The sequence below is a fragment of the Sorex fumeus genome, unplaced genomic scaffold (assembly GCF_029834395.1).
Source record: "Sorex fumeus unplaced genomic scaffold, SorFum_2.1 ptg000030l, whole genome shotgun sequence".
In the NCBI taxonomy this organism is placed as follows: domain Eukaryota; kingdom Metazoa; phylum Chordata; class Mammalia; order Eulipotyphla; family Soricidae; genus Sorex; species Sorex fumeus.
This window is the reverse complement of record NW_026606087.1, coordinates 2,227,539-2,371,717: the sequence shown is the minus strand read 5'-3', so window position 1 is coordinate 2,371,717 and position 144,179 is coordinate 2,227,539.

Below are 144,179 nucleotides of genomic sequence, written 5' to 3'. Positions count from 1 at the left end.
TACGCATACTTATTTCAGTGCTACATACACTTACTTTGATCTCACACACACACACTCTCCCAAGATGTCACAAACACTTGGATATTACACACACAGCCTGTTATACAAATACACTCACTCAGATCTTTAATATGGTTTCTCAGATGTCACCCAGATTCACTGAGATGTCACTGCCACCTATGGAGTAGACATACTTTTTTTACACTGTCTTAGGTATTATTTAGTTACATGAGACTAACTCCAATCATACTAGCTTAGGAAAAATAGAGGATTTACTGAGAAGATGAAAGCTGTGTTACAAAACTCAGTGGGGTCACTGGAGGGGGCATCAAGAAGCATTCTGTGCCTTTTTCCCATCACGGGCTCTGCTCTTCTCTTCCTGTTAAGTACAAGGTTCATCCCTCTGTTTCTTGGGCTCCTTTTCTTTCCTTTGCTAAGTAATCTCAATATGCTGGTCCAACTCTTAATAACTTTTTCGTCATATCAAGAATAATTTGACTCTATTGTCAGAAATGAATCATAGGCTACCCCTCTATGTTTTAAAATATTTAATGTAAACTCTGTTTTTCATCATAAGGAAACACTTTTCATTATGAAAATTTGTGGTCCAGAGAAATAGTAGAGGGATTTAGACAACTTGCCTGACATACACCCAACCCTGGTCTCTATATTTTAAATTTTCTTTTATTTTGGGAGTTGTCATTAGATCACAAACTGCTTAGTGACTCCTTCTGCCTTTGTGCTCAGGAGTGCTCCTGGAAGTACTCATGGAACCATATATGGCACCAGGGACTTGATAGCTTCAACCACAGCTGCATGCTAGCATGTGACATACTATCTGTATTATCTCTTGAGCTCCTATATACAGTTATTTGTTATTGTTGTTGTTTGCTTTCTGTTTTAGGGCCTGGAAGTGTTCAAGGCTTACTTTTGGCTCCTATTTAGGGATATGATGATGTTCAGAGAAACCTATGAAGTACTGGGGACCAAACCAGGGTCAGTCACAAGCAAGGTAAGCACTTTATCCCTGTACTATCTTTCTGGCTCTTTATGGTTATTTTTAAACTTGGGGTAACAGTAAAATTTATGGATAATATTTTTGTTTCTTCTGAAGTGTGAGTTGATGCTATCATCCCTATGCATACACCTTCAGGTGGATCAATCAATATTTTGTTGCCATGAGTTTGGTTTTTGTCCACCTTTGTCACAATGAAGGACACAGGGGTCTCTAGGTAGCTCAAGTAAATTGTGTGTGATGAAGTTGTGGATTACTGACTCAGACATCTTTCTAAACTCAATGACATAGATACCTGTAGGGCCAGAAATCCAGTCTTGTAGTTCATCTCAGGTGAACCATTCTGGACTTCTCTTTTAAGGGTGCTAGTCTACTAAGACTTCTCTAATAGTGCTAGGCCTACCATTATTTCTCAGGGAACTCTCTAGCATTAGATGCCATATTTTCTTGATCTGCAGTTTATTAATTTGAGCTGGTGCGATAATAGAGTGGGTAGGACGTTTGCCTTGCATGTGGCCGACCCAGGTTCGATTCCCTCGTTCCTCTTGGAGAGCCCGGCAAGCTACCAAGAGTATCCTGCCCTCACGGCAGAGCCTGACAAGCTCCCTGTGGTATATCCCATATGCCAAAAATGGTAAAAAGTCTCACAGTGGAGATGTTACTGGTGCCCGTTAGAGCAACTTGATGAAAAATGGGAGGACAGTGCTACAGTGGACAGTGCTACTTTATTATTTAAATCAGATTCTCAAAGACATCCATAATCCAGGAATTCAAGAATTCCCAGTCCCTTGTTAACAGCAGAGACTATAGTAGCCTGCAGTGGCCTCCAGTCTTACAGTTTCTAGGCCTGTCAAAGCCAGGAAGAACCAACAGCTAAAGAAACCTGCTTAGTACTTCTTCCTCCAGTTTTTTTTTTTAACTTTTGTTTTCATTTCTGAGGTCTGAAGCATATTATTCTAAACTGTTAAAAGGGGTGAGAACCTTCCCACACAGATGAAAATGGAATTGGTATGCAAAGTAGACCCAGTCTTGAATAATTAATCCAAATTTGCATCTTCAGATAAGCCTGAGAGCTGCCCTGGCAGCCTGGAGGGAATTCACAGGCAGGAAGGTGGAAGGTGGCTGTGTGCCTGTTAGTGAAGGCGTGGTTTCCCCAGGAAACTATAGGGTATTTTTCTAGTCAGTCCTTTGGTATATTGGAGTTATGAAGTCCAGGATGACGGAGAGTTGAGTCCAGAAAAAGAACAATTTCTTGCCCAAATTCACACTGACTTTAATGACAGTTTGCAGCAGGAGCAAAACTCCTTAGACCACCAAGATTCTAATTGCACCACTTACCAGTTACGTCACCATGGTAAGTTATTTCAACCCCCTTCTCTCTCAAAATCTTAGTTTTGTTATCTGTAAAATAGGGGAATATATAGTAACCACTTTACACATTTATTGTAAGCATCCAACTAAATGTTCATGGTGTTTTATTGTAGTTTGCTTTTTGGGTCACATTTGACAATGCACAGGGGTTACTCCTTGCTCTGCACTTAGAAATTACTCCTGGCGGTGCTCAGGGGACCATATGGGATGCTGGGAATCGAACCCGGGTTGGCCCCGTGCAAGACAAATGCCCTACCCACTGTGCTATTGCTCCAGTCCCATGTTCAAGGTGTTTTAGGCATGGAAGATATGATGATAGCTCCTGTTGTGACCCTTACTGTCAAAAATTTCCTCCTCTTTCTCTTCCTCACCAGAGTATATAGAATCAGTCTTTTACACACTCCTTTTAGGATCTAGTCAAGGTGCTAAGATGCTCAAGCCCTATTAAAAGATAATTCACCTTCTGTTTTCTGTGAGATGACCCCCAAACTGGAAGGTTCTGATGTAGAGCTGATAGGCTTTGCCCCTTTGGGCCTGGGGATATATTCTCAGAAAAAAACAGGATGTAACTGAAAGAAGATTAAACTCTTTCAGTGAGACAGCTCAGAGTTTTGTGACTTCAGTGTCTTGCTAAAACTGTATGTACCTCAGATTTTAGATTTCTTAGGATCATGTAATGAACTCCCTGCACAATAAAGAATAGAAATAACTCCTGCAAGGTACCTAGCATAGACAGGGTCAACTTTAGAAGGGACATTTATGTACATGTGCATATTACAGTTGTATGAATTTATTAGACACTGATGAAAATGAAGCAAGAGTGCACATGGTAAAGCATAAATGTCACTTTTATTACCCCAATTATTTCTGTTGTACCAAAAGCATCTGTATCATATGCTGTGTCATCACTTTAAGAAATTTAATCTTTCACTCTCTTCCCAGACCACTCGTTCTCCCTCTGTGCCTCTCTCTCTTCACACACACCCAGGCAGCCTGTACGATCAAGGATTACTACCAGCTCTGCACTTGGGAATCATTCCTGGCAGTACTCTGGAGACTGTATAAGATGCTGGGGATCAAAACTGGGTCAACTGCATGCACGTGACTCCAGTCTCTCCAGTATCTCTATTTTGACAATTTAAAAGTTTGTTTTGATATTGATAAATTGCTAGCTACAACAACCACCATTCCTCTGGCTGGACTCAACCACCTTACAAATAAGCTCCCACAGAGAGGCTAACTTGCAGAAAATGTCAGGTACATGGAGTTTTTCAGATTGAAATCTCTGGACCTTCTTAGAGTCAAAATGGATGACCTTCTCTTACTTCTCCATACTTCCAGAAGTATGGCTCCCTGGCAGCCATAACCATGTTCCAACTGCCACCACCATGTAAGCTCATCTACCAACCTTGTCCCATAGATTCATAAATAAATCTTGAAAGATTTCAACTAGCTTCAAAACATTTTTGGGGTGATGGGGGGGGAAGAAATTTAATCTTTCTTCAAGCTGTTTATTTGGGGGATGAGGGGACTGCCCAAGAAGTGCACAAAGGACATGGGGGTCACTCCTGGAGATACTTGATCAACTAAACCAGAGGTTCAGTACTAGGACCCAGGGGTGTGGTGCTGCTTGGACCCTCTAGTCTTAGAGCCACCTTGGTGGTATTTGTGGCCTCCACAGTCACAACCTGAAAGTCTCAGGAGGCTCTGTATTACCAGAGATCAAACCCCGATCATGCACCCGATCCCCTGTACTATTTCCTCAGGCATTCATCTTTGCTTTTAGACATCCTATTCGGTTGATTTTGAGATGGGGACTATGCCTGGATTACATGACACTTTATATAAATACAAGGAAGAGAGTTTCTAAATAGTGGTGATTTTTACCTGCTGACAGTGAAATTTTTGAACCTCTATTAAAGATATTGCAGATAATGTGCTGTTCTGGAGAAAACAACAGACGTGAGAAACAGAAGTTTCCCTATCCATCCCTACCCAACTTTTCTCTGCCTCAATTTCTTCTGATCAAAAACTGGGATAATAAATTCCATTTCTCATAATTTTGATAATAATGCTTTGTTAGCAGAGATATTGGTTAGTACTCAGTCTATTATAATAAACCTGGGTAGTTGAGCTTTCTGGATAGCCAAGGGTTAAATATTTAACATGTGATATGTAAGAATTATTTTGCCATAGCTTTTTAATACATTTCTTCATCAAAGAAAATTGAGGGCAGCAAAAGCTTCTGGATACCCAGGGACATCATGTTGAGCAATACTCACTGCACAGTGAGGCCTTGGCAAGGCAGGTGGCATTGTGTGTTTCTGTGATAAATAGCTATAGAACAAACTTATGCCTCATGACTACTGTTACTACATCTGTGAATAGAAGCTTTTCTCTACAATTTAATTGACTGAATCTCGTCTACTGTAGACTGGGAAAGAACATCCAAAAATTTTGTGAGTAAAATGAGTTTCCAAATGCCCGAAGCACTCCCTGTGGATAAAGTACATGGATTTGTGACAGCTTTTCTTGGCTGGCTCTTATCTTGATTGCTTCCTTCTTTGTACCTGGATTCACCCTGGACATGCTGAGTATAAATTATTACTTTCCCAACTGGTAAACAAATTGTGTCATCTTACACTGGTCTGGAACATCTTTTTTAGAAGCATAGGAGATGTTGAGGAACAATGCTAACTCTGAGTTTATATTAGCCATAATAGAATCGTGAATGTCTCTTTTGTCTCCTTGCATTTGTACACATTGTGTATGATTGAGAAATAGCTGGCTTCCAAGGTTACTGAGGATTGGTTGATTTGACAATGGCTAACTTTCTTCTAGGATATTGCTGTTTAGAATCCTCTGGCTTGAAAATTCCTGAACTACTGAACTTGGGTTCAAAACTAGAGAGCAAATTCATTTTCCATAAGCCTCTGATAAGTCTATGTCTCTGTAAATAAGAGTTACAGACTACATGGCTTTATGATATTACAAAGTGCATTTGCAAACTGAACTTGAAAACTTGGGTTAGATTAGAAATGGGAGTCATGAATATTTAAATTTAGAATTACTGCACTGCGTTCTCTAGAGTTTGCACCTTTGCTCCCAGGTTGTACTATTTACAACCCAGAAGAATGATATCTAGTTTTTGAGGACTTTCTGGCCAGGGAGTGGTGAATCAGACCTTAAGAGCTGGGTCATAAGAGATCTAAAGAAATGCATGTACATTTTGTTTAAAGAAAGCACACACACACACACACACACACACACACACGTGTAAAATTCACCTGCCATTCACCCAGTACAAGTATATACACAAAAGCAGAAATGTCTCCTTATCCCATCATCTTTACTTGGGCTGGAGCGATAGCACAGCGGGTAGGGCGTTTGCCTTGCACGCAGCCAACATGGCCGACCCGAGTTCGATTCCTCCGCCCCTCTCAGAGAGCCCGGCAAGCTACCGAGAGTATTGGATATGCCAGACACAGTAACAACAAAGTCTCCAATGGAGACGTTACTGGGCCTGCTCGAGCAAATCGATGATCAACGGGAGGGCCTTACTTGGGCTGGATAATTTTTCCTCCTTATCTTTGAGGCTAGCTAAATTCCACTGCTTTTGACAAGTCTTTCCTAATATCTCTTAATTTAAGCCTAAATCCCTATTACATATACACCAAATACTCTTCTTTTCTCATTTTAGCCCTTAGAATGTTTTACTCTAGTTGGATATTAATTGATATACAGTTTCCCAGCAGGTAATAAGTTTTTTAGTAGAGATCACTGCAAAGATTTTACAACCATTGTAACTTCATATTGTCTAGTACAGAATAAGCACTTGATGATTGTTTAAACACACACATAGAGAATAATTATACAAAACTCCCAGACTCATAAAATCAGCCCATATACACATTATCTTAATTTATATACATAAATGTAATACATGTACTGAGAAATTAGTTTATGTGCTATTTTATACCCAGGCCCAGCCTGCTACTGTTATACACATATCCACAACCAAAACATACAAACATACGAGTACCGCAAGGAAGATATTTTCCTTGCACTTGTAACCACAACCTGTGCATGCAAATTAGATTTTCAGAACAGTTCTAATCCTTTGTTGACATTTATTAAGACAAAACAGAGGTGGGCAGACACAGCTTTTGGCTAGTTGTTGCATCTTTGCTGCGGTGCAATATCAGAAACTGTTGATGCAGAATTAATGCTCACTTTTACGAGTTTATCTTATGTCATAGAGTTGAAAAAACCCTCGGTGTAAATATTCATCATATGGCTTAATTGGTTTGATGTACCGTAGCAACAAGCATAGTGCCAGACACTTGCTATGGAGGCCTCCACGTTGTTTCAAAGTCTTTATTATTATGACAGCAAAGTCTTGTTCATTAAAGTTTCACAATCCATTTTCATTAGGTTGAAGCTGAGTCTGTAAATGAACAGTTGCTCTGAAAAATCAAGCCCTCACAGTTCTCGCTGGGGAAGAAGCGCGTCTGTATTAATTATCAGGACGCTGGTGTCGATCGACGATGTTAATTGCACTGATGGCTCGTTATTTGGGGAATTGCCATGCATTTCATGCAGGGATAATAAAAATGAATTTTTAAACAAAGAGACTTAAAATAATATCGAATCTGTAGAGAATACTAACATCAAAGGCGTATCTCAAAGCTTTGAATTTTATCTTTGTGGTCCAAAATGTTAAAGAGGCACCCGCAATGCAGTTGGTTCCAGTTTGCAGTGAAGGAAAACAAAACAAGAGTTAATTAACTGTTATTACAAACCTTTTCAACTTTAATTTGACTTTCAAATATTAGCATTTATCTATGAACTGTGCTTCTGGGTTTGACAAATTAGTTTTCACAGAACAAGTTTAATTAGGCGTCATTGTGCTTTTATGTCAGTTTTCAGAGAGCCAGACAATGAACGGATTAACTTATTAAAAGTCATCTGTTTAAAAGACTTTGTCGAATGGCAAATGGGTGGGCAAAGTTGCTTGGTTTAGCAAGGAGATGGAGAAAATGATATCGAGGGTTGGGTATCAGGGGGTTGTAGATAAGATAAAAAGAGCATTGGCATTCCAACTAGCTGAAGCCTGTTTTGTGGCATTTCTGCCTTCATGTCCCCTTAGGTAGTAATGGTCCTCTAATCATTATATCAGCACAAGTGCCTAGGAAAACTGAGTTGAGGAAGGAGCCATCTCCATAGTAGAGGAAGGAAATGGAGAGATCTCATCATAACATTTCACTGTCACTGTCACTGTCCTCCTGTTGTTCATCGATTTTCTCGAGTGGGCCCAGTAACATCTCCATTGGAGACTTTGTTGTTTGGCATATCGAATACATCACAGGTAGTTTGCTAGGCTCTGCCATGAGGGCGAAATACTCTCAGTAGCTTGCTGGGCTCTCCGAGAGGAGCGGAGGAATCGAACTTGGGTCGGTCATGTTGGCTGCGTGCAAGGCAAACGCCCTACCGCTGTGCTATCGCTCCAGCCCATCATAACATTTAGAGTCTGTTATACAGAAATATATGATTTTTTTGTCATACTTCATAATTCTCTAATTCAAAAGAAGACTGAATTTTTTTCCTGTAAAATATTGTGCCATCCCTGTTATGACAGCTGCCATTGTAGTGTGAAAGCGGTTACAGATAAAAGTTAAAACAAATAGGAGTGCTTCAATAAAGATCTATGAATATAAACAGGAGTCAAGGTCATTCTTGGTCTAGGGTGGTAGTTGCTGCCCTGTGCTTTAAACATCATGAATAAGCCTGTCTGCATCAACTAGGTATGTTCAACATAAAGAGAGTCTCTTGTCTATTAATTGTCTGCTGAAAAGGACCTGTGACTTCTCATTCTCCAAAGATTTTCTGATATCCAGTTAAGACACTGAACATTGATAAATAAATAGTCATATACTGGTGGTAAAAAAAAAGAAAGAAACATCCTTACCTGGAGAGGCTCATATTTTAATGATGAAACTCTTTCTTGGAACTCTGCTTTTACCGAACTAGGATTGATTTAGACTCATGGAATTAAGTTTTAGTTTTAGTTTTGGTAGAATATTAACCTCCTGCCCCCGCGCCTGGCTGTCCTCACCGGGACCCCTTGGAGGGGGGCGGGTTGAGTTTCCCTCCCCGGCCTGAGAAGAGCCCTGGCAGCTGAAGACCTCCGGAATCAGCCACAGTCATGCTTAAGACCACTCTCCACATTCTCAGACAAGCCTCACGCATGAAGGAACTGGCAGAGGAAACCAGGTGTGCGGGACCAGGGGCTGAGATCTCCAAGGCTGCTCAGATGAGGACTGGGCCTCCTCCACCCAGATGCCACATCTTCCAGTAGCTAGGCATTACACCCACCAACTGCCCCCCAGAACTGTGTAATCCCACCAACAGCCAAGATCCAGAGACTATAAAACCAAGCTCCCAGAATTGTGCAGCCGTATTTGCAGCCTCGTGGCCTCTTATTGTCTAGTTCTCGCTCTCAGAGAACCTGACAGGCTACCGAGAGTATCCTGCCCACACGGGCAGAGTCTGGCAAGCTCCTTGTGGTGTATTCAATATGCCAAGTAACAATAATGGGTCTCATTCCCCTGACCCTGAAAGAGCTTCCAATGTGGCACTTACTAAAATCTCAGGGCTAGGATGAATGGAGACGTTACTGGTGCCTGCTCGAGGAAATCAATAAATGGGGTGACAGTGATACAGTGACAGAATATTAATCTCTAAATACATCTGGGGATAGAAGCTATTTTTTACTACTCTTTTTGTAGAAATTTCTTTCACTCTGCAAAGTAGACCATGGAAGAGGAAGACATACAATTTGCCTAGAAGTAAGAAGGTAACATTGACAGTAAGTTTCATCAGTGATAGTAGGAATAATTATAAATAATGATCCATGTCAGACCAGGGGCAATTTTTCTTTATTCTTTTATCCAATAAAAGTCAACAAATTTTTATTAAGAGCTAACTATGGGTCAGGCTATGTTTGGAGCACTGGGGAAATGAAGATATGTGTATTTTTGCTTTTGGAGAGTTTATGATATCTAGTGGAGATCATTAACTTGCTGTGGCTAAAGATGTATAGAATACTGAGAACATAAAGGAAGAAGCATCCATCTGTTCTTGTCAGGAAGATTAAAAATAGCTGATTGAGGGTGGCTTCTATAGAAGTATTGATGTAGGCAGGATAGGGAAGGACCCCCTTCCAAGGCAATGGCAAAAGCCGATCTTACAGAAAATATGAAAAACAGGAACTAAGGCCTGATGAGACCTTGAGCAGCAATGGACCCTGAGGAGATTGGACCTTCCCCATGAAGAAAATTTCTTTAGTGATTCAGCCCAAAGAAGACCATCACCATTTCCAACCTCCCTGGTAACCTTCTTAGCAATGGAATTTTACCTAGAAAGAAGACCCACACGGGGGCAGGTTGGAGAAACCGTATAAAAGCCACTCTGAACAAAGGAAGGGCATGCATATGCTGCCCGAGCCCATCTGCTGCTTGCGCCCATGTGGCCGAACACATGTGTCTCCCACATCTTCCCTCTTGAGATGTGTGCTTTCTTGGTTTACTGTCAAATGCTAGGATGTGTATAGGGGCTCTCTCCGCCCTTGGAAAAGCCCGCGTTCTCTCTTGAGCACGTTAGTCGCTTTCTTTCACCCTCTCTCCCTCACACCTGAAAACTTTCCAAATAAAATCTGTTTTACTTCACTGCTTGTCTACTCCTGAAATTCTTTTCTGAGAGTGAGACAAGAACCCTGAAAACCCTGGGTAAGACCTGGGACTGGCCTCTTCTTTCCTGCAAAGAGCAAATCCTCATCCCAGCCTGAGTCGGTGGCTCCCCGAGAAATCGGGTGGTGGGGATCAACTCCCATTCCTGGCAGATCAAGCAGACTTCAGGTGTAGCCTGATGGCCATCTGGTGGGGCTGGTGGGGGGAGGTGGAAGTCCTAGTCTTCCAGAAGCCCTAGTCTTCCCAGTGGGATCTGGGTGGTAGAGGTGGAGTGGGAGAAGGTGCCTTCTTTCTCTCCTCACGACTCACATGAGCCACCCGGGGGTTCCACTGACATCAGTACTAGTTTTCTGTTGAGAAAAGAAAAAATAAAGGCATGCCATATAGAAGGAACAGCATGTGAAACACTTTAATTGTGAAGGATTGCTTTTTAATTTTAATCATTAAAATTGTTGTAGTTTAGGTAACATATTTATAATAGTGTCTGAGTTTATAGTTTTTATGTATAATCACTGCACCTTGCTACCACCAAAGTGCAAGACCTTTCACCTTCATAAAGGTCCCGATATCTTCTCTAGTTCACCTCTTCTATCCCTCAGTACTCATATTACTTGGTAATCTGAACTTTTTTAAAAATTTTTATTAATGAGACATCATGAGGTACAGTTGTAGACTTACAAATTTTTGTGCTTGGGTTTTAGTTATACAATGATCAAATACCCATCCCGCCACCTGTGCCCATTTCCCACCACCACGAATCCCAGTATCCCTCCCACCCCCCATCCCTAACATCCCACCCTGCCTCTGTGGCAGGGCATTCCCTTTTGTTCTTTCTCTCTTATTGGGTGTTGTGGTTTGCAAAAGAGGCAACGGGTGACAATCATGTTTGGTCTATGTCTACTTTCAGCATGATTCTCCCATCCTGGGAGGATCCTCCCAACATCATTTATTTGGTGTTCCCTTTTCTATCTGAGCTCCCTTTTCCCCTAGCATGTGTGGCTGGCCTCCAAGCCATGGAGCAAAATTTCTGGTACTAATCTCGGCCATTCTTGGGTGTTAGTCTCCTATTTTGTTACTTTATGTTCCCCAGATGAATGCAATCTTTCTATGTCTATCCCTTTCTTTCTGAGTCATTTCACTTAACATGATACTTTCCATGTAATACCACTTGTATGTAAATTTCATGACTTCGTCTTTTCTAACAGCTACATAGTACTCCATTGTGTAAATGTACCAAAGTGTCTTTAACCAGTCATCTGTTCTTGGGCACTCAGGGTTTTTTTTCGGTAATCTGAATTTTTTTGAGTGAATGTCAAGGGTTGTAATCACTCAACACTGTCTACTGCCTTGTTTAATTCCTCTATATACACACAGATGAGTGAGATCATCTAATATTTGCTATTAATTCTCTCTCACTTGTTTTGCTTATTCTGATACCATCAAGTTCTGCTGAAGATGTAATAAACTGCAAGTGTTCATCTTTTCTTCTTTTCTTATGGTAGTTCATCATGTCTACATATACCACAAATTTTTATCCATTCATCTGTCACTGGAAATTTTGATTGTTTCTGTTTCCTGGACAATGCACTACATGCTGGAATGAATTTATGTGTGCTATGTATAGCCTTTTTCAAATTAATGCTTTTATATTTGGGGGAATAGATGCTAAGAAGTGATATTATTGGAACATATAAAAACTTTAGTCTTACCTTTTATGGGTATAGAGGGGTTGGTTCCACCTGGAGGGTTTTTGGGTTGCTCCCAGTAGGACTTGGGGGGATCATATGATGCTGGGGATTGAAGTAGGGCTGGCTGCAGGCAAGGCAAATGCTTTAATTCCTATACTATGTTTCTGACCATCTATTACTACTTTTATTGAGAAATATACATACTGTAATCCATAAAGGATGAACCAGACAACATTCCCACCAACAGTAAAGAGAGCTCCCTTTTTACCATATCTCTGCCAACACTGATTATATCTAGTCTCTTTAGTATGCCATTCTTGCTGATGTGAGACAATATCTCATTGTCATTTTGAGTTGAAGTTCCGTGATTGTAAGTGATGATAAACAATTTTTTATATGATCGCTGGCCGTTTATATGCACTCATCCCTTATCCTTTGTTGGAGGGGTTGGCTATTGTTTTCACTATTGTTGTTATTGTTACTTTTGTTGTTGAGCTTTCTGAATGCTTTATATATCTTGGAATATATGTATAGCTTATATGTATATTAAATTTTATATATATTTTCATATAAACCTTTTTAATTTTATGTAGTCCCATTTGTTTACTTATTTTTTGTATTAGTAATGGAGTTAATCCATTAGAGATACTTCTGAGATCCAAATCCTGAATTCTTCCTATATTTTCCTTAACATATTATACAGATCTGGTTTCTCTTGAGGTCTTTAATGAATTTGAATTGGACTTTTGTGTACAGTGTGAGCTATGAATCCAGGTTCTCTCTTTTTTATACATGTATCTATCCATTTTTCCTAACACCATTTGCTTAAAGGGTTTTCCTGTCCACTTCATTCATCTAGTTCCTTCGTCACAGATTAACTGTCAACAAATCTGAAAATTTGCTATGGGCTCCCCATTCTATTTTATTTATCTGAGCATCTATCTGTATTCAAGTATGCATAGCTATAATTTTTATATCTTTATAGTTATTAAGTTTCAAAAATGCAATACCCCTATCATTTTTTCCTTCATAATTGTTTTGGTTATTGAAGGGGTTTTGTTGTCTTATACAAATTTTAGTAGTTTGTTCCTAGTTCTTGAAGAGTATCATTAAAATTTTGATGGAAAGTACATTGAATTTGTAAAGAGCTTTGGGCAGTGTGGTCATTCTGACAATGTTAATTCTTATAATATATGAACACGGGATATTTTTCTATGTCCTAGTATCCTCTTCTATTTATTTCCACAGTGACACAGTTATTTATGTATGTGTCTTACGTATTTGTTAATTCCTAGGGATTTTATGTTTTCAGACATTATTTTAAATGGGGTTGCCTTTTTTTAAAATTGCTCTTCTAGTTTCTTGTATGAAGGGTCACTTTCCATGTGGCTGAAGAAAAGGCCTTCTCAGGGAGTGTAAGGGAAGATGTCTGCTCTTTATATATACACACACACACACACACAGATACACACATAGGCACTCTCACACACACACAGAGCTATGTGGGATTTTGAACTTGCAGATCAAAACAAAAACAAACAAACACTGTCCTCCCGTTGTTCATTGATTTGCTCGAGCGGGTCCAGTAATGTCTCCATTTTGAGACTTGTTATTACTGTGTTTGGCATATCGAATACGTCACAGGTAGCTTGCCAGGCTTTGCAGTGAGGGTGAGATACTCTCGGTAGCTTGCTGGGCTCTCTGAGAAGGGTGGAGGAATCGAACCTGGCTCGGCTGGGCTGGCTGCGTGCAAGGCATATGCCCTACCACTGTACTATTGCTCCAGCCCCACACTTCAAAAATTATTTCCTCACAGATGTCCACAGGACTTGCTCACTTGATTTCTCTCCTCAAAGAGGAGCTACTCAAAAAGGCCTTACCTGAGTACTATATTTAAAACATCATTCTCCTACCAATTTTGTCTCACCACTATTTTGGGGTTGCAGGGTATTGAAGATAGATCCAATAATGTCACACATATAAAGTATGTACTCTACCTATACAGAGCTATATCCTACGTATATCCGATATGCTTTGTGGGGCTTTACTGTCTTTTAAGTTCATCTACCACATGGTATATTTGGTGTTTGATTTACATTTTATGAGTGCCATTCAGTAGAAGTTCTATGAACAACAAAAGCTTGACGTATGGTGTTAACTATGATATCCCAGGACTGCACAGTGCTATTTTCTTTAATATTGCACTAGATATCCCTGTGCCAGCAAGTGGTCTCACAGCAGAACATGCTGAAAGTAAGAAGCCAGCGTTATAATGAAGACAATTTTTAAAGCTGACATTATTTTTTACTAATTTTTAAAAAATATTAAGCCACACTCAGGGATGCTCAGGACTTGCACTCAGGGATCAATCCTTGTGGATTCAGGAGATCATATGGGGTTCCAGGAATTGAACCTGGGTTGTCTGTGTGCAAAGGTAAGCGTCCTATCCATTGTACTCTCAATCTGGCCCTGGAGATTGATATTTTTCCACAGGAGATGGAATTATTGTAGAGATCTTTTGGCAGGGCAACGGTGGGGTGAGATTTAAACACTAATGTTTTCACTTGATCACTTGACTTCCCGTTAATCATCGATTAGCTCGAGCGGGTGCCAGTAACATCTCCATTTGTCCCTGTCATGTGCTAGTGTAGCCCAACGGTGTCTGTTCGCTCTAGGAACATGAAGAGCCTCAAACCGATCATTCATGATCTTGATGAAGAAGTCTGACCATCTGGTAGGTGGGAGGCCATGCGCTCTTTTGACATCCCGTGGAATCCAGTCAGTAACAGCTCTAGTCCAACGGTCATCTTTAAATCTCATTACGTGACCAGCCCATCTGATTTTTGACACCTTGGCAAACGAGACAGCGTCCCTGATTCTTGTTCGTTGACGGATGTCAGAACTCCGGATTCTTTCTTCCATTTGAATGAAACATGATTTTCCAAGCATAGCTCTTTCAATTCCTCTTTGTAATACCCGAATAGCATTCTCATCCTGTTTGCGTAGGGCCCAGGTCTCTGAGGCATATGTTAATGCAGGAAGAACAGTGGAAACAAAGAGATGTGCCCGGAGCCAGAGGTTCTTCCTCCTCTTCGCTATTTCTTCGAAGCTCTTGAAGGCGTTCCAAGCCGCTCTCTTCCTCCTGCGCAGCTAGGGTGCCAGGTCATTTGTCATGTTGACTTCTCAACCTAGGTACACATAGCTGTTGCGTTTCTACCTTCGTTGTCTACGCACCAACATCTAATTATGATGAAGGAGAAATTGAGAAGTTCTACATGGAGCTGGAGAAGTTCTATAAAGAAGACCACACCTTCTACAAGATCATTGTGGATGATTTTAATGCCAAATAGGACCAAGAAGATCAGCCAAAGAACTTCACATCGGGACCCATGGCCTAGAATGGAACGAAAAGGGTGAGAGACTGTCTGAGTTCATCATGTCGACCAAGACCATCCATGGTAACTCACTTTCAGAAGGCTGAATCTAAACGTTGGACATGGGAGTCTCCCAGTGGACGATTCCACAATGAAATAGACCACATCATATTCAATCGACGGTTTTGCCTGACCGAGGTCGCTGTTGTCCCAAAATTCCGAATGGGATCGGACCACCGTCTTCTTCGTGCAAAATTCTACTTCACAGAGCAGAGAGAAAGGACTGCTAAGTTTAAAAAGAGAACTCCCAGAACGACCACCAACTGGGAGCTCTTTGGCACTATTGCGGCAACATGGGAAGATGCCATTGTTGACAACATTGACGAGGAATACTATCGTTCAGCACCTCCATGATTGTGCGAGGAACGCCAAGGGAGAAATAGCCACAAAAAAAGCCTGTCTTCGAAAACTCTTGAGCTTATTCGCCAACGTGGTTTGGCGCATGCCTCAGGCAACCACAAGCCAACATCCGAGCTCGCAAGGCAGTGTAGAGATTCGATCAAGGAAGACCTCAAAGAGAGAAGAGCAGAAGTGCTGGTAGATGCAGCAGAAGCCAGGAAAAGTATTCATAACACCCGCCTGTTCTTCGCCAACTACAAGACCAAGATGACTGCCCTCCGACTTCCTGATGGATCTATCACATCCTCCAGAATGGCAATGGAGAAGATTATCCATGACTTCTACTCAAATCTCGTCGATAGCCATGTTCACTTGCCCAATGTTCTTCCTTCCGAAATCCGACACGCCATTTCGTCAGTAAAGAAACAAACAGCACCTGGCCCAGAGAAGGTCAGACCTGAACACCTGAAGAACCTGCCGTCAGTACTCATCAATACACTGGCTTGGCTCCTCACACGCTACTAATGTTTTAAGTGGGAAAATTACCACTGTTAGTAAATTCTTGTTCTTGAGAAGGGAAAAAATCTTTGTGACTATACTAGACTTACCAAAAAAAAAAAGAATACAGCTTTATTTCTCCAAGTCAAGGGGTGTCTCTGAATAAGGGAAGCCCAAACCATTTGCTCAGAACATGAGACAGCGTCCTCAAGATAGCTTTTCTCTACTAGTCTTTACAGAATTCTGGCTCAGGGCATATTTTAGCAGTGTCTTGGGACTTCAGCATGCTGCCTAGTTCTATGGGGTGAGCGCAAGAAGGCAATCTTAAGATTTGCAAATCCTGATTTAGTTTCCCATCCTGAGTAGAGGAAGAAGTAACAAGAATATTTGAAGGTATCTTTCAGTTTTTGCCCTACGTCTGAAATGGCTAGGTTCTCTATACTAGAAGAGTCCTTAGAACTGATACTTGACAAATGACAAAGAACAAAAGAATACATTCACAGCTATATGCTTATAACATAATAAGCTACACTAAATACCATAAGGAGTGGTGATTTTTATTTCTCCAGAAACTGAAGGGAGTCAAGAGAAAAGATTCCTCATCCCATAGGCATCTGGGGAGTTTTCCTCTGCCAAGTGTAGACTGCTAGAGCAGATTACACTGTAACCTTGAAGATTTTCCCAGATCTCCAAGTATGCTTATTGTCGCAACATCCAGACTTCTTCACACATGCCTTAGAATGGGAAAGCTCAGACCAACTTATAGGGTGAGGCAAGGGTGGCAAGCAGAACATAGTTCTGAAGTAGATACTCTATCTTGAGTGCCAGACTGTGCCTGTGGGTTTGAGGGGGAGTCTCCTTTTAGTTTTGCACCTTGTTTCATCTCTGCCTCATTGTTCACAGCCCTGGGAAATGGCTAGTCTGGAGGATGCAATATATGGTGAGGATTTTGGTTTCTTTTTTCAGAACAGATATAACAGTTCTAGAAGTGGATCTTGACTTTCCAGAGTTCCAGTAACAAAAGGAATCATGATTTGCAAGGAATAGTCTTAAGGAAAGAGAGGGAAGAAGAGGTAGGTTCTAGGAACCCTGGATCCAGACTCAAGGCCATTGATGCTTCCCATCTATTCTTTTGCTTCTCCCAGTCTCGTTTCTAAACTCAAGCAACCATCATAAAGATTCAGCCTGCCCAAGTGTCCAAGTAAGTGGACACCAAACAGGAAGGACTGAAGTGGCTATGTTGCATCTCTGCTTAGCAGAGCACCATGGTCTTCTGGGGATTGTACACCGTGTCCCTCCTGAGGTTGTCCACTGAGCTTCTGCTTATCCCTAGACTTCGTTTCCCTATTTTGTGTTCACATACTCTCAGTCCTTGACTTAGGTTTCTCTGAAGGCTCCATGGTTCTCTACCTTCTGTGGGAAATCACTTCAGAGCATAGTTGCCCACTCTTCTGGTTCATGTGAAATCCCCTTAAATTCTTTATTGGAGCTGACCTACTTGTAGATTTTCCTAATGTCTAGAGACTTCTCTTCAGCCTCGAGTCTCACTTCCCCAGAGACTATATTATCCCACAGACCTGTGCATATTTTATTAATCCTAAAAAGTTGATTCTTCAGGTTAAACTCTAGTGTTAAAATCCTGACCAGAACACAGCAAGAAAAGAGAAGTATTGAGCAGGATCTTGTACATAGGATGGGGAGAAATCACTAATCACAGTCACTAATCAAGCTTCAGGGGAGTAGATGAAACTTCCTTCTAGATTCTGATGTTGAAATTGCTTCAGACATATCTCCTCTGACTATAATCCAAGAGGTACTTCCATGAGATAATAAACCAAATAATTTTATTTTATTCTATGACATTTTTGCAAAGATGTATTTATAATTCCCATTTTACATATGTGGAAACAGAGATTTGGAGAAATGAAATGATTTGGATTAAAGAAATTTTTATTCCTAGAACCATTCCTTTTCATGGCTTCCACTGGAATATGTGTTGAGTGAGATTGAGCCCAGTACTCTTTAGGGAAGCTAAGCATACTAGGCATCCTTTATGCATTGCCTTGTCATTCCTGGGCAAGACAATGATGGCTTGGTGCACATGCAAATTGCTTCTAGCTTCTCACTGCTGAATCTTTGAGCACAAGCACTTGTTGTTCATTTCTATAAATGTTAACATATCAGGATGTATTTTGACATGCTAGTAAGATAAGTGCTAGAGCTGACAATAATAATGTATAATTTATGTCTCTCATATTACCTTCCCATCACTGTGCTTACATTATTACATAAATTAGTTTAATGTATCTGACATTCATCAGATAATTTAAGCATTTGTTCTTTTGTCTCTGTCTCCTGCTTGCAGGCTTCTAGGCTGAAGATCATGGCATCGTTTTGGCACTGATTTGCAGGAATTCTGGGAAAGTTAGGGAAGACTTTCTCATATGCATAGAGAATGACTCTCTGTATAAGCATCTGTAGAGTGACTACAGTTCTAGGAAAATGTTCACTTCTGAGGTAAACTTAAAAAAACGACTACTGATTTTTCCAAATCTAGTATACCCTTATACTAGGGATGAGCGTGATGTTTCCACATCTCTTAAACATATGTAGACAATATTTTTGCCTTCAGTTGATTTTAGGATAGGTCAGGTTGTCTAGGATTGTCTAGTGTGGACTACAGGAACATTAGCAAATTTGTGCATAGGATTTGCTCTCTTGGTTGCATTTGGAAATCTGCACTTACCGTCATGTGATGGAGTTCCAATAGTCATCTGAATAGTGGAAACACAACCCACTTATCTTCTTTGCTTCTGCTGAAACTCAGCCATTTTCCAGTAATGTTAGTGAGGCCATTTACTGTGAGATAACTTTAGCCCATGCATGAGCCCAGCAGAGGCTAGCAGAAGAACCACCGAGCTGATCTCAGTCTAATTGCTGGTCCACTGGATTGTGAATTAGGTGCATGGTAATTGTTTTAAGACAATAAATTTTAGATGACTTGTTACACAATACAATTGATATATCAAATACTGAAGTTTATTGCTAGGAGGGATCTACTTATAATGGTTGAAGAAGAAGGGGTGTTTCTTGATTTCCTTCCATACCTCCAACTGAACCATAACTTACCTATATATTAACTATTTTGGTCCTCACATTATATATGTTATATTTGTATATGAAATTAACATGGTAATTACTTATATTTTGAAGTCAAGAAGACTTGAGATTCAGAATATTTTGTATTTTGCCAAAGTTCACAAAGCTAGTAAATGGTAAAGCAGGATTCATATTTAGACTTTTCTGCCTGAACTCCTTAATCTTATCATTTACTGTAGCACTGTAGCATTGTCCTCCTGTTGTTCATAGATTTACTCCAGCAGACCCAGTAACATCTCCATTGTGAGACTTGTTGTTACTGTGTTTGGCATATCCAATACGTCATGAGGAGCTTGCCAGGCTTTGCTGTGCAAGCGAGATACTCTCGGTAGTTTGTCGGGCTCTCTGAGAGGGGTGGAGGAATAGAACCTGGCTCGGCCAGGCCGGCTGCACACAAGGCAAACACCCTACCTCTGTGCTATTGCTCCAGCATACTAAGCATTACTAATGCGTATTAAGTAAGCATTCATTTATTAAGATTTTTAAAAGAGGGAGAAAAGTTTAAAGGGGTTAATTATGAATTTGTAATTTAGCCTTGATGAGGGACATTCACAAAATAACTCCAAATATTTGACACGATAATACTACACGAAACTTCAGTGTAGTGTTGGCTATTTGAATGTCTTCACTTTCATTGTCTCATTAATTAATTAACCTAATTTTAGGAAGTCAGAATTGGTATTCTATATCCTAGGCAAGGCAAATAGATTCACAGAGTTAAGGAATTTGTTCAAAGTATGAGAGGCAGGACTTGAGCTCAGAATCCCTGAACCCAAACCACATAGATGTTCTCTCCTGTCAAATTGTCTCTTCTTCCATATTTTCTAATGGGGCATTAAGCTGCATCATTGACCAAGATGAAGACAACAGAATTAGCTATACTGCTTACGTGGTTTAGTCCCTGCCCTCAGCGCTCATTCTCTGCTGCAGAGGCAGCTACCACAGTATGTTACATCTGGGTCTATTATGTACTTCTATGTGGTGGGGTGTCATCACATGATCTGGTGGATTGGTGCCTTCTTTGCAAGTAATGCTAGCACCTGTCCACTTAAATAAGTCAACATGTCCATTTTCACAGTCAATGCCTGTGACTCACGGGGTGCCCCATGGGACCCCTTCACGCATCACACTATTTTTATGTTTGCAAGTGTTAAGAAGCAGTCACGGATTTAAAAACAAAATGTCTGGTATTGACAAAGATCTGAAGAAGCTTATAGGATTTTTAAATGGGCTTAAATTTTTTCTGGAAGGAAATTTTGATCAGGTAAACAATGCCCTTAAACTACTTATACAATTGACCCTTCAACACTGGAAATTTATTTTAAAATAATTACCTAACCTTAAGATGGACAAATATTTGATTATGATGAACTTAATTGAAAACATCCTAAAAGGCCCTCCCGTTGATCATCGATTTGCTCGAGCGGGCCCAGTAATGTCTCCATTGGAGACTTTGTTGTTACTGTGTTTGGCATATTAAATACGTCACGGGGAGCTTGCCAGGCTCTGCCATGCGGGCGAGATACTCTTGGTAGCTTGCCGGGCTCTCCGAGAGGGGCGGAGGAATTGAACTCGAATCGGCCATGCTGGCTGCATGCAAGGCAAATGCCCTACCGCTGTAAACATCCTAAAAAGCTAATAAAAAGCATTGCCTAGAAATGTTATATGCACATATTTAACTGTTAACAGTGCACTAAGGTGATAGAGTAGATAAATAATATGAGAGCAAGAAAAGAAAAGGGGTTTATAAAAACAATATTGCAATATGAATTGATCTGTAGCACTGTCCTCCTGTCCTCCTGTTGTTCATTGATTTGCTCGAGTGTGCCCAGTAACGTCTCCATTGTGAGACTTGTTACTGTGTTTGGCATATTGAGTACGTCACGAGGAGCTTGCCAGGCTTTGCCTTGTGGGCGAGATACTCTTGGTAGCTTGTCAGACTCTCTGAGAGGGGCAGAGGAATCAAACCCTGGTCGGCCAGGTCGACTGTGTGCAAGGCAAACTCCCTACCTGCTGTGCCATTGCTCCAGCCCATTGTTGATATGGTAGTTATTATTTCATAAAGGACTATAGAATAGGGGTACTAGGTTTTATTGGGGAGAGGGTAGTGCGTGTGTGGGGTGATTAAATCAGTATTAGCAAAAAAAAGACTTTTCTCAAGAGTTTCAAAGGCAATAAGTGAATGACCATTACTTGAGTTCAGTCAGTGTTTATCTCCTGGATAGATGGACTCTCATGCCTCTTCCAAGATATCTATACTCTGGAAGAAAATGGTTTATTTTTTACTTTACAAATAGGACAGAATGATTTACAGGTAGGAAATGAAGTACATAGTTGACACTCATGAGAAAAAATGGCATGATCTAGGATAGGTTTTGGTGCCCCTTATATATGCCTGTGCTGATAAGACAAGTGTTGGTAGCTAATCTTGAGTTTTCCCCTACTCTTAAAAACTAGACATGGAGAATAAAAACTGGATGAGGGAAAAGAAAGATTCATCTACATGTATTTCTACAATCTAATTAAATTCTGACGGATTAGAAGAGTTTTTCATTTGGGGGGGCCTCATTTCCCTCATAGATTCACCAAAGTTATAGGATTAGATTAGGACTGGGGAAAGATAGGTTTTCTTGGTGAACTAATAATTCTACAAAGAACTTGCATGAAATTATTCAGAGCATGCCTTCAGACATGGCTAGATGGATGCTGTGATAGATTAGCTACATCCCTCATGCATGGAATGGCTTATGGCAGATATTATCATTCCCGTTCTGGATTGCTTCTAGTGGTCTTGAATGTGGACTTTTCTAGGAGAATAAAACCCAGAGGGAGGAAGTTACTGGCCCTACTGAATTAAGTAGTAAAGCCAGGACTGACATGGAGCTCAATTTCCTGTTTGGGACTTGTTCCCTGTGGACTTTAATGTGATGTCAAGTCTCTAGCAGCAAGAATGTTCCTTAAGGGGAAATACAAACTCTTAGTAGTCTCCCAGGGGACCTTGTTTGGCAGCACCAGGGTGGCTGTTTACTCTCCTGAACAGTCCTGATTGTGCCTTTGCTGCTGGGGACCAGTCTTCTCCTCCAGACCTTGCCCGGGGCTTCTCAGGGTCCCCTTTATAAAAAGCTTCGGAAAGTTAAGTGATTGTGTTCCAGAGCCTTTTGAGGGAAGAGTAGGGTTTTGGCTAGGCAGGGGGCTCAGCTAAGAGCTACAGGGAAACAGCAGGGACTCTTTAAATATGCAGAGGGAGCAGCTGCCTTTGATCTCTCCTGCAGCAGAAGCAGCCACTCCCTGCTGAGTTGGAGTGTGCATGTGAGCCTGAGGGTGGGAGGTGCATGTGGGTTAACATGTAAATGAGGGCAGACTTGACCTTCTCATGGTATGATACATGTATGTGCACGCACAAGGTTCTGCTCTGGGTTCACGTATGTGGGTGCATGTAGGTCTGCATGTGTATGCTCATATCCGTGCATGGGATTTATCAAGTGAGTACATATGCATTCCATGTGGTGTTAGGCTAAGCATTTGTCAGCAAATGTCTATAGTACAATGGCATTATCTCTTCAACAGTCTGCTGGGGGAAAGAATTCATGAACATTGCTTCTTATTCACAGCATTTAGTTGCTAGAGCCATCCTAGTAAGTAATACAAGCTGGCCCTGACACAAACTAATTTTATTTCATCAAGGCATGAGGCCATTTTAGTATCCACTCACTTGGCCACAGTTGGTCTGAAGACGGTATAGTAGAATGTAGTATGAACTTGTTGTCTCCCTCTCTCTCCTGACATCAGAAATGAAGTGAGAGCCCAGGTGATATCTGTCACATTTGAGCTTAAGTTCTAAGTTCTCTTGTATGACTTGCCACCTGTCTTTTTTTTCTCTGCTACAGGACTTGTAATATTCAGGTGAAAGCTGTTCTGTTATCCTGGGTCCGAGAGAGCAGATGCCATGAAGCAGAGTCATAGCCAACCCAAGGTAAAGGTTGTACCAGTAATGAGAAGTCAACATTGTTGGGAGTAAAGGTGGTAATTATGGAATATTGTTAGTTGTTACTGGTGTATAGCCTATCAGACCAAAACAGATGGGTGCTGGGATAAATTGCCCTATCCTTTGGACTTTGCTGTTGGAACCAGAAAACACTTGAAATTTTATTTACTGCGATCTGTGTGGCTACACATCAGATGTGTGGCATGTTTCCCATACATGGATAATGGTCTTATTTCCCACAGTTGGTTATGATTTTGCTTTTTGTGAAGCCAATACATACAGTAAAAAGAGAACAAAGTGGGTCATGAACTTGAGAAGAAAAATATTGTTCTGAGTTCAGTTGTTTCTGAGGCCCAGCTGCATTCTCTACTAAACACCAGCTTCATTGCTCTCGGCTCATTTTTATTCTATAATCAGTAATTTCCTCTTTAAATTAATGCCATTGTGAGCTAGATTCCCATCTCTTGCACCAAGACTCTAATGTAATCTGCATTCCATTATGCAATATATCCATGTGCATAGAGCACTGTTATGTGTCTGCATGTGTAATTGTGTGTATGCATGTGTGTGTTCAAGGTTGTAACATGTGACATGTGTATCCTTTTGTCCAGGTACACACTGGTCTTCCTATGCAATGTATAGGCATGTTTATAGTATGTAAGTATATCGCTGGATTTTCCAGGCACATAGTAGTTGTTTAATAAATATTTTTGAATGGATATACTATATTACAATAATATGTGCAGTTTTGTTGTACAACTAGTGCAACAAAGGAAAAGCCACCAAGGGAGAAGAACTTGATGAGTAGTATGAGAATCTATCCTCATGTCCATGCCTTTCAAAGGGTTTCTATATTGACTTGGTAGTAGGCTCGGTTTGACATTATCTGGTTGAACTTAATCCTACTTTAAGACTCTTGATCAGAAATACATTAGTTTGTCTCTGTCTAGTCAGTCTCTGTCCTTGCTAGAACTGCCACTAGGGAAAGCCCTGCGAGACCCAATATCTGGGGGCATTTCTGGAAGGATCCCATAGATGCAGGGGCAGGATGGCTCCTGTCACTCCTCGCCATCTGCAGAAGCTCCGGGTCAGGTGTTCACTGTCAGAACAGGGGGTTTTAATCAGCTGACTTAACTTTGGCAGCTTTATGATTAGGGTATTTGACAGAAACTTGGGACTTGATTTTTGCTATTTGCACTTTATTGTCATGTGTTAGGAGAGTATTTTGAATTGGTGAGGTGGAAAGATTGAAGAGACAGCAGTGAAGGGCAATGGGGGCAGGAAAGTAAGATTGCCAGAAAGAGAGGAAACATCACACTTGGGGAATTTCTGAGTGAGAACTAGGGGCTTCAGGAGCTTAATGAAACTTCATCTCTTTCGTTTGATTTTTAAAAATAAATTTTTTAAAGCAGAGGCGACTCACTGCTTAATTGTAGGCTCAGGGTCACTCTGGCAATCCATGGCTCTATGTTGCAGGCCTGTTGCTCAGTAATGCTCAGGAACCAACTGGGCTACTCCAGTAATGTCAAGGACCACCAATATTATGTTGAGCGGTGTTTAGGCAATCAAATTCAGGGATTCACACATATGACTATATATATACATATATATATACATATATATATATTCATTGCAATAACAATGCCTATAATGATAACTACTCTGGTTGAGCATCTACTGGCCTCATGGAAAACTGTTTTAATTAGGCTTGATAGAAATAGAAACTTACCCAAGTCACTTTATTTCTCCTCTCCTCCCCTCCCTTCTCCTCTCCTCTTCTCCCCTCTTCTCTCTTCCCCTCACCCTCCCTTTCCCTCTCCTTCCTCCCCCTCCAGTAAATATCTGGGACAATCTCTTTTACACAAAATGAATCACACAAAAGAAAATTGTGTCTTATAATATATATGATATCCCTCTTATACAGTCACGGTCCTCCCGTTGTTCATCAATTTGCTCAAGCAGTAACCCAGTAACGTCTCCGTTGGAGACTTTGTTGTTACTGTGTTTGGCATACCGAATACATCACGGGGTAGCTTGCCGAGTGGGCGAGATACTCTCGGTAGCTTGCCAGGCTCTCCAGGCTCTCCGAGAGGGGTGGAGGAATTGAACTCCCGTGGGCCATGTTGGCTGCGTGCAAGGCAAACGCCCTACCGCTGTGCTATTGCTCCAGCCCATTCACCGCTGTGCTATCACTCCCTCTTATACACAAAAGAAAATTACATAACCCAAATTTGTAACGGTGCTGCCATTAGAATACCTGAACTATGAAGATGATATAAAGGTTTTCAAGGGGAAGATATTCTGGGTTGGAAACATACTGAAACTGGGGCAGTCTTTCAGGAAAAGTGGTAGTATATCGAAACATTTGTAAATGGGAGAGAATGCAAGGAAGAAAAAGCAAGAGCCAGGGAAGGAAGGGGAGAAAGAAAAGTGCGGGGGAGATGAGCGAACTGGTACTGTGCGGTCATTTGCTGTGTCTGTATAGATGGTTATTTGCTATGTATTTACTATGCATTTAGGGTAAAGAACAAAACTGAGTATTTGGTGTAAACTCTCATACAATTGCACTTTAGGATGTCTCTGCTGAATGTGAAATGGATTTTATGTCCTCAAGGTTTCTGGAAGATAGATGCCCTAAAAGTCATAGCTCACGACTTTCACTGGAATCTTGTGGGCATGAAGGATGCTTGATATGAGCACCATTGGCAGTAGGCACAGCTCTTTTATAACAAATGACAAACTGGAGGTTGAAGAAATTCTGTAGGGTAAAGTCAAATTTTAGTTTTCTCAATAAGAGATGATGGGAGTTTCCCTACTTGTTTAGTGGCCAAGGGCTTGAGCTTTCTAGGAATGCTTAGAGATGGATCTAGAATTAGACTGTTCTCATAAGAATTTAGGAAATGAGTTCTCAAGGTGGTCAGATTAAGAGGACCCATATACACTCTAAAAACTGGGTGTGTTTAGGAAGTCATTTCCTGAAGATTTTTGTCTAACACAAAGGAGGTGATTAGCAAGGAGCACCCAAGTGCTCACACTGAGGTGGATAGGGGCAATACAGGATAGAAACCCTCATTTCTTAGCGGACCTCTGTTACCTGGGGCTACAGGGTCAGTCATAGACAAAATAAAATGTGTAATGATACCAGACCAAACCATACCTCTGTATGGTTCTCCTCTTATTTTTTTCATTTTTTTTTATCATTGACTTTTCATTTTTGTCTTTTTCTGCTTTCTTGTTGTACTGATCCTGAATTGAATCCAGAACATGAGAACCAATTTAAATAATTATATTTCAGGCTACTTTTGTCAGTACACTCAGAAAACAGCTCTCAATTTCTAGTTCCTATTATAGTTAGTAATATATATTAAATGGCTCAAAATATCTGTTAAAATAATATGGAGAAATAAATAAGTCTTAATTATTTATTTAATTAGTGAAACACCTTAGGCACAGTTGTAGACTTACAAATTTTGTGCTCGGGTTTCAATTATAAAATGTTCGAGTGCCCATCCCTCCACAAGTGCCCATTTTCCACCACCACTGTTCCCAGTATCCCTCCCACCCCCCATCCTCCCCATCCTACCCTGCCTTTGTGGCAGGGCATTCCCCTTTGTTTTCTCTCTCCTTTTGGGTGCTGTAGTTTGCAAAAGAGGCATTGAGAGGTGATCATGTTCTGTCTATAGTCTACTTTCAGCATGCATCTCCCATTCTAGGCAGATCCTCCCAACACCCTTGATTGGTGCTCCCTTCTCCCTGAGCTTCCTTTTCCCCTAGCATGTTCGGCTGGCCTCCAAGCCATGGAATGAACCTCCTGGTACTTATCTCAGCTATTCTTGGGTGTTAGTCTCCTATTTTGCTACTTTATATTCCCCAGATGAATGCAATCTTTCTATATCTGTCCCTCTCTTTCTGACTCATTTCGCTTAGCATGATACTTTCCATGAAGTACCACTTGTGTGTAATTTTCATGACTTCATCTTTTCTAACAGCTACATAATACTCCATTGTGTAGATGTATCCTTTCCTTGTAGAAACCTCTTTCCAATCATCTTGGAACAATAGTTCTCTATTTGATCTCTTTTCTTTTTTGTTTTTGGTTTTGAGGATCACACATGGCTGTGCTCAGAGCTTATTCCTGGCTCAGAAATAACTCCTACCAGTGCTCAAGGGACCATATGTTGTGTTGGGGATAACACCCAGGTTGGCTGCATGCGTGCAAGAACCTTATCCACAGTGATATAATCTGAGCCTTCCATTTGATATCTACCTCTGCTACACTAAATTTCCTTAAAAATATTTAAATGTATCTGACATCATACTGATTTGTTTGTGTGCTGTGGTCTGAGTGCCCTGGTACAATATAAGGACTAAGCAATCAGGTATCTGGTTCATCTGGTCTCTTTCAGTGCCCAGGAAAATGTCAGATTCACAGTTGACACTCAAATATATACAGAGAAACTTACCAATTGGATTCTCTGGAACAGGCCCTTTGATAAGCTCTGGACATCCAGATATGATCAGGATTCCTGTCCAGAAAACTCTCCAATGTGTTATGAAAATTCCTGGTAATTTTTGAAAGGGATATATTTGGTGCACAGTTGTGAGGTTGACTCATCTGACATCATAACAATATTAGAGCAATAAGCACTTACTGCTTTAACACCAAAATAGTGACATCATCCAAGACAAATTATATTTTTTTCTCAAAATAATTCAATGAGGATCAGACATCTTTGCCAAACATGGACTTAGGAATGCAGGCTCTTCCATTATGTGGTTTCATTTTTTTTTAGTGTAACACAATGAGGTACAGTTTTAGACTTACAAATTTTTGTGCTCAAATTCAGTTATACAATGATCAAGTACCCATCCCTCCACCAGTGCCCATTCTCCACCACCACTGATTCCAGTATCCCTCCCACCCCACACCCTCCCCATCCCACCCTGCCTCTGTGGCAGGGAATTCCCTTTTGTTCTCTCTCTCCTTTTTGGTGCTGTGGTTTGCAAAAGAGGCATTGAGTGGCAATCATATTCGGTCTATAGTCTACTTTCAGCATGCATCTCCTATCCTAGGAGGATCCTCCCAACACCCTTTATTTGGTGCTTCCTTCTCTATCTGAGCTGCTTTTCCCCCTAGCATGTGTGGCTGGCCTCCAAGGCATGGAGTAAATCTCCTGGTACTTATCTCAGCTATTCTTGGGTGTTAGTCTCCTATTTTGTTACTTTATGTTCCCCAGATGAATGCAATCTTTCTATGTCTGTCTCTTTCGTTCTGACTCATCTCGCTTAGCATGATACTTTCCATGTAATACCACTTGTATGTAAATTTCATGACTTCATCTTTTCTAACAGCTACATAGTACTCTATTGTGTAGATGTACCAAAGTTTCTTTAACCAGTCATCTGTTCTCAGGCACTCAGGTGTTTTCCAGATTCTAGCTATTGTAAAGAGTGCTGCAATGAACAAGCAAGTGCAGATGTCACTTTGACCATACTTTTTTGCCTCTATGGGATATATTCCCAGGAGTGGTATTGCTGGGTCAAATGGGAGCTCAAGTTCTAATTTTTTGAGAATTGTCCATACTGTTTTCCAAAAGGGCTGAAACAGTCAGCATTCCCACCAGCAGTGAAGGAGGGTCCCTTTCTGGCCACATCGTGCCAGCACTGGTTGCTTTTGTTCTTTTGGATGTGGGCCATTCTCTGTGGTGTGAGATGATATCTCATTGTGGTTTTGATCTGCATCTCCCTGATGATTAATGATGTAGAGCATTTTCTCATGTGCCTTTTAGCCATTTGGATTCCTTCTTTGAGAAAGTTTCTGTTCATTTTGTTGCCCCATTTTTTGATGGGGTTGGATATTTTTCTTCTTGTGGAGTTCAATCAGTATTTTGTATATCCTTGATATCAACCCCTTGTCAGATGCATATTGGGTGAATATCCTTTCACATTCTGTAGACTGTTTTTGGAATTTTGGTCACATTTCTTTTGAGATGCAGAAGCTTCTAAGTTTAAGATAGTCCCATTTGTCTATCTCTGTTTTTACTTGCTTGGCCAGTGGTGTGACACCTTTGAAAATGCCATTAGCTTCAATGTCATGGAGGGTTTTGCCAACTTTGTCTTCAATGTACCTTATAGATTCTAGTCTGATGTTTAGGTCTTTAATCCATTTTGATCTTACTTTTGTACATGGTGTTAGGCAGAGATCTGAGCCCAGTTTTTGCATGTAGGTGTCCAGTTTTGCCAGCACAATTTGTTAAAGAGGCTTTCCTTGCTCCACCTCACATTTCTTGCTCCCTTATCAAAGATTAGATGATCATAAGTTTGGGGGAAGATGTCAGTATATTGAACCCTGTTCCATTGATCTGCAGCTCTGCCTTTGTTCCAGTACCATGCTGTTTTAATTATTACTGATTTTTAATAGAGTTTGAAGTTAGGGAGTTTGATTCCTCCCATTTTCATTTTCCCAATAATTGCTTTAGCTATTCGGGGGGGCTTATTTTTCCATATGAATTTCAGGAGTGTTTGCTCTATTTCTTTGAAGAATGTCATGGGTATCATTATAGGGATCACAATGGATTTGTGTAATGCTTTGGGAAGTATTGCCATTTTGACCATGTTAATTCTCCCAATCCATGAGCAGGGTATATCTTTCCATTTTCTCATGTCCTCTATTATTTCCTGAAGTAGCGTTTTGTAGTTTTCTTTGTACATGTCAATATGTGATCTCTGTAAAATGGGAACTAAGTGTAAGATCCTATGCAGGGACTTTTCTGGGTTACACTGGATATGGTATGCCAAACTTCAGCCTACATTTCATTCTTCAACACTTAGTTATATGGCCCCAGCTAACTTCAATGACTGTCATTCATTTTTACCCAAAAGGAAAAGGAAACTAATTTGGTGATGATCCATGTTTTTCTTTTTGCCATAGAGAACCATCATAGACTGATAGGAAGACTGATAAGAATTTATGAGAACTATTACCAAAGAGGTCATTTGGAAGTTGTAAGAAAATTATCAAATCCTGAATTGGACATGACTATTGTCACAGCCAGAAGATAACTTTGGGTTTAATTGTTTTTGATGAGTTATTTTAGCAAAATTACTATGACACATTGTATAGAAATGCCTTCTGGTCCTGCTCTTGTTTCATCATAAGACCTTATTTTGAGGAACTGGAAAGACAGTTCAGGATCATGCCTTGCATGTAGTTGACCTGAGTTAAATTTCTAGCATGATTTAGTCCTCCAGGATAACAGGGTTCAGAGCTTGATTGTGGCTGGCCCTAGATTTCCCTAAACACCATGGGGTGGTCCTGGTAATCCTAAACCCCAGAGAACCCAAGCAGCATGACCTCCTCAGAAGCCTGTACTGGACCTCTATGTTGGCCCAATTGACTGAGAATTACTGGTTGGGATCTGGGGTCTCCTGAATACCAGTTGGGAGGCCCCTCCACCCTGCAAAAATCCAAAAATTTTGCTCTAGAGGTGGGAATTGTGATTACTGATACTAATACAATGTAATAAAGTTCTATCTAATTAGATCATAAAGAATGAGAACTTGGGGCACAAAGATACTTGAAAGTTTTTGTGATGCCTCAATTTCTAAATTTTAAGGTTTTTTTTTTCACCCAAATCTGTGTTTGCTATTCACCTAATTCTGTGCTGGATATTATGGGGCAAGACAGGAATCTGATTCTGAGTAACACATTTTTCTTCAAGAACCTTCAAGTCACCATTTGTAATGATCATGGAAACCAAAAGTGTCAGATTCTTGATGTGCTAATATTATGAGAGCTACCAGCAAGTTAAGACAATTATAGGTAGTAGAGAATGGAAATCTTTGTGATGATGTTGATTTTGAATGGCTCCTCCTGGAATTTCCTCAAAAGTCACTATTTGTTTGTGAACTTGTATCAGGCAGAGGCCAGCAGCATGCCTTTGAAACAAAGAGACCTATGTTAGACCTGGGTTCTATCCCTTACTAACTGTAGGATATTGGGATATTGTGTAAGGGAAGGACCATGGGATGCCTTAAATGCAGAGTACCTGGCAGAGTGGAAGTTTGCAATCAGTCGTAGGTGATATTGTTAAAGGATAGTAAAAGTAAATTCTCTGGTGACCAGCATTTTGGAAGTGATTTCCCTAGTGCAGCCCCTTATTCTTTGTGTGATCTTGGGTAAGACATAAGACCCCTTCATACTTCAGTTTCTTCATATATAAAGCAGGTAATGATAGTGCCTCCCTTATAAGGGTGCAGTGACTCGCAAATCTATTAAAATATATAAAGACCATATGATAGTACTATGTAAATTGCAGCTATATTTGTCAGCATTAGAAAAACAATAATTTTATTTCCACGCCCCATCACCTCTAGACTGAGGCATAGTAACATTTCCTTTTTTGGAGATCCTCAGAATATTTCAGACACAAACAGTGTATTTTATTCTGTGGGGTTGTGAATGTGAATGTATGTGTGTGTGTGTTTGTGCGTGCTTATGTGTGTGTGCATGCAAACACCCCCACATAGCTGTATATGTGATGAGAACTGATATTCTGAATGATGGCACCTTTCTCACACTGTGACATTGACACATGCATTTTCAATTAAACTGAGTTCCCATTTTACTCTACTCATTTGGCAGCAACCACAAGTTCATGAGAAAATATGAATAGACAAGGGGAAGGCATGCAAATGGAGATGGGAGTGGAACAGTCAGAGAAGCAATTTACAGTTTGTCAAGATAAGAGTATTAACGCTTACTTTTTATTAAAATATATGTATTGGGCCCTTGTTGGTCATGGATCCTAACCGTGTCAATCACTTACTGTTTGTTGGACATGTTGCTAAGTGCTTTATAAATGCATTATCTCATTTAATCATCATAATAACCTAGTGGGCATTTCAGTAATTGGTACCATGTGAAAGGGTATTGAGAGATGGACTATCCTGTGGCCACATGATTGGCATCCGATAAAGTCAAGATTAAAGCACAACTTTCTAACTCCAAAAGTTTACAATCTGAACTTGGGTTGGTGTCCAGCAAAGGCTCACTAGAATGGCAGCTTAGGAAATTTGCAGTCACTGTCCTTCAGTGGGTTTTCCCTTTACTTTCTTTTCAGATTGTACTAGTTGCTGAATATTTCCTGTCCCAAGGTTCTTCTAAACTATGATGTAGTACTACATGGTAATATATGGAGCTGGGGTAAATAAAAGACAAAGTGGAATATTTTAGAATATCTGACAAATTGATTTGGGTCTAAAGGGAAAAAAAACTTAACTTTAAAATGCACAGAGTCTTAGGGGTGAAGTGGTCATCAAGAGTGTTTGCAAAGTCTAATCAGGCAGAAGGGAAAGGGCACCATAATAGTAGCCAGGGAGCCAGCTTACTAGAAATTCTCTTTCTTCCCCTAGGAGAAAAGTGCTATTGACAGAAAGGTGTTTGAAAAGAAGGAGGAAAACAAAGTAAAAAGAAGCAACGAGGAGCAAAAATTATTATTTCCCAGAGAAAAGCTCTGAGAATAATCTACACTACTTCGGTGCAGGATTCTTGTGAAATTTTTGACATATATGTATATATTACACCAACTCAAGGCTAAGGAGGTTGATTATAGACATTTCTTTCCTCATAAAATATTCTGCCAATAATTAAAATATAACTTTAAAACATTGGCCAAGTTGTCCATCAAGAGGTTTGTGACATGCCACTTTTGACAGGCTAGCTGAAGTCTAGTTCATTTCTAATGAAAGAATTCTCTAAGAAGAAAATTTCTTAGTGAATAATACCGAAAAGCAGAATTCAGTATAGTATATAATCCTAACAATGCCATATGAAAATGCAGTAAAAATAGAGTCAATTATACACTGTCAAAGCTTTTCTCTAAACAGCTGCCTAAAAGAATATGACAATTTTTCTTACAATGTAGTAGAAAAATAATAATAATAAAACAATCTTTCTCACAATGCCAACCACACAGGGCTGAATTCATTAACACGTTATTACCTTTAACTTCATTGTAAGAGAAAAATAATATGACGCAACTTGTCACTTTTTTCTTTTATCAGTTTTGTTACGGTGACACATTAAGATTTGGGTGCCTGCAAGGGTGTTGTGATCTACATTTAATGATCTTAACAGGGACTTAGTAAGACATTGTTCGTTTCTCTTGTGTTATCCCTGAGCAGGGTGTTACATGAACAGTGAGACCGAATTATATCATAGTGTAATTTACAAAGGAGGAAAAAAAAGTTCTTTTCATGGTATGTTCCCCAAGGACACTAGGCGTATTGTAGCAGTTTCTTGGCTCTGCTTTGCAACAATATAATTAGCTATAATCTGAGCATTTGCATATAGTACATAGAGCAGGACTAATTCTCTGCTTGCTGGGTTAGGATATAAAATGGTCTTTTATAAGATAGTCGCTCTGATATACCTAATTTTACTTAGCACATTTGCATCTATGTTGTGGCTGATCATCACAAATGGAAATTGTCACTTTCAATATGGAAGGAAAATGAGAAAGTACATCATAATGAAAGGTAATTTTTTTTTAACCAACAGATTTTAATTGGAGCCTACCATGGATGCAGGACTGAGACAGAATTCTATGTCACTGAGATAAAAATCTGGACTTCATTTTAGCTCAATTTGGGGGGCTTTGTAGTTATGCTTATATTCCATACACCTTTAATTTATAATTGTGTGTGTCAACATCTTCAGCACTAGTATATCTGGAGCTTCAACTCTAAGCATAATTCTTTGTGTCCTTTAACAAACAGGTAAGAAAAGACTATCTTAGGGAATTTAGAGAAAGAATTGAGGAGTGATTGATTTGTTCTCTCATTGACGAAAACTGTTCATTTACACAAGTTAGGCACACACTTTTTCTATTTCTCCTCTAAACATCAAACTTAGTGATTGATCACAGTTTTGTGAACTGGGTACATAATTGATTTCATTAATTGACTTACCACGAGGAGAGTGCATGCATATTTCCAAAGTGTAAATCAAAATAATAATTAAAAAAAAGAGTCAAAATTGTAGCACTGTACCACTGTCTCCCATTGTTCATCGATTTGCTTGAGCAGGCACCAGTAATGTCTCCATTGTGAGACTTGTTGTTACTGTTTTTGGCATGTTAAATATGTCACAGGTAGCTTGCCAGGCTCTGCCGTGAGGGTGGGATACTCTAGGTAGCTTGCTGGGCTCTCTGAAAGGGACGGAGTAATCAAACCCAGATCGCATGCAAGGCAAACACCCTACCTGCTGTGCTATCATTTCCTTGAAAATCCTGAAGAATCACACTTAAAAATAATTTTAAAATCTCCTTTATAAGAGGTCAACGGGAATAGAGCCAATGGACAGGATGGTAGATTGAGAGCAAGTTCCTATTTCAGGCTCTGACAAGGCACATGCTAAAAGTGATGGTCTAGCCTCATATCAAAATGATTGTCTCCAAGTATTTTCACTCTCTCTTTTTTCTTAATTCCATCGAAACAGAATGATTTAGTTGACTATAAGCATGAATCTCATCACTCCCATTAGAATGTAAACTCACTGGAATATTGTAGCACCAGCATAGTATTTGACACAAGTTAGGCACATAATGAGTATTTTTGCTTCTACTAATATTTATAATATTTACTGCAGATGTGGGGATGTAAAACTATAGATATGGATTAGATTAGATTCGACTTGACTTTGGCTGATGCACTGATTGGACACTGGGGTAGTGGACTTCTGTGTTAATGTTTCAAATGTTAATGCCCTTAGAGATGATGAAATCTGAGACTTAAAGTTCACAGGTGGGTGTTAAGAGTTTAGTTGTGTTTCTTCAAATAATCATAGGCTGAAGAATAAACTCTTAATACTCCAGAATGGTGGACATGGCTATCGAAGAGATTTGAGTAGAAGTCATGGATAATCTTTTCCATTGCACTTCTGGAAGATGTGATAGGTCCATCAGGATGTCGGAGGGCAGTCATCTTGGTCTTGTAGTTGGCGAAGGACAGGCGGGCGTTACGAATACTTTTCCCGGCTTCTGCCACATCTACCAGCACTTCTGCTCTTCTCTCTTTGAGGTCTTCCTTGATTGCATCTCTACACTGCTTTGCAAGCTCGGATGTTTGCTTGTGGTTGCCTGAGGTATGCGCCAAACCACGTTGGCGAATAAGCTCAAGATTTTTCGAAGACAGGCTTTTTTTTTTAATTAGTGACGCACCATGGGGTACAGTTGTAGATTTGCAAATCTTTGTGCTTGGGTTTCGGTCATACTATGATCAAATACCCATCCCTCCAACCAGTGACCATTTTCCACCACCATGGATAATATCCCCCCCCAACCCCCCCTCCCACCCTGCCTCTGTGGCAGGGCATTCCCTTTTGTTCTCTCTCTCCTATTGGGTGTTGTGGTCTGCAAAAGAGGCATTGAGTGGCAAACATGTTCAGTCCATAGTCTACTTTCAACATGCATCTCCCCTCCTGGGAGGATCCTCCAAACACCCTTTATTTGGTGCTCCCTTCTCTATCTGAACTGCCCTTTCCCCTAGAATACCCGGCTGGCCTCTAAGCTATGGAGCAATCCTCCTGGTGTTGATCTCAGCTATTCTTGGGTATTAATCTCATATTTTGTTACTTTATATCCCCCAGATGAATGCAATCTTTCTATGTCTATCCCTCTCTTTCTGACTCATTTGGCTTAGCATACTTTCCATGTTGTACCACTTGTATGTAAATTTCATGACTTCATCTTTTCTAACAGCTACATAGTACTCCATTGTGTAGATGTACCAAAGTTTCTTTAACCAGTCATCTGTTCTTGGGCACTCAGGTTTCTTCCAGTTTCTGGCTATTGTAAAGAGTGCTGCAATGAACAAACAAGTGTAGATGTCTCTTCGACTATACATTTTTGCCTCTCTGGGATATATTCCCAGGAGTGGTATCGCTGGGTCAAATGGGAGCTCAATTTCTAATTTTTTGAGAAACGTCCATACTGTTTTCCAAAAGGGCTGAACTAGTTGGCATTCCCACCAACAGTGAAGGAGTGTCCCTTTCTCGCCACATCCGTGCCAGCATCGGTTGCTTTTGTTCTTTTGAATGTGGGCCAGTCTCTGAGGTGTGAGATGGTATCTCATTGTGGTTTTGATCTGCATCTCCCTGATGATTAATGATGTAGAGCATTTTCTCAATGTGCTTTTTTGCCATTCGGATTTCTTCTTTGACAAAGTTTCTGTTCATTTCATTGCCCCATTTTTTGATGGGGTTGGATGTTTTCTTCTTGTGGAGTTCAACCAGTATTTTGTATATCCTTGATATGAACCCCTTGTCAGATGTGTATTCGGCGAATATCCTTTCCCATTCTGTAGACTGTCTTTGTATTTTGGTCACTGTTTCTTTGGAGGTGCAGAAGCTTCTTAGTTTAAGATAGTCCCATTTATCTATCTCTGTTTTCACTTGCTCGGCCAGTGGCGTGGCATCTTTGAAAATACCATTAGCCTCAATGTCATGGAGGGTTTTGCCAACTTTGTCTTCAATGTACCTTGTGGTGTCTGGTCTGATGTTGAGGTCTTTAATCCATTTTGATCTTACTTTTGTACATGGTGTTAGGCAGAGTTCTGAGTCCATTTTTTTGCATGTAGCCGTCCAGTGATGCCAGCACAATTTGTTAAAGAGGCTTTCCTTACTCCACTTCACATTTCTTGCACTTTATCAAAGATTAGATGATCATATGATTGAGGGGAGATGTCAGTGTATTCAACCCGAAGACAGGCTTTTTTTGTGGCTATCTCTCTCTTGGTGTTCCTCGCACAATCATGGAGGTGCTGAACCAGTCAATTGTATTCCTCGTCAATGTTGTCAACAATGGCATCTTCCCATGTTGCCGCAATAGTGCCAAAGAGCTCCCAGTTGGTGGTCGTTCTGGAGTTCTCTTCTTAAACTTTGCAGCCCTTTCTCCCTGCTCTGTGAAGTAGAATTTTGCACGAAGGAGACGGTGGTCCGATCTCGTTTGGAATTTTGGGACATAGGTCAGGCAAAACCATCGATTGAACATGATGTGTTCTATTTTGTTGTGGAATCGTCCACCGGGAGACTCCCATGTCCAGTGTTTAAATTCGACCTTCTGAAACCTTGAGTTACCATGGATGGTCTTGGTAGACATGATGAATTCAGAGAGTCTCTCACCCTTTTCGTTCCATTCTAGGCCATGGGTCCCGATGTGAAGTTCTTTGGCTGATCTTCTTGGTCCTATTTGGCATTAAAATCATCCACAATGATCTTGTAGAAGGCGTGGTCTTCTTTATAGAACTTTTCCAGCTCCATGTAGCACTTCTCAATTTCTCCTTCATCATGGCCATCTTCGATAGCCATGTCCACCTGCCGACATACCAAATTCCACAGGATGGGTATGTCGTTCCCAATGTTCCCCCTTTCGAAATCTGACATGCCGTTTAGTCAGTAAAGAAACAAACAGCATCTGGCCCAGACAAGGTCAGACCTGAACACCTGAAGAACCTGCTGCCAGTACTCATCAATATGCTGGCTCGGCTCTTCACACGCTACCTGTCTGAATGCAAGGTTCGTCCCAATGAAAAACCTGCAGTACTTTACTACTGTATAAGAAGGAAGACATCCACGACATTGGCAACTCTCGCCCAATCTGCCTATTGTCTGTCACCTACAAGTTGTTCACTCTAGTCATTCTGAAAGGATTGGCAGAACACTAGATGAAGGACAACCATGCAATCAAGCTGGGTTCCGCAAAGGATTCAGCACCATCGACCATATCCACATGATAACCAAGCTCATTGAGGTTTCCCGGGAGTTCAAGATGCCTCTCTGTCTAACATTCATTTATTTAAAGAAGGCCTTGATTCTATTAAGACGGAAGCGGTCATTGAAACCCTAGCCAATCAGGGCATTCAAACTGAATACATCAGGATCCTCTGTGAGCTGTATTACGGATTCACTACCAGGATCTCACCATTCTACAAAGAAGTAATCATGATGTCAAGAGAGGGGTTCGGCAGGGTGATACCATTTCACTGAAACTCTTCAGTGCCACCCTCGGGAACATCATGCGACGACTGGAATGGGAAGGAATGGGAGTGAAGATAGATGGTCGGCAACTACACCACCTCTGCTTTGCTGATGACATTGTTTTAATAACACGAAACATTAGCCAAGCAGCACAAATGCTGGCCAACTTCTACCGTGAGTGTGGAAAGGTCAGATTACAGCTGAATCTCACAAAGACAATGTTTATGAGAAACAGCCTCATTCCTGATGCTCCATTCACTCTCAAGGGAATGACCATCTCCGAATGCAACAGTTATGTGTACCTAGGTCGAGAAGTCAACATGACAAATGACCTGGCACCCGAGCTGTGCAGGAGGAAGAGAGCGGCTTGGAACGCCTTCAAGAGCCTCGAAAAAATAGCTAAGAGGACGAAGAACTTCCGGCTCCAGGCACATCTTTTTGATTCCACTGTTCTTCCACTGTTATGCCTCAGAGACTGGGACCTACGCAAACAGGATAAGAAAGCTATATGGGTCTCCCAAAGAGGAATTGAAAGAGCTATGCTTGGAGTATCACGTTTCACTCAAATGAGAGAAAGAATCTGGAGTTCCGACCTCCATCGATGATCAAGAATCAGGGATGCTGTCTTGCTTGCCAAGACTTCAAAAATCAGATGGGCTGGTCATGTAATGAGATTTAGAGACGACCGCTGGACTAGAGCCATTACTGACTGGATTCCACGGGATGTCAAAAGACCGTGTGGCCGCCCGCCTTCCAGATGGTCAGACTTCTTCATCAAGATCATGAATGATCTGTTTGAGGCTCTTCATGTTCCTAGAACGAACAGACGCCATTGGGCTACACTAGCATGCGACAGGAACAAATAGAGACGTTATTGGTGCCCGCTCGAGCAAATCGATGATTAACGGGAAGTCAAGTGATCAAGTGACTCCAGATTGTGACCTCTCTTAATGGGAGATAGAGTATCTATAGCAGTAATAAAGATAAAATGAGATTATTACATTATCTTTTTTTTTCAAAAGAATAAATTTGGACCAAGAGACATTCACAGAGGATAGATGATTAAAAAAAGACATACAGCACAGCAGATAAAGCACTTTTATTGCATGTGTTAAACCTGGGTTGGATCCCTGCATCCAATATGGTACTCCAATCCTGTAAGGAGTTATCTCTGAATAGAGATTCAGGAATAAGTCCTAGGCAGCAGTGAGTGTGGTCCTAAAATAAAAACACAAAACAAGACAGAAAAGATAGGCATATCAGGAGAGAGATTTAGAACTGACAATTCCTTCAGAGTTTACAGGAAGAACAAGTTCAACTGATACCTTGAATTGGAACCTCAGAAATGTGAAAAATACATTTCTGTATTTTAAGCTATCTGATGTGTGGTGTTTTGTCATGCAGCCCTAGAAACTGAATGCAATGTGTAAACTCTGGCTCAAACCTAGTCCAGTATGTTCTGCCCCTTGCTGTTAGGCAGGATAGTTGGCATTTGGGGGCAGGCCTGATTCATATAAATAATTTCAGAAATGGTGACGATTTTTTTTCTTTTTTGGGTCACATCTGGCATTGTACAGGGGTTACTCCTGGCTCTGCACTCAATAATTACTCCTCGCGGTGCTCAAGGGACCATATGGGATGCTGGGAATTGAACCCGTGTCGGCCACATGCAAGGCAAACGCCCTATCCGCTGTGCTATGACTCCAGCCCCCAGTGGTGGCTATTTTCAGGAGATCTTTCGATCTTCTTTACGTATGATTTTTTTTTCTTAAAAGATTCAATCTTTTCTTCAAAGATTCAAGCTCTTTACACTAGAAATTTCTATTTTCACTTACCAATAAATTTCCAGAGCGTCAGTGAGCTTCTCCTATTACCAACTGCTAGTAGATGTTGGATTTGCTTTTCTTTTCTGGGTATTTTTTGAGGTGTGTGTGTGTGTGTGTGTGTGTTATATAAGTGATATTTTAATACAGAAAAATAGCAAAGAATACAGAAAATGCAAGGCATAAATTTTCATGATACCTACAATAGTTTTAATTGTTAACTTTTCAAGTTTGTAGCACTGTCACACTGTAGCACTGTCCTCCCGTTGTTCATCGATTTGCTCGAGCGGGCCCAGTAACATCTCCATTGTGAGACTTATTGTTACTGTGTTTGGCATATCAAATACATCACGGGTAGCTTGCCAGGCTCTGCTGCATGGGCGAGATACTCTCGGTAGCTTGCCGGGCTCTTCCAGAGGGGCGGAGGAATTGAACCTGGGTCGACCAGGTTGACTGCATGCAAGGCAAACACCCTACCCACTGTGTTATCGCTCCAGCCCAATTTTAATCTTACAGAAAGCTTTAAATAATAGGAAGACTTCCTCTGATATTACACCCAATTGTCAATATATAACATGTTCTCTAATTGTCAACATTTGTCATAGATCTTTAGTATAATATATTTTACTATCTTACACATGTTATTCCTAAATATTTTGTTTTTTAATAAAAAAGGCATTTACATATGAAATTGCAGTACAATCATCAAAATTCAGAAATTTAACATAGATAAGACTATATAGACATTAGTACAAATTATTCAAACAATATCTTTTTCTGTCTTTGTTCCCTGACATTTTTTCTGTATCAGGATACAATTCAAGTTCCCGCATGTATCAATTCTCATAAATATTTAGTTATTTATCTAAAATGTTTCTTTAGTCTAAAAAGAAAATATTTACATTTTTTAAAATGTGGAGTTATTAATTTTTTAGAGTGTTACTCACTTTGAATTCTCATAATTAGATTAAAGTTGTGTTTTTTCTTTTTTTAAAATTTTTATTAGTGAAACACCATGAGGTACATTTGTAGACTTACAAATTTTTGTGCTTGAATTTCAGTTATAAAATGATCGAGTACCCATTCCTCCACCAGTGCCCAATCTCCACCACCACTAATCCCAGTATCCCTCCCACCCCCTAACCCCCACCCCACCCTGCCTCTGTTGCAGGGCATTCCCTTTTGTTCTCTCTCTCACCTTTTGGGTTCTGTGGTTTGCAAAAGAGGGATTGAGTGGCAATCACGTTTGGTCTATAGTCTACTTTCAGCATGCATCTCCCATTCTGGGCAGATCTTCCCAACTTCTTTTATTTGGTGTTCCCTTCTCTATCTGAGCTGCCTTTTCCCCTAGCATGTGTGGCTGGCCTCCAAACCAAGCCAGTAAACCTCCTGATACTTATCTCGGCTATTCTTGGGTGTTAGTGTCCCATTTTGTTACTTTATGTTACCCAGATGAATGCAGTCTTTCTCTGTCTGTCCCTCTCTTTCTGACTCATTTCATTTAGCATGATACTTTCCATGTAGTACCACTTGTATGTAAATTTCATGACTTCATCTTGTCTAACAGCTACATAGTATTCCATTGTGCATACACAAGAATTTTATAACTTCCATAATATCTGTAATTTTTGGAGATTTTTTTTATTTTGCTTTGTTTAATTGTTTAAATAATGCTCTAGTTGTGCAGTGCCTGGATACTGGGACCCTTTTAGTAGAGTTTTGAAAGTGCTTCCTTTCAAATGCCTGTATCAGAAAGAAAACTTTAATACTATTTTCACATCTACACACTAAATATGCCATTGAAAGAAACATTACCAATGGTCCTGTTAACAACTTGTTTCTTGCCATTTATTCCATTTCTGTGAGCCCCGTCTAGCAGTCCAGAGGTAGCTGGATCTGAAATCGTTTAGAAAAAGATGGTGGAAAATAATGGTTGTAGTTTAAATACTCGTCATGAATGTAATCCTGACAAATAGATGTCATAATTTAGACACAGAATACACGATCAACTGATGGAAAACAACTACCTACCAAGAGCAAAGATGAGAACTTTGTTGAATCTTACCATCATATTTTCCTATGGTGAAAGGGTTACTAATATGTGCTTATACTGTTTTTTCCTATTTGTTTTATCCCTTTCTGAAGATGGTGCCTGAAGGAAGGACCCATGTCTCATTTGTCTTACTTAATGAATTATTATAGATAGATAGATAGATAGATAGATATTTTAGAGAACCTCATCAAATCCTGGAAGCAAGAAGTTTACTGGTGAACTGTTTTGCACTCCGAAATTTGACTTGATGACCTTCAAAATCTTAAAAGCAAATTCTTTAAAATAAATATCTTTCTGTATTTGTGTACACATCAAGTTGAATTTGTCCAACAGGAAAGATAAATAGGTAGATACATACATAAATACATATAACTTACTTTTTTGAGTTTTTAAAATCTTTTTCCTTTTTCTCTCTCTTTTGGATTTTTATTAAGACAATGTTATTTACAAAGTTGTTAAAAATAAAGTTTTTTCAAACACAGTGTTCCAACATCACTCCTCTCATCAGGGTCTCCTGCCAACCACTAATGTCCCCAGGTTCATAATGCATAATTTCAGGTCTATGCAAAAAAATCTCTGTATATTGCACCAAAATGCTAAATATCTTACATTTTGTAGTCATCATGAGAAGAAATGATAGTTGAGCAATAGAACACTGTTCTAGTTAATGTTGACTTAGAGTACAAAGAATATTTTAAGGCAAAGTTTAAAGGACACCTTGAATCTAAAATAGAGTAAATGACAAAGTGGCGAAAGAAGAGACCCGTAACATATTTCTGGAGAAAGACAGTGAACCTAACCCCTGACAAGATTAGCAGGTTAATTAAAGAATCTATTCTGATGATGCTGGCACATCTTCAATTCAGACTGACATCCACTCAAGGCACCAATCTATCTTTCCTACCAGCTGCCATGGAACGGAAACGCTTACCAGACAGACTCATTCTTAAGGAGCTTCTATACATGTTTAAATGTATCCCAGGTGGAAGCCTATTGCAGTAGTCATTAGCTCCTGTCCCGCACCCCTGCAATCATTGCAATAAACAATCTGTACACACTAATTACCTTTCGATGGTCAGTGTGAGCAATAAGTAACAAAAAGTAAAACTTTAGTTAGATTTTTAGAAATTCATATGCACGTATGATGAGAAAAACTTACCTTCCTCAGTGTTATAGTTCAAAGAGGCTGCTATATCATCAGACAAACTGTACTCATATCCCAATTCTGCTCTATTCTTATTGGATGACTCAGGATACGTCCCGTTTTTAAAGGCCTTGGATTCTTTTAAAAAGGATTATAGCATCTTAGTCTTAGCAGGAGACCAGAAATTTAAAAATCAAGTGTCAGAATATCAAGCACCCTCTTCAGGTTCTAAGAGAACATCCTTCTTCACCTCTTTCTTCTTCTTTGATCCTAGACAGTCCTTGGTTTGTGACCATATCCTTCCGATATCTGCTGCCCCTATCATGTAACATTTTCCTGTGTTTTCTATTCTCTCTCTTACAAGGACCTTCTTTATCGAATGTAACGCCCATCTGGGTAACCCAGAATCTTAAGATAATTCATTTACATCAGCAATGTTCTTTTTTTAACTGATGAGGTCAAAAGTTCTGGGGATGAGGAAATAGGAATATCTCTTAGAGAATCATCATCAGCACAGCTGTAACTTTCTAATTTTTATTTGATATGAAGATTTGAGATAATATGTAAAAGACATTTATCATAACACAATTCTTGGCACGGAATTAGCACTTCACGATTATAACCATAAAAAGCTCTGTCACAACTTCATAAAACCTAGGATCTACATTTTAGTAATCTCTTTTTAACTAAAGTCAGGTTAGAGATTTTTTTCCCTTCTCTTCCCCAAAGTCAATAAACTGGGTTTCTTATCCCATGCCTGAATTTTAGCTTCTCACCATGAAGAATGAGTTGAGTTCCCCAGAATGCACTTTGAAATAAAGATTAAATATTAATCAACTATTTAAAAAGGGATTTTAAGAAGCAGTGATATAGTGGAGAAGTAAACAAAGAAAGGAGAAAAACCCAAGCATATTGTCATTGAATATCATAACTGTGGGCATTTGGACCTCAGCCATGTTTGGGACTCAGTGCGTATAGATGAGAAGTTAGTGTATACAAGAACATTACACTAAAGCAAAGGTGGACTTCATGTTAGCCAGTGATAATATGTCCTTCCCTTAAAAACTCCATGGTAGCAATAATCTTGGAGTGTCAGGGTGAAGGAAAAACCTGAGAGAGGGCAAGAAAAAGTAATTTGACCTCACTTCCATTGGTTGAGATCCCCTATATTCTCAGACTTGTCCCCTGTGGTCATCTATAGGCAGTGATTAGAAACTTGTAGGACTATTATACCCAGGTTTTGGGTTTTCTGTTCACAGAGAGAACAGTTCCACGAGTGAGAATGCAAAAGCAAAGGAACCTTTATTGCTAGCTCGAGCTAGGGTCTACGTCTCATCCAACCCAGTGGAGTCTTGACAAGGACCCTGACTCTAATTCTCAGGACTCTAATTCTCATATATAACATATATATATAATATAAGCATAACAATGTCTGTTTATATAACAGTTTTTTCAAGAACTGACAAGATTTACCTCATATGGCTCTGGCTGGTTGTTGGGTAGGGGACTTTGTTGAATTGGGCCTGGCCACCAGCTAGACTTCGGGTTTTTCATCTAAGTCATGCCAGCTTGGGGGCTTTCTATCTAGGTCATGCCTAGCTCCCCCTCGCCTGTGGTTTTTAGAGTGTTAGTTTTGTTAGGGAGTCCCTGTCTACCAGGAAAAGGAAATTTAGGCCTCATTAGCTCCTTAGCCCTACAGGAGCCTGTCACGGTGGCACCTGTGCCCTCACAGGACAAGAAGGTACATAACTTCCTGAAGCAGCTTTATCTATCTAGTATTGCTCTTATGGTAAACTGCATCATTCTGTTTAGTCAAAAATTGGCTCTGGGGAGTTTGACCAATGGCACCTAGTCTGGGCCTGATCTACTCTTTAAGAGCTCTGCTTTTGCTTACACATTGTTTTCAACTCTACATCACCACCATTTCCTTGCCCTGGCGCTGTGGCTCTTAAGGAAAACTGTGCTCAGCTCCTGTAAAGCTCTAGCATGTAATGGCCTAGAAAGTAACTTAAGTGGTTTTAGAATGGAACTAACTGTGCCCTCAGGGACCATGAGAGCATAAGGTATAGTAAGAAGAATGGCCACACAATGAATGTCAAATAAGCACTTCCTTTGTGTTAGACACTCAGATCTGTGGCCCAGAGCTCACCCAAGCCTCAAGAACTGTGCCCTCTGAATAACAGGATATTTAGTGCAACTAAGAAAGACTTCACAGAGGTGGCTTTTGAATAGGGCTTTGAAGTTTGCTTAGAATTTTACAAACTCTGGTACTAGCAAAAAGGAATCTGAGTATATGGAGATAGCACTAAAATGTCCTGGAGATGAAGCCAAGTGTGCTTCGTGCAGGGAATGATAAGTTTTTAAGTATTTCTAGAGTTTAAGGAACATATGTGTGTATTTCTATGGTTAATAACACACTTGTATGATAGGTACCAGCTTAAGCTGCATTATCCGGTAGCTGGTCTTAAGATGATAACTGGTCTTGACTTAACCATTAGATGATAGGAAAATCTTCAAATACTTTTGCCCAGGGAATAGAAAGGGTTATTTAATTTTTAAATCAACAAACACTTGATTTTTTTTTATATTAAAGAGCTGTGACTAGAACCGTGGTTCTTAAGGAACATTGCATTCAACTCCTGTGAAGCTGAACACGGTAAATGGAAAGCTGATTTTATATATTCCCACTTCATTTTTTTCATTATTTTATTTTTGGTTTTGGGGTCATACCCAGCAGTGTTCAGGGATTACTTCTGGCTTTGTGTTCAAAGGTCATCCTGCAGGGACTATGGGAATCATACGCAGTGCCAGGGATTGAACAGAATTTGGATGAGTTTAAGAAAAGTGCCTTACCCACTTATCTTTCTAGATTTCTATTATTTCTTTAATATTACTGTGAAGTTGGGCTAAAGCAATAGCACAGCAGGAGGGCTTTTGCCTTGCAATCGGCCAACATGGCTGACCCAAGTTTGATTCCTCTGCCCCTCTCAGAGAGCCTGGCAAGCTACCAAGAGTATCTCGCATGCATGGCAAAGCCTGGCAAGCTACCTGTGTTGTATTAGATATGCCAAATACAGCAAAAATGTGTCACTATGGAGACGTTACTGGGCCCACTCAAGCAAATCAATGAACAATGGGAGGACAGTGACAGTGACTGTGAAGTTTATTTCAAATTGTTGGGGAAATAACAGACAGAGAACCAAGTGAAAGGTGAATGTAGACATTAAGATTGCATGGGATCATAGATAGTACAGCAGGTAGGGCATTTGCCTTGCACATGGCCAATCCAGGTTCAACCCCCAGCACTCCATATGGTCCCCTGAGCTCACCAGGAGTGATCCAGAGGTGCAGAGTCAGGAGTAATCCCTAAGAATTGCCATATGTGGTCTCAAAACAAAATTAAAAAAAAAGTTAAGATTATACTAGGTGATACTTTCATCCATCCTATATTGGTACTTCCATCCTTTCTTATTTTTCCATCTATCCACCATCCTTGACATTCGAGGAGTTGATTATTATAATACTTTGTCTATGAGATAATAAAGTAAATACCAAAGGTTAAGAGCTTCAAGATAAGGGGCCAGAACAATAGTACAGCAGGTAGGGCATTTGCCTTGCATATGTCAATCCCAGGTTTGATCCCTGGAATCCCATATGGTCCCCTGAACACTGCCCTGATATAATTTCTGAGTGCAGAACCAGGAGTAATACCTGAGCATCGCCGGGTGCAACCCAAAAAGATAAAAAAGGAATGCAAGGTGTTTAGGGCTTAGGGAGTAATTCAGAACTAGTGCAATTACGAGAAAATAAACAGAGAGACGGAAGAACAGAAAGAGAGATGAATCAGGTTACATGTTTCTAGGATGTGAAAGTCAGAATAAAGAACTATGGGAACAATTGGAATTGTTATTAAAGTTTTGCCCTAGTTCAACTCCCAGCTCTGGACATGCTTTCCTGTTTCTGGCCTCTAACCTCACTCAGTGTATGCTTCCAGAAGCCTCTGGTATAACACAAAACACACCTTTGAAGCCTGATAAACACAGTTTTCCCCCCTTCCTTTTCTAGTACAAACTTGAGGTAGTTTTAGACTCACCAGTCGGAGGCAGAAGGATATGAAAGAGGGAACTGACACTGACCTCTTCCTGTTTCTAGATGTCTACCTCATCATGATGGGCATGATTCAGCTTCTTTGCTTTCCTCCCCTTGGATTCTCCTCAGGCTTATTCTAGCTATCAAAAAAAAAAAAAAAGGCCACCAGGGTCATGAGTAAGGGACCAAGGAGGACATTAGCAGACAGTGATTTCAGAACACTGGGACATTCTATTTTTTTCACAGTTACAAAACTTTTATGTTTGAGTTTCAGTAATACAATGATCAAACACTCATCCCTCCACCAGTGTACATTTTCCACCACCAATGTCCTTAGTATCCCCCCTATCTCTCCCTCCCTTCCCCTTCTTTCTATGGCAGACAATATCCCTCTTACTCTCTCTCTACTTATGGGTATTATGGATTGCAATACAGATAATGAGAGGCCATCATGTTTGGTCCTTTATCTACATTCAGCACACATCTCCCATTCCAAGTGATCCCTCCAACCATCATTGACTTAGCGATCCCTTCTCTATCCCAGCTTCTTCTCCCCCCCCCGCACCCCCTCCCCACGCATAAGGTGGGTGGAGTAACCATGGAGTAATCTTCCTGGCTATTGTCTCTACTGTTCTTGCGTGTTACATATTATGATATTTTATATTCCACAAATGAGTTCAGTCCTTCTATGTCTGTACCTCTCTTTCTGACTCATTTCACTTAGCATGATACTCTCCATGACCATCCACTTATAAGCAAATTTCATGACTTCATCTTTCCGAACAGCTGCATAGTATTCCATTAATAATGTAGATGTACTAAAGTTTCTTTAACCAGTCATCTGTTCTCGGGCACTGGAATTATTTCCAGATTCTGGCTATTGTAAACAGTGCTGCAATCAACATACAGGTGCAGATATCATTTCTATTGTGCTTTTTTTTGATGACTGGGACATTCTTATGGGTAAAGTCACAGCTTAGTGTTTGCTGAAGTCTTGTGGTGATTGACTACAGATCTTATGGTATCTAGCATGTGTCCAAATCAATGCTCACAGGAGGGATGAATGATTAGAAAGTCACCTCCAAACTGTGAAACTAAAATTCAGAGGGCTAAGTAGTTGCTGAGTTAGACACATGTGGATGCCATTGATTCTCGGCTCTTGGTCCTTAAAATCAAGGCCATTATTTCCTGAAAAAGAGAGATATTATATATTAAGAGCTATCATATATAAAGCTTCCATATTGGTGCTGAGAACAAGAATTGATAATATTTTGAGGCTCTACAGAAGGTCAGTGGAAAATCCTAATATTTAGAAAGTATATAGGTATATTATGTAAGGAAGCCCTTTTTGTAAAGAAAATTTTTAAGTAATAGAATGATTCTATGTAACTTGTGCTGTTATAAGCCATTAAATTTGTTTAATCAAGCTCCACCACCTACCTAAGGTCCCTTCCTAATGCCCTTTGATTCTTGGAAAGTAAGCTGCATTTCTGCTCCTGACCATTGGGTGGCACCAGCCCATTAGGTTAGGTGAGTGAGGCAGTCTGGGCGCTTCCCAGCAGGGGAGGTAGAAAGGGGTGGAGACTGGAGTGAGCAGCTTAGAGAGTCCAGGTGTTTGTGCCTCTGTACGTCTGTGTGTGCGCCTTTGTGCACTACAGGGGTGGGGGTGGGCTGTATAAGCACTATGAGGGTGTACATGCATGTATGCGTGCGTGCGTGTGTGTGTGTGTGTGTGTGTGTGTGTGTGTGTGTGAGGGAGCTAACCTCTCAGAAAAAGGGGGCCTTTGTTTCTCTCCTGTTTATTTGCAGAGAAATCATTTGACCTAAATGAAATCGCTCTGCCCTAAGGATATGGCTGGGGATACAGTTAAGCTTAGGGACAAGGAATTTTCAAGATGTTAGAGCCATTAAATTTGTTTAATCAAGCTCCACCCCCTACCTTTTTTGCTTATGGGAAAAAAACTGAGGCCAGAGGAATGTAGGCTGAAGTATGTAGCAGATTCCTGGTAGGCTGGACTAACAACTGGCTCCTTTACACTGTCCATCATTGAATGACCTCCAGGAAGCAAACCAGGTACCATGGGCCCATAACCTCTTTGCTTTACTCTAATCAGTGGTTTTCGATCCTGGTTCACAGAGACAATATTAGTGCCTGTCTGAGATGAGGGAAGGTTGCAAACCATTGATCTAAGTGAAAACATGAGCATCCTGGCCTCTGCCCTGTACTTTGCTCCTCACAATTGTCCCCGTACGGTTCACAACTTTCCTGCCTCCCCTGGGCCAGGCTGAGTGACAATGATCATGTTCAGGTCTCTCAGTAACCAGGTGTCAGAGACTAGAATCCAGTTTCTAGTCATCTATCCGTGTCTTTCTCCTGCCACCTTTGTCTCTGTCTCTCATTCCATGAACTCAAACTGTCCCCCAATAGCCCAAGGACAGACCAGCATCCTCGTGACTATTCTGTCCCTTCCTAGAGCCCTCGGTATGACAAATAGCTCCCTTACTGAAGCTTGTGTGACCACAGCCAAGGGCTGATGGAAACAAAGATTTGTGCTGAAATTGGCCTGATGCTGGTCAAAATGATGTCATAATTGATCACTTCTTTGAGTGTTCGCTCTGCATCTTAGACTAAATTCTTTTGCCCTGGATTTACTCTACCTGGACTTGAATTTCTGCTCCTTCACTAAGAAGTTGTATCATCCACATGGTTTCTGAGAATTTGCATCCAATAACACGACAAAAGTATTTAGAACTAATGTTTCAATAACATGCTGTTTTCTTTCATTCTTAAAAGCAACCTTGACAAAACTGTAAGGTGTGTGAATGATCTCCCTTATATGTGACTATGAAGAAGCAACCAAGGGTGTATGCAGAATCAGTCCCAGATAACCCAAACAAGAGCCAGAGGGGAGGAAGTAGAAGACAAAAGAGTGAGATGCCAAGTGGATGAAAGTGGAGTATTAGTTCAGACTTTGCTGAGGGGCATTAATGTGAAAACTTACTTTTGAAGAGTTATGAAAAAGCACTTCTGACACATTCACAGTAACCATACCCAATGTTACCTCAATTTTAAAGAAAGTGATGAATGGTTTTCTCACTTTATGGATGAGCAAACTGAGATACAGAGAAGTGATATTTGTGGTTCAAGATTATATTGTGAGTAAGAGTGGAGAGGACAATAGAATACAAGCCTATAGATTCCAACTATATTTAAAATCCCTTATGACCCCATGACCAAGCCCAGATACAGGGGCTCAGCTCCTTCCTAAAAGAGTAGACTCAATAAGACCAGATTTAAATGTTATATCTTCTTATCTTTTTAAGTATATATGTATTTTTAGATGAAAAAGAGGACTTAAGAAAGTATAAAGGAGTGTTAAAAAATGAACTTTTCCTAGACTGAATTTTTTTTTCATGAAGTGCTTAATCTGTCTTGAATCCTAAGAGGATGAGAGCTAGGTGCTGTAGGGCAGGGAAAGACCCCAGAAACTCGTTGAGCCCTGCACTCTCAACCCCCACCTTCCCAATTGAACCATTCTTCATCATTAAAATCTTTCCCACAGGTCCAGTGTGGGCCAGGTGGCTAGACAGGTTGAGGACAGGTATAGCACAGACTCCCATCACAGTTTATAATCACTGCCCTTTTATGGGCTCTGTGAGAATGCATTATCGGCTTTATATAAAATATAGTTATGAGCACTCATTATGGTGGGAAGGAGTAGTTAACATAGAAATTACCCATTTTCAGATGTGTGCTTTTGGGTCATTAATGATGACAATGAGGTTCCCACCTGATCCAATGAGGGGCCTCGGGTTTATCCCAGTTTGTGTGGGGCATTTAAAATAAAGCAATGTTTGCTGGGCTGCAGTTTTCTTGCAACTGCTCTCCAGAATTTCTTTCAGTGAGGTTTCTCCCATCCTAGTCTGGCAAGGAGCTCCTCACTAGCCATACATTCTTCTCGCTACTATCCTTGGAGTACCCACTTTACAGAGCAAAGCAGAAACTTTGATCAACAGCATCAACTGTTTTCTCTGCTTTCTTGGATCTTGTGATCAACCGCTTTGTGTTTTTATGAGTATCATTGATAAGCTAGACCAAGGATTCTGAACTTGGGCATCTAAGAGACCCATCAGATCTCCCACTAATGCAGATCCCAGGAGTTAGCAGCAGCAGCAGAGTGCTGGGGCATGAACAGGGAGGGAAGGAGGGAGAGGAAATGACAATCTGAATTGTTCAGTAGGAACTTTGAGGTTAGAAACAAGAGCTAGCTTAGCAAGTCAAAAAATGAACTGAGGGGGCCCAAACAATAGTAAAGCGGGTGGGGCACGTGACTTGCATGCATCTGTCCTGCCAGGAGTAATCCCTGAGTGAATAGCCAGAAGTAAGACCTGAGCACTGTTAGGTGTGGCCCCAAAACAAAACAAAGAAGCACTGCAGCACTATAGCACCGTTCTCCCATTGTTCATCCATTTGCTTGAGTGGGCACCAGTAATGTCTCTATTGTGAGACTTGTTACTGTTTTTGGCATATTGAATACATCACGAGTAGCTTGCAAGGCTTTGCCATGTGGGCGGAAAACTCTCGGTAGCTTGCTCCTCTCTCCGAGAGGGAATGGAGGAATGAGACTGGGTTGGTTGCGTGCAAGGCAAACGCCCTACCTGCTGTGCTATTGCTCCAGCCCAAAACAAACAAAGAAATAAAAAGAAAAGAAACTGAGTTTCCCAGAGTCCATTATTGTGCCTGTAGTTCACTCTTCACTTGGCAACCAGAGCAAGCTTTTAAATACTTGTGAGGAGACTGAAGCAATAGCAGAGAAATAGGATGCTTACCTTACACATGGCTGTCTTGGGTTTGATCCCAAGCATCCCCTATGGTTCCCTGAACACTGCCAGGAGTGGTTCCCGATTGCAGAGCCAGGAATAACTCCTGTGTACTGCTGGGTGTGGCCCCAAAACAAAAACAAACAAACAAACAAACAAAAAACCATAGAAATACTTAAGAGATCTATTTCTTAATACAATTTATTTTTGAAACATTTTTGGTACCTGGGATTGAACCCAAGACCTCATACTTGTGAAACATGTGCCCTACCACTGAGCTACTCTGCCAGGCAAATACATATCATGTTTCTGTATTTCTCAAAGCTCTCTAATAGTTCCAAATTATGCTAGGAATGAAATCGGAACACCTTACCTTAGCCTGCGGTAGATAAGGTGGTCTTCCCTTAGCTGCTTCTCAGGCCTTGTACCTTTCCATCTTTCCTCTTGCTCATCAGGCCCACCCACAAAGGTCTGCATTCTATCCTGAAGGCCACAGGGAGGCTTAGTCCTGTCCCAGGGACTTTGCTCTGACTTCCTTCTCTGCCTAAAGAGCAGCTTTTCTAGGTTTTCTGAGGAATGGTGCCTCTTGTTATTGAGGTTTCAATTCAATTATCATCTCACAGACTCCTTTTGCCAGTCATCTTGTCAATACCAGTCAGTTTCAGCCTGTATCTCATTCACTTTCCTTCATATTACCTTGTTCTGTTTTCTTTAGAGGAATCATTTATGAGTTTTAAGTTTAGCAATTTTTTCCAACTCCTCCCACTAGACAATAAGTGCTACGAAAGAAAGGAATTCATTAGCCTTGTTAATTGCATATTCTTAGAGACTTGTAAACATCCAGCATACAGTGGGGCCCCAGTCACATTTGTTGAATGAATGAAGGAATGAAAGTGAGGCCCAAGTATGGAAATGAGATGAGAGGACTCAGTGTCAAAGAGCCACCCCAAAAATGGACTTACTATATTTAGCTGCTAGAAGAGGTCAAGGGACTTCGTTATAGAAGATGAAGATTTTTCATGGGGAGGCAACAGGCAACGATGGCAATCTTCAAGGCAACGATGATTGGAACAGGGGTGGCAGAAGGACAGTGGTGGAGGGTAAGGGGGACTTTGGAGGTGGTGGTGTCCAGTAGCTTTGTACCTCAATACCCTAAATTAAACACTGGTAAGCCCGGCAAGCTACCGAGAGTATTCGATATGCCAGACACAGTAACAACAAAGTCTCCAATGGAGACATTACCGGGCCCGCTCAAGCAAATCGATGATCAACAATATTTCCAAAACTATAATAAAATATTTATTTAATATTTATTTTAAACAATAAAAGGAAGAAGGGTCACGAAGAATAAAGTCTCTTTCATTGCTTATGGTGACTTGAGCTTCTAATTTTGCCTTTTCTGTGAAATGGGTATTTTTTCACAGGAATTCTGTGAAGATCAAATAAAAAGACTTTTCGTTGGCAGATTTCTGACACCTGGACCAGAGCCCTACTTATCAGTTAGGCAGGGGGCCATCTTGTGGGAGATGCTGTGAAGTCCCCTCTGGGCCTGCTCAGGACTGCCTGCCTGCAACTGCCTCTTCTGGGGCCTGACTCTCCTGAGGGGCAGCCTGTTTAAGTCCAGCTCCTCATTCTAGGTGGGGGTGGTACTTTAGGCTATCCTACTTGGGGTCATCCCCAGAGGATTACCTGAGATTTTTATTGGACTGTCACTGCTCTTTCCTGTTTCCTGGAGTCCTTGAGTTTAGGCTGTCATAATTGAACACCAGGCTACCATGCTCCCCAAAGGCCTACTGGTATAGACTAAAGAACTTCATGGTCTTCTGGGCTGGAAGTCCAAGATCAAGGTGCAGGCAGGGTGGGTTCTGGTGAGAACTCTCTTCCCTGCCTGTAGACTGCCACCTTCTGGACTGTGACCTCACTTGTGGCCTCTCCAAGCTCCAGCAGAGAGAGTACTCTGGGTCTCTTCCTCTTCATACAGGAGCATAGGTCTTCTATAGGGGTCGAACTGTAGCTATTTGCATTTTTCAGCTTGTTGTGGGTTTTTTGTTTGTTTGTTTGTTTGGGGGGGTGGGGCACTTGGTGGTGCTCAGGGCTTATTTCTGGTTGTGAGTTTCAGAATCACCTCTGCTGGAGCTCACGGACCCTATGAGGTCCCCTGCTTACAAGGCAAGTGCTTGACCTACTATTCCATCTCTCTGGCCCTATATTTTGAAAGCTATTTTATATTTTTATGGGTTACAACACAAAAAAGTGAATGTCTCTATAAAGTGAGTCACATTTTCCTAACGTATTAGATATATTTACAATATATTATTGTATGTGGAATGTGCAGTAATATGCCAAAAAACCCCAAAATATATACATTGAGCAGAAATATTCCAAAGAGTGTAAACTTCATTCAAATATTTAAAAATTCAATGCCTTTTTACTATGACTTGCTGAAGAGTTTTGTTAAAAAGGCCTTGTTTGCAAAGCACAGTAAAGCAAAATACAGTCAAATAAGAAATGTCTGTACCATCAAACTGGGAGTTAGAATATCAGCATACACTTTGGAGGTACACAATTCTATCCATAAGTTTCATAGGTGTGAAAACAAAACACATTTCATAATAACACTGTTCTACTGCTATTAGTGTCTGATTTCTGGGGAAGCCATGCTGTGGAATCTTATAAATCATCTTAGTCTACATAATGCCTTGAACATAGTTGTTAATTTTTATGGACTAATATTTGGATTTAAGTTATACTGGGAAGAATTACCAAGCTCCAGCATTAGTAAATGATCAGACAGAGTAAAAATCTAGCTGTTTCTTTATTGATTTGTCTTTAACTATTCATGGACACAAGTACCATAAGTTTTAGTCTAGTAATCTTGGGGTCCGATAGCATTTGTTTACTATATAAGAAAAGAGATCATCGATCTGGTCTAGGGCCAGCTAGAAATAACTGAAGAGAAAAAAAAAAGAAGAAATTTTCTTTATTGACGTGTGTGTGTGTGTGTGTGTGTGTGTGTGTGTGTGTGTGTTTTGTTGACAAATCCAGAACCTGACACATGGGAAGCTTGTACCTAACTACTGAATCATATCCCTGGCCCTGCATTACTTTTTGTCAGCCAATTCTGTGACAGTTGCCTTTTTGTCTCATGCATTTTATCACATACTCCTCATACCTGTCCTATAAAGTAGAAACCTTTGTTGATTCCTTTTGACAGAGAGAGAAAAACTGAGGTTCCTTCCCAAGGTTACACACTATTGAGTGTCATGGCTAAAAGTCAACCTTTGCTTTGAATCAGAATCCCTAAAAAGAAGCAGGTCTCCCTAATTCCACTTCCTTTTATCAGAGCCACCTGCTTCTGGGCTGTTCCTCTCACCTGCTGCATCCCCTGGCTGGTGGTGACAGGCTTGGTAGTCCTCACTTTTCTCCACAGTCTCTGCACAGGCCCCATCTCAGCTGCTGTTTCCCAGAGGTCCCTGCAAGGCTGAGGAAATAGTCCTCGGGGGCAAGACTGACACTAGAAGTTAATGATTATCAGTTGAAACAAAACACTTGTTTACATGTTGCCATCATTAGAGGTTCCAGTCTTACCTCTGCTGGGCCTCCTGCCAGATGTTTGGAGGGGGTTTTCGCAAGCTGTGCAGTTTACTAAATACAAAAGCACTCATATTAAGGCATTTTCGTACTAGACAGTGCAATTCTGATAAGGAGTAATTGAATTCTTTATGTGGAGCAAAAGGGACCAAGATGTTCTCAGAATTTGCTCAGCTGAGATACACAGATGGTGGCTGGAGATGTGGGAATTCCCTTCTTGAAACCCCACTGAGAAGAGCAGTTTGGTTTATGGGTCTTTGAGAACTGATCTGGTTCTGGAGAAATGCTGAAGAAAGTCTTCCTGTGGAAGTAAGAAAAGATATCAGAAGAAAATAATATTTCCACTTGATCTTGAAGGACACATTTATTTTCTAGGCAGAAGGAAGGAATAGAAAAGAGCATTCCCGAGGAGAGAGGACCATGTGCAGACATCCATGGAATGGAGCACAGAAGACAGAGCAACTCCCATGATAGGAAGCAGAGGTTAAAATCTAGTTGTTTGCTGTCAGAATCAGTGGTTCTTAGCCAAACATGAATATTAGAATCACCTGCGAAATCTTGAAAAAGTTCCCACTAACTCCTTTCCAGATGCTAATTTAATTAGTTTTAGATGCGATAAGAGTCCCAGTACCCTGGAAAAGTTTTTCATACTATCTCACTCTTTAACCAAAGTAGAAAAGATCATAACACCCCAACAGTCTCTCTCATTCCTCCAACTTTTGGATAAAATGCAGTGGCGAAGAACTTTGTCAACTTTTTAAATTTGTTACTGGAGTGCAAGATGGGAATTCCTTAGTGTGCAGCCTGGAGGGCAAACATTTCCCTTTGGGCTAGAGAAGCATACAAGGCACCCTCTTGCCTGTCGAAGCCTGTTAGGGGAAGAATAACTTGCACAAGAGCTCAACTCTGACCGGACTCAGACCACATCAATCATGAAGGCAAACAAGTACCAATAGGGCCCCTGGCCTTTGCCTACAACCCTCCTTATGCTGACTTTCCTGGATGAAGAAAAGGTAAATTATTCAAGGTTGGGGAAAGCAGGTTTTGTAACTGTGAATCGTAAGGCGGGTGAATAAGAAACTATAGTAGCCTATACATATTTTATCCTTTTTTTTCTCCCTTGCAGAAGAAGATTTCAGTTTTCATTTCTTCCAAGCAGGACTGCTCACTTTGACATTCCCTGGGTGTCTGTAGTACTAGGCAATAATTAAATATCAGGTGCATAAGTTGCTCTTTAATTTGACATGTGTGCTCCAGGCAATAACGGCACGCAGTGCCATGTGGGAGTGTAATTGCTAAGGAATAAAATCTTGTAGCGAGTGAGATCATTGTATCAGGTATGGTGTGACAGCTCATTTGATCATTATGCCCAGGCTAAAGAGTTTGCCTAATTAGTTTCCATTAAAACTCACCCTTTAATCAAGAGTTATTCTTGCATAAAGAATGTCACTCGGTTCAGATGAATGAACAATGGTTTCCTCTCGAGATTGGACTCTCAGCTGCACTGGGATGCCATATGTCTTTTCCAACAATCCACACCCAGCCCTCAGCTGGGAAGCCTGAGCTGGAATAACTGATATGAATGAAGAGGATAGAAGGCATTGGAAGAAGAGAATTGGGTGCTGCCAGCTCTATAAGGAAAGTTCAGCACTTAAGACCCTTGGAAGCTGTTATTTAGATATACCTAGGATTCAAGAGTTCTCTAAATGCAGAGAGAATGGGAAACACAGGAGAGAAGAGATTTGACCATGGACATTCAAACACTGACAAGTCAGTGACAAGATACAGACTAGGACCCAGTTCTGACCTAAAGCCCAACATTCTTTTTTTTTTAATTTAATTTTTATTAATGTAACACCATGGGGTAGAGTTGTAGACTTACAAACTTTTGTGCTTGGGTTTCAGTTGTACAATGATCGAGTATCCATTCCTCCACCAGTGCCCATTCTCCACCACCAATGATCCAAGCAACCCTCCCAGTCCCCCCAACCCCCCCCCCCCCACCTGCTCTGCCTCTGTGGCAGGGCATTCCCTTTTGCTCTCTCTTTCCTTTAGGGTGTTGTGATTTGCAATAGAGGTATTGAGTGGCCATTGTTTTCAGTCTATAGTTTACTAGCCCAACATTCTTTCCATAGTATGTTAACCCCAATTCTTGAATTTCTTAAGACAAAGGACATGAACTTTATATTCTGCATTTCTAGAAGAAAAAAAAAGAGTAGGATGAATCCTGGGTACACTCATCTCTCAATTTTATTTAATATTTATTTCACAGGGTCTGCAGCCAACCTACTTTCCATTTGAATCCCAATTCTTCTCCATTATAACTATATGCACTGTAGCACTGTCCTCCCATTGTTCATCAATTTGCTCGAGCGATCACCAGTAACGTCTCACAACAAATTGTGAGACTTCTTGTTACTGTTTTTGGCATATCAAATACGTCACGGGTAGCTTTCCAGGCTTTGTCATGTGGGCAAGAAACTCTTGGTAGCTTTCCGGGCTCTCTGAGAGGGGCGGAGGAATCAAACCCGGGTCAGCTGTATGCAAGGCAAACACCCTACCTGCTGTGCTATCACTCCAGCCCATTATTTATGTGACCTTCCTGAAGATAATTCAGTATATTTACCTAAAGATAGGTGTAATAAAATCTCTGGGGTAAAATCTTTTGGGGTACCTGGGATTCAAATTTGGCATTTTCAGGGGCTACTTGCATTAATTTTGTAGTAATCCTGACAGATGGAAATGTTATGGACATTGCAATGTAATACCCATGGTTCATGAAAAGGTTGGGACCACTGAGATGAAGTAGCACTGCTTTGATGCAAAGGTGGGGCAAAGAGAGTGATTTATGTATTTAACAGAAGCAGATATGCAGAAGATGAGAATAGATAAAGACCTAGTTGTGAGAAAAGATTTCTCTCAAATGAATGTAAACAGTTGGTTCTGGTAGCACTCCTCTGATATATAGTATAAATCTGGGCATCAAATTGAGCCAGATTTGTGTCACCTTCTGAACTCCACAGTTCTCAAAGACCCTTTAAACTAAACTGTTCTCCTCAGTGGGATTTCAAGAAGGGGAATCCCCACGTCTCCAGCCACCATCTGCGTATCTCAGCTGAACAAATTCTGAGAACATCTTGGTCCCTTTTGCTCCACATAAAGAATTCAATTACTCCTTATCAGAATTGCACTGTCTAGTACAAAAATGCCTTAATATGAGTGCTTTTGTATTTAGTAAACTGCACTGCTTGCGAAAACCCTCTTCAAACATCAAAAATCTCCACATGTGTTTTCTCAAAGACTTCACTAGTGAGGAAAACTGGGGACCCTCTCTCAGGAAAAAAGATCCCTGGGGGTATGGTGCTGCCAGCAGGTCAACCTGTACCTGTGGAGCGAGTGCATCAGCATCCTGATGGTGCCTTCAGGCTTTCTGACACCCCAAAATTGGCCAGACCCCAACAACTTGGGTCCAAGTTTACCAAGAAATTAAATGACCAAAACATAGGTATGTGGGAGCCACACCCACAAACCACCTCTGGCTCAGCTATACAAGCTGATTTATTGGCCTTATTTCAGAGACCCATAGAAAAATCTCGAAAGAGATCAAAAGTCACTGTTAATCTCGGACCCGCACATGGCTGAACAGACTGGGGTAAATTGGAGGGGGACAGGTTGGCCTGGTGACCCACCCAAGCACAGCCTCCAGCAGTCACTTGCTTCCACAATCCAAAATTTCTGCCATACCCAAGGCCTGATTCCACTGTCTCAGGATGGACCCCACCAAAATATTATCTGCTGAAAATTTTTTAATGTGGATCTCAGCGCACCAACAGCCCTGACCCAGAGACACAGCATCAAGTTCCAGAAGACACCACAGTGTCAGAGTCTCTCCGCGCCCCATAGCAGGCCAATTTCACTGGGGCATCCCAGATGGAGCAGGTGCAGTCTCCCCACCAACTTCAGATGTAATCCCAGTGACTAAGAGCTTCCACAAGCAAGGCCTAAATGTGCGGGTTCCAGGACTGAATCTCTAGGCTGCATGCTGTCCCTCCCCAGGTCCTTGCCAGCCCAGCAGACTGGCTGTCTTGCCCACAACTTGCCTCCTGATGCCATTTTAGCACACCAATAGCCCTGGCCCAGAGACACAGCAGTGAGTCTCAGAAAACACCACAGCGCAGATCTCTCTGGAACCCATACTGAGCCAATTTCATTGGGGCACCCCAGATGGAGCAGGTGCAGTCTTTCCGCCTACTACAGATAGATTCCCAGTGACCAAGAACTTCCACAAGCAAGGATCAGTCATGTAGTTTCCAGGACTGAATCTCTAGGCCTCATGACAGCAGAGGACCCAGGCTGTCCCTCCTTGGGTCCCTGCCCACCCAGAAGACTGGCTGTCATAGCCACAATGTACTTCCGGGCACCATCTTAGCATACCAACGGCCCTGGCCCAGAAACTACCAATTGAATCCCAAAATGGATTAGTGCCATACAGAGATGTCTCTTGAACCCAACTATCTACAATCTAGAAATTTACATTTATAATCACGGCCGTGCGAGCTCTCATGATATACAAAATGAGCAATGAAAAATAAATTATCTAGCATCTGCCCCTGGCAGGTAGGCTTGAATGGTGGTAGGAAATTTTGAGCAAAACATAATGCTCACAATGAGAGAGAGAGAAAGTATTGGGGATATTGTCTGCCATAGAGGCAGGGTGAGGATTGGGTGGTGAAGAATGTGCACTGGTGGAGGGATGGGTGTTTCATCATTGTGTACCTGAATCTCAAACATGAAAGCTTTGTAACTCTATTGCACGATGATATGATTAAAAAAAAGTAATGTGGAGTTCATGCCCAATTCAATCAGATCAATGGCTAAACTAATAGCAGTACTCCTACATTATTAAAAAAAGAAGAAGAAAAGAGACCCTGATTACTGCCAAAGGACAACTGCAAAGAAACTCCCCATACCTCCACTGCTGTTTGTCAACTAACAGATCTCCTGAAGGTTCATCTTGAGTGATTTGTAACCTCCACTTGCCACCATTTACCACTGAGTTGTGTGCTTAAACTGTTGTAATGTGGACCCCCTTACTAAAATCATATTCTAATTATATGCACTTGGAAAGTGAAACCTTCCACTTGAAAGATGGAAGATAGTACTTGTGGGATCTGAACCTCATATTACACTGAGAGACCCTAGTGCTCCTATATTTCTGGATTCCAGGATGGAGTCTAAGTTACAAGAATTCATACTTTTGACATTCTGTATTTAAAAATGATGTTTCTTCATCTGATAGATAATTGACAGAAGTAATTTGATATTAAATTCAGATTCCATCCAGGGGGTTCTACTGGTAGCAGATAGTGTCACTGAACTGGAAGCTGACAAATGGAGAAAATACCTTGTCAATGTGTTACTGTGAACCTTTCTCCTTTCCACTGGACCTGTGATGTCTTACTTCTTTAATGAAATAGTCTGTCCTGAGAAAATGATTGCTAATATTATGAGGGGGCTGTATTGCTACAGTTCCTTCTACTCATTATGAATGCAGCTACCTTCAAATGCTGATCCCTTAATTTTTATCTTTCATATGGTCTTCTATTTTTAATCATAAATTTCTGTTTACTGGATTCTCTGGCACTTTAAAAGTCACTTGAACCTTAACTCATCACTTTCCCATTTTCCAAACTCATTTACATTAAAAGAGTTTTTAACTGACTTTTTCAAACAGCAGAACATCCAAGATAAGTTAACATCAGAATCACCATTGCTTAGGAGGGTAGGCAAGGCAGTGGAAAACCACGAACCCTGTACTTTATGTCTAATTTAAGACAACTCAACTTGTCTTGAGTTTGATTTAACTTCCTCATGTTTAACGTGGGGGATTATCATAGGACAAATCTCTCAAAACTCTTTCGTTTTTGGCTCAGGACCATATGCAGTGGTCCTCAAGACTTACTTCTGACTTTATGTTCAGGGTTTGCTCCTGCCTGGACTCAGGGGAACATATTTGGTGCTGGGGATCAAACCCTCTTTGGCTGTGTGCAAAGCAAGAATCCTGTCTGCTGTATATAATTCCAGTCCCTCTGAAAACTATTTTTTAAAGTATTGCTTGCCTTTCAGCACTGGTCCTTATTAACCTCCTTTGAATAGCTTTGGATTTAGACACACCAAGGTCCATTACATAGCTTTCCCAGAGTACCACAACCATTTTCATTCATGCATCTATGAATTTTCAGGGCTTGTTTATTCCCACTTGAAATATTTCACTTTCCATGCCAATCTGATATATTCCTACCATTCTTTATATCTCAGTCCCAGACTTATCCTTCTTAAGCTTTATTGGAATTAGGTCTTGTTACTCTTTCATAGTAATTTCTACCTGTCTATTTGGGAAGCCTGTGATTCACAAATTCTATCTTTAATGTTATTGAGCTTTTATTTTATCTTTAATATAATTTTCTCAGTCTGTCCTTCTAATTTGCTACTTCATTCTTGACATTTAACTTGTTGACTGTTTTGCTTATATCAGCCATCTACATTTTAGTATTCAATATTTCTATTGGTATCTTTGATTTTTTTCATATTGATAATATTTTCCCCAAAGATTACTCTTTTAATAGTTATCCTTATGTGTATTTGGCATACCTATTTTACATTTGTGGGGAGATCACCAGCTTTATAAATATGTCTCAAGCATTGTTCTGCATGCTGCCTTTGTAATTGTTACATTCTCAAGTCCAGTTGTTTGGGTTTATGAGGTCATTTTCTGAGGTCATCAGGGAAACACTTTCATAATGGGCACTGCAGAAGAAAGTAAAATTCAGGTATTCTTAAACATAGATTTAAGAACGAGATTTAAGAAACGGAGGACAAATAGGTTCTAGATCAGAAGTCTCCCCATCTCATAGACCCACTGTTTGGACTTGTACTTTTGGTTGTCACTACTGCTACTGCAGTACTCAGGGGCATATCTAATGGTGTTTGAGGATCAAGGTGTTATGTGATGCTGAGTATGGAACCGAGGGACCCAAACATACATGCCACATGCTTTATAATTGGATCAACCCTGCTTCTTTACTTTTAAGTCTATAGGGAGATGTAGTATGAGAAAAACTGACTTCTTTAGGTTGTTTTTTATCATCCCTGGTTTGAGAAAAGAATGGACAGAGGCATACATACCTACAGGGAACACATTTTCATCAACTTAAAAATCTTAAAAAATTTTATGGATGTAATAATGCATTATAACATTATATGGGCTTCAGGTATATATCGATATAAATTAACATCTGTATATAATACATTAAACTTATCACTAAAAGTCAAATTTTATGCCCCACCATATAATTGATCCATTTTACACAATTTTACAACCTCTTTTTCTCTCTTCTTTTCTGGTGAGCATTAATATGGTCTTATAGTCAAAAAGGTTTTCTTTTTTTTTTTTTTGCTTTTTGGGTCACACCTGGAGATGCTCAGGGGTTACTCCTGGCTCATGCACTCAGGAATTACTCCTGGCGGTGCTTGGGGGACCATATGGGATGCTGGGAATCGAACCTGGGTCGGCCATGTTGGCTGCGTGCAAGGCAAACACCCTACCCGCTGTGCTATAGCTCCAGCCCCCCAAAAGTATTTTATTGCTTTATTTTGTCCACTCATTGTTTTGCTTCTTTATGCACGACTCATGAATAAAATCACTCAGTGATGGCTTTTCTTCATTTGACTTATTTCACTAAACATAATCCTCTAGGTCTGTTGATGCTGTTGTGAAGGCAGGGTTCCTTTTTTTTCTTTTTCCTTTTAAAGATCAATAATCAATTAGTATTTCATTATTTATATAGGTCACATATTCCTTATCCATTCATCTGTAGGGAACTTAGGTTATTTCATATCTTTGGATATTGTACAAAATGGAGAGATACAAAAATAACCCCTTGTTTTTAGAAACTAATCTATGAAGTTCAGTTATGAACACTACCATAGATTTTTATGGGAGATAAACAATGATAGAATATGAAAGTGACAACAAAAAACTTTATTCTGAAATAATTATGGATATTTGGAAGAGCTACAAAAATGGTACAAAGCATTCCCATTGCTGAAGAGGCCCACTTTTGCTTAATAAATTAGGTGTGGTTTTTCCTAGACTTATCTACAGGTAGTTACAGAAGCTTTACTTGGGAAATCTCCTTGTGAAACACTGCCCTACCAGACTTTGTGCAGAGTCAGGGCATTTTAATATTTATATATAAAGTTTAATGTTATATAATAATATTTTATTATGTTAAATATTTATTTCATTGTAGGTTCTTTTCAAAAGTGTCCAATAGAAAATTCACAGAAATTATTCAAGGTATGACAAGTGGTCACAGCTGGCAGAACACTGTGACAAGTGGTCACAGCTGGCACAACCATGCGAGCAAGCCGGGTTCCGCAGAGGATTCAGCACAATTGACCATATCCACACTATAACCAAGCTCATTGAGGTTTCTTGGGAGTTCAAGATGCCACTCTGGTGTTCATTGATTTAAAGAAGGCCTTTGATTCTGTTGAGATGGAAGCAGTCATCGAAGCCCTAGCCAATCAGGGCATTCAAACTCAATACATCAGGATCCTCCGTGAGTTGTATTATGGATTCACTACCAGGATCTCACCATTCTACAAAGAAGTGATCATCGATGTCAAGAGAGGGGTTCAGCAGGGTGATACCATTTTACTGAAACTCTTCAGTGACACCCTCGAGAATGTCATGCAATGACTGGAATGGGAAGGAATGGGAGTGAATATAGATGGTCGGCAACCACACCAACTCTGCTTTGCTGATGACATTGTTCGAATAACACCAAACATTAGCCAAATGGCACAAATGCTGGCCAACTTTGACCATGAGTGTGGAAAGGTTGGACTCCAGCTGAATCTCATGAAGACAATGTTTATGAGAAACGGTCTCGTTCCTGATGCTCCATTCACTCTCAAGGGAATGACCATCTCTGAATGCAAGAGTTATGTGTACCTAGGTTGAGAAGTCAACATGACAAATGACCTGGCACCTAAGTTGAGCAGGAGGAAGAGAGCAGCTTGGAACGCCTTCAACAGTGTCGAAGAAATAGCTAAGAGGATGAAGAACCTCTGGCTCTGGGTACATCTCTTTGATTTCACTGTTATTCCTGCATTAACGTATGCTTCAGAGACCTGGGCCCTACCAGAACAGGATGAGAACGCTATTCGGGTCTCCCAAAGAGAATTCGAGAGAGCTATGCTTGGAGTATCACATTTCACAGAAATTAGAGAAAGAATCTGGAGTTCCAGCCTCCATCGATGGTCAAGAATCAGGGACACTGTATTGTTTGCCCAGGCATCGAAAATCAGATGGGCTGGACACATAATGAGATTTGGAAATGAGCACTGGACTAGAGCCGTTACCTACTGGATTCCACGGGACGTCAAAAGACTGCGTGGCCGACAACCTACGAGATGGTCTGACTTCTTAATCAAGACCCTGAATGATCGGTTTGAGGCTCTTCATGTTCCTAGAATGAACAGACACCATTGGGCTACACTTGCACACGACAGGAACAAATGGAGACATTACTGGCGCCTGCTCGAGCAAATTGATGATTAATGGGAAGTCAAGTGATCAAGTGATGACAAGTGGTAGAATTATTCCACCTGATAACTTAGCTTCCAACTCCCAGCTGAGATCTTGACAGCAACTTTTGTCTAGTTTCCCCAAAATGCAAGGTTGATTTAACAGAATGTATGCATGAATGAAAGATTGAGTGAGTGCAATCTGTGAAATCTTACTGGGCCCCAAGCTCTAAAAGGCCCAGGTTTAATTTTATTCTCTGCTTTTGCTCTCTTGAAAACAATAATTCTGAATGGGTGATCTCACATAAATAAACAAGCAAATCCTAAGCCACACAGGTACAGCAGTGGGAATCAGATGCCAATTCTTTCATCTACTGTACAATGTAAACTTTCTGTTCTTTGTTAGCCTTGATCCGCTAATCTGTAAAAGACAGACAGTGATCAATGTAGCATTGCTTGAACTCTTACCTCATGTTAGATGATTTTCAAATACTTAATGAGAATTAATTCATTTGTCATAATAAATGACAAATGAAACCTTTTTTAGAGATAGTACTGTTGTTCCCATTTGATAAGAAGATGGAGGCATGGAGATGGTAAAGTCAAAGAGCATCTAAGTAAGGCTGCTCTGATTCAAATGCAGGTTGCCCATCTTTGGAGTCCACCTTTTAACTGGTCTTAGCACTGTAGCACTGTCCTCCCATTGTTCATCCATTTGCTGGAGTGGTCACCAGTAACATCTCCATTGTGAGACTTGTTACTGTTTTTGGCATATCGAATAAGTCATGGGGAGCTTGCCAGGCTTTGCTGTGCAGGCGGGATACTCTCCATAGTTTGCTGAGCTCTCTGAGAGGGGCGCAGGAATCAAACCCAGGTCAGCCCAGGTCGACTCCCTGTGAGGCAAATGCCCTACCTGATATGCTATCCTTGAATAATTTCTTTGAATTTTCTAGTGGACTCATTGAAAAGAACCTGCAGTGAACTTTCACGAATGGTGATGTTCAGTTGTGACAACTTAGTAGAATTCCATAACTTGAATTGACTTGAGAACTCTGCTTTGGAATGGAAGCCTCCTATCCTCTCTGGTTCTCTCCTCAGCTATCTGCATGCTTTAGAAATGTGGTTGTCTCTTGTCACCTGTTCAAATGCTCCTCAACATATCCAACCTTCTTTAAGATGGGTCAGCTCTCAGTGTATGTGGGATGTGAAATCTGAGGAATTATGAAGAAAGGAAAGCATCATGAATAACACAATGATAACACCAGAAAGGAGATCCTGCTTAGAGGTGTGTGTGTGTGTGTGTGTGTGTGTGTACGACTGATTTTGCTGATTTTGGCCAAGGGTCTTTTGTTACTTAGACCTCAGTTCCTCCTGAGTGAAGGAGTAAAATTTTATTTTTCAGTTTCTTTGCACCTCTCTGAGAAAGAAAGCTATATGAGAAAACTATTGAGACTCGGGATACGTTTCTCTTTCTCAAGTATTGGTTTCTCAATTTTCGGGCAGATCTTCCTTTCTGAATTATGTGCTGACATCATTATACTTAATTTATGCTAAGTAAACATTCCCAGATATTCTATGCTCAGAATCTTTGGGACCTATATATAATCAGACCTATTTAAATAATGCCATGTCTCATTAATTTGCACTTAAAAAGTTTAGAAGTAGGGTAGCACTGCAGCACTGTCCTTCCGTTGTTCATCAATTTGTTCGAGTGGGTCTAGTAACGTCTCCATCATGAGACTTATTGTTACTGTGTTTAGCATATCGAATACATCACGGGTAGCTTGCCAGGCTTTGCCGTTCAGGCGAAGTACTCTCGGTAGCTTGCCGGGCTCTCCAAGAGGGGCAGAGGAATCGAACTCAAATCGGCCGCATGGGCCACATGCAAGGTGAACGCCCTACCTGCTGTGCTATCACTCCAGCCCTGAAGTAAGGTAAATTTGTCCTATAGCACAGCGGTAGGGTGTTTGCCTTGCACGCAGCCAACATGGCCGACCCGAGTTCGATTCCTCCACCCCTCTCGGAGAGCCCGGCAAGCTATGAGACTATCTTGCCCACACAGCAGAGCCTGGCAAGCTCCCCGTGACGTATTCGATATGCCAAACACAGTAACAACAAAGTCTCCAATGGAGATGTTACTGGGCCCGCTAGAGCAAATAGTACTGAGTTTTTTAATTTATATTGTTTCTGAAGACTCTGACAATCAAAGACTCAAAAAAATGCAAGTAAATGCTTTAAGACTTTAAAATGACCCAATCTTGTGATTTTCCAAAAAAGTGTTTTTTTCTCCCTCCCTCCCTTCGTCCCTCCGTCCCTCCCTCCCTCCATCCCTCCTTCCCTCCTTCCTACCTTCCTGCCTTCCTTTCTCTTTCATTCTATGTGTGTGTTTGCATTTATGTGTAGTGTGTGTGCCAGTGCCACACAGGCTATGCTCAGGCCTTATTTAGGCTTCTACGTCACACTTTGCAGGGCTGGGGGAACATATGGGTTGCTGGACATCAAACTTGGATCAGCTGCTTGTATACAAGGCCTCACCCACTGTACCATCTTTCTGACCCTCTTTTATTTACTTTTTTCTTTTAAAGAAAATAATAGAAGTCACTTTAATTCTTATTGGAAAAGATGGAAGAAATAATAAAATAGTGTTGATGAATCCATTTGACAAATTCTTTACTCATAGCAGGATTTGAATAGACCCACCATAGGCAAGTCTTAGTTCATGTAGTTTGGAGTTTTTCTAAATTATTGGAAGAATTAACTGTATATTTTTCCTTTGTAAATGTAATTTTTCCTGAAGTAAAGAACAATGGTGATCACTGATATGAGAGAAATTAAAAGAAATCTGGAAGATGCCAAACTGAATTCTCAGAGAGATCTTTGATTTCTTGAAGCTTTCAGTAAGGTGAAGTTTTTTCCCCAAGTCTCTTTCTTCGCTTTTGCAGACAGGAAGGCCTAGGCACACCACAGAAGATGGGTAGTGGGGGGAACAATTTTCATCCCATTTATCTCTTCAATATCAGCCATTTCTGTGTCTTCCTGACAGCAATGGATGTCATGCTGGGTAATCCTCTTCCTGTTGTGAAGGGACATAAGCAATTACTAGTCAAGTATTCATGAAAGATCCAAAGGGAAATGGTGGTTAATGATGCCTTTTATCAGATCTACCAATAAAAATACAAAAAAATACAGTTTGGAGAAAATAGAGATATTTTTCTCTTTATAGGTAAATTTGTGTGATGTTTTTGAAAATATTTTCATAATTCAAATATTTGAATATTTGAAAAGTCATATCAGTACTATTATTAGTATAATGAATTAAGACTAACCTTCATCTTTTCACAGAATCATAGGAGGAATAAAAGAACGTGGCCTTCTAACTTCTCCTACGTACTCTTCTTGCAGTGCTACTATCTCCTCTCTTCCTTCCAATCAAAGTGGTTTTTTGAAACCCCAAACAGGTTCTATCATATCCTTTCTCTAAAGTATTTAAATTATGTCCCAGTGCAATTTGAATAAACCCCAAGCCCGAAGTTCACCAGGGCTTTCAATGTCCTGCCTTGCCCAGTCTCTGCCCATTCACCTACCTCTCCAAACTGCTCCATCTCATCTCATCTCATCTCATCTCATCTCATCTCATCTCATCTCATCTCATCTCATCTCATCTCTACCTCACTTCCCTGTGTTCTCATCTCTGAGAACAGAAAACCTGTTTCTCTCAAAGGTCTCATGCTTGCCCGGCCACTCCCTGCACCCGAACCTTCTTTCCTGGAGCAGGAACCACCCATCCAGTCCCTTTATGTTGCACCTTCTTGTCTGATGGTGTTTAAATAATTTACTTCTTTCTATAACTTTTTGTAGAAAGATGCACAGAGGTTGCTCCTGGCTATGCACTCAGGAATTACTCCTCATGGTGCTCAGGGGACCATATGGGATGCTAGGAATTGAACTCAGGTTGGCCGTGTGCAAGGCAAACGCCCTACTCACTGTGCTATCGCTCCAGCTTCTAGAAAGAAAAAATTTGGATTTTTTTTTAACTCATTTGTCTGATGTCTACCCTCCCTTCAAGATACAATCCAATGAACCACCTATGCTGCCATGTAAACTCATCTTCCGGCCTTGCTCCAGAGATTCATAAAAAATAGCAAAAGAGATCAACTAGCTCTCAAAATTGATGTACTGAGATATCCAGGGCATTCACAGAGTGGGATGGGCCAGTGCCCACCCAAACAAAGCCCTGGCAGTCACTCGCTCCCACATTCCCAAGTCTCTGGCATGTCTCCAGCCAGATTCCACTCAGGACTGCACCTCACAAAGAAATTAATCTTGTGAAAACTCAAGTACCTGGGTTCTTCTGACTGAAATCTCCAGGCCTTCTTAGAGTCAGGATGGGCTACTTCCCCCTACATCCCTGTACTTCCAGAAGCCCTAGTAGTCATACCCACACCTCAAAGCTGCTGTCTAATTAAAAACTTAACTCCAGTTTGTTCAAAATGCCGGAATCCTGGATTGGCAAACTCTACAATATTAATAATCAAGTAGTAACACACAATATTGGGTGAGATGTAATGTAGAAGCCAATCAATGTCAATGAACAAAAACACAAAAGATATTACAACATCTTAGTAATCCTTCATACAAGGACTTAACGTCTCTATGATGAGATACAACAGTTTCCATTAATTTTCTTCTGAGGAAATATTTATTATTATTCTGTCAGTAATTTATTGATAACAAACAATATAAAATAAATTATTTTGGGCATGTTACAGGGACAAACTTGAGGGGTGGTTGGGAAAACTGGAGACAATGGTGGAGAGGAGGTACTAATGGTGGTGGGATTGGTGTTAAAATATTGAATGACTGTAACAAATCATCATGAACAAATTTGTAAACCACAGTGTTTAAATAAAATGTGAGAAAAAATGTTTTTACATATGTAGGCCTTACGTATTTCATGTAAACCCCAAAATATTTTAGCATAGAATTTTTTAAGCTTTATTAATGACAGGTAAGACATGATTATTACCATAATGAGGTCCAAGTACAAGATAAAATTTAATGAAATATATTTTAGACTCCAGAGTTGAAAACTTCCTTATTTAAATGAGAATAGGCATTTTATTATGTTGTAAGTGGTTTTAATTTCCATATTGATGTAGGTTAAAATCATATAACAAAACAAAAAAGCAACAAAAGTTTTGCTTTTACTGATTTATTTTCTGATTATATTATTTGTCCTTTCTTTAAGTTTTGCCAGGGCAAGCAATGCAAAGTAAATCTGTTATGTGCCTGAGAAAGCAGTCTATGATTGGGAGAGAAACTAGCAACATTGATGGAAGGAAGATCACACTGGTGGTGTTGGAACATTATATGCATAAAACAACTGTATTATGAACTACTTTGTAAATCATGGTGTTTTAATAAAAGTAAATTTTGAAAAAGATATACTTCATAAGAAAAGACTCTCACAACTTTTTGAACTGCTGTCAAACAGTATCTGGCATAGTATTTGGACACTACCTGATGACTTAGGTATGTTTTTGAATGACAAAATTAATTAATAAATAAAACAATTGATTGCTTTACCAATTTTTTTCTGGCCTTGTTTTTCTTATTTTGGATTTTAATTGAACATTGGAGGAAATACCATTTAGCTGACCAAGTAAGAATACGTGCTATAATGGGTCATGGATTGACTTGGGAGGGGACTGAGACCGAATGAATCAGGTTAGAATAAGTACATAGGGGACTTTGATGTGAAAGAGAAAGTCTTATCCTCAAGTTTGAAACTTGAGTGACAGGGAGTTTACTGAAAGAAATATTTTTCAGGCATTCAAAAGTTACACGTATGTGCTTTCCAAACTGAATGAATGTCAAGAAATTGATAAATGAGGCTCGGAGACAAGCAGACAAGTCAATTAATTACATCTCAAAAATATCTCCTGCCTCTGACACTCCTGTTTGCATGATACCGAACTAGTTATGGTTCACTTTATCCTTCTTCTGAAGGATTTGTCTTAAAAGCAAACGCAAAGTAAAAAACCCTTGTTTAACCCTCACCTGATCAAGAAATCCTAACCAAAACATCTGGACACTGCAGACATGTGAAAAAAAAAAATGTTGGCTGCCCTTATTAATCAAGTGTTGATATTATAGGGTCATTTTCTCTACAGATAGTAATCTCCTTTTGTATCTATTTGCTAAAGATAATTCACTATACCCTTAGTGGTAGAGAGTAAAATGTTTCACCATTGTTCAACCTAGAGACTACATGACAACAGAATACTGAGGCCAATTTCATTCAGATTCCTAGGAAATACCAGTCTCACAATACAGTAGCAACTGTATAAGAACTTGAGTCACATCTTTCTTATAAGGGTCACATCTAACTCCAAGAAGTATTCTTAGAAGAAAGACCTGTATATTTCCATAATATTTAGTCATGGATCACCCTAGGATAGCTTTATTTTAACATGCCCTGAAACAGAAAAGACAGATTGAAAAGTACTAAATTAAATGAAAAGAATAGTTAACATTTATAAGACAAAAGAAAGTGAGATGGTGTATTTTACTTGAAAAAGAATACTTTATGTCTTTAAACCTTTTATGATTTATTTATTCATTTATTTATTTTTATTGAATCACTATGAGATACAGTTACAAGGTTGTTTATGATTGGGTTTCAGTCATATGTTCCAACACCTGTCCCTTCACCAGTGTACATTTCCCACCATAAATTCCTGATTTATTTTATTTGGGAGAAATGAAGAGAGAGAGAGAGAGACAGACAGACAGACAGAGACAGAGACAGAGAGGGGGAGGGAGAGGAGAGAGAGAAAGAGAGAGAGAGAGAAAGAAAGGTGTGTGAGAGAGAAGCAAGAAGTAAGCAAGCTGCTCTGAGCTTGGTTGGCATATGCCTTGGCAACACAATAAGCATCTCATGAGACCCATGATAGCAGTTAATCTACAGAGTGAGATTAGCTTGTAAAAATTTGCTTGAAGTTTATTCTTTTGGTTGTGACCAAGACAAGAAACAGGGACATTGTTTATTTGTCCTGATTTTTCTTTAATCCAATGATCTGCATTACACCTCTCTTATACTCTGAGGCACATATACATTACATGGAGTCTTTCCTACAGAGGAATTCAGGAAGAGAGGGTTAGTGAATAAGATAAAAAAAGACACAAGATGAATAGCCAGTATGGTCTTGCACTTGTTTAATTTCTCTATATTTCCATCCTTCCCTAAAGTATGGGGAATATAATATTATTTTCTAATAAGTGAGAAGTTGTCCCACCATGTTTTTTTCTGTGAGACACAATTGAATGTGGTTACCAAAGTTGGAGCACAGACTTGCCCCCGTTCAGAATTTTGAAGGGAGTCTCAGCTGGGGCTGGTTAGGCATCCGGTGGTGAAGAGGAGGAAATCTAGAGGAGATGAGAAAAGATCTCAGGGTCAGGAAATATCTGATCTTCACATACAAGTTCGACATAAAAGGGATTTGGAGAGCTCAAGAGATAGGAAAGTGGGTAGGGCACATGCCTTGTATGCAGTCAACCTGGGTCAACCCCAGCACCCATATAGTTCCTGAAGCACTACCAAGAGTAATTCCAGAACCAGGAGTAAGTCCTGAGAACAGCCAAGTGTGAAGTGTGGCCCAACAAACAATCAAAAAAAAAAAGAGGGAGATGAAATTGGACACTATTGAATCTAGAAGGGAGTGCACCCCTTTTCAGAATACACATGACCAAAGAATCTTTTCTTTTCCAACAAGATTTTGAGTGGAAAAATATCATTTCTGACCTAAAATGGAAAAAATACCACTGTTCTGATTACTCTGTTTCTGATTTGTGTAGAAAATCTGTAAGGAGAGCCAGAATAACAACAAAGAGATCAGTCCGATATTGAGTCTAGTGATGATGGTGGCTGGCACCAGAGTTCCAGTAGCAGGGTAGTACGAAATAGTTGGAGGCAACCCAATAACTGTCTGACTTGAGGAGCAGAGTGCCTGAAGTTCACAGACCATCAAATTTACCTAGTTCACATTTCAGTTCCATCTCAAAGGCACGATATCACAAACTCTCCAAGGACCTTTCTCTAATGAATTGAATAATGTTTGGACAAACCAAAGCATCTGGTACCCAAGTGATTCAGATCGTTTGAATGCACAATTTGCAGTTTTTGAACTATGTCAATGAATTCCTGTGATCTCATTCAATTGTAAAGCACTGTGGTAGAGTTGAGAGACCTGGTTTTTCTTCCTGAGCAGTCCTACATCCTAGATGGATCATTTCTCTGTTCCAAGTCTCCTTGTTATAAAATGGTGAGCATGGAGAGGTGCTGCCTGAGAAATTTTCTACCTCCTGTAGACTAGCTATAGTTCAAAATTTACTGATGCCTGGGCTGCTAGGTAAGGACAATGGATGGGGTGGGACTGAGCAACAGTTTTTCTTTCATTTTTCTCATATATTTAAATACATTTAAATTGTAATTATATTCCTATTTTTAGATGAGACCAACATCTCTAAGAAGTTCCCTATCAATGTCAAGGAGTAAATGCTTTCAAATAGGTGACACTTTTGGAAGCTCATCCATGGGATGAAAAAAATTTTATTGCAGTTTTCATTTGATTCAGGTGCTGGAAGAGTTGGGGATCTAAGAATTGGCCATAGGACATACTAGTTTCTGGTTTCTTCTGAACACCATTGGAAACCATATAAAAGGTTTGGCAAGCATCCTCTCTAGTTTCTGAATAGCACTCTACCATGACACAAATGCATATCTTGTGTAGCACTGAGAGGTGCTCCTTGCCTCCAGGTTTCTGCATGCCTGTGCCTGCCAAGAATAGATTAATTTGGGCAGGTTAAATGAAAAGTCCGGGGAAACAGTAAAGGAACCCTTCTCTTACTCATTCCTTGAGATTTCTTTCTGTCGGGTCAAGAGAAGCTACTGGTAGCATAATTTCCACAAAAATGTCTTTGTAATGCATTCTGCAAATGGTTAGAGTCAAGTTTTCCAGGAGCATAAGCAACAGTAGATGACACCCTCTTCCACACAAACCAAAACCTGTATCTCCTAAACCCATTCTCAGGAGGAATTTGCAGTGGCAGTTTGACCGACGCTGACCAGCCAAGTAAAATAAATTTGGCTTCTGCAGTGCTCCCCTAGGGGGTTGGTGGCTATGTTAGGGATAGGGAAAATAAGGTGGAACAGCTTAGGCAGGCACGTGAAAATGAAATATCATGAGGATGGGTCTGATAATCCAAACCAACCAGAAGATAATCATCTCAATGTCCTGCTCTTTCCTGTAGCTGGTCTTATCACTGCACACTCTGAACCTGTCCCCCTGTTGTCTTATGATGATAGTTAAGATGGTATGAAAGGAGGTTATTTTATTTTGGAATCCTACCTTGGAGATGATGCCCATATTATAGGAGTTTTTGTGACCCTCCCCACTTTTTTCTGTCCCTTTAAATAAAATCTCTTCTGAATTTAGTCATTAAGAGTTAACTCAGGTGCAAATGCTGCCTGAACCCATTGGCTGCTTGTGCCCATGTGGCTGCTTGAGCACATGAATCGCCCATATCTCCCCTCTTAGGTTGTGTACTTTCATGCTTTCCTGTCCAATAATGGGATTTGTGCAGGGACTCCCTCAGCCCTTGGAGAAGCCCACATTCTCCCTTGAGTGTGTTAGTTTCTGTAACTTTCCCTCCCTCCTCACATCAAAAAACTCCAAATAAAATCTGTTTTAAATAATAAAAAAGAGTGAACTCACTTCTAACTTGGGTTGCTGGAAGACAGGAGCCCAGGAACACTGTTTAATAGCTAGACCTCCATGGAATTAATAGTCTCCTCCTTGGCACCCAGATTCAGCTCCTACTGCATGTAATCGATGAATATCTACAAGAACACCAACATACCTAAAACATACCTCTAAGGAGGGTGTTATTTATTTTTTTAAATTTTTTTAAATTTTTCTTTTTTTATTAGTGAAACACCATGAGGTACAGTTGTAGATTTACAATTTTTTGTGCTTGGGTTTGATTATACAATGATCAGATACCCATCCCTCCACCAGTGCCCATTTTCCACCACCATGGATAATATCCCCCCCACCCCCATCCCCCCATCCCCCCCTGCCTCTGTGGCAGGGCAATCCCCTGTGTTCTCTCTCTCCTTTTGGGTGTTGTGGTCTGCAAAAGAGGCATTGAGTGGCAAACATGTTCAGTCCATAGTCTACTTTCGACATGCATCTCCCCTCCTGGGAGGATCCTCCAAACAGAGGGTGTTATTTATTATATGCCATGTACAGATTAGAACACTAAGATCTGGAAATACAGAAAAAGAAGTCAAGCAGTGAGTGGCCGAGCACGTGTAGTCTGATTAAAAATCCAGCTTGTACCCAACTAGCTACATTGACAGTCAAGTGGTGATTGTGCACCACTAAACTCAAGGCAACTATTTCCCTGCTCTTCGTCCTATTGTTCTATGATCATCACAGAGACCACTGGCCCTTATTGTACAACAAGCCAGTGATTAGAAAAAGGTGCAAAAATTATGAATTCAAGTGAGGGTCAAAGCAATTCTGCTTTCAAATGTGTTTTTCTTATATCAAGCTTTGTAAAAACGGGTTTATTTATTTATAAAAAAAATGCCTCTAGGCTCATATGCTGCCTGAGCTCATGTGCTGCTTGTGTCCATGTGGCCAAGGACATATGCTGTCTAAGCACATGTGTCGCCCTCATCTCTCCTCTTGAGATGTGTACTTTCATGCTTTCATGTCAAATGCTGGGATGTGTGTTGGGGCTCTCTCTGCCCTTGAAGAAGCCCGCATTATAGAGCCAGGAGTAAGCCTGGAACACTGCTGGATATGGCATAAATAAATTTAAAAATGCCTCTATTCTAATTTTAATGAGTTTTATTTTCAATTTTGCATATTTATCTTTTTCAGTATAGTTCTTTTATTCAAGAGTCAATAAGTCAGTTATTTACTTATTTCATTATTATTTCCCCCTAAGAACAAGCTCTTTGATTTATTTGTTACCTCAATTTATAGTCCACTTTCTAATTTATTATTTTCTGATTTCATTTCATTAATTTTTTTCATTCTATTTTTTCTTTGGATTATTTTGGTTCATCTTAAAGTTTTTCAATTATGTGCCTAATTTTCTATTTTTTCTCATTTAATAAAGTAAAATCTTTTTCCAAAAGTGATTCTTCCTACATGAAAATTTTGTCAGATTACAGAACTGCAAAGGTTTGAATATTTCACTATTCTTTGAATAAAACTGCATGTTGGGTATGTTATTGTATTAACATTATGAATTCTAGGAATTATAACCCTCTTTGAGTTCATTAATTTTAGCTTTTTGGTCACACATGATGATGCTCAGGGGTTACTCCTGCCTCTGCACTCAGGAATTACTCTTGCTGGTGCTCAGGTGATTGAACCTATGTCAGCCATGTGCAAGGCATGTAACTTACCCACTATGTTATCTCTCCAGTCTACCTGGAGTTAACTCAAATGGGAAGATATAGATATATATTTTTAACAAGTTGTTTTATTAATATTATAAAAGTCTGAGAGTTCTTTATATATGCTGTACAAGCCTTTCATTGGATACCTAAGCACAAAAACACAGAGTATATATGCACACATATATTCTTTGCCACACTTAGTATAGTAGTCAAGATATGGAAACATCTCACTTAACTACCGAGAGTATTTGATATGCCAGACACAGTAACAATGAAGTCTCCAATGGAGACGTTACTGGGCCCGCTCGAGCAAATCGACGATCAACGGGAGGGCCTTTACTTACTTTACTTTACTCACTTAACTATAAGTGAATATATCAAGAATTTTTATATATACATATATACATGCATATTTACATACACAATGGAATAGAATAGTATGCACCTTTAAGACAAATCAAAATCATCCAATTTGCAGTAACATGGATGGAACTAGAGATTTTCATGCTGAGTGAAATCATTCAGAAGTAAAGGATAGATACAGAATGATCTCTTTCATATTTAGGATTCAAAGATACACAGCAAGATAGCAACAAAGATCCAAAGGCAACCTAATAGGAGAATTGATCCACTCAATTGAGCTGCAGGTTTGATTGGGAGGGAGGGCCCTTGGGATGCTTGGGAAATGGAATGGTACGTTGGTGATGGGTGTGGTGTTGAAATTATGTGCATGAGAAACCACTATTAATAGCATTGTAATAATTAAATTACAATTTAAAAATTTTTAAAAATGCAAAGTTAAAAAATGGTAAAACCTTGGGGGTATGGTGCCACCAGCAGGTCAATCTGTACCTGTGAGACTAGTGCATCAGCAGCCTGATGCCACCATCAGACTTTCAGATACCCCAAAATTGCTGCTGTGCCTTTGGTCAGACCCCAAAAACTGGGGGCAAAGTTTACCAAGAAAGTAAATGGCCAAAAGTTAGGTATGTGGGAGACACACCCACAAATCACCTCTGGCTCAGCTATATAATTGGAGGTATGGCCTCTCTAACCAGATGGAACCTCTTAACGGCCACAATCCCAGAGACTCAGAAATGAATCTTGGAACCCAAAGACTTTTGGCAGAAATGCGTCCTGTTCCTGCAGAAGGTTACTGGCACTGGGCCACGCCAGGTGGAAATAGGTTTCGCGCCTTGGCCTGTTCCCCCTGGCGGCCTGGTGACCGCCATCATCCAGAGGTCACTGGAGAGTCAGGTTTGGGCCTGCAGTTACAAGACACATGGGGCCTCACCAGATGGGTGTGGAACCGGCCCCCTCCTCCCCATCCCAGCGAGACCCCAAGTTGCCACCTACAAACAGCCTCTCTAGCTCCTGATCAAGCTGATTAATGGCCATGATCCCAGAAACTCAGAAACAAATCTTGAAACCCAGCGGCTTTTGGCAGAAATGCATCTGGACTGCATACAAGGTGGCTGCCGCCTCAGAGCTTATTGGAAAGCCAGGTATGAGCCAGCGGTGATGGGGCAACTGCAGTCTCATGGGAAGGGGGACAGTACTGGCTCATCCTTCACGCCCTACCGAGGTCACGAGTTGTCCCCCACAAGAGGCTCTCTGGCATGGCCATGGGTCCAGACGCACAGAATCCAATCTGGTAATTATCTGGCTCTTTGCAGAAAAATAAAATTGCGGCTGCGTGACATTATATGATTCTCATAACCAGCTATAGAAAACAAAGTATTTCACAATGCCCTTTTCAGCAATTCTGATTGTTGGGGGGGGGAGTTCTAAACAATAATGGTGCATCTTTTGTCGAAATAATGGATGCAATCAATGTAGAGAAGAGTTAAATATAAATCATCTGCCTCACAGGCATTGGGAGGGGTGGGAGGGGGGTTTTTTGGGGTTCTTGGTGGTGAAATATGAGTACTGGTGAAGGGAAAGATGTTTGATCATTGTATGACCAAGACTTAAACCTGAAAACTTAGTAACTTTTCCCATAGTGATTCAATAAATAAATATCATACAATCACAAATCATCCTGTTAATCGTCGATTGCCTCGAGCAGGCCCCAGTAACGTCTCCTTCATCCTAGCCCTGAGATTATATTCAAGGCTCTTTAGGAGAATGAGACCCATCATTGTTACTGGTATTTGGCATATTGGGTACGACACATGTGGGCAGGCTACATTCAGTAGCCTGCCAGTTTGTCCAAAGTAGGAATGAGATAATAAGATGTCATAATAGGATGTCATAATAGCATTCGCAGCTGCGTGGTTCCGGGAGCTGGTTTTTATAGTCTCTGAGTTTTGGCCGTTGATGGGATTACATGGCGCCAGGGGGCCAGTTGGTGGGTGTGACCCCCGCCTACTGGAATTTGGAGTATCTGGGTGGAGGATGCTCGGCCCAAATCCGAGTAGGCTTGGAGATCTCGGCCCTGGAACCCGCGTGACTTTGTTCCTCTGCCAGTACCTTCATGTGTGCGGAGAGTGGTCTCAGCATGGTCGTGGCTGGTCCTGGAGGTCTTTGGCTGCTGGAGCCCTGGTCGGGGTGGGGAGGAAAGCTCAACCCGCTCCCCTCCAAGGGGCCCCAGCGGTGAGGACAGTCAGGCGCGGGGGCAGGAGACTGCACTGTTCTTCTTATAAATAAATATAAGGAGAAAAAATAAATAAATAAAATCATGAAAAAAAAAGTAAGGTGGAGTTCATGCCCAATTCAATCAGCTAATCAGTGGCTGAATAAATAGCAGTACTCCTACAAAAAAAATGATAAAACCTTTATAGCTTAAAGTGTAAATGAAGTACAGTTTATCTGTACATTTTATGATTTGTGGTTTTTATTTGTGTTTTAAGAAATATATACTTATTTTAAGGTTACAAAGATTTTCTGCTTTATTTTCTTTTAAAGTTTTATAGTTCTAGGTTTTGAATTTAGACTTATGATCCACTTTGTGTCATTTTTAAAATGCATAACAGGAGTTAAGAATAGAGGTTTATTCTTTCTTTTATTTTACTATACCTGACAGTACTCAGTATTCCTGACTCTGCTTGTCACTCTTGGTGGGATTCAGGGGACCTTACAAGGTGCTGGGAAGTGAACCCAAGTCAGCAGAGTGAAGGGAAGTGCTATACTCACAGTACTAACTCTCTGGCCATGGTTTCTTTTTTCTTTTCTATCCTTCCCTTCTTCTCATCTTCTTGTCCTTCTCATTTTTACTTTCCCTCCTTCATCTTCTTCTCCTCTTATTCAATCTCTTTTCTTTTACAAAGATTATTCTCCACTGAAATACTTTCACATATTTACAAAAATAAATTAAGAATGTAAGTATGCGGTAATTACTAACTACCTATCATATTACACTGATCTACATAATTATTCTTATGCCATTGTAATAATTTCCTAATTATTAAAATTTTATAATGTCTTGAAATAATAAGTGTAATTCCTTAAATTTTGTATTTTTCAAAACTTTTTATATTTTTATATAAAAATTATTTTTTTAGCTAATTTGTATATTTGGACTAAATTTAGAATCAATATTAAAATGTCTAGTAAAGTAAAATAAAGTAAAGGCCCTCCTGTTGATCATCGATTTGCTCCAGCAGGCCCAGTAACGTCTCCATTGAAGACTTTGTTGTTACTGTGTCTGGCATATCGAATACTCTCGGTAGCTTGCCGGGCTCTCCGAGAGGGGCGGAGGAATCGAACTCGGGTCGGCCATGTTGGCTGTATGCAAGGCAAACGCCCTACCGCTGTTCTATCGCTCCAGCCCAAAATGTCTAGATTATATGAAATTTATTTATACATATATTAAAGTTGAGATTTTACTGCAACTGGTTTTCTATAAGCAATCTTTTTTGAGAATTTATATGTTAACAACATTAAGCATTCTGATAGGGTATATTTTCTGTCTACTTTGATCTCTAATTTTTTAAAAGTAATTTATAGTTTTCTCTACCCATTTATTAAGTGTATTTTATTAAATTTATCTCTGAGTTTTTCTCTCACCTTATTTGTGAAGTGTCTATTAATTTTCTATATTGAATTTCTTAATATTCACCAGAAATTTAAAGAAAAAGAAATTGTTAGATCTTACCCACCACAGATAAACTCTGACTAATAACAATAACAATAAGTTTGATCCCTGACCTATGATGGTGTTCACTACTTCTCAGAAAGTGTATAAATATTTCCTCACTAAGTTATAGCACAGTGGCTAGAGCATTTGCCTTGCACACAGCGGGCCTGGGTTTGATTCCTCCGCTCCTCTTGGAGAGCCCAGCAAGCTATCGAGAGTATCTCACCAGCATGGCAAAACCTGCCAAGCCACTAATGACATATTCGATATGCCAAAAATAGTAACAACAAGTGTCACAATTTGTTGTGAGACATTGCTGGTGCCCACCTGAGCAAATCAATGAACAATGGAGGACAGTGCTACAGTACTATACTTTCCTGTGCAACAGTAAAGAACATGCCTTATCTTCTTTCTAAAATACTACATTTGCTATACTTAACTACAGCAGCCATATAGTGTGAAAGTCCCATCTTTTCCATGCATTACCATACTCCTTCCTCCTTCCTTTAGCAAATTGGAATCTATCAATATTCGTCTTCATTGATACAAGCACCAGAAATCTTGGGTCTTTGGGAAATCACATAACATATTTTTTGTGTATTGAACTTATAAATAATTAAAACAGCTTAAATTTATTTTCTTTATGAAAATAATATTCTTCTAGGTATTCTTTATGACTTCTTGAACCTATTGAATACATATTTATTCTGGTCATGTTGATTCTTGCCTATATTTTATCAAGTTATCTATTTAATTTTCCAACTTTCTGTCAATTTGCAGATTTTAATGAACATGCTGGTTACATCTTTATAAGACTTAGGTTCTTATTTGGCTGAATAGAGAAAAACTGAGTTTGCATCTTCCTTGAACCACTACAAAAAATATACCAGACTTATTACAGAAATGTATCAGAAACAATAAACAATAAACAAGTGGCAGGGAAGAACTCCCAAAGAGGCTGGTGATAGATGAATATAGAACAGCAACCTGCAATTGGGAAGAGATTTCTAATGTAAAGAATTTTGCCAAACACTCAGCATCCCAATCCTGAAATCCTATACTTACAACACTGGAAATGGAGTTGAGATGCTTTGGAATAGTAATAGATCAGAACACTGGCAAGAAATGGCAAAATACTAAGAATCCATGTAGAAAAATGACAATAAATTCTTTTATATTAATAATTTCACGAAATGTTATTGATCTGAACTCAGCAATCAAAAGGCACAGGGTAGGTGGAGGACCAGGAAGCACAACCCAACATTTTGCTCTTTAAAGAAGCCCATTTGAAATTCAATGAAAAATTAAGCTCAAAATTAAAGGTTGGAAAACTGTCATAGAAGTAAATGTAGCCTTAAAAAAGGAAAGGGACAGTCACATTAAGATCAGCAAAATTGATTTCAAATTAAAATAATAATAACCAAAAGAAATGGACATTATATAATGATGAGATTGATACTTCAAGAGGTCTTAACTCTCATTAGCATATATTGACACCAACTGAAGGGGTATCAGCATATTAAAAAAAATCTAGGAGGCCTAAAGAAACATACAGCAACATAAATGTAGGAAACGTTGATACTCTAACCATTGGACAGTTCAACCAGGCAGAAAATCACCAAGAAAAAATAGCCTTAAATGAGCAAGTATACCAAATGTGTTTAATAGATAGTTGCAGGGTTCTCCATCACCATCTCCCAAATATAAACAAACATTTTTCTCTAGTACTCATGAAACATAATCAAGGCTAGATCACAGACTGGGATTTTAAAAAGTTCAGTAAATTAAAATGCAAATTATATCATATATATTTTAGTATCACAATAGATGATACAATAAATGGACCATATAAAGAAAGTTCAAAAATTGGGAAAAAATACTACTAAATAAAAATTGGGATGAGAAACTAAAAAAGAGAAATAAGACAAAATTCCAGCAAAAAATGAAACTGGAGGAAGGCATGAGCTATCAGAACATATGACAGACAGCCAAAGCAATTCTAAGGATTAGTATTATAAATTAATCAGGAAACCAGAAAAAACTCACTTGATCATTTGACATCCCGTTATTCATCAATTTGCTCAAGTGGGCACCAGTAACGTCTCCATTTGTCCCTGTCGCGTGCTGGTGTAGCTCAATGGCGTCTGCTCAAACTGGGAACGCAAAGAGCCTCAAATCGATCATTCAGGATCTTGAAGAAGTCTGACCATCTAGTAGGTGGGTGGCCACGCGATCTTTTGATGTCCCGTGGAATCCAGTTGGTAATGGCTCTAGTCCAGCGGTCATCTCCAAATCGCATTACGTGTCCAGCCCATCTGATCTTCGATGCCTTGGCAAATGAGACAGCATCCCTGATTCTCAAGCAATGACAGAGGTCAGAACTCCAAATTCTTTCTCTCATTTGAGTGAAGCATGATAATCCTAGCATAGGTCTTTTGATTACTCTTTGGGAGACCCGAATAGTGTTCGCATCCTATTTTCATAGGGCCCTGGTCTCTGAGGCATATGTTAATGCAGGAAGAACAGTGGAATCGAAGAGATGTGCTCAGAGCTGGAGGTTCTTTGTCTTCTTAGCTATTTCTTCAATGCTCTTGAAGGCATTCCAAGCTGTTCTCTTCCTCCTGCGCAACACAGGTGCCAGGTCATTCGTCATGTTGACTTCTCAACCTAGGTACACATAACTGTTGCATTCAGAGATGGTCATTCCATTGTGAGGGAATTGAACATCAGGACTGAGATAGTTTCTCATAATCATTGTCTTCGTGAGATTTAGCTGTAGTCCAACCTTTCCACACTCACGGTTGAAGTCGGCCAGCATTTGTGCCACTTGGTTAATGTTTGGTGTTATGAGAATGATGTCACAGCGAAGCGGAGGGAGTGTAGTTGCCAACTGTCTAACTTCACTCCTATTCCTTCCCATTCCAGTCGTCACATCACGTTCTCAAGGGTGGAACTGAAGAGTTTTGGTGAAATGGTATCACCCTGCCAAACCCCTTTCTTGACATGGATGATGACTTTCTTGTAGAATGGTGAGATTCTGGTAGTGAATCCATAGTACAGCTCACGAAGATTCCTGATGTATTGAGTTTGAATGCCCTGATTGGCAAGGGCTTCAATGACTGCTTCCAGCTCAACAGAATCAAAGGCCTTCTTTAAATCAATGAACACTAGACAGAACAGCATCTTGAACTCCTGACAAACCTCAATGAGCTTGGTTATCATATGGATATGGTCGATGGTGCTGAATCCTTTGTGGAACTCGGCTTGCTTGCATGGCTGTGCTTCATCTAGTGTTCTGCCAATCCTATTCATGATGACTCGAGTGAACAGCTTGTAGACAACAGACAACAGGCAGATCGGGTGATAGTTGCCAATGTCATGGATGTCTCCCTTGTACAGTAGAACAGTCCTGCTGCTTTTCCATTGGGATGGAACCTTGCATTCAGACAGATAGTGTGTGGAGAGCTGGGACAGTGTATTGATGAGTACCGACAGCAGGATTTTCACGTGTTCAGGTCTGACTTTGTCTGGGCCAGGTGCTGTTCACTTCTTTACTGATGAAATGGTGTGTCAGATTTCAGAAGGGAGAATGTTGGGAACAACATATCCATCCTGTGGAATTTGATATGCGGGCAGGTGGATGTGGCTATTGAAGAGGTCCAAGTATAAGTCATGAACAATCTTCTCAATTGCCCTTCTGGAAGATGTGATAAATCCATCAGGATGTCGGAGGTCATCTTGGTCTCGTAGTTGGTGAAGGACAGGCGGGCAATGTGAATGCTTTTCCCAGCTTCTGCCTCATCTGCCAGCACTGCTGCTCTTCTCTCTTTGAGGTCTTCCTTTATCACTTCTCTGCACTGTTTTACAAGCTCGGACATTCACTTATGGTTGCCTGAGGCTTCTGCCAAGCCAGATTGGCGAATGAGCTCGAGAGTTTTCAAAGACAGGGGTCTTTTTGTAGCTATCTCTCTCTTGGTGCTCCTTGCACAATCATGGAGGTGCTGAACCAGTCGATTGTATTCCTCGTCAATGTTGTCAATGATGGCATCTTCCCATGTTGCCACAATAGTACCAAGAGCTCCCAGTTGGTGGTTGATCTCGGAGTTCTTTTATTAAACTTTGCAGCCTTTCTCCCCACTCTGTGAAGTAGAATTTTGCATAAAAGAGTCCAATCCTGTTTGGAATTTTGGGACAAGAGCAACATTGATCAGGCAAGACTATTGATTGAATATGATGCGGTCAATTTTGTGTGGAACTGTCCATCGGGAGACTCCCATGTCCAACGTTTAGATTCGGCCTTCTGGAACTGTGAGTTACCATGGATGGTCTTGGTCGACATGATGGACTCAGACAGTCTGGACTTCATTCCATTCTAGGCCATGGGTCCCAATGTGGAGTTCTTCAGCTGATCTTCTTGGTCCTATCTTGGCAATAAAATCACCGACAATGATCTTGTAGAAGGTATGGTCTTCTTTATAGAACTTCTAAAGCTCCATGTAGAACTTCTCAATTTCTCCTTCATCATAATTGGATGTTGGTGCTTAGACAACGAAGATAGAAAGTGCCGGCAGTGAGCCACATCTATTCAAGTGTAATCATCTGATTCGGGTTGTTAGGCATTTGAATGAATCAATGCTCATGGGCAAGTTCGTATTGACAAGGACACTGATACCTCCGATGCCTCTTGTAACATGTTCCGAGGAACAGTTCTTCTCCAGTGTCAAACGGTGTGATGTGATTGATGCCTTCTTGTCTCAGTCAGACCAATGATGTCGTACTTGATCTTTCGCACTTGTACCATCAGGTCCTCGAAGGATGCATCTGATGCCAGCGTACGTGCATTAAAAGTACAGACAATCATATTTGTCTTTCTTCGTTTTGGCAGTCTAGTTCGACCTTGAGATTTTATCAGCCTCTCCTTCCTCATCCTTCTCAATGCTGCTGTATTGGTGACGCCTTCAGGGTCAGGGGAATGCGATCCACTGTAATTACTACACTACCTCCACTACCCAGCAGCTGCCATGCTCCAGGACGCTTTCTGGATGCTAGGGCCAAGACTCGCACATGACTAAAGCCCCACAGAGCAAGATAAGCAGAACTCTGAGAACTTGGACTCCAGGCTCAACGGACCCGGGGACAGAGATCCTCTGCTTGCTCCCACCAACCTTAGGTGACGGAGGGATTAAAACCAGGAATTCCACCCTACCCTGCTCTGTCTGCTTCCACCAACTGCCAGAGACCCGATCACAATCTCAGTCATGATCATCGTGTTCGTTGACTGCCTCGAGGAGGCACCAGTAATGTCTCCTTCATTCTAGCCCCGAGATTTTAAAAAGTGCCATGTTCAAGGCTCTTTCAGGGTTAGGAGAATGAGACCCATCATTGCTACTGGTATTTAGCATATTGGGTACACCACTGGGAGTTTGCCAGACTCTGTCGTGTGGGCAGGTTACATTCGGTAGCCTGCCAGGTTGTCCAAAGTAAGAACAAGATAATAAGATGTTGCGTGGCCGCAAATGTGGCCGCACACTTCCGAGAGCTGAGTTTTATAGTCTCTGGGTCTTAGCCGTTGATGGAATTACCTGGTGCAGGGAGCAGTTGGGGGCAGTGTAACCCCTGCCTACTGGAAGATCGAGGATCTGGGTAGAGGATGCTCAGCCCTGATCCAAGCAGGCTTGGAGATCTCAGCCCCGGGACCCGCATGCCTGTGTTCCTCTGCCGGTTCCTTCATGTGTGTGGACAGTGGTCTCAGCATGGTTGTGGCTGGTTCTGGAGGTCTTCAACTGTCAGGGCTCTGATCGGGGCGGGGAGGGAAACTCAACCCGACGCCCTGCAAGAAGCCCTGGCGAGGACAGCCAGGCACGGGGGCAGGGAACTCTGCACTGTTCCCTTCTGGGAGCTGGGTTTTATAGACCCAGAGACCCAGGGATTGGATTACGCACAGAAGACCCACCCTACCCCTATCAGTACCAGATAAATACCTCATCAGCAGACCTCCCCTACCTACACTACCTCCACTACCCAGCCACCGCCATGCTCCAGGATGCTTTCTGGATGCTTCGTGGCCACGCGACACATTATAAGACACTTAATACCCATCTTCCAGGATTGCTGCACTATATTTGATAGGGTTCAAATATGGTTTGAACCATGGGAACACCTACAAGGATGATTAGAGGCCGCCCCAAAAGCCTCTATCCCTCTCGGAGAGACTGGCAAGCTACGAAGAGTATTTCGCCTACACGGCAGAGCCTGGCAAGTTATCCATTGTGTATTGGATATGCCAAAACCAGTAATTACAATAGATACATTAAAAAAGAAAAAAATAAAGAAAGCTACAAAACAATATTTTTGATGAATATATATATACATATATATATACAAAGATCCTCAACAAATTCTTAATGAGCTGAATTCAATAACACATTTAAAGGATTGTATATCATGACAAAGTGGTATTTATTCAAGGAATGCAAGAATGACTCAATATATACAAATTGATTATGTATTACCAACAAAAGGAATTATGTAATATCAACAAATGTAAAGATAAAAATCATAGGACAGGATCACAGAGAAATACAGGGACTAAGGGACAAGTCTTGTATGATGCTCATCACGTTTTGATCCTCAGCACCACATACTCGGTGTGGCCCTGGAGTCCCCTGAGCACTACAGGAATAAACCAGGTGATATCTGACATTGAGGAGATAAAGCAGCAATAACCTCAGACTCATTTAATTATTAGTCTGACTGACTGAGAATCACATAGTCTGACTGACTGAGAATCACTGAGAATCTCCTGAACACAGCTTGAGTCCCCTCTCCCAAACCATATCATTTTATCAAAAGATAGAAGAAACTTTTGCCAATAATATAGTATCTGTTTATGATTTAAAAAAAAATCTCAAAAGGGGAAAATTCCCCTCTCTGCTTGAAGGAACAGCAGCATACAGCTATAGCCAACAGCCTTGAATTTTAAAAACTGCCCAGCTTCATATCTAATCTCAAAAGAATGGTGGCAGTTGAATCTTTCCAGATGGGACCAGTCTGTGGGTTGAAAACTTTGGGGCGTTCTTGGAATGGGGCAGTTCAAGTTCCCCTTACTCCACCCCCACTATAAAACCCAGCAGCTCTCACCCATGCCCACCATCTTGCCAGGGAAATGGCCCAACATCATACTTCCAAAAGAACATGATACTACAGAATTTTTCCAGGTAGACTAGTGTGGGCTGAGAACTGGTACCTTTTATCAGTGAAACACCGTGAGGTACAGTTGTAGACTTACAAATTTTTGTGCTTGGGTTTCAAATATACAATGATCAAATACCCATCCCTCCACCAGTGTCCATTTTCCACCACCATGGATCCCAGTATCCTTCCCACCCCCATCCCCCCAACCCACCCTGCCTCTGCGGCAGGGCATTCCCTTTTGTTTTCTCTCTCCTTTTGGGTGTTGTGGTCTGCAAAAGAGGCAATGAGTGGCAATCATGTTTGGTCCATAGTCTACTTTCAACATGCATCTCCCATCCTGGGAGGATCCTCCAAACACCCTTTATTTGGTGCTCCCTTCTCTATCTGAGATGCCCTTTCCCCTAGAATGCCCGGCTGGCCTCTAAGCCATGGAGAAATTCTCCTGGTACTGATCTCGGCTATTCTTGGGTATTAATCTCCTATTTTGTTACTTTATGAATGCAGTCCCCAGATGAATGCAATCTTTCTATGTCTATCCCTCTCTTTCTGACTCATTTCGCTTAGCATGATACTTTCCATGTAGTACCACTTGTATGTAAATTTCATGACTTCATCTTTTCTAACAGCTACATAGTACTCTATTGTGTAGATTTGCCCAAGTTTTTTTAACCAGTCATCTGTTCTTAGGCACTCAGGTTTCTTCCAGTTTCTGGCTATTGTAAAGAGTGCTGCAATGAACAAACAAGTGCAGATGTTGCTTCGACTATACATTTTTGCCTCTCTGGGATATATTCCCAGGAGTGGTATTGCTGGGTCAAATGGGAGCTCAATTTCTAATTTTTTGAGAATCGTCCATACTGTTTTCCAAAAGGGCTGAACCAGTAGGCATTTCCACCAGCAGTGAAGGAGGATCCCTTTCTTGCCACATCCGTGCCAGCATTGGTTGCTTTTGTTCTTTTGGATGTGGGCTAGTCTCTGAGGTGTGAGATGGCATCTCATTGTGGTTTTGATCTGCATCTCCCTGATGATTAATGATGTAGAGCATTTTCTCATGTGCCTTTTTGCCATTCGGATTTCTTCTTTGAGAAAGTTTCTGTTCATTTCATTGCCCATTTTTTATGGGGTTGGATATTTTCTTCTTGTGGAGTTTGTCCAGTACTTTATATATCCTTGATATCAACCCCTTGTCAGATGTGTATTGGGTGAATATCATTTCCATTCTGTAGACTGTCTTTGTATTTTGGTCACTGTTTCTTTTGAGGTGCAGAAGCTTCTTAGTTTAAGATAGACCCATTTGTCTATCTCTGTTTTCACTTGCTTGGCCAGTAGCGTGACATCTTTGAAGATACCATTAGCTTCAATGTCATGGAGGTTTTTGCCAACTTTGTCTTCAATGTAAGAACTGGTACCTTTTTTGAATGGGGGCAGGGATATTTCCCTTTTTTCATGAAGGCACAGCCACATCTGATACACTCTGACTTAGAAATTGGCTAGTTCCACAACTTAACCTTATTAAACTGCCAAGCTACCAAGTTGTCCCAGATCTAAGGCTCCTGGACCACATAGCACCTCAAATTTTCATAACCCTGTGAGCTCATTAGATAAGAAAAAGGTAACGAGTGGATCCAACTCAGAAACTATCCAAATATTAAACTATCACTATGTATGGATTATCGTATAATACATATGAGAAATATTAAATATTCCACAGCAATTCTAGAAACCAATATGAATATCAGGTTACGAAATCATTATACAAAAATGTGTGTACTTGTACACATGACAACAAACTAGAAGATAAAGACATTTAAATGATATACCAAAAAGAACCAAATCCATAGGAATCAACATAGGAAGTGAAAGAAACGCATTAAAAACTACAAGTCACAACTATAATAAAAGAAGATATAATATATGAAAAATATTTCATGTTTGTGGATTGAAAGAATTAACATTATTAAAATTACTACTCAAGCCACGGGCTGGAGCGATAGCATAGTGGGTAGGGCATTTGCCTTGCACAAGGCCAATCCGGCTGACCCAGGTTCGATTTCTCCACCCCTCTCGGACAGCCTGGCAGGCTACCAAGAGTATCTCGCCATCACAGAAAAGCCTGGCAAGCTACCTATGATGTATTTGATATGCCAAACACAATAACAAGTGTCACAATGGAGATGTTACTGGTCCTGCTTGAGCAAACCGATGAACAATGGGAGGGCCGTGACAGTGACTCTAGTCGAAGCATTATACAGGTGTAATGCAATCCTAACCAAAATTTTAATGGAATTGTTCAAGGACATAGAACAAATTTGCTAAAATTTGTTTGGGACCCAATGCCCAAAGGCAGTCTTAAAAAAAGAGATAGCAGGCATTAGTTTTTCTGACTTTATGCTATTAGGCTGTAAAGATAATACAACGGATAAGGTGCTCATATCAGGTGCTTGCAGTTGACCCCAATTTGACATCCAGCACTGCTTGTGGTCCCTGAGTACAACTAAGAGTAATGCCTGAAAACAGAGTCAGAAGTTAAGCCTGAGTACCACCAAGTGTGACCCCCTCAAACTAAACCAAATTAAAACAAAGCTGTACTACATAGAAAGATTGCATTCATCTGGGGAATATAAAGTAACAAAATAGGAGACTACACCCAAGAATAGCCGAGATAAGTACCAGGAGGATTGCTCCATGGCTTTGAGTGCAGCCGCACATGCTAGGGGAAAAGGCAGCTCAGATAGAGAAGGGAGCACCAAATAAAGGGTGTTGGGAGGTTCCTCTAAGGATGGGAGATGCATGCTGAAAGTAGACTATAGACCGAACAAGATTGCCACTCAATGTCTTTTTTGCAAACCACAGCACTCAAAAGGAGAGAGATAACAAAAGGGAATGTCCTGCCACAGAGGTAGGTTGGGATGGGGGGTTGAGGGTGGGAGGGTTACTGGGACTTGTGGTGGTGGAGAATGGGCACTGGTGGAGGGATGGGTATTCGATCATTGTATAACTGAAACCCAAGCACAAAAATTTGTAAGTCTACAACTGTACCTCATGGTGTTTCACTAATAAAAATCTAAGAAAAAAAACCAAAGCTGTACTATAAGTTACACTAATTTCAGATCATAGAAATTTGAATAAAACATATATAATATGCTCATTATAGTATGCTATATTTACTATAGCGCTATTTACAATAGTCAAGATCTGGAAACAACCCACGTTCCCACGTTTCCAAGGACTGATAAGCAGGTAAATAAGATATGATATACATATTATATTATATATAACATGGAACGCTGCTTTGGCTATAAGAAAAGATGAAAGATAGATAGATAGATAGATAGATAGATAGATAGATAGATAGCTGCTTGCTACCGAGAGTATCTTTTCCACCCGGGAGAGCCTGGCAAGCTACCTGTAGTGTGTTCGATATGTCAAAAATAGTAACAGTAATGGACTTCATCCCCTGACCCTGAAAGAGCCCCCAATACGCCATTGGGCTATACTAGTAAGCAACAAGGATGAATAGAGTCATTACTGGAGCCCGCCCTAGCAAATTGTTGATCAACAGGATGACAAGTGACAAGTGATATTTATGGATATATATGTATATATATATGTAATTTTTCCTTTGAGAAGAAAGTCTATAAACATGAACAGAGTTTAGAAAGGAATCAGTGTATACTGTGAACAGGGTTAATTCAAAAGACATTGTTGGAGCTGGCAAATGATCTTGTTGGAAACGGAACTAATGAGACTGGAATTAAATATCGGAAGTCTCGGGCACTATATATTATTTATTTATTCTTTGATTGATCAATATAAGAGAAAAGGAGTTGGATAAAGGGAATGGAGACATATTATGAATGAATAGGGCCCAAACTGATGTAGCTAGAATAATCTCTCCCCATTAATTCTAAGCATAGTTAGTCATCTCCCCTGGTTCTCCACAGAGCAAGCTCTTTAACTATCACTTAACAGGATAAACACTTTCCTCCCTGCAGTAGTGTGTGGCAAGGAATAATAGCAATTTACAATACTTGAATCTAAGCAATTAACTCTACAGCTTTTATGAAAGTGTAATTATTCTGTAAGTAGGAATTCCCTGGCTAGTGGTAGAAGAGATGCATCCTTGTAAATGCTCCTATCTTCTCCTCTTTTCCAAAATGGGAGATACTGTGGGAGTCAGGGTTTCTGTCAGTGGTGAGAAAGGTGGTGGGTTGTGCTAAAACAAATGCAGGGAAGAAGGGAAATTAGTTGATGGGCAGTAGTTGCCTTTAAGGATTTCTCAAAAATCTTGGAGAAAATGTTTTCTGTTTCTTCTTTTAAAAGAGATGGATTTCTAGGGGATCGTTCTGAGTGATTTTTTCCTAAAAAAAAAAAAAAAAAAAAACAGCAGTAGGCCAAATGACTTTGGGAATCTCTTGCTCAGGCAAAAGCATTAGTTTCTGTTTTATGCTAGAAGCGTGTTCAATTGGTTGGGTTATAGCTGAATTGGTTGTAGCTATGGATGCTTTGTGAAGAGAATCACATGTTTATAACGAAGATTCTGATATGGATGACTCATCATGGATGAATTTCCCCAATGCTTACAACTTTATATAAAGGGAAAACATACCACTATCCTTACAGCTTTTCCTTCTTTTGGCAGGGATGAAGGAAATCTATGCCCAAATTATCATCCCTCTCACTGAAATGAAATTCATGTCTGCCTATGTGTATGTGAATGTGAATACATGCACACAAATACACATGAACCTACACACACACACACACACACACACACACACACACACATAGCTACTGGGTATGGAGAATACCATTAATAATATAACCAAGTCTGGGTGCTTTTTGAAAGTCTATTTCTTGCTTATAAATAAGTGGTAATTTGTTTAAAAGCATCATTACACACAGTGTTCAGCCAGATCCCATGCATTCGATTATTTTAAATAAATGGACCATAAATGGAACAAGTTCTTTCTAATTTACAAATGATAGAAAACATTTTTCAAGAAAAAAAAGGAAAAAGTGTAAAATTTGTTCTTAACTACATCTCATTAATGTGGAACTGTTCAATGACCTGTAAAGATTAAAGAATTAGTGAATTGGTGGAATTATCAGAATGAAAAATCTGTATAATTTTGGTTTCAATTTAAAAATCTACTAAACAGTCTAGCGACTTTAGTCTCGGATATTACTTTTTAATATCAGTTCCTACAAATGCAGTGGCATTGGGGTTACAAATGAACTGAATGGAAAGCAACAAATAGTATGTTTAAATTCACAGTACAACAGAAGAGTTAAGTGAGAAGGAAGAATGCCTTGAGGGGGAGGGATGGTTTATTTTTTTCCCAATAAAACAACTGAACACATTTAATTAAGTGACCACTCAGCTAAGTGGAGCAAAAATTAATATACATAAATGCATTTATGTCCAGCCAGTGATGCCTTAATTTAGAAGAAGACTTCAAATGGAGAACCAGAAACAGACATGCTTAACCATCATCACCAGAACATCTTATTCCTAAACTTTTTCCCAGTGATCACAAATAGAAAGAGAAGGCACAGAGAAGGAGTAGGGAAGGTCGAAGTCACTGGATGATACTTAAAAGATGTGACCAGCCCAGTGAAGGAGTGTATGTTTATAGATAAGATGTGTCTAAGTTCCCTCTTTTTGCCACATTCTGGCCTGCCCACATCAACCTCCTCCACCTCATTTGTATTCATACCAATGTGTAAGCAATGTCTCTCTTCTGAACTATTTTGACAGATCCCTCTTTATTGGAAATCCCTCTTTATTTAAAGAAACCTTTGTCTGCTTTAAAAAAATTTAGTCACCATGTAGCACTGTAGCACTGTCCTCCCATTGTTCATCAATTTGCTTGTGTGGGAACCAGTAACGTCTTACAACAAATTGTGAGACTTGTTGTTACTGTTTTTGGCATATTGGATACGTCACGGGTAGCTTGCCAGATTTTGCTGTGTGGGGAGATACTCTGGGTAGCTTGCTGGGCTCTCCTAGAGGGGCGGAAGATTCAAACCCAGGTCGGCCTCATGCAAGGGAAACAAACTACCTGCTGTGCTATTGCTCCAGCCCTAGTCACCATGAAATTACAAAATTATTCATGATTTGGTTTTAGGTATACAATGTTTCAACACCAATCCCTTCACCAGTAACCACTTTCCTATACAATAACCCCTACCCAACCCCATTTGCCTCTCACCCAGGATCTTTATATGTATATATATATATACATATATATACATGCACTTTATATGTATATATACATACATATATGTGTATACATATATATATATCTTTTTCACAGAGAAAACATTTTCTGCTTAACCATCATTTTGAGGCAATATATTTGTTTCTTATGTCTTGCAGTGATCGCCTAACTTTACCAAGATCCAGGGAAAGGCACAAAGAATGTTTCTAGTTTGGGGTTCCAGATGCTAGGACTTTTTAGGGACAATTTATTTTAAGGTATATGTCTTCCACCAGGGAAAAGGGAAAGTCTGCAAGAGGTTTACTGGGAGTATGGTCTCAGAACAATTTTCATCTGTTCTGGGAGATTAGTGTAGTCAGAAGCTAGATTTATTGAAGTCAGGACCAAAGGAAGCTCATCATGCTCAGAAAACCAAAGATCCCAGTGCTATACAACTGAATATGTGTCCAAAACACAGGTGCCATAATTACGGAGAGACACATTTTTCTCTACCTTCTAGCCAATTAGTCTGCCAAGATTGTAATACCTGCTTCTGGAAGTTTTGCAGAATGGCATTTCCTAACTTTGTTCATAGCTTTCTGTCTAGATCTGAGAGGTAAAGACCCTGACACCAAATGTCAATGCTTCCCAGAGTCATGTAGGCATAGGGATGAGGGCTTAAAGCCCAAGCTGGAATCTACTGACCTGCTCTTCACCATACATGGCATCTGCATTCCATCGTCCTTACATCTTCATTTAAGGTTGGAAAATGGGTTCATCTAACTTCCAAGTCCAACCTCCCATTAACGTTGTGTGTCTACTCATAAGGAAGAGAGAGAATTTTGAAGAACCCATGAAGATGTTAGAATGTTGTTAATTAAGGAAGAGAAATTTCAGAGAAAATATGAGTTGAGAGTAGCACTGTAGCACTGTCCTCCCATTGTTCATTGATTTGCTCGAGCAGGCACCAGTAACATCTCTATCGTGAGACTTGGTGTTACTGTTTTTGGCATATTGAATACGCCACGGGGAGCTTGCCAGGTTCTGCCATCCGGGCAGGATACTCTCGGTAGCTTTCCTGGCTCTTCGAGAGGGATGGAGGAATTGAATCCAGGTCGGCAGCGTGCAAGGCAAATGCCCTACCCGCTGTGCTATCGTTCCAGCCCAAGTTGAGAGTACACTGAAAAACTAGAAAGAAAAGAGTAAACAAAGACAACCTGGACTATTACAGCAGAAGGCCCAATTATTTTTTTTTTTTTTTTTTTTTTTTCCCCCTTTATTTTATTTTATTTTTTTTAAAGTTGTAGATTTACAATTTTTTGTGCTTTGGTTTCAATTATACAATGATCAGATACCCATCCCTCCACCAGTGCCCATTTTCCACCACCATGGATAATATCCCTCCCACCCCCATCCCCCCATCCCCCCGTCTCTGTGGCAGGGCAATCCCCTGTGTTCTCTCTCTCCTTTTGGGTGTTGTGGTCTGCAAAAGAGGCATTGAGTGGCAAACATGTTCAGTCCATAGTCTACTTTCGACATGCATCTCCCCTCCTGGGAGGATCCTCCAAACATCCTTTATTTGGTGCTCCCTTCTCTATCTGAATAGCCCTTTCCTCTAGGATACCCGGCTGGCCTCTAAGTTATGGAGTAATCCTCCTGGTGCTGATCTCAGCTATTCTTGGGTATTAATCTCATACTTTGTTACTTTATATCCCCCAGATGAATGGAAGGCCCAATTATTATAGGTGCTGTTCAAGAGGCATGCATTCAGGGACCAGAGGGATGTAAGGATGGATGGAATTGATGTGCCTCAATAGACCAGGCTTGTAAAAGATATCTTGGAACATAACAGAAACTCTGCCCTTTTAGAATGGAGACGGGTTTTCTGAGAATTTCTCAGTGGATCTCCACTATTTGCCTAACTTTCTGGAGAGAGAATCAGTAATCTTGACCAGGTGATCAAGAAAGAAGAGATTATGAGGTGCTTGGGTGAGTTGATACGGAAGTCGGTTACACTGAGGTGGTAGCCACAGATGCATGGTTTCCTTCAGGCACACAAGGGCTTCCAGCAGCCTTTGAAATCAGTCAGTGGTCTGTTTGTAATAATTGATGTGCATGGTCCCCTAATCAGGGTCCAGAGTCCAATGCCAATTGTTTCTTTGAGTTTTTAATGGATTCGAACTCCATACCACGAGCTTAGAAAATCAAAGCACTTCTGGAAGATATTTATTAGCGGCCAAATTATAAAAACACATACCAAACCTTTAGTTTGCATTACAAGTGTTAATATATGCAGAGTCCTGTGAATAGCTCATCTTTCTGCCTCTCTTGTATCTTAAATTTTTCATTACAAATTTCCAGGGCTTCAAAGTAGACTCTCACAGCCAGGGCCTTTTTTCTCCCTTGCATGACAAAGAGCTGTCAAAAACGGTTCCTGGGCTGGCTAGTTTCTTCCCCTTTTTTCTCTCATCTAAATGTCAAACAACTTAGCTTAAATAAAGCCCAGCATTCTTCGTCTGGTGCTTCTCAAAAGAAAAACACCACCACAGAAGGCATCTACAAAGGCCCTAATTAATGTTTCTCATTGATTTGGTTTTAGTGTGATGTATTTTATAAAAAAAATATGAATCCAGAAGGCACTCTCATTAAAGTCATTAGCAGCTCAACATTGGCGGCAAACAGCCTGGTGAGTGGTAGGGCTGAAGAATAAGACTCACACAAATACACAGACGTAGAATTCACATGTGTACTTGTACAATGCACGTGACATATTCTCCAGATCATACACAATGCACATGAGTATATACACATGCAAAATCATGTATACAGAACACTTATACACAGAATAATTAACTTGTATATATTAATTACTGATGTGTTATATACATATATTATTGAACTATGCATGGGGTATACATGCAAACATGCCATTATACATTCATCTGATTATACACACATACTCAGAAAGAATTATATAGTATACAGTCAGATGCAAAGTATGCAGATATATATGTATATATATAAATATGTACTTTACACTAATAAATATATTTGCATTGAATAAAATATAAGAGAATGCCTCTTATTTGGGGATTATATTATTGGAAGAAGCAGTACCTACAGTTTTAATTACTTTTATTCAGTAAAATTTGGGGGTTGGGGCACTTCTTTTTCAGTTGGTCTTCAGTATATCAAGGGTCAATGTTATAATGCCATATCAGAGACATGCAACTCTCCAATTCTTATCTAGATGAATTTTCTCTGGAGGGGGTTAAAATATTTTCTGGAACTCTTCAGCTTTAGTCTATATTCTTAATAATGGGGCAGGAGATACAAAAGAAGATAGCCTAGATCCTGAAAAGACAAAGAAAAGAAATCTACACTTATAAACTACTGAAACTGAGATTTCCCAAGGATGGAGTTTGACAAAATCCCACATTTTCTGGAAAGTCAGCAGTAGGGTCACCAACCCTGTTCCCATCTCATATCCTATTTTTAGAGTTTCCTGTGTTATTTCAAAGTGACTTTGAAGGGCTTTTCATGACTTATAGAAAGATTATGTTCTTTGTGATAAAGAACCAATCTACAGGTTGTATGTTGTTTGAATTCATTGTCATGTGAAAGCATCTGCATTTTTTTTGTAGGGACTGAAATTATTCCAAATATTTTTCCTCCTCTGGGCTGGAGAGATAGCCCATCAGCAGGGCGTTTGCCTTGCGCATGACCGGCCTGGCTGAGCCAGGTTCGATTCCTCCGCCCCTCTCAGAGAGTCCAGCAAGCTACCGAAAGTATCTCGCTGGCACGGCAAAACCTGGCAAGCTACCCATGATGTATTCAATATGCCAAACACAGTAACAACAAGTCTCACAATGGAGACGTTACTGGGCCGGCTTGAGCAAATCGATGAACAACAGGAGGACAGTGCTACAGTGCAGTGCTATTTTTCCTCCTTGGCCAATCCAGTTGGCTAAAGTTGAGTGTTAGAATTTGGGGCCATACTTCCTAGTGAAGATAATTTGGTACTGTATCTTTATATTTATATAAATGTATTTCTTTCAAGAGCCTCACAGGGTTGTGAGGAAATAGGACAGCAAGTAAGGCACTTGTTTGTATGCAGTCAACTGGGGCTTAATACCTGATGCCACATATTGACCACTGAACCATGCTGGGAATGATTCCTGAGGACAGAGCCAATAAATAGTAAGTCTTGAGCATGATAACCCTCAAACAAAAACAAATCACAAAAAGAACTTCAGGGAAATCACTAAACGAAGGAATAGTTTATATATTTTCAATATATTCAGAGCCCATGTGTCAAGATATTACTTTACCACATGTAGTACATGAAACTTGGGCTTGATTTTACTAAGAACTGCAAAATTTTTTAAATTAAGCTTCAAGTTTTATCTGTTCCTAGTTTTTTGTTGTTACCATTTTCCTAGAGTCACCAACACAGCAGAGTTGGGAAGGACGAGAGGAGAGGTTGTTAAAATCTCAGGGCTGGCATGAATGGAGATGTTACTGGCGCCTGCTCCAGCAAATTGATGAACAATGGGAGGACAGTGACAGTGACAGTGACCATTCTCCTCAAGTCACAGGGAACATAAATTTTCTTTCAAAAATACCTCTCTTTTCTTCACCTATTATGTGGGCTGGGTCACAATTGCACTGTAGCACTATCCTCCAATTGTTCATCGATTTGCTCGAGTGGGCACCAGTAACTTCTCCATTGTGAGACTTGTTGTTACTGTTTTTGGCATATTGAATATGTCACGGGAAGCTTGCCAGGTTCTGCCATACAGGCAGGATTCTCTCGGTAGCTAACCAGGCTCTCTGAGAGGGACAGAGGAATTGAATCTGGGTTGGCAGCGTGCAAGGCAAATGCCATACCCACTGTGCCATCGCTCCAGCCCAGAGAATCACAATTAACTCTCCACAAATGCATACTCTTTATTTCCCACAGAAATGTTGCCTATAGAAAACTGTATAACTGGGAGCAAATGAATCCAGGCAATGGGTCTTTGTAGAGAGTCAGCGCTCATGCAAATGCCTTCTTAAGCTCATCTTTTCTGGAGCTTCCTGTCTCTTCCTCATCCATGTGGTTCAATCATGAGATCAGGACCCTGGCATGCTGGTCATTTCTCTCTCTGACTCTTTTAAGGCATGAATGACTGTGAGATACCCTCAGTTTTAATTTAGGTAGGAAGAAAAAGACTCATAAGCCTTACGCTTATACCCAGTTTTATAATTTATATATAGGGGAGTTTAGGTGCTTGCAAATCTTCAACAACACAATTAATGCTTTGTTTTCTAATGATTAGCATACACCCTCATTCAGAACTCCAGAAAGAAGTAGGAATGAGGGAAATGTGTATTCATAGCATATATAAACACAAACAATATTGAAAGATGACACATGGAGATAAAATAAGTAATGGCTACTTTAAGCATTAGAAAGGGAGCAGGGTCGATTATGCGCCAAAACCTCTCCAAGTAATTAAAGCACTGTCTTCATGTTTTGCCATTTGTCAGAACAAAGTAAATATTGGAATCTTACTACTTGCATCCTCTCGGCTAAATATTTTTCTGCAGCTATTGCTCAAATATTGAAAATACTTGTGTAAGTTCTAGGGCAAAACTGCCACAGTAGTGATTTATAAAGAGACATAACCTGCTGCCTCCCTGAATTCATACAGCCACCATCATAGTTCATATCAATTTTGCCCTGGTCCCCATTAGCAATATTGTCAAAAAAAATCACAGAAAAATAACGACCCTGCAAGCCAAGAAATTTAGATCCGGATATGAGCCGTAAATCTGTATTAATTTAATAGTTAAAGTGCGTTAATGCTTTGTAATATTTTTTCTTTATAGAGAACACAATAGTGAGGTCATCTGTAATAAAGATGTTAATCCTGAGCCACCTGCTAGTTTGTTTTGCCTCTTGGGGCAAAAGGACGTTAATGGATGAAATATGGCCTCAAGCTCCTTAAAATGGTGTTTTATGGCAACCTCTATGCAGGGCTATAAAACACTCAATCTGAGTGATAAAGAGTCTCAAGAAGGGATACACACTCTTCATCATGCCTGATATGACATTAGCTTTGCTTAACATCAGCCATGCAGATATTCACTAGACTGGTCAGGGAGGAAGATGAGGAGAAGCCAAGGGTTTAGAGAGAAATGGGGAACTGTCTGACCTTGGGCATCAAGTTTCTAGGGCCTAGTTCTTAGGAAAAGTATTCACTTTGAAACTGATGGTCTGTTTTTTTCTCCTGGAATCTTGTTTAGAAGAGTGGTCTGTGGTTCTATCATTGGATGTCTAGGAAGTGTCATACATATCTAAGGGGGAAAACAGTCGTACTCAATCACCTAACTTCCAAACTATTTCTTTTTCCACATTGTGTAGAATGTCGTTTCCTTGCAATTCTGGTATTTCTTTGCAGAAAAAACAGTGAAATTTCATCGAGAGCCTTTTCGTTCCCCTTTGATTACTCAATTTCCTAATTTTCTTCTTGATAAGTCACCTTAACTCTTTTATCAATGCATTCAGACTGTGGCAGCCTTTAGATGGAAAATCTTTGCTCTCATCCTGTAATCTCAGAATTGGAGGTAAACACAGCTCTGCAGAATTCTAGGCTCTTGCATCATAGCCAGGTATAGGTTGGCTGTATCCAGAAGACACAGGATACGTGTGTCAAAGTAGCAAGGTCCAAGAGAGTGGCTCCCATATCTGTCCCAGGCACGTATAGGAGGTCTCCCCTTTGTAGACTTCAAGAGAAATCTTAACTCTGGGTGATCAGGGGAGGGAGAGAAAAATCTACCTAGAAAGTTAGTGTCAATGAACTCCAAAGGAAGATTTGTTACACACACTTGTTCATATGAAATCATGGGGTAGCAGGAGAGAGAGGTCTCTAGATAAAAGGATGCTATATACCTATGAAGCATCAGATAGAAGGACAAGTAATTCACATGCAAACGAGAGGCTGGCAGGAAGAAGTTTTGTACCTCCTCAAAGCCCCTAAGGCTGAGAGCAAAGCACAAGAAATCCCAGCCAGTTGATATTTTAACAAAATGCTTCTTGATGTCAGAGGTTTAGTAGGGTGAGGAAAAAAAGAAAAACAAGAACAAAAACACTTAGAATTTTTCAGCAAGTATTGATGGCTTAAAACCAATATGTAGAAATAGTTGCTAGCAGTCCTTCCAAGTGTGCTTCCTTTCTGATTGAGACTAAGACCTTATACTTACCTGTACAGTCTACGGAAGTGGAGAAATATGCAGCCCACAATTCCTAAATCATCTTGGGGAAAGGGTGGACTGGGAGAAAACCAGGCTCCACAACTCTTACTTATTAACTTAAATATCCTAAGCATATAATATGTGCTTTTCCTTTGGTATTTCTCTTTAATTTTATATTTCATTTGTATGCAAAAGCTCTGGTTTTCTTTTTAACACAATTATTTTTAGTATACATATGACCAAAAAATAGGATTCAGGTAAGAACTGAAGCCAAACAAGTCCAATCCTTGTAAATTCAATACAGACAAAGGGAATTAAGAGGCAAGAAGGCCCATCATCCAGGCCAAGCTAGAGTAGTTATTGATTAAAAGCACCACATACTACTGCTATTTATAAATCCAGGACTCCAAAGAGAGTGTTTGTTTTCCTTGCTTTTAATTATTGAACATGAGATGCCAGTGCTGTTTTGCCAACAGCGGCACAATAGGTCTCTAATGAAACTCACTGAGCTACTAATAATTAAACCATCAGGCAGAAGTAACCAGTGCAGGGAGATATCAATTAACATTTTCAGTAATCACTCTTTTGTTTTGATCATTTTAAGAAAAACTGTTTTTGATGTTATTTTTTTAAGTTCATCACAAAGATCTTCCACCTCTGAACAAACTATCAGGCCCGAGTTTTGAATCAGATATTCCTCTGTCCAAATTTTTTCCCACTGATTACACAGATCTGTTCCCTGTTCTAATAAATTGTTACTTGGAAGAATTTTGGAAAGTCTAAAATTGGATGATATAAGTCTGAAAATTTAACTTGTGTTTGGCACAAAGCTTCAACACATTTGTTTTATTTTCTTCTTTACCCCTTTCTTCCTTACTTCCTTTCTCTCTTGCATATCTCATTTCTAACCTTACTGATACTCTCCCCTCCTTCTTTTATCCTCTAATTTGTCTTTGTAAGCCCAATAGTCTAGTCTGAAATCACTACAAGTATGTTAAATTGGATACGCATACCCTCATTTTTTAAAGTACAGTTTAGCCATGGTCCCTGTCAAAGGGATGGGTTATATCTAGTCCAATATAACAGGACCCTGATCATAGCTGATTAGTTTAGCAGTAATCAATTTAATAAATGGATTAAGTCAAACAGATTATCATATGACTATACAAACAGGTAGGAGTGTTGGGGTCTAGATGGTGTTGGGGTTAGATAGTATTGGGGTCTCAAGCTAAAAGGTTATGTAGGGATTGGGCGAAAGTTTGTGCCTTGGAAAGCAATTATATTGTGTGTCTGTGTGACGGGAGACTAGGAATTGTGATGTCAGAGGAAGTGAACATGCACGGAAGAGCAGAACCAGCAGATCAGTAACCATGTGGAAAAGGATGAAAAGCTATTGAAAAAACTTATGGTCTCTATTAAGTTCAGTTACACTTCTTCTTTAAGTGTCTTTTGGCTAAAGCAGTTTCCTCAAAGACCCTGAATAAACATCCTGGACAATTGGAAATTGGACTGTAAGAGAGCAAGGTAATGGAAATAACACATTTATTTAAGAGTTTGAAGATTGCAGAGACTATAGTAGGAATGGTCCCAGTATTTTTTAAAAATAGAGCGATAGCACAGCAGGTAGGGCGTTCGCCTTACAAGCGGCCAACATGGCCGACCCGAGTTCGATTCCTCCGCCCCTCTCGGAGAGCCTGGCAAGCTACTGAGAGTATTGGATATGCCAGACACAGTAACAACAAAGTCTCCAATGGAGACGTTACTGGGCCCGCTCGAGCAAATCGACGATCAACGGGAGGGCCTTTACTTTACTTTTACTTTAGAATTTCATTAGAATTTCATTAAGACAGTAGCACTGTCCTGGCAAAACTGGACAGCAACATGCAAAAAAGTGGGCTCAGTTCTCTGCCTAACTCCATACACAAAAGTAAGATCAAAATGAATTTATGACCTCAACATCAGACCGGAATCCATAAAGTTCACTGTGAAGACAAAGTTGGCAAAACCCTTCATGACATTGAAGCTAATGGTATCTTCAAAGGTGTCATACCACTGGCCAAGCAAGTGAAAACAGAGATAGACAAATGGGACTATCTTAAACTAAGAAGCTTCTGCACCTCAAAAAAAAAACCATGACCAAAATACAAAGACAGTCTACAGAATGGGAAAGGATATTTGCCAAATACACAACCGATAAGGGGTTGATATCAAGGATATACAAAGTACTGGTTGAACTCCACAAAAAGAAAACACCCGATCCCATCAAAAAATGGGGCGAGGAAATGAACAGAAACTTTTGCAAAGAAGAAATCCGAATGGCTAAAAGGCACATGAGAAAATGCTCTACATCACTAATCATCAGGGAGATGCAGATCAAAACAACAATGAGATATCATTTCATACCACAGAGACTGGCCTGCATCCAAACGAACAAAAGCAACCCATGCTGGCACGGATGTGGCAAGAAAGGGACCCTCCTTCACTGCTGGTGGGAATGCCGACTGGTCCAACCCTTTTGGAAAACAGTATGGACGATTCTCAAAAAATTAGAATTTGATCTCCCATTTGACTCAGAAATAGCACTCCTGGGAATATATCCCAGAGAGGCAAAAAAGTAGTCAAAGTGACATCTGTACTTTTTTGTTCATTGCAGCACTCTTTATAATAGCTAGAATCCGGTAAAAACCCGAGTGACCCAGAACAGATGACTGGTTAAAGAAACTTTGATACATTTACACAATGGAGTACTATGTAGCAGTTAGAAAAGATGAAGTCATGAAATTTACATACAAGTGGTACTACATGGAAAGTATCATGTTAAGCAAAATGAGACAGAAAGAATGGGATAGACACAGAAAGATTGCATTCATCTGGGGAACATAAAGCAACAAAATGGGAGACGAACAACCAGGAATGGCCGAGATTAGTACCAGGAACTTTGCTCTAAGACTTGGAGGTCAGCCACATGTGCTAGGGGAAAAGGAAGCTCAGATAGAGAAGAGAGCACCAAATAAAGGGTGTTGGGAGAATCCTCCCAGGGTGGGAAAAGCATGCTGAAAGTAGACTATAGACCAAACATGATTGCCACTCAATGCCTCTCTTGCAAACCACAGCACCCAAAAGGAGAGAGAGAGAGAGAACAAAAGGGAATGTCCTGCCACAGAGGCAGGGTGGGATGGGGGACATGGGGGTGGGAGGGATGCTGGGACCCGTGGTGGTGGAGAATGGGCGCTGGTGGAGGGATGGGTACTTGATCATTGTATAACTGAAATCCAAGCACAAAAATTTGTAAGTCTATAATTATACCTCATGGTGTTTCACTAGTAAAAAAATGAATTAATTAAAAAATTAAAATATAGTAGCGCTGTCCTCCCATTGTTCATTGATTTGCTGGAGTGGGACCAGTAACATTGTAAGACTTGTTGTTACTGTGTTTGGCATATCGAATACATCACAGGTAGCTTTCCAGGCTTTGCCGTGCAGGCAAGATACTCTCGGTAGATTGTTGGGCTCTCTGAGAGGGGCGGAGGAATCGAACTCGGGTTGGCCTGGTTTGCTGCGTGCAGGGCAAATGCCCTACCCGCTGTAATTTCCCCTTTTATCTGCAAGGAATGTTCCTAAACCCCAAAGATGTATTAACCATTTAATTTAATAAAATTGATTAATTAATAAAATTAATCCATTAGCGGCACATTAAGTGAACTAATGAAATGTATGTAGCTTTAATACTGAACACAATATACAGTTTTATTCCCATACCTTACCTACCTGTGATAGATTAATTTCTAGATTAAGCACAGTGAAAAAATTGACAACAATACCAATAAGACAAAAAAAAATTAACAATGCCAATAGGACAAAGAAGCACTGTAGCACTGTCCTCTTGTTGTTCATTGATTTGTTCTAGTGGGCCCAGTAACATCTCGATTGTGAGACTTGTTGTTACTGTGTTTAGTATATCAAATATATCACGGGTAGCTTGCCAGGCTTTGCCATGTAGACGAGATACTCTCGGTAACTTTCTGGGCTCTCCGAGAGGGGTAGAAGAATCGAAGTCGGGTTGGCCGCACAGGCCGCATGCAAGGCAAACGCCCTACCCACTATACTATCACTCCAGCCCACAAACAGTAAAGAAAAAAAAACAATATATACCACCCACTAAACATTTTATTTTATGTTGTATTTTCAGACAACATTAACTGCAGGTACCTGAAACCAGGAATAAAGGAGGAATACTTCATAGAACATTGATAAGAGCATGCCTAAGGTTCAGAGAGACAGTAGTAGAATTAAGGAGATAGCCTTGCATGCAGTAGACCCCTGTTTGAAAACAAAACGCTACTCAATTTATATTTTATAGGAAAGCTACCTCAGTGGTGTTGGGGGTTTAGGGCCACTCTCAGTAGCACTTGGGTTATATTATGGGTCTGACAGATATTCAGAATGGGGAATCCCTGGAACTGAACTCAAGGCCTTACATATACAAGGCGTTTGCTATACCACCTTCTCTATATGCAGGCCAGAAATAGCCTCATTCTTAAGGGTGGTTTAATAAGCACAAACCTGAGAGCAGCATGACAGACCTATGCTTGGGATACCTGAGGCAGCACCTTGGATGACTTTACTAACTTTCAAGGCAAAGAGATTTTTGAGAAGTCACCTGAAGTATCATTAGCTCACTGCCTCTGCTGGAGCTCTTGGCTGGGCAAACAGCCTGTATATCTTCATTCTGTTATAAAACTCAGATATCACCTTCCTTAAGAGGCTTTTCTCTCAAAGGAAAGCTTTTCTCCAGCTTCAAACTGAATTGTATCTAAGCCCTTTGCCCACTCCCAGTCTGCCTAAAATCTTTTGATAACCAACTGGAGGGGAAAAAATGATCTTTGAGAGCAAGAGGTATCCAAGAGGAAAAGAAGACAGTGATGAAATGGATGGACATCAAACTTTGCTTAGTATACTATTTAGGGAAAAGTGTTTTCCTAGCCTGACACTAAGTTAAATTAAAAGGTGTTAACTTCAATTGTTGTTACTGTGTCTGGCATATCAAATACGTCACGGGGAGCTTGCCAGGCTCTCCCGTGCGGGCTAGATACTCTCAGTAGCTTGTCAGGCTCTCCGAGAGAGGGGCGGAGAAATCGAACTCGGGTCGGCCATGTTGGCTGCAGTGCAAGGCAAATGCCCTGCCGCTGTGCTATCGCTCCAGCCCTGATGTCTCTAATATGCAAGGCATGATGCAAGGTGAGATGAGGAAATAGGGATGATTTTCAGTTTTTTGGATATGTCGTGCTCATGAATAACTTTATTACTAGTCAGAAAATCATTAAAACCCAGAAAAATTATTTAGAGTCTGAAATGAAGGGAAATTGCACCAGATTGGGGACTTCATGGAAAAGAGAGATTACAAATGGACTTCAAGGGAAGTTGGTGCCAGAGGAGAGCCCATGAAACCATTTCAGGTGGGGGATCCAATGAGAGAGTGAACAGCATTAAGACAGAGAATATGGGAGCTTTCGCTGCAGGAGTAGTTCTTTGAGTTGAGCACAAACGAACAAACAAACAAACAAACAAACAGTATGGACCATGATAGAATTTGCCTCTTATGGATTATCAATGCCAGGAAGAAGACTGTTCTCAATATAGCAGAAAGAGGGAAGCTTTCTTTGAGAATTCAAGGAGTAAGGAGATTGCTGATGAGTTTAGAATGTTTATCAGGAAGTTGAGGATAAAATGGATTAATAGAGACTTGTTGAAATAAATGACATGTGAGCTTAGATTAGAAGAGGAGCAGTAGTTTCAGACTAGTTCAAGGAGCCTGGCAAAGGGAGACGTAAGTTTGAGGATCCACCCCTGCTCCAACTAGCGCAGCTGAGTTTGCACTAAATTTATAAAATGTGGCTAGAATAAGATGATATTTGGATTGAGCTTCAGACTGCTAGCTCCAACAACAACAAAATAATTAATTTCAGTGAACCAGGAAAGATACTTATTTAGTCAGGGATCTAAGTCCTTGTTCTCAAGTCTCTAAAGTGTTCTAGTATGAATTTACTTTGGGGCCACATTCCCCCTTTGCTACTATTCACCTATAACCTAAATTGGAACCCAAAATCTAAACCTTTCCTGAATTACTCATCTGTGGGCACAATCCTACTTTGTCTTCTGCACTTAAAAGTTGCCTCTTCTCAGAAGGTACCTTGTTTAACAGGATATTACTTATCTGTGGTATACAGAATAACTTATGAGAAATATAATGTAGTAAAAAGGAGGTGCCAAGATCACCCTTGACCCCAGAGTATAGGGAGAGGAAAGACAGAGAAGGAAGGAAATTAAAGGGGAAAGAAAAATATGAGAACAGTAAGCAATGGGGGGACAGAGGTCAGGTCCTCTGGTATTCTGGTAGTGCTGGGAGAGTGGTTTAGCTATATATTTAAAGCACAAACTCAACAACACTGAAAATACAAGGTTTAAATTACAAACACCAAACTTTGAAATGGAGCATGGGTACACTGGTGGTGGGATTGGTGTCAGAATATTATGTCGGAATATTATGCCTAAGAGTGATCTATCAATAACTTTGCAAATCATGGCTCCTTAATTAAATAAATACAATATTAAAAAGAAGAAAGGTACCTTGTTTGTTAGATATATGAATGGCTATTGCTTTTTAGGTGAACCCTTATTCCCTTTAGCTTGGTTGCCGACATGTTCAAAATCCATATCCTTCCACAACAGATAATTCTTGTGCTACAGGAATCATAAATTGCACTTTTCCTCTTTGTAAATTTTTCAGTTAAGACCCAGAGATTTGAGGCAGGGGAAATAGTTCTCATTTACATGTCTCCAACCTGGTTTAAAATCCTGGCACCACATGGTCTCTGAGCACAGTCGAACGTGGGCTTAGAGGTTCCCAGATGACCCTAGTAGTCTTTGATCCTACAGGGTCAGAGCAGCTCTGCATCCTCAGACTCTCACACTGAGCTGACTGGGTTGGTAAAGCCTTTGCCAAGAGGGACTGTTGAATCCCCTGAGTACTGGTGAGGCAACCTTCCACCTAGAGGTCTAAGGCTTTGCAAAGGACAAGGCTGTAGAATAATGCATCATAGATCTTATCTATTTCAGGTTTTATCTTCCCAGCTACCTTAGGTTATAAAAATGAAATGGTTAAAGATAGAAGAAATATTCTTAATTACTCTTTATTGAGTTATTAACTCAAACTCCAACTAACATCTCTAACTAAAGATTGAAAAGTAAGTACTGGAATCATATGTCTAGATTCACACTTATGAGGGAGAAAATTCTCTAAATAAAATATATTCTGCACCGAATAAAAGGAGTATTTTTTATACCTATGCCAATAACATCCAGTGATAGCACAGTGGTAGGGCGTTTGCCTTGCATGCAGCCAACATGGCCAACCCGAGTTGGAGTCCTCTGCCCCTCTCGGAGAGCCCGGCAAGCTACCGAGAGTATCTCGCCTGCATGGCAGAGCCTGGAAAGCTACCTGTGATGTATTCGATATGCCAAACACAGTAACAACAAAGTTTCCAATGGAGACGCTACTGGGCCTGCTCGAGCAAATTGATGAACAACGGGAGGACAGTGACAGTGACAATGCCAATAACATAAAGTCTTTTTGCTTTATCCTTGGTTTATTGAATATATCTTGGGGCTCCTCTCTAAAATTACATATGCTTTATATTTTATATGCATTATTACTATTACCCATTGAATAAACCCCATTGTTTAGAGAGACAAACTAAAGTTTGAAGAAGTGGAAAGTAAAGTTTACTAGCCACGCAGCTAGTAAGTAGGGAAGCAAGATGTGTACTCAGATGTTCTTTACTCTAGATAATACTTTATATTCTCTCAGTTCTCTAATTAGGATTCTTTTTAGATAATTTTTGTCTTCAGGAACACTCAAACTCCATGCAGAAGGATTGATGCGAATGCTCAATATAATTGAGCACTAACTGCATTTTAAAATAGCAGCCCACATCATACTATATACTCTATAAATAGAAGGGAGTTAATATGGAGACTCCATTGTTCTAATTTATACAGGTGGTTGAACTTAAGTGGGAGGGGAGGAGTAAATCAGTGTAGAGGAGCTCAGTGTAGAGCATAGTGAATGTGAGGAGCTCCAAGCACACCCAAGTGGAGATAAGGGTTGAGCCCAGTCCATGGTGCAGAGCTCAGGGAAGCAGCCATTGGTTAGTGTCAACAAAGTCCTAACACATCAATCTAACTTAGCAATCCTGACTAGGCAGGGATTGTATATTCACATTGTGCAGCCCCCATCCTGATTCAATGACCATTTGCTCTGGTAGCTGACATCAATTCAAGAGGTCCAGAGTAAGACTCGGCTGAGTCCTTCTTACTGAAGTCTGAGGGAGTGTGTGGAGTCTACCAGGTCACCTATGGGCTACTCCTTGCATAGTGTACTAGCTTTCTTGGGAAATCAGCTAACAGCTTTCTCTTGGCTTTCCTTGGCCAGTTAATGTAATAGGGCTTATTTTCAAAATATTTTTGAGGCTGGAGGAAAGCATTCGAGTTTCATTATAAATCCATTATGTCTTCTTTGGTTAGAAATTATCCCTGACAAGCAGTCCCACAGCAAAGAAAAAGTCAGTATTATTTTGCAGAATAAAAAGAGGGATAGGAGTTGTCCACTTCTTGTACTTTTTTTTATCATGACTGTCCTCCTTTTAGTTATGACATTCAATGTATTATTTAGTTTAAGTGCTTTATTAAGAAAAACCTGGTGGGAGATGGAGGGGAAGCACATGAGGCAGTTTCTCAGGTTCTGGTCTTCTTGTTCCTCTTCTTGGAAGTTGGGATGGAAATGCTTTGACCCTTTGGAGATCTGATTTGTTACCCTCAGTCAGGAGATCACGTTCTGATGGACGGACCTTCTGGACATTTCTGGGTCAGCAGAATCTTAGTGCCTTTCTTTCATATGCCAAAATACTTGTGCCTTTATTAAATATTAATTTGCTGTCAATAATTAAATGCTGATTATTTGATCTCTAATGGGGTCAGGATTCCCACAGTCCCATACTAGTGTAATAATGCAAAAGTAAAAATTGCCTTTCAGATGGAAAAATATGTACTTATTATTCTTTCTTTGTTCAGAGTAAAATGGTTTGTCTTAAATTAAAAATTAAAAGCAGAATTTTCTTTAATCTTCGAATTAAATTAGTGCTAATTAGCTCTATTTTCTGTACAACATTCACATGCTAAAATCTCGGCCATTCCTTCAGTGTATTAATGGTGCCCTTTGGCTGTAATCAAGATTGTCTTACACTAAAAATAATACAGTTAACTCAATTATATTAAGATTCATTGTTCTCAAATCACAGGGTTATGACTACAAGCTGTTGAAACTATTAGAAGGGCTGAGATTGTCAGGGTGCAGAATAAAGTCATCCATCATTCCCATTTCAAAATCTTAAGCATTGGTGTGAGGCTAACAAAGCATATTGGGTTACCAGGAATCAGCATCCATGGCCCGAGTGGCAGGCACAAGTGTTGGGTGCAGATTTCATGCCCTGCCTATGGGGACCATGATAAACATCACGACTTTCCTTGAAAGATGAGGGGAAAAACCCATGTGTGTCCTGATTCTGGGATGATGCCATATTATTTTCTTTTTATCCCTTTGCTATCTGGGAATGTGGTACCTGAATCCCATGTGAGGTCAGAACACCATCAACAACAACTAAATTCATCAACATTGCTACTTCTATAGCTGCAGCTACTATTACTACTGTTACTACTATCAGCACCACCACTACTATTACTCTTACTATTAATACTGCCTCTATTCCTACTGCAGATAGTGAGGAACTGCCAGAGTGCTATATTAGTGTTTCATTTGAAAGTGACTCTGAAAAGTTAATATTATTATCCTTCATTAATATTTGACTGGAGCTCAGAAATATTGGCTAATTTTCTCAACATCACACAGAAATTCTCGATTTACACTCAGCTGTGTCTAACTCCAAAGCTTGAATTCTTAACTACAAACACAAAAATTCATTTTTAAGAAGTATTTTGCTTTAATGGTGATGAAATGTGTGCATTTGTGTATGTGTGTTGTGTGCATGGGGTCTGTGTGCAACTATGTGTATATTGACAGAGTATAGAGAAAAGGTTTGAATTTTTTCTTCATGGCAGCACTGCCTGGACAGAAGAAGAATCCTTGTATATCTCTAAGGTAGAAGATTTTCATTATGTAGAGTTGTGTAGAGAATATTGGAATATTGTGTGCTCAGTCTCTACTACCATATAACAGATATGAAATCCATTGTATTATCTCTGTGCTTAAAGAATATGAAATAGACCAGTTATCTGTTCTAGGGCACTTGGGTTTTTTCCAGATTTTGGCTATTGTGAACAGTGCTGCAATGAACATATAGGTACAGATGTCATTTATACTGTGCTTTTTTGCATCCTCGGGATATATTCCCAGAAGTGGTATTGCGGGGTCCCATGGAAGTTAAATTTCTAGTTTTTGAAGGACTGTCCATATTGTTTTCCAGAAATGCTGGACTAGTGGACATTCCCACCAACAGTGAAAGAGTATCCCTTTATCCCCACATCCATGACAGCACTGGTTGCTTTTGTTATTTTTAATGTGTGCCAGTCTCTGGTGTGAGATGATATCTCATTTTTGTTTTGATTTGCATCTCCCTGATGGCTAGAGATGTGGAGCATTTTTCATGTGTTTTTTTGCCATTTGTATTTATTTTTTAAGGAACTTTTGTTCATTTCTTCTCCCATTTTTTGATGGGGTTGGAGGTTTTTTCTTGTACAATTCTACTAGTGTCTTGTATATCCTGGATGTTAATCCCTTATTAGATGGGTATTGGGTAAATATTCTTTCCCATTCTGTAGGTTATTTCTGTATTTTGGTCACTGTTTCTTTTGAAGTGCAGAAGCTTCTTAGTTTGATGTAGTCCAAATTGTTTATGTTTGCTTCCACTTCCATGGTCAGTACTGTTTCATCCTTAAAGATATTTTTAGCTTCAACGTCGTAGAGAGTTCTGCCTACATTTTCCTCTATGTACCTTATGGATTCATATCTGATATTGAGGTCTTTAATCCACTTTGATCTGACTTTTGTGCCTGGCATTAGACAGAGGTAAGAGTTCATTTTTTTGCAGGAAGTTCTCCAGTTTTCCCAGAACTACTTGTTGAAGAGGCTTTCCTTGTTCCACTTCACAATTCTTGATCCTTTGTCAAAGATTAAGTGGTCATATAGTTGGGGGTCTGTGACAGAATATTCGACTCTGTTCCATTGGTCTGCAGGTCTGTTTCTAGCTCAGTACCATGCTGTCTTAATTACACTGCTTTGTAGTATAGTTTGAAGTTGGGGAAGGTGATGCCACTCATCTTCTTTTTCCCAAGGATTGTTTTAGCTATTCATGGGGGTTTATGGTCCCATATGAATTTCAGGAGTGTATTGTCTATTTCTTTGAAAAATGTCATGAGTATCCTGATAGGGACTGCATTGAATTTGTATAGTGCTTTTGGGCAGTATTGCCATATCTACACAATGCCACATCTACTATGCAGGTGTCAGGAGAGATGAAGTCATGAACTTTGCTTATAAATGGATAGACATGGAGAGTATCATGCTAATTTAAATGAGTCAGAAAGAGAGGGACAGACATAGAAGGACTACACTTATTTGTGGAGTATAAAACAACATAACATGAGGCTGACAACTAAAGACAGTAGATACACCAGACAGAGAGATTTCTTCATAGCTGGAAGCCTGCCTCATGAGCAAAGGGGAGAAGGCAGCTGGAATAAGAAGGGATCGCTAAGAAAAAGAAGACTGGAGGAATTGGTCGAGAGGGAGATGTGTGCAGGAAATAGATAAAGGACCAAACGTGTGACCTCTCAGGGCCTGTATTGCAAACCATAATGCCCCAAAGTAGAAAGAGATTATGGGGAAGAATGTCTGCCATGAAGGAAGAGGGATGGTGGGAAAAGGGGGTTATACAGGGGATATTGGTGGTGGGGAATGTGCAATGGTGGAGGGATGGGTGTTTGATCATTGTATGATTGTAACCCAAACATGAAAGCTTTAACTATCTCAGGGTGATCCAATAAAATTTAAAAAAATATGAAATAGAAGAGTAAGTAAACTCTTTCTTTACAACATGATTAGCCCAGATGCCATCATGTAACAGATTAAAACCATACCCCACACTCATTCTTATAACTACCTATGTGCAACTGTCTTTTAATGCTGCTGACACCACCTGTCTGCTATCAGCCTCAGTTCGGAGTTCCGTGACCATATGGTTTAGAATTGATAGCAGCCAAAATTCTAGAAGAGGAAAATTTCTCCTGGTATTTATTTCAAAGAAAGACATCGGTTGTCAAACAAATTAAGAGAGCACTGTGCATATCTTAAGGTCCTTCATTCCTTAAAACAACCTTATAGGACGAGGTATGCAATTATTAGGTAAACAAAATAATGGGATGTCAGAGAAATAAAAGAACTTCCTTAAAGTTTGATAGTTGGGATTCTACCAGTTCCATATTCATTTATGCTCCTTCCTGTTCCCTAACCTCTCTCCACCCCACCACCAACCAGACGTCTTGATTGGAAAATTGTGTGCTTAGATTATAGTGAGGATAGAATTAGAAAAAACAGGTGTATATCAGAGCCTGGTCTGTCCTGCTATGGATTACTTTCCCTCTAGGGTCACTGAAAGAATAACACTTTGCTCAAGTATCTCATTCCCCAGGTTGCACCACACCATTAAAATGGATTTTTTGAAATAAACTTTTGGGGGAGGGCACAGGTGCTATTCAAGAGGTCCAGGAGCCCCACTGGAGATTCTTAGACAACACTGGAGAGAGGACTATCATCATATGGCTCTGATAAATGGGAGAAGAAAGGCCACAAACTATTAAAGAAATACAGAGTAAAGGTAATAGACTAACAATCAATAACAGAGAGACTGTGAAGTAGATTTGGGGTGGGATGGGGTGAGAGAGAGGGAAAGATAAAGCAAAAAAAAGAGTAAGAGAGAAGCAGAAGTAGGCATAATAATAACTAATAATTGCCTTTGGACTATCTGTTTTGTACTATAGTAACAATAACCACCAACAAAAAATACATGCACTAGCGCTAAGAATAAGCATGTGCTCTCTACCACCAATTCATATGTTGAAATCTCAACTTTCAAATGTGAAGGTATGAGAAGTGGGAGTTTGGAAGTGCTTAAGTCATGAGCTGGTGCCTTGTAAAAGAAGGTCTAGAAAAATGGGTCCCTCTGGCAGGCACACTGAATCAGCCGAGGCCAATATCTTGGACTCCAGAGACTCTAGTACTATGACAAAAAAAAAAGTTCTTTTGTTTATAAGTCTGTGGTATTTTGTTATAGTAGTCAAAATTTACTAAAACACTTGCTTTCATATAATTCTTTACAAATCCTTTCCTTTTTGTATGCTCATTTAGCTGGATAAAACTAATCCTTTCCACGTAAGTCATTCCCATAATGTTTCTGTTCTGATTTTCAGTTTTGATTCTATTAAAAACTTAATGATACGTTGAAAGCAATTCAAAAGAGGAAATCTTTATTTCTACTATTTAACTTTCCAGATCTGTTCAAGTTGCCTGACTTTCTCTTAATTCACTGCAAGACATATTTTTAGCAGCTCTTCTTCCCGAATTTTGCAAAGTGGTTAACTTAGTTTGCATAGAAACATAATTTTCTCTTCTTATGTTTGGATTTAATTGACTTGTCATATTTTATTAAGTATATAATTAAAAACAAATGAAATTGCACAAAGAGATTTGCCAATAAGCAGACCCAGGTGTTGAGAGGTTTATTATGCAGCATTCCAGGGAACAAACTAGGATTCAGGAATTCATGTATTGAGGGGAGGAGGGAATCTGTCAATGTTTTTCAAAGGAACTGGAGAGTATCTTAATCTGGAGAGCCAGTTAAGTGGAAGTTGGTTAAAAGCACTTTCACCTGGGCATGGCTGGGACAGCAGCCTGATAGGGGGTCTGAATAGCTCTTTGCAATATGGCACAACATACTTTGGTCAGTTATCCTAATGGTGATTCCATACTCTCAGGTCACCATAATTTCTTATAATTTTTCACCTAAACTTTCAGTATCCATGCTTTTTGAGTTTGTGTTTTGACATTAAATTCCCAGGGACCAAATTTCATGTGTTCAGTGAAATGTTTAAGAAGCATTTTAAATTATTTTTTCAAAAAAGAAAATTAAAATCTATATCTAGAATGGAACTAGAGAACATATAAGTAACCTGCAGAGTTTTAAATTTCTTTTTAGGCTACAACTGGCTGTGCCTAGGACTTATTCATAGCTTTGCACTTAGGGACCACTCCTGCCAGGGCTCATGTGCCAGGGATCAAACCAGGTTGACTGCATGCAAGGTAAGTGCCCTACCCACCAGCCAACCCAAAAACATTTTTTAAAAAAGTCTGCTGCTTGCAAGGTAGCTGGGGTCAGATTAAAGAAGGGTACAAAGCCTGATTCCCACTTCTCCTGACCTAGAGGCTTGGAAGAAAAGTACTAAAGAAAAGTACTTTCTGCTGTCTCCTAATTCAGAGTGACAGTGGTTGGAGGATGATATTCAGGACAGCTGGGGACCATTTTTCTAAGTCATACTTGCCATTGTAGGCCACCAACATACGAACAAACTACATATCTCTCCCACACAGAGAGATAGTAGATATTAAGACTTCCTTGGTTGAAAGTAAAGGATCAGGAGTACCTGAAATACAGACACCAAAACCTAATACAGAGAAATAACCCTGCAACTACTTCCAGTAAAAATGGGTTCTGTAGTAATATTATCTTTTTCCAGGAATATTTTCAGAATGGCCTTCATAGCAGCCTCCCTGAAAGGCCAAATCTTTGAGTAAATCATGCAAAGAAAGCCTCTTTTTAAATTTTATTTATTTATTTATTTGCTTTTTGGGTCACACCCAGCAATGCACAAGGGTTACCTCCTGGCTTTGCACTCAGGAATTACTCCTGATGGTGCTCAGGGGACCATATGGGATGCTGGGAATTGAACCCAGGTAAGCCGCGTGCAAGGCAAATGCACTACCCACTGTACTATTGCTCCAGCCTCCAGCCTCTTTTATTATTAAAATTTTTTTAAAAAATTAAATCACGGTTAGATATACAGTTACATAGTTGTGCATGATTCAGTTTCCATCATACAATATTCCAACACCAGTGCACATTTCCCACCTCTAGTGTCCCCAGTTTTCCTTCTTCCAAACTCCATGCCATTCTGCCTCTATGTCAGGCACTTTTCTTCTTCCTCTGTCTTTCCTTTTTGGGCATTATGGTTTGCAATACAAAAGATGACCTCTTCTGGACCTACAATCCAAAAGAAATATTCTAACAAAATCAGGTGGGCAATAGGACAATCCAAAGGAACTGCTTCAACCATTCTTTCTTTTGATATACTTTTAAGCTTCTATCACTTAGAAATAAGTATATCAAGCATAGCAGGAGGTCAGAGAGTTAGCCCAATGAGTGAAGTATGTTTTTCATGAAGAGATTTAGATTTGATTATTGGTACTACATGATCCTGAGTACTGCCAGGATGACCCCAAGCATTGACCTAAGAGTAGGCCCGGAACACAGCTTACTCGAACCCTAAAACCAAAAAAAGAAAAGAAAATCAGAAAACACCTTTTCAAAATGATGTACAACACCGCCTTTCACCCCCTGAAAAAAGAACGTAGTTCCAGTTCTAGATGTACAAAGAAAAGACAAACACAGAAGTAAAGGTTTCGATACTTCTGCTTTGAGTGTCTTTTTTTTTTTTTTTTTGGCTTTTTGGATCACACCTGGCAATGCACAGGGATTACTCCTGTCTCTGCACTCAGAAATTACCCCTGGCAGTGCTCAGGGGACCATATGGGATGCTGGGAATCAAACCCGGGTTGGCTGTGTGCAAGGCAAACACCCTACCCCCTGTGCTATTGCTCCAGCCCTGAGTTGCTTTTTTTAAAAATATTTTTTCAGTACTCAGTCTTGACCCACTGTCTCATACATGCAAAATATACTCTCTATCACTAAATAATATCTCTGAGTTTTCTACTTTGAGTTCTTAATAAAATTTATTAGAAAATGGTAAAAGATTGAAAATTAATGACTCAGAGAAAAGCAAAAATTCAAAAGGAAACTGAATAAGGTAAAGAAAAAGTGTTGACTTATACTCTGGCAAAATTTAAGTTGTACCAAAAGTCTTCAAAGACAAAATCAGCATGCTAGAAAATTTAATCAAGGGTTTGAAGGACAAATTTGAGAGCCTCCCCTAAAATGTAACCAATTGGATAGAGATTTAAGCAATAATTCTAGATTGGTACATATGGAAGGCAGAGAATAGAAGTCTAATGTGAAGATATTTGGTGTTTCCAAAATAAGAACCAGGAAAAAATGAGCCTGCAGCAATAGACATAAAATTAACAAAAGAAAAAAACTCCTTCACTTTTCAAGTCAAAAGAACTCTAGGCAATATTAATTTTAAAAGTTATTAACAGATTTGTCCTACTGAAAAATGAGAATTTTGAGGGCAGGAAAAAAATTCTATCCTCCAGGTATTCAAAGAAAACAAAGTTTAATTTCCTAAAATGGATTAATTTGACCCCATTTTCTCCCACAAAACTAAGCTTCAGATACCAGATAGAAACATCATTGATACTGTTTTGTTTGTTTAGGGGCCACACTCAGCAGTGGTCAGGGCTCACTCCTGGCTCTGCAGTCAGGGATCATATCTGGTCCTGGGATCAAACCCAAGTAGGCTACAAGCAAGGCAACTGCCCTTCCTGCTGTTCTATATCACTCTGCTCCCAGAGTGATATTGATACTGTTGAAGGACAGAATAATAAAAGGCAACAATATATATATATTCCATTAAATTGTCTTTTAATACTGGGGCAATAGAAATACATTGTAAGACATCACATGTGCTTCTCACCAAGAAACCACAAATCAAGGGTTTTAAAGAACCTACTTTAGGGTCAGTTAATTTGGGAGTAGGGCTTATAGAACTCAGGAAAATATTTCACTTTTTAGATCATTGCTTGTTATAAAGGAATTACAATTCAGGTGGTTGAAGAGAGTACAGCAGATAGGGTGCTTGCCTTGCATGTGGCTGTCCTGGGTTAGATCCCCAGCACTAGATATGGTTCCCCAAGCACTTCCAGGAGTGCTCCCTAAGAGCAGAGCTAGGAGTGAACTCTGTCAACCTCTGAGTGTGACTCCAGAACCAAAACTAAACCAAAAACAGGATTACAACTCAGGTGCATCCAGATGGAAGAGATATTTAGGACAAGTTATGTGGTATAACATCTTTCAGGCCCTCTAAAGGCAATTCTTTTACCTAATTGTTTCTTCAGTCTCAGTTTTAAAATTATCCATAGCCTGCCTGCCTGCCTTCCTTCCTTCCTTCCTTCCTTCCTTCCTTCCTTCCTTCCTTCCTTCCTTCCTTCCTCCTCCTCCTCCTCCTCCTCTCCTCCTCCTCTTCCTCCTCTTCTTTCTTCTTCTTCTTCTTCTTCTTCTTCTTCTTCTTCTTCTTCTTCTTCTTCTTCTTCTTCTTCTTCTTCTTCTTCTTCTTCTTCTTCTTCTTCTTCTTCATGAAAGTATCATTAGTTAAGTGTGACCGATTAAATTATTTGTCATTGGCGATCGATTCAACTTCTAATTTCTTTCCTACCTGGAGGTTAGACATCACTTGATCACTTGATATCCTGTTACTCATCAATTTGCTCAAGCGGGCACCAGTAACGTTTTCATTTGTCCCTGTCGCGTGCTAGTGTAGCCCAATGCGTCTGCTCATTCTAGGACCACCAAGAGCCTCAAACCGATCTTTCAGGATCTTGTCGAAGAAGTCTTACCATCTCGTAGGTGGGTGGCCACACAATCTTTAGACGTCCCGTGGAATCCAGGTTAGACATATGAGGCTAAAAGTTCCAAGTCTTTGTCATAAATTCAATTCTGCTGGAAACCTGTCCCATCTTTACCATGCTTCCAAAAATTTCAGCATACAAAACATGACTTCATTTCTCTTATCAGTTGGGTCTAGACTTCTTAATTTTTTTCTTTTTGGGTCACACCCAGCAATGCACAGGGGCTACTCCTGGCTCGTTCACTCAGGAATTACTCCTGGTGGTGCTCAGGGGACCACATAGGATGCTGGGAATCGAACCCAGGTCAACCACGTGCAAGGCAAACGCCCTACCTGCTGTGCTATAGCTCCAGCCCCATAGGCTTCTTAAATTTTTTCATTCTTGACCAATTTGCACCTGAGAAATGCCACATTGGATGAGCACTGTGAGAAGCACCTCAGATTCATACATAGTTGATTCTGAATTGAGTTCTGGTCCTTGTTCTTTTCAGAAATCTTAGCTCTTGCCAAGATTTTGCAATCCCCCCCACCCATTCAGTTACATTATACAATATGGTGGCTATGATAGTTTAAGAATAGGACTAAGGGGGGCTGGTGCAATAGCACAGCAGGTAGGGTGTTTGCCCTGCACATGGTTGACCCAGGATCGATTCCCAGCATCCCATATGGTCCCCGAGCACTACCAGAAGTAATTCCTGAATGCATGAGCCAGGAGTAACCCCTGTGCATCACCGGGTGTGACCCAAAAAGCAAAAAAAGAAAATAGAACTAGGAGCTAGTAGTAGGAGGAAAGGTCCCAGGATTTTAAGAGTTCTAATCCAAATGTGGATAAAGTACAAGTATATATATTTCTGATATAGATTATGATATTACAGAATGTTAGAACCTGTGATGACTTGCTATCTGCTATAGTTAATAAGAAAATAATAAGCTCTTATTATTACTTTTTATTTCTCTTTATCCTTCACATATTTGTTCAATATTTTCTGAATTATATACTGATATATATTTATACTTTGAAGTATATTTTACTATTATAAGATATTGTTGATTATAGCTATGTACATGTGTGTATATAATGTTCTTATTCTACATCTTTTCATCTTTTTGATCTTTATAAAGAGATGCAAGTAAATACAAATTAATTTAACTTTACATCTCAGAAACATACTGCTTTAAGGGTTAAGTTTTTTGTACTGAACTAACTTGTACTGATTATTAGGTCACAAAGAATATAAAACATAAATATATTAGAATATTAAAATTAATTACAAATATTAGTTTTATTGGACAGGTATATTGATAGGCTGAATGTAGTAAATTTATGATGTCATGCTTAAATAAATTTTTCTCATAGTAAGTACATCATAAGACAGTATTATATGCACAATTATATAATATGTAAGCATATAATATGTATATACTATATATATCATATATGTAGTAGAAGTATAACATATGTTTTACCCAAATAGATATTCATATAATGAGGCAATGTACTATATAAAGATACTAGATGTGCAAGAAGTATTAATAAAAAGAAAAAAAGGACAGTATGAAGGAGAAATTATCAAAAACACCACTGAGTGGTGAACGCTTGGTAATTATAAAATAAGGGAGAAAGAGCATTGGGAATTTAAAGATTTAGAAAATGATATTAAAATTGCCTAAACTCATTTAGCTATTGATAAGTCTTCATGTTCATATTATTAGATACATATAACCTAGAGTAGAAGTCTACTCTAGTCAATTAGAACTTTACTCAAAAGAAAATATTTATTATTGGATTGGCAAATTTCTTTTGTATAAGAACTGGTTGTTAAACATAAAACCATAATCAGCTTTGATTATAATATGAAACTCATAAGGCACTTGCTAAATGTAGAAATATAAAATTTTAAAAAGTAGTAAATCTAAGGGCTGGAGCGATAGTATAGCGGTAAGGCATTTGCCTTGCACGCCTGGGACCCAGTTTCGATTCCTCGACCTCTCTCAAAGAGCCCAGCAAGCTGCTGAAAGTATCTCGTCCATAGGGCAAAGCCTGGCAAGCTACCCATGACGTATTAAATATGCCAAACACAGTAACAAGTCTCAAAATGGAGACGTTACTTGGCCCGCTCAAGAAAATTGATGAACAACGGGAGGACAGTGACAGTGACAGTGACAGTAACAAGTCTCACAGTTTGTTGTGAGACATTACTGGTGCCCGCTCAAACCAATTGATGAACAGTGGAAGGACAGTGCAACAGTAAATCTAAGCCAGGCTGGAGTGATAGCACAGCTGGTAGGGCTTTTGCCTTGCTTGTGGCCAACCCGGGTTCGATTCCTTGTCCCTTTTGGAGAGCCCGGCCAGCTACCGAGAATATCCCGCCCATACAGCAGAGCCTGACAAGTTCCCCATGGTGTATTTGATATGCCAAACACAGTAACAAACAAGTCTCACAATGGAGCAATTACTGGTGCCCACTTGGGAAAATCGATGAAAAATGGCAGGACAGTGCTATTACTACAGTGCTAAATCTAAGCCATACCCTGCTGGCACCAGATAATCTCCTCATTGACCACCCTCCAGAACTCACGGCTGCTCCTCCCAGACGGGAGTATAAAATGAGGCCTCCATAACCATGCCAGCGGACCCCACGCCAGGCTGTTTTTACTCCGGGTGCCCCAGAGGGGGTGCGGGTGAGAGCCCTCACCACCCCAAGGGACCCAGCCCCAACTGCCGACAGTTGGCAACAAATCATAGAGACATAGAGGCATATATATATATGCCTCTTGGAGAGCCTGGCAAGCTATCAAGAGTATACCACCCTCACAGGCAGAGTCTAGCAAGCTCCCCGTGGTGTATTCGATATGCCAAAACCAGTAACTATAACAGGTCTCATTCCCCTGACCCTGAAAGAGCCTCCAGTCATTGGAAAAGATGAGTAAGGAGAGGCTACTAAAATCTCAGGAGGGCTGGGACAAATAGAGATGTTACTGGTGCCCGCTTGAGTAAATTCACAAAAAAACGGATGACAGTGATGCAGTGATACAGTAATTCTAAAACAAAGCTCTTAACCAAAGACAGTTGTAGGAAAAGGAAAGTATAGAAAAAATTAAGTGTAAATTTCATTTAATTTATCAAGATAATGAGTATTATTTATATTGATAATTGAAGAAATACATACTTACTTTTTTATTAAAGCAACTATTATTTGTTTTAAATAAATACAAAAGATCAGAACAAATATTCAAATATAAAATAAAGTGAATGGAATAAAAAAATCTTTAGAAGCAATAGATAAAATGAATTTTCCAAAAACTTTGACAACTTTACAAAAGTTGCAGATTGGGTTAAGTGTTTACATTGAGTTACAATCTCAAATTATGAAAAAAATAAAGAACCTACTCATACAGAAAAACTGATTCAGAAAGAAGAAAACCAAATGGTTCAATAAAATACAAGTTTAAGTGAAAAAAAAACAACCCATCAATTACATTAATAATGCAAGTAATTCAATACAGATTAGTATAAATATGTTTTGTTGTAAGTTTTAAAGATTTAAGAAAGGGAATGATGAATGAAGGGAACAGAGGGAGGAAAAAAGGAGGGAAGGAAGAAGAAGGAAGAAGGAAAAAAGGATGGATAGAAGGAAGGAAGGAAGGAAGGAAGGAAGGAAGGAAGGAAGGAAAGAAGGAAGGAAGTAGGAAAATAGGTAAAGACAAGAAAAGAAAGTGAGCAGGTAGGTTGGGAAGAAGAAAGGAGGAATAAGAAATATATGAAGTCAGATAAAAATATTATAAGAATAAAAAGTTTTAAAATGCTTACAAATCAAACCCACTAATAGATTTTAAGTCATACATATTTATAGATGGGAAAATGTACTATAAAAATACAAGGATGGTTTAATAAACTATTTCTTGCTTTTAAGATTCTTAAACTAAGAAATAGAAAAATATATCTTAAAATGACAAAGATACTCAAATAGCTAACATGAAAAACTTTAGAAAAGTAGAATTGTTTATACTCAGATTGAAGATAAAAAAAATACCTCTGTAATTTGGGGATAGATAACTTCATCGGCTTGAGCTCAAATTTTGCATGCGGCAGATCTCAGCTGAATTCCTAGTCACTGTATGGTCCCTGAATACCAACAGAAGTAACTCTGTGCATCTAGGAATGAGTAGTTCCTATATGCCACCAGGTGTGGAATCCCTCCACCAAAAACCCTAAATAACATCTACAATATTCACTACTTTAGAATAGATTTGTTCAGGCTAATCACACATTAAAAAATTAAAAGTAGTGAATATAAACATAATGATTTAGGAGAAAGAGATAGTTTTCATCTTTGAATAAAATGTATCTACTCATAGTAGTCATCTATTAATTTATTTAGGTTATTTATCATATTCAGAAATACATGCTTATGTATAATTTATATATAAAATACATATTTGTTTCATTCAAAATTCACAATTCTCTCCCTCTCTTTTGGGGATGGGTGTTGGGTCATCCCTGGGTTAGCTCAGGGCTCATCCTGGCTCTGGGTTGAGGGATGTTCTTGGTTGTGCTTGGTGGACCACATGCATATTGTAATGAAGTTTGCTATGTGTAAGCCAAGCAATTTAATCCTGTTTTATTTCTTCATCCCAAACCCCATTTCTTAATGGAACAAATGCTAACAAAAACAAGCACACCAAAATAAATAGTTTTAGCAAGAAAAATGTAAAATTTCATTCATAAATATGTATTTTAATTTTTGAGATGATTAACTCATATGTTTGGAACCACTGTGCTATAAACATTGTGAAAAATAGTATATAAATATAAAAGAAATACATAAATTCTTAGCTAAACTCTCAAGAGAAAAGAGAACCTCTATCTGTTGTTTAGCTATGGTGAATGAATTTAGGATTGTAGATCCTGTAAACTATAGTGTCAGATTGGCTTGCAATCTACAATCCCAAGCGATGTAGATTTATACCTAGGTGAGGAGAGATTAAATAAAATGAGAAACCATTGGCCTCTGATTACAAAACCTAGAATACCAAGCAATAGGGGAAGGAATTGGGGGGGAAAAAAGAGACAGATTATAAGTGACAGAAGGACAGTGATGGAGGGTCTTGGGCACTTGGTGAAGGAACAGTAACATTGTATGTAAAATAACCATAAATATTAGTACTATTGAACCATATTTACCTAAACTGTAGTAAAAAAATTTACAAAACCCACTGAAACATACAGATATAAACAAAAGAAGAAAAAAAAAAGAGATTCTAAAAGCAGACAGAAACTCCAAAGGGATACCATATTCCAAAGGGTACCAGAAGGACAACATATTTCACTGCAAAATTATTGCCACTATATAAGCATAACACTATTTGTTAGTCCAAAAATTGTTTTATATGGGGGACATTGGTGGTGGGAAACGTACACTGGTGAAGGGAAGGAAAATTATGTGACTGAAACCCAATCATGAACAACTTTGTAACTGTGTATCTCACTGTGATTCAATGAAAAAATTTAAATGGTTTATAACCTTGTATTGTTTAAATATTACATGATATAATTTTGTTCTCACATCACTTAAAAGGTAAATGCTCCAGTGCTGTATGGATGCTTATTTGTTTTCTCATACATTGTAATCCATGAGTCTAGAATTCTCAGTGCATGAGCATTTTCAGCATATTTCTAAAGCTGATTTCTGTGGTTTGAATATATTTGAACTGAGGTCAGTTGCGTGCAAGGCATATTCCTTAACCCATGTTCCTTAACCTCTGCACTTGGATGAGTTGCTTGTTTCACTGCAGTACTAATGATATCTAAACGATGGACATGGGAGTCTCCCGGTGGACGATTCCACAATGAAATAGACCACATCATAGTCAATTGACGGTTTTGCCTGACTGATGTCGCTGTTGTCCCAAAATTTCGAACGGGATCGGACCACCGTCTCCTTCATGCAAAATTCTACTTCGCAGAGCGGGGAGAAAGGGCTGCAAAGTTCAAAAAGAGAACTCCCAGGATGACCACCAACTGGGAACTCTTTGGTACTATTGCGGCAACATGAGAAGATGCCATTGTTGACAACATTGATGAGGAATACGATTGACTGGTTCAGCACCTCCATGAATGTGCGAGGAACGCCAAGAGAGAGATCACTTAATCACTTAATCACTTAACTTCCCGTTAGTCGTCGATTTGCTCGAGCGGGCGCCAGTAACGTCTCCATTTGTCGCTGTCGCGTGCTAGTGTAGCCCAGTGGCATCTGTTCGCTCCGGGAACATGAAGGGCCTCAAACCGATCGTTCATGATCTTCAGGAAGAAGTCTGACCATCTGGTAGGTGGGCGGCCACGCGGTCTCTTGACATCCCGTGGAATCCAATCAATAACAGCTCTAGTCCAACGTTCGTTTTTAAATCTCATTACGTGACCAGCCCATCTGATTTTCGACACCTTGGCAAATGAGACAGCGTCCCTGATCCTTGATCGTCCACGGATGTCAGAACTCCGGATTCTTTCTCTCATTTGAGTGAAACGTGATATTCCAAGCATAGCTCTTTCTATTCTTCTTTGGGAGACCTGAATGGCGTTCTCATCTTGTTTGCGTAGGGCCCAGGTCTCTGAGGCATATGTTAATGCAGGAAGAACAGTGGAATCAAAGAGATGTGCCCGGAGCCGGAGGTTCTTCGTCCTCTTAGCTATTTCTTCGACGTTCTTGAAGGCGTTCCAAGCCGCTCTCTTCCTCCTGCGCAGCTCGGGTGCCAGGTCATTTGTCATGTTGACCTCTCGACCTAGGTAGACATAGCTGTTGCATTCGGAGATGGTCATTCCATTGAGAGCGAATGGGGCATCAGGAACAAGGCTGTTTCTCATAAACATTGTCTTCGTAAGATTCAGCTGTAGTCCTACCTTTCCACACTCACAGTCAAAGTCGGCCAGCATTTGTGCCGCTTGGCTGATGTTTGGTGTTATTAAAACAATATCATCAGCAAAGCGGAGGTGGTGTAATTGCCGACCATCTATCTTCACTCCCATTCCTTCCCATTCCAGTCGTCGCATGATGTTCTCGAGGGTGGCACTGAAGAGTTTCGGTGAAATGGTATCACCCTGCAGCACCCCTCTCTTGACATCAACGATCACTTCTTTGTAGAATGGTGAGATCCTGGTAGTGAATCCGCAATACAGCTCACGGAGGATCCTGATGTATTGGGCTTGAATGCCCTGATTGGCTAGGGCGTCAATGACCGCTTCCGTCTCAACAGAATCAAAGGCTTTCTTTAAATCAATGAACGTTTAGCAGAGCGGCATCTTGAACTCCCGAGAAACCTCAATGAGCTTGGTTATTGTGTGGATATGGTCAATGGTGCTGAATCCTTTGCGGAACTCTGCTTGCTCGCATGGTTGTCCTTCATCTAGTGTTCTGCCAATCCTAATCAGGATGACTCGAGTGAACAACTTGTAGATGACAGACAATAGGCAGATCGGGCGATAGTTGCCCATGTCATGGATGTCTCCCTTCTTGAACAGTAGTACGGTCCTGCTGGTTTTCCATTGGGACGGAACCTTGCATTCAGACAGGTAGCGAGTGAAGAGCCGAGCCAGTGTATTGATGAGTACTGACGGCAGGTTCTTCAGGTGTTCAGGTCTGACCTTGTCTGGGCCGGGTGCTGTTTGTTTCTTTACTGACGAAATGGCGTGTCGGATTTTGGAGGGGAGAACGTTGGGAACAACATACCCATCCTGTGGAATTTGGTATGTTGGCAAGTGGACATGGCTATCGAAGAGATTTGAGTAGAAGTCATGGATAATCCTCTCCATTGCCGTTCTGGAGGATGTGATGGATCCATCAGGACGTCGGAGGGCAGTCATCTTGGTCTTATAGTTGGCGAAGGACAGGCGGGCCTTACGAATACTTTTCCCGGCTTCTGCTGCATCTACCAGTACTTCTGCTCTTCTCTCTTTGAGGTCTTCCTTGATCGCATCTCTGCACTGCTTTGCAAGCTCGGACGTTAGCTTGTGGTTGCCTGAGGCATGCGCCAAACCACGCTGGCAAATTCCACTACCCAGCCGTCGCCACACTCCAGGACGCTTTCCGGACCCGCGCGGCAGCTCCGGCCGAGACCCACGCACAACTGAAGACCCACAGAACAAGATAAGCGGAACTCTCTGAGACCTTGGACTCCAGGCTCGGCGGACCCAGGGACAGAGCTTCTCTGCTTGCTCCCACCACCACAGGTGACAAAGGGATTCTAATCAGGAGCCCCACCCTACCCTGCCCTGTCTGCTTCCATCAACCACCCAGGGATCGAATTGTGCACAGGAGACCCACCCTACCCAGATAAATACACCACTGGCAGACTTCCACTCTCGACACGACTTCCACTACCCAGCCGTCGCCACACTCCAGGACGCTTTCCAGACCCGCGCGGCCACAAGCGGCCGCGCAACACATCATAAGACACTAAATACCCATCTTCTGGAATTGTCGTACCATATTTGATAGGGTTCAAATATGGTAACACCTACAAGGGTGATTAGAGGTCACCCCAAAAGCCTCTATCCCTCTCGGAAAGACTGGCAAGCTACCGAGAGTATTCCGCCCGCACGGAAGAGCCTGGCAAGCTATCCGCTGTGTATTCGATATGCCAAAACCAGTAACTACAACTGGTCTCATTCACCTGACCCTGAAGGCTTCACCGACATGGCAGCACTGAGAAGGATGAGAAAGGAGAGGCCGACAAAATCTCAAGGCCGACCTAGGCTGCCACAACGAAGGAAGACAAAAATGATCGTCTGTACTTTCAATGCACGTACGCTAGCATCAGATGCATCCATCAAGGACCTGATGGTACAAGCGCGAATGATCAAGTACGACATCATTGGTCTGACCGAGACAAGAAGGCACGAATCTCACCACGCCGTTTTCGACACTGGAGAAGAATTGTTCCTCGGAACATGCGATAAAAGAGGTGTTGGAGGCATCGGTGTCCTTGTCAACACAAACTTGGCCAAGAGCATTGATTCATTCGAATGCCTAACAACCCGAATCGGACGTTTACATTTGAATAGATGTGGCTCACTGCCTGCAGTTTCTATCTTCGTTGTCTACGCACCAACATCTCATTATGATGAAAGAGAAATCGAGAAGTTCTACATGGAGCTAGAGAAGTTCTATAAAGAAGACCACACCTTCTACAAGATCATTGTGGGTGATTTTAATGCCAAGATAGGACCGAGAAGATCAGCTGAAGAACTTCACATCGGGACCCATGGCCTAGAATGGAACGAACAGGGTGAGAGACTGTCAGAGTTCATCATGTCGACCAAGACCATCCATGGTAACTCACAGTTCCAGAAGGCAGAATCTAAACGATGGACATGGGAGTCTCCCGGTGGACGATTCCACAACGAAATAGACCACATCATATTCAATCGACGGTTTTGCCTGACTGATGTCGCTGTTGTCCCAAAATTTCGAACGGGATCGGACCACCGTCTCCTTCGTGCAAAATTCTACTTTACAGAGTGGGGAGAAAGGGCTGCAAAGTTCAAAAAGAGAACTCCCAGAATGACCATCAACTGGGAACTCTTTGTTACTATTGCGGCAACATGGGAAGATGCCATTGTTGACAACATTGATGAGGAATACGATCGACTGGTTCAGCACCTCCATGAATGTGCGAGGAACGCCTAGAGAGAGATAGCCACAAAAAGTCACCTATCTTCGAAAACTCTTGAGCTAAGAGAGAGATAGCCACAAAAAAATCGCCTATCTTTGAAAACTCTTGAGCTAATTCAACAGCGTGGTTTGGTGCATGCCTCAGGCAACCGCAAGCTAACATCTGAGCTCGCAAAGCAGTGCAGAGATGCGATCAAGGAAGACCTCAAAGAGAGAAGAGCAGAAGTGCTGGTAGATGCGGCAGAAGCCAGGAAATGTATTCGTTAGGCCCGCCTGTCCTTCGCCAACTATAAGACCAAGATGACTGCCCTCCGACGTCCTGATGGATCCATCACATCCTCCAGAATGGCAATGGAGAAGATTATCCATGACTTCTACTCAAATCTCGATAGCCATATCCACTTGCCGACAAACCAAATTCCACAGGATGGATATGTCGTTCCCAACGTTCTCCCTTCCGAAATCCGACACGCCATTTCCTTGGTAAAGAAATGAACAGCACCTGGCCCAGACAAGGTCAGACCTGAACACCTGAAGAACCTGCCGTCAGTACTCATCAATACACTGGCTCGGCTCTTCACTCGCTACCTGTCTGAATGCAAGGTTCCGTCCCAATGGAAAACCAGCAGGACCGTACTACTGTTCAAGAAGGGAGACATCCATGACATGGGCAACTATCGCCCAATCTGCCTATTGTCTGTCATCTACAAGTTGTTCACTCGAGTCATCCTAAATAGGATTGGCAGAACACTAGATGAAGGACAACCATGCGAGCAAGCAGGGTTCCGCAAAGGATTCAGCACCATCGACCATATCCACACAATAACCAAGCTCATTGAGGTTTCTCGGGAGTTCAAGATGCTGCTCTGTTTAACGTTCATTAATTTAAAGAAGGCCTTTGATTCTGTTGAGACGGAAGCGGTCATTGAAGCCCTAGCCAATCAGGGCATTCAAGCCCAATACATCAGGATCCTCCGTGAGCTGTATTGCGGATTCACTACCAGGATCTCACCATTCTACAAAGAAGTGATCGTTGAAGTCAAGAGAGGGGTGGGGCAGGGTGATACCATTTCACTGAAACTCTTCAGTGCCACCCTCGAGAACATCATGCAACGACTGGAATGGGAAGGAATGGGAGTGAAGATAGATGGTCGGCAACTACACCACCTCCGCTTTGCTGATGACATTGTTTTAATAACACCAAACATCAGCCAAGCGGCACAAATGCTGGCCGAGTTTGACCGTGAGTGTGGAAAGGTAGGACTACAGCTGAATCTTACGAAGACAATGTTTATGAGAAACAGCCTTGTTCCTGACGCCCCATTCGTTCTCAATGGAACGACCATCTCCGAATGCAACAGGTATGTGTACCTAGGTCGAGAGGCCAACATGACAAATGACCTGGCACCTGAGCTGCGCAGGAGGAAGAGAGCGGCTTGGAATGCCTTCAAGAACGTCGAAGAAAAACTAAGAGGACGAAGAACCGCCGGCTCCCGGCACATCTCTTTGATTCCACTGTTCTTCCTGCATTAACATATGCCTCAAAGACCTGGGCCCTACACAAACAAGATGAGAATGCTATTCAGGTCTCCCAAAGAAGAATAGAAAGAGCTATGCTTGGAATATCACGTTTCACTCAAATGAGAGAAAGAATCCGGAGTTCTGACATCTGTCGACGATCAAGAATCAGGGACGCTGTCTCATTTGCCAAGGTGTCGAAAATCAGATGGGCTGGTCACGTAATGAGATTTAAAGACGACCGCTGGACTAGAGCTGTTACTGACTGGATTCCACGGGATGTCAAAAGACTGCGTGGCCGCCCACCTACCAGATGGTCAGACTTCTTCGTCAAGATCATGAACGATCGGTTTGAGGCCCTTCATGTTCCTGGAGCGAACAGATGCCTTTGGGCTACACTAGCACGCGACAGGGACAAATGGAGATGTTACTGGCGCCCGCTCGAGCAAATCGACGACTAATGGGAAGTTAAGTGATTAAGTGATTAAGTGACTAATGATATTGTCACTCAACCCAATGAAAAGTTGTAAGTACAAGGGGAGGCCTGCCAGAGTGAAGCTGCCATGGGTAAGTCACATAAGATGGCAAGACTTGCATCTTTCCCTGCTAGCTAAACAGCAAAGATTGTCTTCCATAGATACGTTAATGTATAAAGCATTTCATTCTGATTATGGGTAAATGTTGAAACTACACTGTGGGCTTCAAGCTGAAAGTGTTGCTGGCCTGTTTAATTTTAACATATATGTAGGAATATTCCACCTAATCTAATCTTGCACCAAAGACAAACTAGTAATAAATAATTTTTAAAGAAATACCAGCACAATATTTTTTAAAGCTTTATAGAATATCATATCCCACTTTCTCCCAAGACAAATGTCATTAAAAGCTGTAGTATTTATATGGTGAAATGTGCTATCTCCCTCAATGCAGGAGGAGAGCTAGAAAGAATAAATTACTAACAAAAGGACACATTGAGAGAGAAAGGCATGTTGTCTTTGAGTTCTGGGGGAATTAAAAAAATCCTATGAGAAATCTAAGTATTTACTTTACTTCTTTTGTGGTTGAAATTTATACTACCCTTGAGGTTGGTAAGTATGACCCTGAGAAGTTATTCCCTAGTTAAGATATTTCTGTGATGTTTAGCAAAAGTAAATTCAAAAGCACTGTGACAAATCACTTTCCTACTGCAGAACACATGGCATAATGACCAAGGTCATTAAAGATAAACTCACAATTCAAAATAACAGAGAGAGAGAGAGAGAGAGAGAGAGCATACAGTGAGTTACAGTAAGTAGAAAAAAGGAAAACAAGAACCTTAAGAAATTTCAATAAAACAATCTGAAAAAGTATAAGAAATATTTTTTAATTTTAAGATGTATAGAGATATAAAATCTGGATTAAAGAAAAAAGAAAGAAAGATTGGTTAGGCAGTTTTTTAAAAAAATATTCACTATAGGAATAGAGAGACATAAGAGGGGTTAAAGCATTTGCCTTGCACTTGGCTAGCCCACAGGCCTGGTTTTAATTCAACACTGTACTTAGTCCCCTGAACCCTGAGCACTGCCAGGAGTAATAAGGAGTGATTGTTGAGCAGAGACCCAATAATCTGCATATATATGTATATGTATATATGTATGCATATTGTTATGTCCTTAATAACATAAAGACATACAAAATATAATCCTGGCTATCAAAAACTCTGTTGATAATAAAATTCTAGGTTAGATACTAGTGAAATTAGTGAAATCAGTATATTAAATGACATATATGGTTAGAATATCCAGGGAAAAATTTAAATGAATATATATACAGCTCATAATTGCAGCAGAAAGAGAGAATAAGGGAATGATGTGAGATTGGCAAAAGTCCAAAGAAAGTAGTGGCAAAAAAATTTAAGAACTGATGAAAGGCATAAAATGTGGGATCTAAGAATTTCTGATCAGAATAACTAGAAATAAATCTGAGCCAGATGCTAATAAAAATGTGGATATCAGAATAAATAGGCAATAAGAAAACATTGTAAACTCAAATATGTGATAATTGGAATGGAAAACATGCTACTACAAAAAAATTAAGATCAATCATCTAAACTACCATTCTAATGTAAAAATATTCTCAGGAAAAATTTTTAAAAAGCTACACTTACAGATTGTTATGTTACAAACACCTTCCTAACTCAATTTATTCAGATTATTTTGTTGTTGTTGTTGTTTTCAGTTTGGGGGCCACACCCAGTGGTGCATAGGGCTTACACCTGGTTCTGTGCTCGGGGCTCACTCCTGGTGGACTTGAGGGACCGGGAATTGAACCACAGTGGGCCATGTGCAAGGCAAATACCTTACCCACTGTACTATCATTCTGGCCCCTCAAATTATTCACTTTATAATGGCCAATCATCTTTCTCCTCCCTGAATCCAATCCAATCTTCCCACCTGGAATGCTTCCAGGGGTAGAACTTGGGTTGTTTTTTTCCCATCTTGCTAGTCCTTTCCTCCTCCGCCGACCCCCCTTCCTCACTCCTCTTTTCTCACCCTCCAGACTGCTAGTCCTCTCTGATGAAGTCCTCCCAATCAACCCCCTTCATTAGTTAATTTAGTAAACAGATTGCTGCCAAGAGGGTCACAGCCAGGTCTGAGGAGCTTGGAGGGGAGGCCCAAACTCATTGGCAAGATCATCTTTTTTCCTTGGAAACAGCAACGCCTACTTTAGCATGTGGCCCTTTTGCTTTGCTATTACTCAGGGTTAATTGACTCTGGCATTGCATGTACCACTTTCTCCAAAGCACCACTGAGATCTGGGCCTAGCTTATCAAAGTCAAATTAGATTTTCTCCTCTCTAAGATCCAATACTGGTATTGCCTGAGAGCAGTGCTGAAGGCACTAGTTCTTTTGCCAGTTCTGAGCCAGAAATGGACATGGCTTTAGAAGATTTGAATTTAAATCTAAGTTTTCTGGTGATTAACATGTGGCCTCCAATCATGACTTAATTGAAGCTTGATTTCTTTATCTGAAAAAAGGGAGGCACTTAAATTTCTTCACAGAACGGTCATAGAATTAAAATGACAATTCTAGCCCAGCACGGTTTTTAACACAGTTAGCATGCTTTAGATATACATTGAGTATGGTTTAAAAGCATGAGAATTATTTGGGTTCTGTCTTGGAAGTCTGACTGCATGTCTTTCAGGTCTGTGCCATTCAATTTTTTTATCAGTGAGTGCCTAACATTTAAACTTAGGCAGTGGACACAGAATAAATTTAGGAAGATGTGTAAGACCCAGTCAATGGTCACATGTTTACTGTCCAATGAGAAGGGGATAGGAGTTCAAAGGGGGGGGGGGGGACTCACAAGGAGTTAATTAGATAAGACAGCTTTTTAATGTGTCAACTTGGTGAGCTAACCCCCTTCCCCCTAAATTACTTTTCCTTTAAACTTTAGTTAAGGTGGGTCATCAGAGAAAATTCCTATAGGGAAATAAATAGCTACTTGGAGTTTATACTATTTGTCATTTATCTGCTGGCTGACATCTGTGAAGCAAAGGTGAGGCGGGCCACTGCTCTGCCAATCCTAGATCCTCCTTTAGCATTGATAGGAGTCAGGAGAGTTTCTTAATGAAGGACCTTTGCCTTTTATACAGGACATTATAGTACAATAAGGCGAGAGATCACAGCTATACTGGTTTTGGTATGTGTCCTCAAGTATTCTAGCTCCTGCTTGTTGGTCCTGATTTATTCTTAATCTTCCTTAATTTATACCCATATTTCTTTCCTGGGGCTGGAGCGATAGCGCAGTGGGTAAGGCGTTTGCCTTGCAGATGGCTGACCAGAGTTCGATTCCTCTGCCCCTCTCGCAGAGCCTGGCAAGCTACTGAGAGTATCTCACCTACACAGCAATGCCTGGCAAGCTACCTGTGAGGTATTTTATATACCAAACAGTAACAACAAGTTTCACAATGGAGATGTTACTGGTGCCTGCTCGAGCAAATTGATGAACAACGGGAGCATAGTGCTAGAGTGCTACAGTGCTATTTCTTTCCTGACTGCCTTCTAGCACTCAGGGTTATCCATAAAAGGTGATAAGGAGAGCTTTACAAAGATCTTAGACAACTCCCTATATCCATAAGTTTCTGCTCTATGGTTGAATCCTGAGGAAAGAATATTGTCATAAGTGCAATTTTCTGCCCACAGAGTTCTGGTGAATTTGGTATTTCAGGCTCAGTGAAGAATCTGGTGCTGTAATATTTCAATCCTAATTTCTATAATGTTTTATAACTTTAATTTCACATTAACTTTATTTAAGCTGTGAGATGCTTTCTTTGAATAAAATATTATGCAGGTGGTGCCAGAAAGATAGTACAGTGGGTAGGGTGGTTGCCTTGTACCAGATGGCTCTGGTTCATTCCCTGGCATTGCATTTGTTCCCTGAGAATTGTCAGGATTGATTCTTGAGTTCAGTGCCAGAAGCCCTAAGCACAGTCGGTATGGGCCCCAAACAAAACAAAACAATCTTATGCAGGCGTTTAACTCAAAGAATAGAATATAAGGTATCAGTTTATGTCTTCCCCAGAATATGTTTAATTTCCAACTCTGGTAGTTATGAACCTGACCTTATTTCTAGATAGGATCTTTTCAGCTGTAATCAATTTAAGGAAGTTCACACTGGTATGGAGTGGGTCCTAAAAAGTGAGAGGAAAGAGATTTTTAGATGCAGAAACGCTGACACTAAAAAGAAATCCAGGGAAGCTAGGCAGAGTTAGGAGTTATGTATCTATTAGCTAAAGTATCCAGCAATAACCAAAAATACGGAAAGGTACATGGACAGAATCTTTCTCAGAGCTTCCAAAAGAAACTGCCAAAGCTGACACCTTGGTTTTTGGATATCCAATAGGATATAGGATCATTCTGTAGGATCATTCACTTTTTCTTCTGTTGCTTTGAGTCGTCCCAATTGTTCTATTTTGTTATAACAGGCTATTTTGTTCAACGGGTTCCTATCAAAACTCAGCTGAATTGAAGTAGAACCTAACCACTTAACTCTCATCTACTTTCCCAAATCCAGGTTACTTGTGAGATGCCACTCTGGAATTTGAGACCTCCTCAGGGAAGACTTAGAAGTTGTCCTTATTTTAAATTTTTAGCTCAATGCTTCGAAGATCTGCCATTGGGTCAATCCCAGTGGGACAACCTTGTAGTCCTGCTCCTTCAATCCCTGCAGCCCCCTGCAAAGCAAGCCTTTGACTATTTTGATAAAATGGATTGTGTCTTAGGCATCCACGTGTCTAGTATAGGGTTGAGATTCCCAGAGTTAATCAACCCTCTGAGGACCCCAGACCAGCCGCTCCCCAGGCCTGGCAATCACCCCAAGGGCGTGATTATCTGATGGTTTCATGCACAACCAGGACTGGGGCCTTTTGCTTAATTAATCACAGAAACATTCCTGCTTAACTTCAGACAACAAAATAATGAGCAGGCCTGTAAGAGGTTCAAAGACTGTGGGAGAAACAAGCGCTCCCGGAGGAAAGGGCCTGTTGGAGTAGGGAGGTCAGAAAAATCACTGGGATCTATTAGAAACGCTTCTTGCATTTTGTTGCTTGTCCCCTTTAATAGAAATATAACGAGATTGTAAGTGTGTGGGTATAGAAAATGATCACATAATATTTGAATTTAGAACCAGAAATTGTTGAGTGTGGAGGATAACAGAGATCAGCTGGGTTAATTTGTTCTTTTTATAAAGACAATGCGGCTCAGAAAGGTTAAATGCTTTGCCTAGGGCCATGTGGCTAGTGCTCACGAGAGCCAACCTAGGATCTAGACCTCTTTAAGCTTTAAGCCTTTAAGTGAGGAAGGGAGTATCATTGAAACAGAATCTGCTCACCAGTCACAGAGAAAAATAAAAGTAAAGAAGCGTTGGTTAGGTAAAAATTCACCTGTGTTAAAGGGCAAAGGTCAAATCAGAGCACAAAGCCTAACAGAGTCTGGAGGGAATGATTAGGCATTGGTAAAGTCATAGAGGGTAGAGGTCAAGTGAAAGCTTAAAGAACAATTAGAAGACAGAGGTCAGATTTATTATCTTGACAATTCATAGGGTGAACATGAACTTTTCGGTGTTATAAGTTTATATGAAACACAAAATCAATTTTCAGGAAGTTTGAAGAGTTCAAATCTTAAGGGAAATATGTCTTAAACACCTGCTAAAAGGATAAATGCTGAGGGTGAGGAGCAAGGGAGGAGGGGCTCTGATTAACATGGCAATAGAATGAGAAATGTTTGGGCCTATGAAAATTAGGGAACGGTTGTGTCAGGTAAAAGCAATAACCTGAATTAGGTAGGATGAAGGACACTACTGGAGAGATGGGGACATTGGGATCAAAGTAACATAAAAGGAGGAGTGAATAGGAAGGTGGATTTAGACTTAGCTTGGGCTTTAGACTTTATTTAGAAGGCAGCAGAAAGCCTTACCCATATTCATATTTCATCTCATACAACTGTTGCTGGTGACTTATATGAAGTGGGAAAAGAGGTAGTAGCTTCGAGAGGCAAGTCTATCACCTTTCTTTTTACCCACCCCAGTTACTGGGGGAAGAGTCTGGGAGGAGAGGACTGATAGTCTTCTACTAACACTAAGAAACACAGAGCTTGTATCTAACCAGCTTCCTGTGGCAGTTGTTGAACAACACCTGAGTCTCACTTGATCTTCATAGTACTAGAACTAATGGCGTCATATGATTTCTGCGGAATCTGTGGGATCAGGCTAGAGCAAGGAGTAAGAAAACCAGTCCTATATCTGTTTAGGTTTCTTTTCCAGTACATCACCCATCCTTACGGAAAAGAATTTCAGAAAGGATATGAGTAGTGGATATCAGTTAACTTGAAAAACATGAAGTGAGAGAAAAGGAGTTACAAGCACAAGGGAGAAATCAGGATTTTCTAAAATGGAACAAGCCAATTAAGTAACATTTTGAGAGGTGGACAAATCCTCAAGAGTGCTGTGAACCAAAAGAAAGGAAGTCTATATATATTGGCAGAGAGGTGGGCTACTCCAGATTGGGAGATGTGTGCCTTTGCCTCTGTTAAATTTATTTTTATATAGTCTTCCTCAAATACATCCCCACCCCCAAAGTCTGTGCTAGGGTATTGCCAAGGGAAAAGTTTAAAATTATTGATGGTCCTCTTTGATATTTTTAGCACGACCTTTATTTATGCAATGAAGTCTCTCCTTCCAGGGAGGTCTACCAGGTATTCTAGTCTAGGAATTCTGCACTGCAAAAATTTTCTGGGCCTCAGATGGGTCCTGTATTTCAAAGACCTTCACGCCTTTTAACTGGATTAAGATCCAGACATAGTGTCTCTCCCAATCCACATTATCAGCCCCTCCCCACTGCCTTCCTATCAAATGCAACACAAGGGTGCCATAATTACAGGCCACTCTTCATGTAATAGACACAAAGGTGAGGGCCGGAAAGAGGGAGCAGACTCTAGGTATCTCTGCTGAATCCTGGGTAGCAGTGAAGATCCCCTTTTCACATAAACCCTTATGGGTTCAAAGGCATAAAAATATTCCTTAGCAGTCACATATATGAGAATCTTCCAAAAATCCCTTGAAGCTGTCTCTCAAATCCAGCTACCTTGATGCTTGATGTAGATCATTGTTTAATAAGCAACTAAATTTTTTAATTTTTTGAACCACACCTAGAAGTATTTAGGGTTTGCTCTTAGCTCTGTGCTCAAGGTTCACTCCTGGTAAGGCCCAGGAGACTATATGGCATGTTACGATCAAACCTATATTGGTCACATGCAAGGCAAGTGCCCTACCAACTATACTATCTCTCCAGCCCCTCTGCAAAGTATTTTATTCTAAATACAGATTCAGTCCTTTACCAATAACATTTCTGGGCACAGTTTAACTTTAGGAGCAATATTCTCAGAGCTGTTTGCAAATGAATTGGAGGAGGCAAAGTTTAAGTGGTGAGATGAGGAAAATTACAGTAGCAATTCAGGGGGTCAATAGTGAAACCAATGCATAAGATAGTAATGACATAAATCTGAAAGGTAGACTTAGAGACTATACCTGACCACAACTCCTTGACTGAACTTTACACGTACCTTCCACCTCCCAATTCTCTGTTTTACTTGCATCTTAAATCATTACAACAACTCAGCAGTGCTCCATCAGTTATTGAGTTTGGTGAGATCAAGGTTTGGTTGATCATTTATAAGAAAAAAGTAGGTCTGATATCTAAATCATACACGGTTTTAACAGTACATCATATACTGTTTAGAAAAAAGGTGCTTTGACCTTTTTAGAAATGCATGTTATTTAAAGTTAAATTTGAAGAAAGACATAGCTCTTTCTCCTAAAAGAGGGAGTGGGAGGCTGATAGTCACAAGTCATAAGCATGGTCAGAGAGATAGGAGTTCCCAGAAGTCAGGTGGTTGGTAGGCTGACAGCAATATGACTGGGAGCATTAAAGAAATAGTTCTCAACAATACCTATGTACTATTAAGTCATGTTTGGTACTGGGAATCAAATGGATTTCACAATATAAGACATTGTTCCACCCCTTTATTTGACCTCTCTAGCCCCTTTTATCTGATTAAGTAAATACAATCTGTAGTTAAATATTGTAATTAATGTTGAAGACCACCGATGAACAGTATTTGTGTCGGATAGGCCTGCATCACTCAACTATTGTTAGTACTGGCAGTCCTGTTTTCAGTCATCATAGGTTCAAAGGGTGAGACTATGGAATTACTTGGCGACTCTTGCCATTTCCTGGATATCAGTGATAGCCCACAGGATAGCTGATTGCTATATCTGAGTAGAGAAGACCCTAAAGAAACTGCCTGGGACTGGAGCGATAGTGCAGCAGGTAGGATATTTGTCTTGCACACAGCCAACCAGGGTTTGACCCCCGGCATCGCATATGGTCCCCCAAGCAGTGCCAGGAGTAATTCCTGAGTGCAGAGCCAGGAGTAAACCCTGAGCATCGCTGAATATGACCCCCCCAAAATTTTTTTTAAAAAAAAGCAAAAAAAAAAACAAAACTGCCCAACATTTTGGACTTGCTCAATGACTGTTGTCAAATCTATTTGATCATGTGATAGGTCAGTTGTAGATGCACCCACAGATTAAATGTGAATGCAGTATTCTATGGCCCTAAAATAGATATGTAACCTTCTCACAGCACAGCTTCATGCTACTCAGTAGAGAGATGTTCTTTAAACATTTTCTGATTATTTAATTATTGTTGACAACAGGGCCCATAAGATACATTGACCTGCCCAGTTCCTAGGGACTCAGTAAACTGATGCCACTTGGAATGGAGATATCATTTAGCAGGGCCCATCTTAAGGATGGGCATTTGGAGCTCCCTGGGAGGGTCAGGGATAGGCTTTATGTTTCCTGCTATCTGAGGAACTGGATGATGCAGACAGAGGGAGTTAGGTTGACATGCCATATGGCTCTTCCAGACTCAGTAGGGTACATGCTGTTATGGCAGTTCACGCACATAAATCAGAGGTGTGACAGCAGAAACCCAAGGGGATCTGTGGCCTGCATATTTTTGTTTGTCCTGGTCTCGTGACACCTTAGTATCTGTCCAATCTTTAAAGAGGCCTTTTCCGAAAGCAAAAACGAACTGAGGCATAAACCCCAGGAGAAGCCTTTTAGCCAGGTCTTACACACTTCTTTGCCAGGGAAGAACAATAAAGACCACTATGCCTCCTCCTCCCTGCCCACAGAGTCTTCAAAGGAAAGTACAGGCCTTGGTGTGGTTGCACTGTGGCGGTCGGGAGTTAGAGAAGCATTCCCAAAGCAGGTATCAGTTACTAATTATTACAGAGAATTTTCTTCAGTAGTTTCAGTCTTAGCTCTGTCTAAGAATGAGGGTTCAAAGGGGAGGAGTTGGGATTACTTGGTCAAAATATAATATTTGGAAACTGGATTTAAATGTGGCACAGAGAGATAGCTGATGAAGTAATAATGGCTTCCTTTCTACTCCCTTAGAGGATTCTGGCTCTAGGCCTGAGTTCCTAGTAGGGCACTACATGGGATATCTCTAAAGGTGAGCCTTAGGTACTTGGGAAGTGTCTGGCAGAGTAGTGGATACCTCTTCTCTGCAGATATCAGCAAAGCAATTTGCACTTTACTGGAGATTCTTCTGCATTTTATTGGTAATTCTTTTAGCCAGACCAATTTCTTGCTATCAGAGACCTTTCAAGAGTGACATAACAGAAACATATGTCATAGCCTTCCTACACAACTAACAATTCTGTCCTCACCTCAACAGTAATAGATTCAAAGTAAGTTCTATTATGGGCACGGTCCTTTCCTCCTGCTCAAGGTCACTATTCTTCCTTGTGGGGCATAGATTAGGGTGGTATTAAAATGTTCATTCTTGAGTAAGCCAAGGGACCCAGATTGGACACTTCTCAGAGAACCCCAGGAGAAACCTAACTGAGGAACTTCTCAGAGTTATGGGGGAAAAACCCAATTCAGAAGCAACAGTCAAGTACAAAGGACTAAGTGGATCAACAATAAAAGATGGTATAATGCCCTGCTCCGTGTGAAACTGGATAGGAACAAAGTGTAATATACAAGCCTTGCTTGAGGTTCTGATAAGTCCACATGTCCTAAAGGTTGTACTGGTTTGTCATTAAAGACTAATGGATGTTTCCATTCAACTAAAACCCACTAAGGTTTTAAATAGGTAGAAAATAATAGACAGTTCAGGAAACAGGAATAGCTGTCCAGGAAAGAAGAATTCTGTGTTCAATTCTAGCAGTATCGCAGTGCACTCAGAGACCTTTACCAAAGGATTACTAATCCTTTCTATACAATGAAGACTGGGGAGGTCACACCCAACAGTACTTTTAGCTCTGATCTATTTGGGAGTCTCTGGATGAGTATACTTATGCTCACTCCCACATTTAACTTCTTTGGGTTTTCACAGTTATTTCCCCCTATGTAAGGAGTGCCTCAGTGATCATCTCCCTAAGTAAGCAAACTAAAACAAAGTGAACATGCACAACAAATTTTATGAACCTTAGAGAATACCAGGGTTGGTTTGTGGAGCAAAAAAACAGCATCTTTCAATGTCCAGAGACCTTTTAGAGTTTGAGAAGTGCCTGACATGGGGGTAGAAATTTCTCTTGGAGCTGAATAGGGCATGGCACCCAAGCATAAAAAAAATGAATTGAAAACTGTGGAGCAATTGGGAGGAATAACTAGTTAAGCCATACTGTGGAAGTGAGGATAGTAGACTTGCAATTGTCTAGGCTGGAAAAGCCAAGTTGTAGCTCTTCAACCAGAGCATGGTTTGATTTGGGAGATGAGCTAGAGTAGCTGGAAATGGAAGCAGAGTACCATGTTGGATACTCAGAAGGCAGGGAAGATAGAAGAAGATCTTGGATGCAAATTCAAAAGGCAAACAAGTCCTTGATATCTTCTAGCTCTTAAGAAAAGCATGCCTACACTGGACCACAAAAAAGCCAAGAGGTGGTATCCTAACTATTGGGGTCTGGTATTGTATGGGCTACTGAGATGTATGAAATTTCACGGGTGTGGCTCTGAAGTCCAGCATGAGAGAGAGCTGCTTAACAACTCTTTCTTGTGTTCTCCTGACAACGTCAGGCCTTGTCTTCTTGGGAGTTTCCTGTGAGCCTGCATCTGAGCAAGCCTTGTGTCATGTGCTGAACCTACTATTATTCCTTGTCCACTTGCCATGCCCTTCAAGGTTGTCAGGTTGTTTCTGAGTATCCGTGCTTTCCATGTCACCATGCTCTGTGTCATAGTTGATGCTGTCTTACTTAGATCTCTTTCTGCAAAGAAACATTTTTGTTTTGGCCTCCCTGTGTGTGTATCTTCTTGTAGTGAGCTACTTGAAAAAAAAACTAACAACTTTAATTGATATTAAAAAATTAAAACTTGGGGAGGAGGGTGGAGTTGGATAATTTACCTAGGGTTGCATATTCAAAAATGAGTGTATAATTACTGTTTTTAAGTAAGGTGTCAGGAAGCAAGATTGATTTAAACCTGACATCTGTTTACACACAGTGAGCTGTCATTAAATGCATATGTAGGGTCAGAAGAGCTATGTTCTGTCGCCATGACAGCTTAGTTTGGTTATGGAAATTTGACTCCGTGTATTTCTGCAAGGGGGCAGCAAGATACCTTCCAAATGGCTTTTGTCTTCATCTCTTTCAGTCAACTATATTCTATATACCTACTATATGGGTGATATATCCTAAGCACATAGAATATACCAGACAATGTAAGACAGTGGGGAAGATATGACAGAGAAGTTAATAAACAAATGCTTTGGAGTCAGGAGAATCTGATTCTGAATCCTGTTTCTAACTTTCTATCCCTCAAGTAAGTCATCTCTCTAAGAATCAGTATCTTTTTTCCAAAATGTAAACAAAGTTGATGACTATACTCACAGAGAAACTGATAAAGTGATATATCTTCAGAACATTTAATCAAAGATCAGACAAGAGCAAATGCTCAATAAACAAGGGTCCTGACCATTCAACTATTATTGATATGAACAGTATCCTTATTCCAAAGCACTGAGATCTTAGCAGGGAAAGACAATCTGTGTATTAAACAATTAAAGGGAAGTCTGGTGAAGTTTACATGCTGTTAAAAACTCAGAAGAGGGACTGAAGAGATGGTCTAGTGATTGAGGCACTTGCCTTGCACCGGCTAGATTTTAATCCCCAGCACTGCATATGGTCCCCTGATCACTAGGAGTGATCTCTGAGCACAGACCTTGGAGTAAGACCTGAACACCCAAGCTCAAAACCAAAGAAAAAAACTCAGAAAAAGATAGTATCATGTTTCTAGGAAGGTGTATAAAGAAATCAAGGATGGCAAGAAATTTGAGCAGGGTCCTGCTTCCATATGCAAAGTAGAAATTACAAGTAATAGACCATGCATATATAACACATCTTCCTAGAATGCCTTTGCTAAATGTGTTCTCCAGAATGTTCTTCTCAGCCTGAGTCCTTTGAGGAAATTTCTGTGACTTTCAATCAATCCTAAGTGAACCTTTCTTACTGCCATAAAACTCGCTATATATCAATATCTCTTTGATTCTACTATTTTATCGTTGACTTCTGATTTTACTTCTATAAATGTCTTCTTTTTCCTTTCTTAAGATGTGCTTGTGTGCATATACTTAAAAATATTTTTCTAGTGTGTTATATAAAATAGCATTTCTCTACATCTTATTATTATTTTTCCCTTCTCCAAATGCAAACCTTTTACTTCTTCTACCTGATAATTTTTCATCTGTTTTCCCTTCTATGGAAATCATGATTGCATTGCCACCTCTGATTTGTCAGTTTTATCATTATTCCTTGACTTCCTTGAACAGGGTAGGTTGGGTTATAGCTTTCTGTATCTACATAGAAATGTCTAATGTCTTCCTATTCCTTCCAAAATAAAGTCTAGTGACTTTGGTTAGATGAGATTTGATGTTTAAGTT